General features: G+C 40.8%; 2 protein-coding genes and 2 non-coding genes across 8 annotated transcripts; 1 reads left to right on the top strand and 3 right to left on the bottom strand.

Moving 5' to 3' along the window:
* Window positions 1–9,525: 9,525 nt before the first annotated feature.
* zgc:65895 (TSC22 domain family protein 1) lies at window positions 9,526–29,551 on the bottom strand. 3 transcript variants are annotated; one of them, XM_032506270.1, is made up of 3 exons: window positions 26,753–29,551; window positions 11,359–11,410; window positions 9,526–9,896 (listed from the first exon to the last, which is right to left on the bottom strand). In XM_032506270.1, exons 1-3 carry the CDS (start codon window positions 28,801–28,803, stop codon window positions 9,633–9,635), a joined length of 2,367 nt encoding a protein of 788 aa, XP_032362161.1. In that variant the 5' UTR covers window positions 28,804–29,551; the 3' UTR covers window positions 9,526–9,632. The 3 variants fall into 3 exon arrangements, with proteins under 3 accessions (XP_032362161.1, XP_032362163.1, XP_032362162.1); XM_032506272.1 differs by lacking the exon at window positions 26,753–29,551 and adding an exon at window positions 14,757–14,977; XM_032506271.1 differs by lacking the exon at window positions 26,753–29,551 and adding an exon at window positions 11,757–12,081.
* A 5,122-nt stretch (window positions 29,552–34,673) lies between these two features.
* On the top strand, window positions 34,674–112,422 carry LOC116673907 (cilia- and flagella-associated protein 47). Of its 3 annotated transcripts, none has more exons than XM_032506269.1 (67): window positions 34,674–35,017; window positions 35,505–35,662; window positions 35,938–36,053; window positions 36,908–37,046; window positions 37,207–37,291; window positions 37,457–37,597; window positions 37,914–38,083; window positions 38,428–38,537; window positions 38,831–38,961; window positions 39,052–39,256; window positions 39,578–39,806; window positions 40,123–40,275; window positions 40,375–40,573; window positions 40,685–40,772; window positions 40,916–41,132; window positions 41,224–41,468; window positions 41,657–41,787; window positions 45,146–45,268; window positions 45,365–45,496; window positions 45,623–45,700; window positions 46,992–47,139; window positions 48,376–48,461; window positions 49,429–49,627; window positions 49,823–49,908; window positions 50,177–50,393; window positions 51,698–51,923; window positions 52,599–52,716; window positions 53,340–53,467; window positions 54,319–54,419; window positions 55,715–55,837; window positions 56,017–56,224; window positions 56,349–56,420; window positions 56,889–57,026; window positions 59,078–59,159; window positions 59,369–59,464; window positions 60,313–60,499; window positions 61,233–61,327; window positions 61,562–61,678; window positions 63,871–64,005; window positions 64,462–64,574; window positions 66,103–66,253; window positions 67,009–67,097; window positions 67,376–67,462; window positions 69,320–69,384; window positions 69,541–69,677; window positions 72,652–72,754; window positions 73,012–73,238; window positions 73,381–73,519; window positions 75,310–75,437; window positions 75,565–75,630; window positions 75,973–76,116; window positions 77,383–77,556; window positions 85,949–86,060; window positions 87,944–87,997; window positions 88,155–88,252; window positions 89,258–89,433; window positions 89,649–89,756; window positions 92,734–92,845; window positions 93,113–93,217; window positions 93,798–93,954; window positions 96,876–96,959; window positions 98,709–98,856; window positions 100,198–100,382; window positions 101,822–101,993; window positions 109,798–109,959; window positions 110,790–110,955; window positions 111,375–112,422. In XM_032506269.1, exons 1-67 carry the CDS (start codon window positions 34,874–34,876, stop codon window positions 111,564–111,566), a joined length of 9,210 nt encoding a protein of 3,069 aa, XP_032362160.1. In that variant the 5' UTR covers window positions 34,674–34,873; the 3' UTR covers window positions 111,567–112,422. The 3 variants fall into 3 exon arrangements, with proteins under 3 accessions (XP_032362160.1, XP_032362159.1, XP_032362158.1); XM_032506268.1 differs by having other exon boundaries at window positions 38,732–38,961; window positions 40,375–40,561; XM_032506267.1 differs by having other exon boundaries at window positions 38,732–38,961.
* On the bottom strand, window positions 38,291–38,362 carry trnad-guc (transfer RNA aspartic acid (anticodon GUC)). Its single transcript has one exon. It is a non-coding gene; the product is annotated as a tRNA-Asp (tRNA).
* On the bottom strand, window positions 76,942–77,012 carry trnag-gcc (transfer RNA glycine (anticodon GCC)). The gene has a single exon. It is a non-coding gene; the product is annotated as a tRNA-Gly (tRNA).
* Window positions 112,423–122,499: the final 10,077 nt, after the last annotated feature.

Below are 122,499 nucleotides of genomic sequence, written 5' to 3'. Positions count from 1 at the left end.
AAAGTTCTGAGTAACATACCAACTTAATCTCTGTCCATCTTGTTGAACCGTGGATACTTTTACACATTTGTTTTTATGTTATTCTCTATATTTTACTCTAGGCCTTGGAACAGTTTTGCATTAACAACCTGATGAAGAGAAAAGCTCTTTAAGTAAATGTCGGACCTGTTGTTGTTTCTCCTGCTGAGTCAGTTCAACAATGGTGTAATAATGACTGTCTGGCTGCACACACACACATTCATAGTATGTCTGCCAAAACAAAGAGTTCAAATTCTGCTGTCTTTCTAGCTTACCTTTATCTTAATCATGTTGCAGCACATGCCACGAGTAATTAGATATATTATTCTTGTTATAAAAATACACATTTTTATTGTGCTTAAAAATAAACTCTGTGCAGGCTTATAAAGATTCCCCAAATTGTATGCCATGAAGGGGTCTCCCTGTTTGTCTAGGGTGCTGGTGGGACCTTCATAACACAAGTTATGTCAGGACACTCTATAACATACAGAGACCCGACAATTTCCTCCAAGAGCAAGCATTTGGTGCAACAGCGGCAAGGGAAAATGTCTCTGTAAAGGGTAACTACTGTTTTTTTCAACCCTGGACCCTAATTTCCTATGTTTTTGTGTCTAAGTGACTGACGGGAACAACAATCTTTGAAATTGGTCCAGTAATAAGCAAGATCGCTGCAGTCGGCCGTGGCAATTGTCCAGTTTGTATTTACCTTCACAAAAGTGCTTGTTTTGCCGTTGACTCAGGTTCATATTCTTATTATCTGACAAGACTATGGAAAAGATTTCTAATAAAGTGTTGACCTTTCTGTTAAAGAGTAAGATCCTTTTTTAAAACTCAGACTCCATGTAAATAAACAATTTTAGCATTGTAAAATAGACTTCATTCAAAGTCAATAGAAACAAAATAAAACTTGGGTTGTTTATCCACTTTTCCAACCATCCTTACTCTAGTATTGGTTGAAATGAACACATACAGTAGTTTACCTGTTTACGTGTGAAAGTACGTTGGCTCTACAAAATTACTGCTTTTTTAAATGGAGTCTGGTGGGTTTAGCGCTAGCGACCTCAGAGCTGTTTCTGGTTAAACAGAAAGCTCTCAAAGACGTTTTAAAGGTCCATTTTTGAAGGGATCCTTTACATAATGTTGTCAGACACTTGGAATATCTATCTGATCCTGTTAGCCGCAAAAGCAGCACTTTTGTGAAGGTAAATCCAAACTAGACAATTGCCCTGTTGACTTACATTGTAGTTGTTTCGCCGCCGCTGACTGCAACGATCTTGCCTAATACTGGACCAATGTCAAAGATTGTTGTTCCCATCAGTCACTTAGACTCAAAAACACAATGACAGTAACAGTAGTTACCCTTTACAGGCAGAAACCTCAGGCAGAACCTGGCACTGGATGGGGGGCCATCTGCCTCAACCAGTAGGGGGGAGGGAACGAGGGAGAGAGAGACAGAGAGACACAGAAATATGACTCGTCATAATTATAGCAGTGGGTATAATGGAATGACATGGTGAACAGGGCAATGAACACCAATACTATAAATATACTGTCTAAATAAATGTAAGTAGTCAATATGGTTCAATGAATATATAGGTTTTAATTTAAAAAGGACATTTTTTAAATGACTTATTTCAGGGGAGTTTTATTTCATGATGCCACATTTATTTATTTCCCTGTCTTTATTTCCATTTCTTATATTAAAATAACGGGGGCTCTGGCCCTAATAAGCAGTAAATTCAGGGGTAATCCTCAATAATTATGTATTAATCTCAACACTGACTGTGCGTGTTCTTTTGTACTCATTACAAATTGTTTTGCAGATACCAAACACACACCAGGAATGTAACTGTGTTTAAGAAAACCAGTCGAACCAGAGTAACATGATAAAGAAACACTTCAGTCAGACAGCCGAGTGAAGAAAAAGCATTACCAACGGGGCAGAGTTCAAGTTAACTGATCTGCCGTGTGCCTAAAAACAACCTCCCAGAGGTTTAAGGATGAAAACCTTTCCTGTTTTGACAACCCATAGGGAGCGAGAGAAGGTGCTGAGAGGAGGAAAAGTGGAGGATAAGAGAGGGTCCTAATCCCCAATAATCCACCTCTCTCCCCATGGGGCGACAGTGACGGGCCTCGCTCTCCTTGCTTCCGTCGGCGATTGGTTTTTCAAATTTCAGACGGCTCTCGCTTGGCGGCAGGGGCACGTGCCTCCAAGAAATGTGACTTTGGGTGGAGGACAAATGAAGACAGGGACATAATGAAGACCTGCTGCACACGGACCCTGAGTTTCCCACGAAATACTCAATCTCACGTGACATATCAAGTTTTATTTTATGGACATTTTCCTTCATTTAATCTGCACAAATAGAGGGGGGGAGGGGGTCAACGTGAAGCCAAATATTTTCCAACACTCATACATCTTGCCTAAAATCCCGTAAAGCCCTGATACATTGTTGTGCATTAAGCATTAAGCAAAACTCTTTTAATTTTTCACCGGCATTGTTTGTGGAGTTTGTTAATGATAAACGTGAGCAGAAATCTCTCTAGACTCAATATTTTAATGTTCAATAGTAGACAGGATGACAGGAAAAGGAAAGATGAGAAGACACAAGAAGAAGAGATACCAGAGCAAAGGGCTTGGCTTTTTAAACCTATGGTTTTCGGCTCCATCGGCCCATCGCTTTTAAATAGTAACTTTCATATTGAATTTCTCACTAAATTAAGTTAAATCATTTGAACAGAATCTGAATCGGGGCGTATGACAATTAGTGAGTCTTTTTTTGCCAGTTTTAGTTTGCATTTTTCATCATTGAGGATACTCATGTTAAAAAACTGCCTGCTTTTTGTTCCATGGTGCGTTTGGTTTTAGTGGCGGTTCTCTGTAGCTATGTTTCCATCTACACGTTTTTATCCGAATTAAGTGATATTGAATGAAAAAGGCCTCATGGAAACAGTAAAATTTGATGGAATTCCACGAATGTTGACTCAAAGGAAATACGTTCAGTCTCATCAGATTTTATCTTGATCAATATACGGCTTATGCGATAAACGCTGATGGAAAAGTTAATTGCCGAATAAATAACGAATTGCGATTAAGTTTTAGGTCATTTTATGGTTGCAACCCGCCACAAAACAAAGAAGAAGTTTTAGTTTATTTCCGCCTAGTATTTCCTGTATCTCTGTCTGCACACATGGCGGGTGTCAACAAAGACAGACGGAAGTGGACAAATGAGAAGACAAGAGATTTTTTGAATTTAATTTATTAGGAACTCGCAAAGGAAATGGCCGACAAAGGTTAGGACAAGCCGTGGGACGTCCTCTGGAGTAAATGGAAGGGACTCAAACAGCGAGACAAGAAAAAGAGTCTCACATCGGTGCTGGAGGGACAATAAAAGACAAGTTTTCGTCATCACCAGAACCCCCTGATTTCATCATATAACCCCGGTCTTCAGCAGCTCCATTGGCTCCCGTTCAATTCAGAATACAATTTAAAAACCTTCTCCATACTTTCAAAGCCATCCATAACCTTGCCCCTCCCCTATCTATCAGAACTCCTACACATTGCGTCCCCTCCCGCTCCCTCAGATCTTCCTCCTTTTCCCCCCACCTCACTGTCCCCCATGCTCGACTCATCACCGTGGGGAGCAGAGCCCTTCAGCCGCTCTGCTCCCCCCCGCTCTGGAACTCACTCCCACCCGACCCCGCAACATCAAATCTCTCCCTCTGTTCAAAACTAGACTAAAAAACCCATTTTGTTCCAGCTCGCTTATCTGTAAATCACTGGTCCTGTTTTGTTTTGTTTGTTTGTTTTGTTTTTTTTGTTTTTGGGTTTTTTCTGTTTTGTTATTACTACTTACACTTTTATGTTCCCTGTATCTGTCTTTTATTCCCTGTAAAGCGTCCTTGAGTGTTAGAAAGGCGCTGTTAAATAAAATGTATTATTATTATTATTAAGTTGCATCGGCATCGTCATAGCAATGTGTTAATAGCATCGTTGTTTTCTTATTATAGCGTGATATGTTGATATCAGCTGGAACATAAGCACTACAACTAGTGCAATATTGATCATGTGTTGGCAAACGACAGGTTTTTATTGGCTTTAAAGCTGTTGGATGGAAAACACTTTCATCAGCTTTATTCGCATGATTTTTTTTTTACCGAACTTCAGATAATTTGATTGATAAGTGGATGGAAACTTAGCTTGTGGCTCTGGGCGGTCGACTACCAACTGGGACTGAAGAGTCGTCTACCAATTGGAAAGTCGTGGGTCTATCCCGGGCCCCTGCAGTCTACATGTCGAAGTGTCCTTTGGCAAGACACTGAACCCCAAATTGCTCCCAGTGCTTCATCGTTGGTGGGTGAAAGTGCATGAATGTTTATCTGATGAGTGCGTAATAAGTGGGAATGTCCACACACGTTACCAGGGTCTCTACAAATGACTCCCCCTTCGTCTGAATCTGGTGTGTAACTTATGTGTGGAAGCAGCTGACTCAAGTTAAAAATCAGCTCTGATTGAGTGTACATGTGAGGGTGTGTGTGACGGAAAAAACCAGACAGGCAATTTCCTTGTGTGGAGGACATGGACACCACAGACTGCTGAATCCAATGATTAAATGTATGTGTGTGTGTGTGTGTGTGTGTGTGTGTGTGTGTGTGTGTGTGTGTGTGTGTGTGTGTGTGTATGTGTGGTAGTACAGGGTTTTCTAAATAAAACAGAACATCAGATTAATGTCAGAGACAAAGTACTGTCTGATCCCCCAAAGCCTCATCTATAGTTTGGGGGCAGTCAAATAAGGTGCATATTTGTAAGAGTACTTGTTCAGTACAGGACATGAACAAGCATTCTTACAAATATGCACTATGTAATTGATGAGTCCAACTGGCCTGGATCCAGACAGCCACATCACAGATGTGTTGAATAATAATAATAATAATAATAATAATACATTTTATTTAACAGCGCCTTTCTAAGCACTCAAGGTCGCTTAACAGACAATAAAATAGTTGGGTGTTGACCACTGTTTCCCATGGTCAGAAGAATTGACCAATCAAGACTTGGTCTTGGTCTTTAGTTAGTTTCAATTCAATTCAATTTTATTTATAGTATCAATTCATAACAAGAGTTATCTCAAGACACTTTACAGATAGACCACACTCCAGAATTTACAAGGACCCAACAGTTCTAGTAGTGTCCTCCAGAGCAAGCAACAGTGCGACAGTGGCGAGGAAAAACTTCCTTTTAGGCAGAAACCTCGGTCAGACCCAGGCTCTTGGTAGGCGGTGTCTGACGGGCCGGTTGGGGTTAGAATGAAGAGTGGTTTCTGGTTTAAAGAAATGCCAATAAACCAGAGCACGTTTTCCTCCCGTCCCAGAATGCTGTGTGGACTAGCCAGACCCTCCTCCAGCTCCGCAGCGTGTAGGTGGTCTGGCAAAGTGAGTCTAGCCTATCATGTTTTTTTTAACAAATATATATATATTTTATGATTCATTTTTGCTAATAATATGTTGGATTCATGTTAAGAATTTCTTTTTTTAACTCTGAGAACCCTCACCCCTTGTTGAGGATCTCTGATTTAGAAGCTCTAATCAGCTGCTATTTAAAAACTTCAAAGTCAAGGGTTGTGTCTGAAACAACCGTCCCCTATGTCCCCTGTATGTCCTTTCAGCCATTTTATTTAAGTGTCTGAAAAGAGTGTGCAGGGTAAAATCACCTGCTGTGCGTTCGGATACTTCAGGCTGGATTTTTTTCCTCTTAACTCAGCAACAAAATATGGTGTTATCTGTGGTATATTTGGGATTTCACAGTGATGAGAGTGCTGTTAACAGGTTCTCTTTTTGGTTGTGTACAAACATGAAGCGCATGTCTGATGCCTGGACACCGGACAGGCTAATCCCCTCATACAGTAGCGTCTCTGGGGGCCCCACTGGAGGTGGGGCCTCTGTGGCAGTCTGGACGCTCAGGGTTTAACCAGCAGGCCACCTGCTTTCTCAGCAATAAGGAACAGCACAGAGGGAGGTCCAGTTCAGAGTGCGTGAAGAGGATTTTTTTGGGGGTTAATTTTGGGTCAGAACGGTCTTTGCATGTCTGGAAACAGTAGGCTAGAAATAGAGGAGCATGCGTATCAGATTATGTGCGTACTTGTCAATAAAAATTGTGTATTTGATGGTTGGACAATAACAAATGTGCCACCAGGCCAAAGAACTTAATTGATGGATTACATAATATAAAAAAATTGTCCTATATTTGTGCGTCCAAACATCAGCAGCAGCACAAATATATACAAGGTTAATCTGCGTGTGATCCCTCTGCCTCAGAGTACATCCTGTCCCCGCGGCAGTGTGCTTGAAGGCAACACCTATTGTCAATGGAACAGGATTTGCGAAAGTGCCATCTGGACTGGAGCTCAGTCTCCACACAGCGTCTGATCCACCGGGCCAGCCAGTCACTGCCAGATCCGGATCTAGGATCAGACTGACCTGAGGAGGGGGAGGATGGGGGGGTTGGAGGACAGAGCTGGGCAGGTCGAGGCCCTCCAAATAGATACACATAACATCGAAAACCTCAAATAATTAGTTTTTTTTGCCCAGGACACCCCACACCCCGAAGCTCCGTAATGTTCTCCACTTACATTTTTATCATACTAGGGATGTCAAAACCATGAAGCTTTTGATTAAAATAGATTAATATGACATTAAATGGTTTGTTTTCATTAAACCATTGCCTTGATTGCCTGTATTGAGCTCTCTGTGTGCAGCCGAGAAATTCTAAAAAAAAACCACTAAGGCTTTAAAATGTGTAAAAATTAAAGGAACCCTTTTCTTGGTGTAAAATGGCACGCTATGCATAATTCTTTTTGTTTTTTTTACTTTTTTTGAGCGCTGCATACTTTGTATTGAAGTAATGAGTCAGAATGATCGCACCCACTTTTTCATTTTTTAATTATTAAAAGGTTTAAAAATATTGTTTATACAAAAAAATAGCTAATTTAATTTTGGATGAAAAAAAATTAGAGATATTCATGTTTAATAAAAAAAAAAAAAGAAAATTCCATATAGGCCCTTTTTTTCTGTCCTTGTAATTTTTTATTGATAAAAAATTGCCTTTTAAAACCCCCTTTTTTTTAATTGTTTTGTTTTTTTTTTTTTTTTTTCAAAAACCATTTTTTGAACATTTTAAATGTCTCCTGCTGGCTAATAATAATAAATTTAGGGGAAAAAAAAAAGGGTTCCATTTTTCATTTTTACTAAATATTAAATCTACCTCATAAAATTAATGAATAAAATAAGGCTTTTTTATTAAAATGTATATTTAGAAAAATTGGGTGTATTTATTTGTTATGGTGTGGGTTATAGAAAAAGCATGTTTTATCAGCGCGTGGCTTTCTAGAATCTGCATATGATTTAATTAGCACTACTGTTTTTGGGATGAGATTATAATAATGTTTAAAGAAGGGCTAATTTTGGGTTAAAACATTGGGGGGGGGGGGCGCGTGAAACCTTTTTTCTGCAAAAAATTTCTCCCTTTTTATCATTAAAGTTATGTTTTAAATGTTATTTAGTAAAAAGGTTTTTTTTAAACGGTTTTTGGGTAGGTTGGCAGAGTTTTGATATTTGGGGGGGTTGTAATTTACACCCCGTAAATTTCATCTTTTTTTAAAAAAATCCTAATTAGGAGTTTAAAAGGAGATCATGTGGGGATTCCCATGGGCGTGTAATATAAGGGGGAAAAAACTGCGGGGGGAGCGTAGGGAAAGGGCCCCCTTGTATAAACCCAAACGAGGTCTACATGGAACAGGTGCATTCAAAAGGGATCCACTTTCCCTGGGTAAAGAGGTCTAGGGGGGAAGCCAGAATCAACCAGGGGTGTTAGAACATTTTTTTTTATTTAAAGGGGAAAAGGGGGGGCAAGAGGTTTTTATTAGCGGTTAGTAAAAAAACCCCTGTTTTTTTTTTTTTATTGGAACATATTTTAGCTGGCAAACCCAATTTTTGCCCTTTAATTAATAACTTAGAAACCAGATGTTTTGTTTCCGGGCAAAAAAGCTGCTTTTTACTAAAAAATTAAGTTGTAACTTTTTTGAAGAAAGCCCACGTCTTCTATGAACCTTTGGATAAAAGGGGGTCAGCCCCCGGGCCCCTTTGGGAAAAAAAAATAAAACCCCGGTTACATTTTTGTTTTATTTGAGGTGCAACTGTCAGGAATTGTAAAGTCAATTTGTGAGGGGAGGAACAGCACGAACATCAAATACTTTGAAGGGTTTTTTTCCCTTTTTTTTTCCAAATGTTCTTGGTTCAGCGCTCCGTTGCACAAAAAGCAACTCAAAACACTTTTTTGCTGTACAAAAAACAAAAAGAAAACCTCGATTCATGAAAAAAAACGTCCCCAGCCCCTAAAACATCCAGATAATTTTGGGATTTGAGATAAATCGGCAAGGAGATTCACAACACCCTGCCGCAGTCACTGCGGAGAGACGCAATTTGTGTTTAGGTAAAAAACCCCATGTTCCCAACCTAGTAGCACACAGGTAGTTTAAAACCCGGCCCAAACATAGATATAATAAAAACACACACACATTTTAATACATTGAATAAAAAAAACTAAAAAATTTTATATTGTATCTAGGGTTTGAAACCCGGGACTGATTGGGAATTTTTTAAATCGTAAAAAAATTACTAGAAAAAATCATGTCCCCACTTTTTTGCCTTCCATCTTTTTTTTTTTTTTACATACTAGACGGGGAAATTACATCAAAAAGATGGGAAAAACTGAAAACAACAAACCCTTTATTCCCTACATAAATGTTGACGCGCCATCCAAGACCCGGGGAAATGCGCGGGGTGGGGGCGGCGACGTGAACCCCTTTAAAGGAAAGGAGTTCTCTAAGGAAAAATGAGGACGCTAATTAATTTAATACCCCCCCTCAGCCCCCGAAAAATCATAACATTATCGGCTCTTCCGATAAGAACTGGATGGGCGTTTAATCCCTTCCAATGGGTTTTTACAAAACTTTAAGTTCGCCCTGTTAATATCTTTTAAAGTCGGGACGCACTAAAAAATGAAATGTAAAACAAGATGATTAAAAAAATAAAAGTGTGTGTGCAGATGGGCTGGGTTGAGGGGAGGGGTGAAGATGATGGCACACTTTCCACAGGTCACACAGCAAGGGATTCGACAGCGTGCTCCCACCGATTGGCCGGACCCTGCGTGAGCTCCTTCCTCTGCTGGTGGCTCTGAACAATGGCGGCGGCTGGGAGGGTCGACGGTCACTTCCTGTCGTCTCTGGCCTTCCACTCGTCAACATTATACTGAACACGACGATGGTCTGAGGCAGGTAACCAAAGCAGACACGCACGAACGCGCACACACGCACACACACACACACACACACCGGTGCAATTTCAAAGTCTTTCAGTTAAATTAAATGTGCAACAACAACAAAAATTGTCCTCCGGGTCGGCTGACGTGTGCCCTCCTCGAGACGGCGGCATAGCTGGGCTTGGTGTTACTTGGAGTCGGTTCACAGTATGGCAAAAACTTCTTTCTCCTCTTCTTCTTCCTCCCATTCCCCCTTTTTCTTATCCTCTAGGGGGCTCTCCAGTGTGCCGTTTCTGTGTTACGCAGATGTGCCGGAGCTCTGTGTGGAAGGGAGGACTTGTGAGGTTCCGGCCGGGACCGGGGGCGGGGCGGTGCCGTTCGGGGAGCCGCCAGTTTCGGTCTGGGCCTGAAACTGGGCCATTTGCTCGGGGCTGGCCAGGTTCTTGAGCAGGTTGTTCTCCTGCTCCAGCTGAGTGTTCCGCTCGATCAGCTCTTTAATCTGCTCCTTCAGCACCTCCACCTCCTCGCGCACGGCGTACATGAGGTGGCTCTTCACCAGGTCCTGAGGACGGAGGGAGGAAGAGAGACTCGGTTAGCTATGGAATTAATCATGTTTTCCCTTTTAGATAACATCTTAATCAAATCACATTTCCCTTTGAGGCTATGAACTCCTTGTTACACAACAAAACATATACAAAAAGGCTATATTCTTACTTTTTTTTTTAAAGTCAAACCACATTTTTAAGCCAAATTGCGAATGTGTGCTGGCTCCAGCATCTCCAAAGTCGTTACTTACTGCTTTTCTCTCATTTGTGAATGCTATATTTTTTTTTCTTTTTACATTGTAAAAGGCTAAATCAAATTCTTATCAACTAATCATAAGTCACTTAATTTGAACAACATGTCAATCAACAACAAAAAAGAAAGAATGGCAACTGTTTTGATAATCGATTATTCATATTAAACACAACGTGGTTCCCGTTTAATATTTGTTTTATGTCACCAGGTTTTGGACTGTTTGGACAAAACGAGCAATTACAAAATGTCACTATACTCTTTAAAGACTTTTAATTGGCAGTTTTGAGGCATTTTGTAGATTTTATAAGACTCGATTAACAGAGAAATAGTCCCCAGATTATATTGATAATAAAAATAGTTGCGGCCCCATCACAAACTCCACAATCCATACTTCTTGACTTCTCTTATTTACTACACAGTACACACACACTTAAAAAGCGAGTTTTGCAGGACTGACAGGAGGAAAACAAGGCATGCATGAATTCCTCAGAAAAAGGTGGATTTTTCTAAAGAGAAGCAGCTGTGTTGTGCATCCCCATGATGATGCCTGAGCTGTGCCAGGCTGCTGGAGGAGGCTCTGCGTTTAATAATCTGAGCATCCCTCCTCTGGACCTCCTCCTCCCTCCCTCCCCACCCCCACCCACCCCGGTACAGCGAGAGAACAAAATGTCCCTGCACCGGTGTGGGAGGAGCCAATCACCGGCAGAGTTATTTATACTGAGCCGCGGGCGGCGGGGACGCAGGGAGGCTGCTGCTTGCCTAGCAACACGGGACGGAGAGGGGGAGAGAGCCGATGGACTTGATGTGTGTGCGTGAGAAAGAGAGCGAGAGGGGGATAGCGTGTGAACCCTAGCTCGGCCAGCATCAGGTTGCAAGCAAGACAGAGGTCATCGGTCTAAAATCGGGACAGTTCAGGAAACTCCTGCTGCCTCTAAAAAATAAACCAGCAGGTGCATATAGGCGGGAAATTATGTTTTTGCAGCTTTAATGGCTACTAAAATCCACGTCTAGAATACGGAAAAGCACAACCATGTTTATCTCATTCATTCATTCATTCATTCTTCAACATAACATCTTACAAATATTATTTAACAGCCAATCAAATTATGACTAAATAAAATCAAACAGTTGTGTGAGTCCACGTCCTTGCTTGGCTTAACGTTACATAACATGGGCCTATTTACTAACACTGCGCGTGCACTAGGGCTGGATTTTTAGATGCTTACCATTGCTTGTTCAATCTTGTTGTCAATGGCCACCACACTGGCACCGGATGAGCTGGAAAGGGGGAAGAAGAAAAAAAAAAAAAAAGATGTTGATTATGCCAGTGATGCATAAGATGAATACTGCAGGTTGGATTTGAGGCGTTATAGGATAGACAGATATTTGATGGATTATGATGACATTAAAAAAAAGCCCGAGGTATCTCATTATGAAGACGTCATTATCAAAACAAACATGTTATAATTCAGAGGAAATGTCAATTTGGTGTCAAACGGAGGGCGAGAAGGCAGGCTTTGACTTTGATGGCGGAGAATCAATGAGCCAACATTTCAGGCACGGAGCCTCGTTTTTAATCTACCCATCAAACAGTGCGCCGGAAGCCCGGGGACATTAACGTTACCTCTTGTCAAGCCCGACTGACGCACTCTCCTTTCCGAGCACAGAGGACAGAAACGATATCGAGAAATTCCTCAGATGACAAACGCCAAGATCCATCGCCACCGTGTAACATTGGGAATTCATGCTATCCTGCCCATTAAAACCCCCGAAGGCGACTCTTCGGCTGTGCAAACTGGAAATCCAGCGGTAGAAAAGTAGAAAAAATAGCGCATTATTGAGGGCAGGATGGCGGGGCTGCTCTCCGGGCGACCGTGGAGCTCGCAGCCGGGACAGAGCACACAAAAGACTGCAGGTCCGCGCAGCGCGGCTCCCTCTCTGGGTGATGCATGCAGGAAAAACAGCGCCAGCAGCCGCGTGATTGGCGGGAAAGGGAGCTCATTAACATAATGTATGCGAGAAAAATGCTGCCGCGAACGCCCCGGATTGGAGGAGAGGTCGCTCATGGTAATGAGTTATGCAGAGGCTCTCTACCTGCTGCACCGTCCTCTATAAAACACCGCATCCACCCGCGGGATGGAAGAGGGGACTGCCTCGACTTAACCAGGACAAACACAGCAACGTATCGGTGGACATTTAGCCGTTTCTGTCTTTGTCTCGTGTCAAACTGCGATATTAATGCGTTGTTTATTTCAAGCTTAAATTTGGACTGCAGGTGATGGGAAGACTTTGACTGAAACGATGTCTCTCTCCACACACACACCACACACACACACACACACACACACACACACACACACACACACACACACACACACACACACACCACACACACACACACACACACACACACACACACACACACACACACACAACACACACACACACACACACACACACACACACACACACACACACACACACACACTTAGGAGTTGTCCCAAGTTTTTATTTTGTTCAGTATGTCTGATGTGTGATGGAGCTGAATCACTGATTCAGTCGATTACCTGCCCACCATTTGATAATAAATGTCTTGTCAAAGCAATTTATCAAACACATCTTTGGTTGGTTTCTGTCACTCAAATGTGAGGAAAGATAAATAGTAAATAGATGCAGCCCTACTTAGTCGACTTAAGCAAAATAAGCATCTATGTTGTTAACTAATATCATTTTCTATGACTGCATCCTCAGATTCTGAGGCTACCAGGTATAACCAAATGATAATTCATTTGGAAGTTTGCTACAGCGGTATGGCTTAACAACATGAAATGGGATCTTGTAAAACAATAAAAGTAAGAAGAGGGAACTATTGCAACGGTTACTGTATTTATCTCGAGCAGCACACAAAGGAACAGGAAGTACATTTAGAGCAAACAAGACTGAAACTAAAACTGTCAGGGTGTGGTTTTCTTTTCACCCACCTGACCACACGGACACATTTTAATGAGTATCAGAATCAGTAGGAGCTGACTGATCTCTAACTGCTCCTAATTCACACCTTTCATCGACTTTGGCTGGACCCATGTAACAGCTTCAATACAGCTGTAAGCACCAGTCAGTAGCTCCTTTCAAACACCTAAAGGTGCTCACGTTAGTTGAGTAAGTGGAAGTGTGTCAACATGGGAGTTTGGAGATCAGAAAGGTGTCTTGGGAGATGACAAACCCCTCAGCCCGCTCATATCTTTCCGTTTTGACCCTCATGTGGTCCCCAGGTGAACCACACGTTTTCCTATATCAATGCTGTTTTTAACTACCCAAAATAACATGATGGATTCCACACAACGCTCTTTGGCCAGTACACATCTCTACTTTCATTCATTTTGGGGTGTCCTATTTAATTTTATAGCATTAGGAGAAAAAAAATTGAAGTGGTTTTGAAATAGTATTGAGTAAAAGTTGACATATTCCAGTCTGTGATTATCCATCAACATCCATTCCTTTAATTTTAGTCTAAATAATTCCTAATTTCTGCTTTTCTAACTCAAACATTAGGTATAATTTCCTATAAATGAGGTTTATTGACCATAAATTCCAGAAATAACTGTAAAACTCTAGTTCATAAAAAAAGCGTCAACAGTGTTGAAAAAAGGGACGTAAAAAAAAAAACATCGATAAAAAGAGTCAACAAAAGTGTTGATTTTCAATTTTGACGAGAAGACAACAGAAGGGTTAAGGGTTCAACAGTCAAGGACACTAGACGGGATAGAGTGATTTTAGAAAACTGGAAAGTGATGTTTGTAGTGACTTCTCTTTGTTTTCCTTCTTCCAAAAGGATCAGGGTCACATGTATGCACTGTTGTTGAGACCCTATTCATATGTGCTTATGCAAAAAAAAACTCTCTACGAGAAAACTGGTTGTTGGGGTGCAACAAAAATAAAACTATACAAAAAGGTATTTTTGTAGGTTGTAAATTTGAATGTTGGACAAGCTTATTTTATATTTGTTTATTTGGGTTGGGAGACAGGAGTCTATTAGTGGCGTGCAAACTGAGCAGACCAAAGCAAATATGGGCTGACTGGATCAATTGAGGATCTGAAACACAATGCTTATCTGTGGCGGTTGAGATTGGAGGGGAAAAAATGTAACCGAAATCAGACAAGATAAAATCTTAATGCGCAGTCTGTCCAGGACCACGTGTACATTAGCCAGCCTTGCTTACACACAGTCAGATGTAACACGCGGGTGCAGAAGCAAGAACATTGTGTCCTCAAAACACATTTATAACCCTTCAGGGCTGAGGAGCAGGTGTACGCGCATGCTGAGGGGTTGTACCTTGAATCCTTGCCCCAGGTAGAGGCCCCATACTCATGGGCCACGTTACATTTGAAAACTGCAGGTGTTAAGTTTCCTGGAGAAATGCTTTGTTAACTGCAGGCCCTACTGGCATTTTTCTCCTTCAACAATGGCTAGAAAAAAAAAAAAATCATCAAACTGAACGCCACAACAACATTCAGACAGATACATCAACACAAAGCCTTTAGTTTAATCCCTAGGCTGCTGCAGTGGACCTGACCCCCGCTACCCCCCCCCCCCCAGACAATTTAACACTACAGCCATCGTTACCTCTTCAGATGCTTCTCCAGCTCCCAGAAGAGCAGCTTTAATGCCATGGCGTCCCTCCCTTGCGTTCCTCCTGCCCCAGCCAGCCCTTTCTCTCTCATTGGTGCTCTCAGGCTAAAGCACACTCTCCGACCAAGCAGAGGGCCCCCACTACACGGCCCACCAAAAACACCCCAAAACCAACACCACCACCGCCGCCGCACCTTCTCCAATCTCCTGACCTGCGCCCTTTGGCCCCAACCCCCTGCTTAGCTTAGCTTAGCTTAGCTGTGGGAGATTCACATAAGGAAGCCTGACCAACGCTTGAGGATGGGGATGTGAGTGTGTGTACAACAGGAGTGCGAGTCCTCCTGATTGCCCTCTTACTAAGCCAGACTAACATATAGACTCTCAGCCGATTGGGTGCATGGTAAGGGAAAATGAGTGGGTGGGGTGTGATGTCACTGCATAAGGACTCAGGTCACCTCCCCTTCTGTTATATAAACTGCCAGTAGAGATTAGGGTGATCCGACCAATGGGATGAGCTACTTTCGACCACACACCCTGCTAGCACGCTAACAGCCTCCTACAAGCCAACTCCATTTTTTGTTTGTTTCCTGCAGCATCCTCTGTGATGGACACGGGCGTGGTACCCTATACTCTGAACCTCCTTGTATCAGTTTCTAGTGAAGACTGAGTTAATGTTCCTTTAAATTCCCTGAATATAACAACCAACCACCATCTGCATCGCTCACATTTCCTCACACTCATGCCCCTCCTTAAGGTATTTCAAGGAGAATGTGTATGGTGTACCAACCATGTCTTTAGCCGTCTTGTCACTCCACATCAGTGAATGCACACTGGATACACATTCACAGTATGGGCCTCCACTGAAGCAAGGCTCACATGTAGCTCTGTTAGCAGTATAAAAAAAAAGAAGAAAAAAGGCTCCCACACAGACACGCATTAGAGTCTGAAAAAAAATCTGATCACAAGAAGATGGCTATCTAGACGGTAGATCGGGCAAAGAGCTGAGCCAGGGCACAAAAACTAAGAGCATCAACACTGTATCTCAGCCGTAAAAAAGGAGAAAAGAAAAAAAACAGCATCAAGTGTTGAGTCGAGGAACTGTAGAGAACAAAGGGAAGAGGCAACCCGTATTGAAGATGGTGCGCAGTTGTGTGGAGCACAAAATGGCGCCGAGGGGCGCGAAGAGTGAGTTTGTTGGTGGGATTGAGGCTCAATGACTGCAGGGAAATTGTTAACCTCGTTAGGTAAAAGGTCACATATTCTTTTCTTCCCTCCACTCTGTGTGTCACTAATCCAAAAAACAGTCGTGGGCTAGAAAACGAGCATTGACTTTTTTTTTTTTTTTTTAAAGGTCTGGGAGATTCACCATTAAATCAGTACCATTATTATTAGTGGCAATTTGTTTTTCTTAAGTTTATTTGTAATTTGAAGACAGAGCTCTTCTTATACTGTATATCTGTACATTGTGTACTTGCAGGTTTGAGGTCAGTGTACGCATGCCCCACTTGGAACAAAAGGCTGAGGGAAGCGTTCGTTGATGTGGAGACAGTTGACATTCAGCCAATCGCTGTGCGAGACCTTCATCCCAGATGGGAAGCTCCCATTCATTAAGTATCCACGTCCATCCATCCATGTGGGCGTGTGCAAAAGGCTGACCCATATATTACCGAACCACTATGTTAAAGCACAACGTATCCTTACACTACACATGGGAGACTTAGAAAACAAGTATGCTATAAGGAAAAGTAGTGATAATGTAATAATACTACGTCACTTCAATGCCAAACTAAAATTGTCCCCATTGGCCAGGCTACCATGTTGAGGTTACACCAAGTTTTGGATTTTATTAGTCAGGTAATGAGGTCTCGATCTTGCCGTTACTGTGAATAAAACAAAGCGTTTCAAAACAGCATTTTCGCCCAGAACATATTGCTTTCTAGTCAAGGCAACCGCAGCCATGTTCTGAATGAACGAAATGAGATCTGAATAGAAAATAAAAGTGTGGTGGTATACTTCGCCACCTTCTTCGTCACACCCTGTGGAGCTTACGTAAGGGTAGATGTGTAGCCAGAGTGCGGCAGCAGACGATGTGGAGGAATAAAAAAAGAACAGATGGTGCATGGGTTGCCCACACAGTTAAACTATACATTTTCACTGCAAAAAGAGTGAGTGAACTACATATGTGAGAAAAGTGACACCTATCTTTAAATCTAAATCCTTGTAGTTTTAGGCTCTTAGCTTTGAGAAATACTACATTATCAATAATCATACTTATTTTCTGTATATTACAGAAGCTGAACAGTAAAACCTCAGGCCATATTTTTCAACCTTTGAGATATGAGGAGCCATAAAAAAAAAAAAAACTCAGGCAGCTAAACTGAGAAGGCTTACATGTAAATCCACAAAAACCTTAATGACTGATCCTCATACTACAGAAACATTTTTTAAGAAGAGCTGAGAGTAAAATAAGGCAGAAGAGCAGATCAATTTAAGCTCCAGTGTTCCAGAAAAGTGTCAAATCAATAGTGCCAACAGAAACCTAAATGCCGTCTTGTGTACTTGCTGTACACTTGAAGGCATCTCCCCCCCCCATTCTCCCACAATTCTTTTATCCACATTCTCTCTCACAAAAGCCTCCAGCTGAGTGTAAGTAACGCTTCCGCCTTACATTATTGTCGTTTGAGTGAAAGCAGAGCTGGGTCATCACTTTGGCGGCAGTGTGTGGGGTCTTTAAAATGATCCAACTCTGCCACAGCTGTAAGTTATAACAGAGGACATTATAAAGCAATTAGGGAAGTGACTTGGAACACAACAGGACAACATAAAAGTAATCTCCACAAAAAACACTAGTAATATTGGGTTACTTTTTTTACCTATCCGCAAATAAATGTTTCCCTGCATCTCTTCTTGCGTGATCCCTCTTTTTTTTTTTTTTTTTTCATCGGTTGGTATGCCACTCTGTGATTGGCCCACCTCCTTCCGCATCACTTGTCCTTAAGCAGTTCCAAGACATCAGCTGGCGTGTGTGTCCCGTTTATGTGTGAGGCTATGTTTGCAAACTGGCAAGATCTGGTTTCGCGCTGGCATTTTACACAGAGGAGAACCAAGGCCGGCAGCAAACTCAACCCCACTGCGTGCACGCACACGCAGACACACGCAAATAAAGTGTGTTTATATCTTCCAAATTTAGAAATCAACAGATGGACAAGATTTGATGAAAAGAAAAGGGACAAGAACAAAATCAAATGTCTACCTGCATTTCTACCTTCTGTTTTTAAGGTATAACTCATGAATTGTGAAAGCGTGCAAATATATTTGTTCACAACTGGAGATAATCTCTTTTGATCTTTGTACAAACAGACAAAACTAAGCGCAGGAACACCCCAAAACTAGACCAGCTCTCATGGCATCACAGAGCTTCAGGGCAGCAGCTCTGTAGAGCGTAAGTGAATCAGTCTCTGCACTGCACGCAATGTCTTACATAACAGACCTCTGGGCCATATGGGCCACGAAAGAGACTGTAGAGAGAGACAGGGAAGGAAGAAAGGAGACTGAGCGCCAACATCTCTACTACTTCAGTGGCACTGCAGACATGCCTTGTTCTTCTGATGGACGGATGGATGAGGTATTAACTTTGGACGCTGTTGCACAATCCTCACCCACTATGAAGTTGAGACACATTTATAATGGAGGTAAAAACAAGGGAAGGAGTTTTGTCTTTTAGGAAGGTATGTTTGATGTATAAAAAATGTCAAAAAGATGCTATCATGCATGAAAAGATTCCCCAAAGTCTAAGGTGAAGCCGACAAATTGCTTGTATGTTTCAGTCCAAAAGAAATTCAGTTTACTATTAAATAAAACAGCATATCGTCACAATTTAGCCGCCGTATTAGAACATTAAATATGAATATCCAACTAATTGACGATAAGCCCAATGAATCAGTAGCTTTTCATTTAAACTCTGGCATGTATGCACCCACAAGCACACAAAAGGAAAGACATTGAGAAGACAGCATGCTTGGGTTTTGACTTGAATTGGTTTTCAAATACCGGCGATATAAAAGGCAATATATATAAACACACAATCTGGCCAAAATCAATACAGATATCTCCTCCTGCTTCCATTTCGGTGTTCATAACCCACAAACTGGCAAGAAGGCTCTGTGTATGTACTGTATATTTGTACGTGTAAAAACTTTGTATGCACACACACACACAAAAATACCTTCTGGCTCTGTGTGACAAATTCCACACATAAAAATTGGGATTCAACAGCCCCCTACCGTCACTCTCTAATCCATGTAAATATTACACAACCTCGATACGATACGCTGACAACGTTAATAAACGTCACGGGAAGTTGTGCTGCCCACCCCCACTCACAAGGATCTGCACAGTGTTAGTGTTGTGAGGCTTAGGGGCTCGATGTCAATGTAAACAGAGTTCCTGTCAGTGCGTTGACAGCCAGGATCTTCTCAGCAGCGGTTGAGAAACTTTGTTCGGGGCTCTCCGCAGAGAACAGGCTTCATGCAGTGATCTGAGTATGTCTTCACAGTAGGAAGGGTTGAGGCTCTGTAACATAACAATCCAAACTGGCTTTACGCAGAATATTATTGTTTATTTTTACCATGGAGTGTCACTTTCGGGGGGGGGGGCGGGAATTTATGTTTTTTTCTTGACAGATAGTAGAGTGGTCATGTTACAGTGGATGAGTTTGACATTCCCCCCTCAAAAGACAGGGAAAGGGCTTCCGTGAGAGATAAATGACTGAATACTTTTGCACAGATTGTGGAGACTGTTTTTCCAGTTTGTTTTCTGTTGAAGACTTTTTTTGGGGGGGTTTTGCCTTTAATTGATAGGACAGCTGTAGCCAAAAAAGGGGGGGGGGGGCCGCAGGTCAAAATTCGAACCCGCTGCTGCAGCAAGGCCCAAGCCCCGGTACATGCACACACACACACACCATAAATCATAAAAGTCATAAACACCCTCCTGCTGAGAAATGCATACAGACATGCATGGACACATTTGACATTCTCTACTCAGGAATGTGCAGCTCTGCATGAAGGCACAAGGCGAGCCAACGTGACGCCAGTCTCCATTTGGCTCTGCACCCCCGGTCTCCAAACCCACCTATGCCCCCACCAATGCAAACTAAAAAATGAAGCGGCCAGAGCCGCATGATGTTCTGATCTAGCTGCAAGAAAATCTTCACACACATCCAAGGTGCAGCAGTGCCCTCACGATGTCACCTCAGAGGGGGACTCAAACATTAGGATGTCTGAACAACAACGTGCATGTGATGCAACAAAACACTAAAAATGTGTTACTTGGTATAAAATTCGATCAGCCTCATAGTGAAAGCTACAGCTGACTGTAATATACTGGGAGAGCCATAGATTAGATTGATCCATATAATACCTGTGCATTTTCTGTGTTTTCAAAACACTTTACACTTTTGCAATAGGACATATAAAAAGGGCCTCCAGAATAAGCTTTTTTCAAAATAGTCTGACTCATAGACTCATTCAGAGAAGCTAATGTAACCCCGCCCATGGCAATCAATCCATCCCTAAAATAAGCACACCGTGTTACAAAGCCTGCCAAAGGATATATGCTATCAATGTACTGCTGGGGTCTGCAGCCGGTAACCACGCTAATCAGATATTAAAACACCTATATATAGACACAAACACACACACAGCCCAAAGAAGATCTACAACCACTAATTTCTGTAATTCATTACTTTATGTACAATATATATTCACACACCCTTCCAACAACTCACTGTCTGAAAGAATTACATGGAGGTGTGGTCACACACCCAAACACACACCACACACACACAACACACACACACACACACACACCACACACACACACACACACACACACACCACAACACACACACACACACACAACCACACACACACACACACACACACACACACCCCACACACACACGGGAAGATCTACAACCACTCCTTTCTGTAATTCATACATTGCGTGCAGAAAAGACCTTTCTACTTAGCTGTAAGGAACATTGTAGGTCAGTGATACCCAAAGCATGTTAGGGTTATATAAAACATCGGTTTATCAGGCTGGGAGGATCTATGGACCAAGACTGCCTCCTTGTGGGGTAACAGCAGTACAACAACGTGAGAGAAAGAGCGTGAGAATGAGAGAGACTAATGACAGTAAAGTTAATGTCTCTGTTGAAGCATGATTAGATGTCACATTTCATTAACAGACAACCGATTTAGTAACTACCTTCAGGTTTGATTTATTGACCCTTAATCCAGGTGATCCCGCCCAAGAAATAAGAAGCACCTCTGGACTTATTGTTTCACAAAGCTGCTGTCCGACTTTCACTTTAAAGAGCCACCCAACAGGAAGAACAATGCAATAAAACAGACTGCACATGGTGTGCACCGGCAGGCAAAACCTTGAAACTGGACCATCGTATACTGCACCCATGATGTGCCAAACGCAAATCGTCAGGCTGCCCAAAGACAGAGGCAGCGTTGTTTCCGTGTAAGCACATGACCAAGGTTCAAAATTAACTTTTTCATCTACCACCCAAATGGCTAGGGAAAGTTCAAATTTGACCAGCCAATCAATAGATTGTATGTTTTTTTGTCTATTTACCATCTGCATATTTACCAGCGTTTGGCTGTTGTATTTTATTCCTATTATTATTTAATCTATCTATCTATCTATCTATCTATCTATCTTATCTATCTATGAACCCTGAGCACATCTTTTCCTTGCCTCAGTTTAACTACCTGGGGTGTACAGTTATGCGTATCATACTGCTAAGACAAAAGACAAAAAAGGAAAAAAGCACACCAGCCGATGTGACAGCAGAGACGTCAGCCGGAGGTTTAACACAGAGTTTAACTTCAAATGCTTTATATGAGCTCTTTAAAACAAAATACAAGAAAGATTTTAGGATTTTAGTTTTAGTCGTAGATTTCTACACACATATATACACTGTATGTTTCTGGTACGTTCAACTCTATAGGTGCCCCCACTTAAAGTCTTGGTGTTTTTCCCTTAAAACAACCCCAACTGTCTTTATAAATGATTTTATTCCCATTTAAAAACAAAACAAAAAAAACATGGGCTTTGTACAGGTAGGTACCTGGGTAAAGAAATTTGAGAATTACCAAAAATATTGAATTACTAAATTAGGACCACATCATTTTTACTACACAGTGAAATTACTTTTAAATGCAGATATTTGAAACATATTAAAGACTTAAAAACCAACCAAATATCGCTGAACATTCATTTAGACATTGATTACAAAGTCTAAAAGTTGGATTTTAGAATTTATTAAGCTGGTGTGTCTCAGTTCATTCTTGACTTTGTTCTGTTTATTAGTCATTTTAGCGTGTTTCAACAAAGCAGCGGAACACCTAACATTCTTACGTTGGGCTGTGTTCACAAGAACAGTGGTTCACAAATATGTTTGTTGTCAGGCATGACTCACTGCTCAGTTTTATGTTTGTACTATAAATAGGGAATTAGAATAGAGTATTGGGTTACATTTACAATCTTAAAGCTAAGTAAAAATTGTCCCGGGGATCCTCTACCGCGGCACTTCTAGAAGCTAGGATGTTCCTACAATCGTACATCATAACAACAATTTTTGACTGTAGCTCCAAGCATTGATCCATATTTGGGCTTTGCCGTCGGGGACTCCCTCTACCTCGTGAAAGCTCAGTTTTGGATGGCGAGCCAGTTAAAACCAGGCGTGTCAATATTAACAAAACAAATCATGAGTCAAAGCCGGTGTAACTGCCGTGCCTGACACGCAGTATAATATCACTAAAACATATGAAAGACCATCAGAGACTGAAGCGCCACATAAAAACACAACAGCTTGCAGTCACATACTGACATCCAAACACACAGGGCTTAAAGAAGCCAGATCTTTGAATCACCCCCAATATGTGAACTTTATAACTATATCCATGACAAACCAACATGTTCTTACTTTTAGTATGTGCACTAACCAACACTTCTCTTACCAGCTAGAAGAAAAAAGCCCTAATCTGTGCCTGATCGTCTATTGATGCTGGGAAATCATGAGATGAATAACACTTTTAAAAATAGATCAGACAATGAGAAGGAAAGCCTGCATCTCCAGAACATTACACAGCTTGTAGTCACTGTATTGAAGTATTCAGTGCCTATTAGAAACAAGGCTCTGTTTGGCAACCTCGAGCAACAGAAAGGATTCTCTTACGTCCCCTTTGGCACGCCTGTTGACTGTTTTAAAGGCGGCCATGATGATGATGAGGATGATATTATTCTTTACTTTGTATTCAGGCTGTAAACCCTTGACTCCTCGGTGCCCCCCAACTGCTGCTGCCCTGCACACATGCTCCGACCTGTGAACCTTTGCTGCATGTCATTCCCCTTCTCCCTCCCCTTTCATGTCTTCATCTGTCCTGTGGAATTAAAAAGGCCTAAAATGCCCCAACAAATTATCTTAAAAAAAAAAAAAAAAAAGATTAATAATAAAGATTGCACCTTTAACTTTCATGGCTCCAAAGCATCAGTCCATACAGATAAATTACCCTAAAAAAACACACTAAATGTACTTTGCCACTTCATATATATTTCGACATTAATGGTATTTTTCAACAAAAAAGCAAATGGTAGTATTAGGTATTAAAACACCTGGGCAAAGGAATAGTTGCAGAATACTGTGGTAAAAAGGAAAAAACAGAGAAATAAAAAAACTTCCTTTGGCATGATAATTATTCAAAAAAAATGCCTTGAACAAGAGTTTTCAATAAACTAAATACATTTTGGGAAGGCTCATTGGCAACGCATGCTGTACTAGAAGAAGGATATAGACTGTGCTCACACAAGCATAACTTTGTGATATTATTAAACTATTTCTGTATCCATAAAAACGTGTTTTTGTTTGAGTGTTGAAACGGCTCTAGAGCTAATATACCTCAGTTTAAAAGGGGACTATTTTGTACTATTCAAGTACATTTATTGGGATTAACAAGGCAACAAATAAAGGCATTCTCTGAAACCTGTTTGAAAAGTCATATTTCTCTGTAGTTGTTGGTGGAATGAGAAAAAAAAGGTGTTTGGTTATCACACAGGCAACAGGTGTATCAAATACTAATGTTTGTGTATGAAAGTCACGAGTGCTTTCCTTCTACTGCGAAGCCTTGCTGGCAGCTATCCAAAAGTCAAATTATACCGGCACCGAGGTGCAGGCTGAAATTCCATCCGGGGAGGAAAGTGGACCCGATGAAAGCCCTTTAATTTGGTAATATGGCTGTCCTTACGGCACTCTCACTGACATCAACCACAGAGACGGATATAGAAAGACAGTAACAGGTGACACATGCGTAACCCTGCAACACACAGATACACCTCACGTCCCCGTTTTACAACAAGTCAACCACACAGCTGTGCTAGATCTGGAGTTGTTAAAGTCATGGCAACTGCAACGTGCCTTTAAAAGAGTCTCTGATAACAAGTTATCACAACTTCAATTGAGAATGAACGCAGCTGATTTGTGCGCCGTGCACAACAATCATCCTGGACAACTAGTTGTTGTTAAGTAACTTAGACAGAAGAAAATAGTGATCCGTCACAAACATGTTGAGTCACTGTCATCCATCTGAGTAGCACCAACTAAGTCTGTCATTTAGAGTTGACCCAAATCAGAGCAACTATTTTCATAATCAATCAAGTACATTTTTTGAAGCTTGAAACTATGTGCTGTCAGATTCTCTAATTCCTCGGGACTGTTGGTCAGACTAAAAGTATTTAATGACGTCACCTTGCGCTCTGGGAAAATGTAGTCCACATAGTTCAAAGTTTCCCTGACATTTTTTAGACAAAATCAGTACTCGTAAAAAGAACCGTTTGTTGCAGGATTAAATCTAATATTGGACTGTAAACAAAATCTGTAGTGTTTAACACCTCTGGTTGTTTAAATGGAATTAAAAAACAGTAATGCATCTGCAGTGGCCTCCTTATGTGCTGTCACTACTGATAGAGTGGATGTTCTTGGACTGTGTGAGATCATATAAGGGTGCTGACTCTTTACCTTTTCATACACACTGTTGCTCACTCTCATAGTAAATACGGGTGTAAATACCTCAAACGTCCCTATGGCACAGGACTAGATGTTTTAGTTTGGAGGAAACACTGCATGTATGCAGGGAAAGGAGAGGGGTATTTTGAGAGTGGACTACAGTGTTTCTCTAAGGTTTGTGGAAGACTAAGGTTTTAGGGGCTCTCCCGGAAGAAAAGGTTGTTTTTAAATGAAAGAATATGCAATTTTACATACTTTTGGACCATAATTATAATCTTATCGGTGTCTAAAACGTTGGATGGTGGATGATAAATAAATAACACTCCACTGGGGACCAACTGCAATAATACAATACAAATGGCTTGGGTGCTGCGCCTAAACTTTATTTTTTTTTAAAGTAGGGAAAACCCTGGACTCGTTTTCTAGAAGGACAGCGTAGAAGAGAACAGTTTGGACGACTAAAATGATACAAAACTGCAAAAGGAAAGGAGACAGAGAGAAAGAAAGAGAGGGTGACAGTGAGAGCTCAAGGGACAGAGACAGATCACAGAATGGCATGACCATGAACAAAGCAGACAGACAGACAGACAGACAGACAGACAGACACACACACACACTGTCTGCAGGACAGTGGACGATTCATGACAAGAAAACGGGCAGACAAACAGACGGATAGACGGAAACACACTTTTACAGCAACCATACAAAAGACACACACGGTCATGATGGTGTGTGCCATGAATTGCTGACAAAAGCCTTCACACAGAATACAGGCCAGCTCTGTCTGCCGCTGAATGGGACTACGACTTCAGACACAGTCTCAACAGCTGAAAATATATAAACAGTTAGCTCCAGCTCAGCAGTGACCTGCTGTGCTGATAATTGAATTAGAAGTATGTTTACTGGTTCGCTCAGCAACTGTTGTTTTAATCATGGAACTACTCAGAAGTCTTTTATTTGTCTCTATTTAAGCCTGATGTATATAGCATGTATATGTGCAACATTTGGGAGTGTATTTCAGTAATGGGTGCTTGGGTGAGACTGACAGTAGTTAGGGAAACAACCTCCATACCCTGCAGGCATTCTTGTTGTACTCAAACAACATGAAAACTCCTGTTAAACCAGAACACAGGGCAGTATAGTACTGGCACAACAGTGCTCCATTTCGCCGCAGTAAGAGTTTATCAGATTTATGCAACACAACTCCTGATCAGGCCCCGCTGTAGCATCTACAGCACAGTCTCTGAAGGACTAACACTGCATCTTCAAATGGGGCAAGGGAGGTTTTTCTTCCAGTGCATCGACTCCATTTAGAAACCACCTGGAACTGAAATAACCACTTTTGAGCAGCAAAACTAACAGGAACATAGCATTGAGTAATTGTACACATAAATAAGCCATTGCAGTTCCCTCGGGTAGGTGCAAATCAATAGATCCAGTGTCTAATAAAAGACTTAACCTAGGGCGAAGAAAGGTGGGAAAAGGAGACACAAATACTTAGCAAGCAAGGAAGGATAGTGGGAGGCAGTACAACAGAGAAAATGCAGCCTTAATGACACAAAGGGTAATGGAGGTGGATGTGTGATGGTAGGGGGCTGACCAGGGCACAACATCTGCTGAGTCACCAGCTCCCTCTGTGACTCAGCAACTCCACTGCCTCTACTCCAGCCACTGATATTTTTGAGATAACATGTTCAGCGAGCTGTTTCTCAACTACTGTCTTTTGAACACTGACAGGACTACCTCAGGGGACGGGATCAAGCAAATCGGCCATTGGATTTCTAGATCTGAATGAAATCTAGTATTTGTGAGTAAATTTTATGATGAAAAGCAGCCTGAACTACACGGTTCACCTACAAAACCGAGTTTAAATTAGAATTAACAGGTTTGGCAGCACAGGCCCCTCCATCCTTACCTGTCCTCGTCTCCTTCAGCATGCTGAGTCCTGAGGCCTGCAGCAGCGGCAGCCATGAAGGCGCTGGCCTCAGCTGACATCCCCATGTGGGCCAGGGTTCCAGCAGCACCACCGGCCTGTGCAGCCCCTACTCCACCTGCTGCGACTCCTAGCCTGGGCAGAGCCAGCAGGCCTTGGTGCTGGAGCAGGAGCTTCTGGGCATCCTCCAGTTGCTGGGATGTTCTTATGGAGCTCCCTCCTCCAGGGACTTGGGTGAACGTGGCACCCAGGGTGAGGAGAGGCTGGAGGTCAGCTTGCAGTGCACTCAAAGGCATGTAGGGGGTCCCATGGGTGTGCGCTGAGACCGTGGCAGTGGAGACGGGCTGGACTTGTGGCTGATGTTGAGTCGGGAGGGTCTGTGGCTGTCCAGCAAAAGTTGCCTGGGCGGGTGGGGCTACCGAACCTTGATGGGGCAGCTGCTGAGGAATGCTGATTGGTGGCTGTGTCATGACCCCTGAAACTGGCGTTACGGAGATTCCTGTTGTAACATGAGGCAGCGGAGGCTGGACCTGGGTCTGGAAGGGAGCAGTAGGTTGGATAAAGTCTGGCTGCCGGACACTTCCCGGGGCTACGACCCCTCCATGAAACTGGTAACCTCCTTGGGGTTGAGCCTGGTGGGGATCCACAGTATAGGGCAGCTGCTGGGATATAACAGAGGGAGGCTGATTTACACCAGGTTGGGATGTTGCTGTAGAAGGGACAGTGACAGGAGCCACTGGGTGCTGCATGTTGGTCCCACCAACAACCTCCTGGGGTGAAACATAGGTCAGCGGAGTGGTTTGTGCCAGTCCCTGCGGTGGGCTCTGCATGGCTTGTGGACTAGTAAAATCCTGACTTGGTGGCTGATAGGGCTGAAGCGTGTGAGGTGGCTGTACAGCAGCTATCCCCTGGTGACTAATCCCAACGTTACCAGCCTCAGTCTCTACAGCCACCTCAACGCCTTTTGGTGCCTCAGATGTTGTCGGATGAGGAACCTCCTTTTCATAATACTCTGTACATGTCCATCTTCCTTTGCGGTATGGCTCAGAGTTAGTGTCTAGTTTGACCACCCTAAAACGAGAGCCAGTAGCTGTCTGAGTTTGGGTGTGCTGGGTTTGAGTGTTGGGGGCAGCAGCAGACGGTCCTGTTCCTCCTCCAACAGAAGCTACTTGGCCACTCACACTAGTGTTTTCAAAACCTGCAGGCCCAGAAGGAGGAACAGCAGTGTTTGCTGACATATTAGGAGCGTTCACACTGCCTTGTAGATGTGTGTCAGTGGCTGTCCCACCAACAATAGGGGCTAGTGGTTGGGTTGTCCCACCTGCAGGCTCTGGCATAGGTGGCATCTGGCTAAGCCCGGCTTTGGAAGCCGTAGCCGGGCTGGAGCTTGCGACGGGACCAATGGGAAGAGCTGACAATGAGGGTTCAACTCCTCCCAAACTATCAGAGTGATGATGGTGGGGCTGGCTGTGTTGCTGAGGATAATAATGATGCTGCATGGTTCCATTTACCATAGAAGTGTGCTGCTGAGACCCCTGAGGGATGGAATGATGGTGAAGAGGCTCATTGGGTGACACAATTCCAGGTGTATCGACCCCATGTAGACTGTTGAGTGTCTCATCTGAAGAGCTTCTCTCCGGCACACCTGTATCTGTGGCCCTGGACACGGAAACATCCAGCATATCAGAGGAGGAGAGGTCTTCTGTGTGGGACTCATCCATATCATCATAGCTCTCGGTGTCATCTGCTAAACTGTTGTTGCCGCTGACATTGATCTGAGCTGATGTGACACTTGTTATCTGGAAGCCGCTCTTCTTTTTCACCTGAGCGCCGGACACTTGGGACAAAGGCTGGTGGTGGGGTCCGGGAGAATTGGATCCAGCCTGGGTGGGATGATTGTCGTCGGCCGTGTTGACTCCACTGCCACCGGCTGAGGAGGCGGCAGACGCACCGCTGCTACTCCTCCTGAAGTGGTGAGCCGTTTTCCTAGCCCCGGTCCCAGACGGGTCCCCAGTAAAGTCCTGGTGGTGCATCGTTACCTTCGATGCGTTGCAAAAGGCCAAGAAGTGGCTGCCGGCTGCTGGCGCTACCTTCTAGCTGGGTCAGCTGCAGTACCGCGATACTAACGAGCCATAAGTCAGATGATTTATGTCCTTTAAAAACCAAGCTAAACGATCCGGGATGTCGTTACGTTGTCGAAATCTACCTCGTAAACGGTGTTAAGCGTCTTAACACAAGTATTAATCCAACTTCAGAAAGACATCAACAGTGTATTCTATTAAGTGAATAAATAAAACAAAGAATGGGAAATTCAGCTAGCCGTAGGTTAGCTTCAAGCTGTGTTGGGTCGCCAGTAGCTATTAGACACGCTCTTCCACAACTTATCTACACTACTTATTACGATTGTTTTGAAGATATTAGTGTCACAATAAAACACACGAAAATATGTCTAGCCCAGAATAGTTCGGGTTTACTCCGGTGGTCTTCAAAGTGAACGTGAAAGCTTCTAGCTGGCCGGTGTATGTCGCAGGAATTCAGTCGTCGCATCAATTCCTCTCTTGCACGTCGAGTCTCCTTTTTCCCAGGAACAAAAAATGATACTGGCGACAAATAAACTTAATAGACAACGATGTCTAAATAATATCCGTCTTTGTAGTGGTAAAAAGTGCTCGCTAAGTCCATCTCGGTGTGTCTTTCAGAGTCCGTGTTTGCTGTATCATTGCCGGTGAGCAGCAGCAGCTAACGGGCTGTCAGTCTCACAGAAGGGAAGATTGCAAACACAGCAACTGCGCATGCGTGTCGCTGCCTATTTCAGACTTGTGCTACGTTCAAGACACGCTGTTAAATCGGAATTCATCCGTGTTTTAGAAAGACTGTAAAATAAATCTATACAGTCATTGATAGAGACATGTGTTTGTAACAAGATTGGACACTCCATAACAATTACGCCTAACTACATTATCAGTAAAATCCAATACATACAATACATGACAACTACTGTAGGTAGGCCTATAGTGAGTAAATTTCACAAGGAAAATCTTAACATTGTTCTGGTTGAATTCAATATGTGGGCTACATAAACCTTTATGGCAGAAAAAAAGCGTGGCCTCTGAATAAGTCCTACTGACATATTGATGTCATTATTTGTTATGTTAGATATCTCATGTTTTACATTTCATTGACTTTTTCATATACCATTTGATATCTGGACCATGTGTTTTTTCACACACTAGAATCTTAAAGTGTAGGATAAGAATGTCCATGATCTGCTGAATTTCTGTCTGTTCACAATGCTTAATAAAGAATAAAAAAAAACCAGAATGCACAAAGTCTAGGTCTTCAAGTAGGCCTAGGTCAAGCCAAGTTTTTAAACATTTATTTTTTAATTATTCTGATATTAATTGTTTTTACATTATTTAGACAATGTTGTATTAGAAAATCGGGCGTTTTCCAAAGTATGTCTCACTTCAACCCATAGATGTACTTGAACCAATTTAGCCATGGTTACAACGTCCGTTTTACAATATTTACTAAGCAATTTCAGGCAGCACTAATAATTTTTATGTATTTTCTTGGACCCCACTGTTTGGGAAGTGCACAGTGGAACTATAACCAAGCTGTTAAAACAGTGCTGAGTAATGTATTTGAAGCTGGTCTAAGAAGTATTTTTCCTTGTTTATTTGCTAACTACTGGTTAATAACAAATTAAACCATTATCTAATAGTTGCCCCTTTACATATTAATTATACACTCAGCTAAGACTGATTCTCTTCATAGCAAAAACAATGTACTGAATTTTAGAAAGGTTCCAGCCTCTATTTCTTTACTCAAAGAAATGTAAAGATTCAGAAAAAAATTCAAAAAGAGATAACAAGCCAATCATTGCTGACATATCATGCAACAGTTAAAGTTTAACCATCTCCTTCTATAGGAGCCTGTTGGGTTGAAGTCAGCCCCCTGTTCACAATCAGATTACTTATCAGTTTTTGTGCCTTCTTCTGGCAACAGATTCTAAACATTTAATAGCAGGACAAGAAGGGTTGTCAGAATGAAGGGGAAGAAAAATCAAAGAGTTGAGTCACGCCTGTCTGATCCCTTCCGACCTGTCAGCATCACAGCTATTCATAAACACATCACATGCACCTTTAGGGGAGGGCGAGCTATGGGAAAGTTCCACTCTGAAGTCTGATTCCAAAGGTTGCATAATGTTGAAACCGCAGAAAGTAAACAGAGAGATGTAACCCATGCTTTCTGTAAACGTTCAACCTTGAATGTCAAGACTAGTCTTTGACAGCCTCAGCTTCTGCTGATCAGGAGTTTAGACATGTTTAGTCAACAAGAGGAATGTCATCTTTTACTTAAAATTGTAAATGATTCCATTTAAATCAATAATTCCATGATTCCATAATCAAAGGACCTTTTCCTCATGATCAATGGTACTTTTAATTCTACATGGAAAAAAATAATTTAGCCTAAAGAACATTACAGCAATAACATAACAATCCAAACAAAGTATTTTTTCTTTCAGGGATTGCTGTGCAACATCTTACGCAGGAGAGCATATTATCAATGCTTGGAGAACTTATGTCATTTCCGCTACTGGTAACGTGCTAAACACACACGTGCATCAAGATTCCACTACAACGCATAGGAAAAAGTGGGCGTGCTCTCCCTTTAACTTTACCACTTTAAAAGGACACCATGTCCTTTTCTATGGGAGGAATGTCCTCCTGCAGTGTGTGCGCAGTGCTGTCCGAAACAACTTCTTTGGCCTAGAGAACACACCTCAGAACCAGAAACTGGGCCGGAAATAACCATCAGGGCAAATGGTCCCTTCTCTGGGGGCACAGGGCATCTAAGGGGCCAGGGGCCAGGCCTGGGCAAATATTATGTTAGATCGCGTTATAAACACAGTCCAAACTTTCCTAATTCAATGCAGATTTTTGCATCCCGTTCAATCAAAATATTCAAAAACAGTGTCTGCTGCTGTGTGTGCAGCTTTCTGTGTAGCGAGCGAGAACGAGCTGTCACAGACCGTAGTGAAGTTAGTTTTATATTGGAAGGTCAAACTCCACAATGGATTTTTCGAATGTGTCTAATAGCCAACGTCCAATATAAAAGCAGCTTCACCACGGTGTCACGGCGAGTCAAAAGCTGTGACCCGTCAGGAACCGTGACCGCAGAGGGCGCTGTTGCACGTCGTTTGCCCGTGCGTGGTAGACAATGCAGGGCGAAGATGGGTGTGAGCTGTATGATTTGGTTATTTGTTCCTAATGAGAAGGAGTATACCGCTGGTGACCATGTTAACCACCTCAGGTATAGTGACATATGTTAAATCAGAATCAGAATCAGAAATCTGAAAGTAAGTAAAAACTATGTACATGTTCTCTGAAATGATAAAGAAAGGAGTCAAACTTCTAATTATTTTTAGGGTGGTTATTTCATCCCTTGTCATTACTCTGGACGCATTGTTTTAAGTCATCACAGAGCCAGTACTTCAGAGGTCATCATATATGACAAGTAGCAGCTGTCAGATTGTGTGACCCCACACAATCTATAGGTATATATATAGGTATATATACTGTATGTGTGTGTATATGTGTATATGTACAGTATGTGTGTGAATATGTGTATATGTACAGTATATGTGTGTAAATATACAGTGTATACTGTATGTATACAGTACTGTACATATATACATAGTAAATATAAATTGCAGGAATGTGTGTGTGTGTGTGTGTGTGTGTGTGTGTGTGTGTGCGCGCGTGAGAGAGTATGTGTGTGTGTGTGTCATGCACATCTCTTGAACCATTAGTCTGAGGGATTTTTTCAAACTTGACAGGTGTCTTGTTACGAGCGTGAGTAAGTGTGGTGCCAAGTTTGATGTTGTTTGGATTATAACTGCATATATATATATATATATATATATATATATATATATATATATATATATATATATGATACATAGGCATCCAAGGCTCGGCACTTAAATAGTTATTTGGCAAATAGGTGCATTTCAGTCATGATTGGTGGCTTCTCCTAATCAGCTGCTCCTCTCTCTTGTGGGGTACCCCAAGGATCCATTCTTGGCCCCATTCTTTTTTCTTTATATATAGCCTTTAGGGGCTATTATAGGCAAGCACAATTTAATTTCACTGTTATGCAGATAATTTGCAAATTTATTTGCCTATGAAAGCAAATGGCAGTGCACACTAAACTCCCTGCTTAGTTGTATTAATGATATCGCAAAACTTTCTTAATTTGAACGAAGATAAAACTGAGTGTATTATTTTCAGTACCTCAGGCACACAAAATGGTCCAGGTTTGAGTCTGAGAGCTCTGGCATCAAACACTAGGTCAGCGGTCAGAAATCTGGGGGTTATTTTTGATTGCAGCATGAAATTTGACAAACAGATCAGCAATGTTGTTAGAACAAGCTTTTTCCAGCTTTGTCTCCTGGCTAAAGTTAAGACTTTTCTTAGCAGGCACAACATAGAAAAAGCTATTCATGCCTTTATTAGTTCAAGGTTGGACTACTGTAATGCTCTCTATGTTGGTCTGAATCAGACCTCTATCTCACTCCTCAACTTGTTCACAATGCTGCTGCTCGCTTTTTAACAAATATGCATCTAGATATGCACACATTACTTCCATTCTCTATACTCTACATTGGCTCCCGGTGTGTTTTAGAATAGATCTAAGATCTATTGGCCTTAAATGGCCTGGCCCCACAGAATTTGTCTGAAATTTTGTGTGAGCACAACCGCTCATTGCAGTCTTTAAATCAGATGGTTTTAGAGGTCCCAAGGTCCTGGTATGAACGGTGGGGTGATCAGGCTTTTGCAGTTGCTGCCCCGAGACTCTGGAACAAGTTAGCCCATGATATTCCTACAATGAAAGATGTGGCTCTTTTAAGGTCTAAAGCAAAATTATATTAAATCACAAATGGCTCAGGTTAACAATGAGCTACAAACTCATTTTCATCAAAACGAGTAGTCCTCCAACCTAGTAGCAGCCGGCGGTTCTTAGGGACCATCTATATACTACTACACCGACACTAAATTATTTATTAATTTAATGATTAAATAAGGTATTGCCTCCAAACTTATTTAAAAAAAGTAAGTGCTGTAGTACAACTAGCAGGAGACAAGTTATAATTGTAGCTCGTTGTTAACTTTACTATTTTAGGAAAGATGCGTCATTTGTGATTTAATTTAATTTTATAGAGTAATTGATCCCGGAAGTTTGCTCAGGTTTATAAAACAGAGGGAACGGATTTGTATTTTGTTTAGTTTAGTTTCTTTTCTCAGATGACCCTGGGGGGGCTCCGTAGATAGCTGAACATACTGAAATACATTACATTACATCAACTCTATTGATCATTTTACATTTGTACAAATGTTTGTTCAAATTAACTTTCACCTTGAATTATGGATATGTTTATTATTGGCTGTGTTGTAATGTGCTGATGTTGAGTTGAAAGTGAAAGGGAGTTTATGTTAATTATGAGCATTAAGATGTCTTTATTGTGTTATGTTTGCAGTATCAGAAATATCATGAGCAGTGTATGGCAAGAAATTTCAGATTAATTTAACTATTTAGCAAATTATTATGTTACACCTATTTCCATGGTTACACCACCATTTTACCCAATTGAAAAAAACGATGAGAAATAAACGGAGATAAACTGAGAAATCACAGCTCTTTAGAAAACATCTCAGCTTTTTGAATATTGATCATACGTATTGACACTTACTATGGTATGAAGAAAATTACATTCCTCCAAAATATACATGATACTTTCAGATCCTTTGTGTCTGTATTACCGTCCAGTGTCAACAGTTGCACCGTCCACCTGAACTGCCCTAGGTTGTAAAACGAGCGCAGCTACAGACTCGTCGCCTAGAAACCACCTGAGCTTTTAACTTCTGTTTAGTCTCTGACATTTGGCTAGCAACCGTTAAGTTGAGTATCGGTATGCGAGCCAGTAAGTTGACAAAATTGCGCGATAATTATTTTCTGCATAATGAGAAGAAGAATATATTTGTGGCGTCTGTAAGTCAGTAACGTTAACGTTAGTTACCCTAAAGTCATAACGTTGTAATGGCTGGAAGTTGCGTTCGAGTTGACCCACCATATGTCGAGTTTAACGACGTGAAAGTCGGGAAGGTTTACAAGACTACAGTCACGGCAACAAATGTTGGAAAAGCTTTGAAGAAAATTTTGATTGAAAAGCCCGCGCTAAAGGTAAATTAAACTTATGTGTTTTTCTATCAACAACAAGCTGTACAAAAAAATGACATAATGTTAACATTAGCAAATTAAGAATTTGGCGTTAACTGAATGCTAGCTAAATTGCGTGTTAACGCTAACGTTAGCTAATACCTCGTGCTAGAAATTAGCTAACTAGCTAGCTAGCTAAAGTGCTGTTAATAACATAGCTAGCTAACGTTAGCCACCTTTAATTACTCTTAATAACGTTATAGTCATTGTGGGCTTGCCTGATGCGACCACGTCCAATATTACGACACCAACAAGTCCAATATTCGAATTTAATTTCCATCCATCCATTTTTTTTTTAATTTGTCAATGTTTTAAGAGAGTAACTTAAACTTTAGTTAGTGTGTTGTATCTAACGTCTACGTTTTCCTACAGTACCTCTGTCATATTTGTGTATACTATTTGATCTATGCCCTTTTCTCTCTCTTCTTTTCTGTTTTCTTTTGTCATGCAGTTGTTCAAGTTCACAGCATCTAGCTCAGCCATTGTGGTGGCTCCTGGTCTGTCTGTAAGTGGCTTGCTGGAGTTTACTCCAGAGGAAGAAGAGGAGGTCAGAGACTGCCTTCTGATTCACATAGATGATGTAGAGACCATCAAAATCCCACTGAGGGGGTACGCAGGCTAGCCATATGATATTAACATGAGTAGATATGTTTTAGATACTTTAATCTTGTGAAATCAATTTTTTCCTTGTCTGTGTTGTGTTTTGTACTTTCATGGACCTGTGTGTCTGAAATAAAGCTTAATTGATTTAAAACTAAATACACTGTCTGTGACATTTGATGATGTACACACATACATCATAGACAGACTATATGAAGATATATAACATCTCCACAAATGTTTTGGCAATTCAACACTCAGCCTTTATTTCTATGCTCCTCTAGGTTTCCCAGGGCTTGCTCCTTCATAATGGACTCAGTACTAGACTTTGGGTGTATTGCTGCAACCAGTCAGGTGATCAGCAAACATCAACCTATAACTAATAGGGGATCAGCACCAGGTAAATCAAGCATGACTTTCTTGGCCTGAAAACAGAATCTAAATTTTTCATGTGGTATGACATATTCATATTTCAAAAACACAGACTACATGATCAATCAAATTTAAGTATTGGCTGTTCCTGCAAGGGAGACCTATCATCAGAATGACAATGCAATACCCTCTTTTGACTTAATTAGTGACCTTATCTTTTCCCTTTTTCATTTAAAGCACTCATTTTCAATATTATAAAAACAGAAAAGTAATAGTTGATCTGTAATAAAATACTTCCATCCCCTTTAGAAGACATCTGATGTGCTGTTAATTTGAACTGGGCATTTTAATTTGCAAAATTTAAATATTCTGTCAGTGATAAACTGTTGTTTGAGGAAGTAGGTTTGATTTGTTATCTTAGGAATTATTTTGAATTTATAGTCATAGTTCCATTATCTTTATTGTGACTATAATTGCCATTGTTCATCATACCCCCAACCGGCATCATCAGACACCACTTACCAAGAGCCTGGTTATGTCCGAGGTTTCTCCCATAATGGAAGTTTTCCTTACCACCCAAAATTTATGCCCAAAAAGGAGTTTTTCCTCGCCACTGTCACACTCAATGTTTGCTCTTGTGGGAAGTATTGGAATTGTTGGTTCTTTGTAAATTGTGTGGTCTATAACTGCTTTATCTGTAAAGTGTCTTGAGATAACACTTGTTATGATTTGATACTTTAAAAAAATTGAATTGAATTGAATTGTCTCTGAAGGTATCTATCCTGTTTAAAATCTTTACTAGGATATTATGCAGCAGTTGGGACAATACTAAATTCACTCCAAGAGAATATTCGTATGTATTTCTGTGTGTGTGCACTGAAGGTGTGTTCCAGGTGCAGTACAATGGAGACCCCTCAGTCAGACTCTCACCCTGCAGTGGAGTCATAGCAGCTGGCGCCACCCAGTGGCTGAAAGTGGAACTGTTTACAGACAGACCCATACAGATTGAGGAGAAGGCTCTGTAAGAAAGACTTTACAACAGCAGATACTGTGAACACAAATAACATTTATTGAAGGGATTGGACACTAAATTGCTCAATGTCATATTTAAGGTTATAGATTTTTATACCCCTACTGAGTTGTGCACAGTCTACCTGAACCTCACCCTCCTTTTGTCCCAGGTTGAAACTTCAGAATCACTCTGCTGTAGTTCTCAGTATAAGGGCTGAGGTAGTGGCCCAGTGCCTTGAGGTTTTTGACCTGCAGGTAATTCAGTGGTCCAAATAGAATTCATATAGTACTTAGTGGTGATACTCAATTAATCCTTGAAATTCACATTCATCCCTATTGCTTTGCTCCTTATACTGGTGTTATAAAGATGCTTGTGCCTATTTCTGGAGCTTAACAAAACATAACTGTGCTGTTTCACAGGGGGCTCCACTGTCTTGTCTGTGGTTTGGACCTGTATACTTAGGAACGTCCCGTGTTGAGAATGTTGTTCTGAGGAACAATGCGCCCCAGGCATGTAACTGGGTCTGCCTGCTCCAGGATACTGCTGCTGGGACTGAGGTGGTGAGTGATGCCCTCAGGTAAAGTAGTTATAGCTGCCAATCTGCACAGCTGCTATGCAGATAAGCATGGTTTTGTTTAAGCAAGGGCATTTTTAGGTACAGATAGGTTGATTGTAAGTAAAACGTTTTTTTTTAAGTAAGCAAAGTTATTAGTTTGGGAGGTGGACAAGTAGAGATAGCTATAGACTGGTCAGTGGTTGATTAGGAGGGGTAAGCAGGAAAGAAACCTAGGATGGCAGTTTGATTGGAACATGGTTTGGAGGCCAGTTGCACTAAACTGAAAATTAAACAAGGCCTTTACTGTGATGGCTGTCTAGGGAACAGACCTCCAGAAAGGCACAGACGCCGCCCTGTTGGAAAAAATGGAGAGGTGCAGGCCAGTCACCCAAGACGTCTCTCGGGTATTATTGACTTTCCCCAAACAAGGTCGACTGGAACCATATGGCAAAACCACTGTGGCAGTGTGCTTTAGCCCCATGTGCAAGAGGTAAAATGTTTGTGCCTGAAAACAAAACAAAGAATACTTTTCTAAATGTAATACAACATACCCTATGTCATAAAAAATAAACTAATGCTTTATAAAGTAATTGTATGGTAAATATCCTATGTAAACAATGTTGTGAAATGAGAGGGGGAGGACCAGAGAGGGGGTCAAGTATTACCACTGTAAGGGAGGTGAAAAGAAAAGGCATTACTCCCCGTCGGGGAATTGAACCCCGGTCTCCCGCGTGACAGGCGGGGATACTCACCACTATACTAACGAGGAGGATATAGGGATGTCTTGGGATTGGTATTTAACTCTACCACTGTGGGAAAAACGCTCTCTTTCAGTACAAGTGAGGAGAAGAAGAAGCACGATTATTCAGCGAGCCGGCATGACTACTGCCTTTTCCTGCTGTTTGAGTCATTGAGAAGTAGATATGGCTTCACTCACCACAATGGTACTCAAAACACACACACTCATGTCACATTGTATACCACAATCCAGTCCAACACAAGTGCTCAGAGGACTTATTTTAAGCTAGCAATTCAGTTCATATAACTTAATGAGCAGATTATTCATTGATTAATAAACCGATAATTAAAGATAGATAATACTGATGTTTGTATTAATTATTTTTCTTTGTGTTTTTAGGTAACAGCAGTGTTGAGCTAGCAGTGACAGGCTCTGGACTGCCTGTGTCTCTGGTGCCTAGTCCCTCTCAAAGATTTGATTTCCTCACCTGTGTGACAGGCCAACGTGTGGACCTGCTATGTGTGCTGCAGAACCTTTGCCCTCAACTTCCTGTCAACTTCCGCTTCCACAAGTTGGCGCATTTCACCACCAAGCCCTCCACTGGCACAATTGCTCCTGGGCAATGCCAGGTACGAATGGTCATTGAGTCAGTTATTTATTTTTAATTCCAAGCAAAGCAGCTAATGTGGGAACCTTTTTCTCTCTGTTTCATTCCTTAGGATATAGTTTTGTCTTTCAATGCACGGCAGCAAGGGAGCTTCCAGGTGTGTCAGAAGCTAGATGTCTTAGGTCATGCTGTGAGGGGTGGCAGCACAGCCGAAGATTTTATTGGACTTGAGCTTTACAGCTTCCACACCATCACTCTACACCTGTCTGCTGTCTGCTGCAGTGCAACCATACACCCCGTGCCTAAACTAAATCCTGGTGAATATTGAAGGATAAATCCCATGAAAAGACCAAAACCAACAATGTACCTCTCTCTCTCTCTCAATACTTTGACTTCCCTACCCTGTCTAAGCTAGTTTCTGCTGCAGACAAAGCTTTATAAACAGTTCACAGAAAATGCTCAGGAATTTCCTAAACAGCTGACCACTATAGTTTTTATTTGTTGATAGATAAATGGGCTACTGCGGCTGGGAAAAATAATCAGTTATTAGATGCATTGCGAATGAATACTTAAAGTCTTTACACCCCTAATGATTTGGATAACACGTACCTGTCCTGCTCTAATTGGCTGCTTTAAAGGCATCACTCCTGCAGTGACCAATCCAACTGGATCACTGCCTCACGTTCGGTCCAGTGAACTGGCTCTCTGTCGTGGGATGGTGCGTGCTGCCGTCCTCAGCGCCGACAAAACACAACTCCACAAACATCGTAGGAAGAAGAGTCAGAACACACAGGTGGAGGAGTTCCTGGCTTTTCCTAATGACAGAGCCACGAGCATCAGGCCTCCCTCTCCACAAAGACAGTACAGGTAGAGGTTAAAGAAACACACTCTTTTACAGTGCCAGTGCAGATTGACAGCCAATTTGTCAACTTAAATGGGTTTGAAACAATCAAAGACAGCAAATCGAAAATTGCCTCTAGGTATGACATAGACCTTTTTCATTTTTAAGTATATATTTATTGTTAAAAACACTAAGAAGCCAAATAGTATTTAGCTTGTTTAAACACAATAATACATTTAAATGTTTCTGTGGTTTTGTAATTTTATGTTTGAAATGTGCTATTTGCTACAACAACAAATTGTAATTTTGTAACTAAAGGATTCCTGTCTTTATCGTGTTCAGGACCATATTCACTGGTGTGCAACGCTATCGCTATGTAGACACAAACTATGCTTTCACTGAGGAAGAGGAGGAGCAGAGACTGTGTCATCGACAGATTTACACAGACTTCATCAAACAGCTCAGACAAACACGCCTGCAGAAGATTAAGGAGAGGTAGGCTTTCTCAGCAATTTTCTGATTGCTGACCTAAAGGCCCATCTCAAGCTTCTTTGCCATACAGTTGAAAAGTAAACCTTTGCTTTTGGTTGTTAGACAGAAGGAGAAAATGGAGGACGATGTGGGAATTGGGATTGTTCTGTCTCAAGGGCTTGTTCCACCTAGACTCCGCATCAGTGACCTGGAGAGCAGTAAGATAATAGAAACCAAGCCAAAATTCTGCTATGCTTCATCAGCAGCCACTCGTAGCTGCCCCCAAGACATGACATCCATCAACCAACAGGTTAATTGTCAGGTCAGAATAATGGTAACAGATCCGTTACCTGTTACACTGTGGCATTTTAATGCCAATTTCAGGTAAAGCTTCCTTTTTTCCAGCTCTCTTGATATCTTGCATTCTCTCTAGGTAATGAGTGCAGTTCCATCTACCAGCCAGGAGATGGCAGACTGCAACAGGACTCTGACAGCTCATGAGCTCTACCAAGTTGTCATAGGTTAGAAAGTAAATTCGGAAGTGCTATAGTCACTGTTTCTGATAATAGCGTGTATAATCAGTATGATAAGTATTAGAGTGTTTTCACCTAAGTGAAGATTAATGTTTTTTGAATATTGTAAAATCTCAAAACTTCCTCATTAGGACCATTGTCAGTGGACTTTGGCGAGGTGTGTGTGCAGTCAGTGTGTGTTCAGAAGCTGGAGCTGATCAATCACCTCTCAGTGTTCGTCTGGGTGCAGCTGGAGGTGGACTGCCCTGAACTGCAGGGTTCCTCACCCCTCTCCCACATCCTGCCCCCCAACTCCCTGAACACCCTAGCACTGACTTTCCAAAGCAACAAGCTGGGTCACTTTTACAGGTTGGTGTAGGAAGCAGTTCAACACACCTTTTATTACATTTGAATCAATTATTGCAGTTCAAGTGCATATAAACATACTTCTTTCCTCCAGACCTGTATCCTACTCTGTAAACCAGCAACACCCTGGTCAGATATTGGTCCAGGCCGAGGTTGTCCCCTTGGCTCTGGAGCTGTCCACCACACTGCTAGTGCTTCGCCCCACCCACACTCTGCTTGCCCAATCAGGATATAGGAGCTCAGTTACCCTTCGAAACCAGCGTAACCACGCTGCAGAATTCACATGGAGACCAGTCGTCACAGAGAGCGGCATCCTGTTCTCCATTCGACCAGCTTCAGGTGCTGAAAGTGCAGCTCAATTTTAGTTTCCCAGGGTGTGAATACTTTAGTTAGTATTTTCAAAGCCTTCAAACATCAAGAATGTCACTTCAAAGATCTTCTCCCTCTTCTCCAGCTTTATTTTTAATAAGCATTTTTATATGACCATTTGAATTAGGGCTAATACAACAAATCTACCCTCTCCCCAGGTACAGTAGAGCCATACAGGGAATTGGACTGTGAGGTAGTGTGGCATCCCTCCTTCTCATCCCCTCCAAAAGGAGACTTTGACCTCTGTGTCCACGAGGGCAACACACAACGCCTGCACTGTGTTGCTAAGGTCTGTCGCTTGAATAAGGGAAATTACTTTGTATAATCTACTCATATTTACTACTTTTGCTTTCACCAGTTGGTAATGGGTTAGGGGTATGTGGGATTTGGTCATCAGAGAGTTGATCTATGATTAGAGCTGCTCAATTAATTGAATTTTAATCACGATAACGATTTGGGCTTCCCACGATCAAATTTGCGTGATTGAGCAATTTTTTTTTTTAAATGCTTCATTTCATAGAACGCTGAGTTTTTTTGCAAAGCCCATCTACCTCTCCGTAAACCACTGTCTGATTATGAGCCAGTCAGAATTGTTCCTTACACCGCGCAGCTTAGTTTCTAGATGTAGACAGTCACAGAAGACAGAGAAACGTGAGGAAAATTCAATAGATAGCAGTCGGTTATACGTATGTCTCAAGGTTTACAAGTTTACTAGCAAACACAACATTTTGTCCCGTCTGTAGTTTTTCAGACAACAGCAGTTACCAGTGCTAGTTAGTGTCTGTTAACTCACAGGGCTCTAGGGCGCGAGTAATATTTTTCCTCTATGTTTCATTCGTTGCCTCTCCACAAACGAAGCAATGTTGTTTATATCGATATGGTTTAATTTTACGTTACGTGACCCATTTCTTTTGTAAAGCCGTGCCTGTGTTTGGCTCTCTCTTCTTACTCTCCGCGCAGCCCCGCCCCCACGGCTCCCAGCAGTTTTAATTGTTATTAACAAAGCTGTATACTGTGAAGCATGAGGGGCAAACCTGTATTATCACGGTGGCCATGGCAAAAAACACAGAAGTTATTGAATGCAACTAACTTCAGTTCGTAGAGTAATGGCGTGATACGGATCATGCTGGACCCATTCATAATGAGTCAACCGTCACTCTGTGAGTATGTCCGCACTCCCCCTGTCTCCCTAGCTCTTTTAATCAGTTATTGTTGAAAACAAGTGAAGGAGCTTTCACATAGATACTTTTTTTTTTAAATACTGTATATGCTAGGCTATTTATTTCAGATAATTTTCATTTACACGTGTTGCAGCTGTATGTCTATACAACATACAACTTCAACATAAGAAGAATGTAGCATAATATGGATATGAAAGCAGTTATAAATAGCCTCTGTGTCTATAAAATTTGTTTTGGTTAAAATCAACAAATAATCGTGATAATAATCGTGATCACAATATTGATCCAAATAATCATGATTATCATTTTGGCCATAATCGTGCAGCTCTAATTTGTATATCAAATGCACACTTGAGCCATCTGCTGTAGTGGTTTGTAGTTTATTCCTTCATGGAGAATAATGGCTGTAGTCAGCTTGGATTCATCAAGTTTTCATAGCAGTAATGAGGTATCAAGACATTCACATAATACCACATGTGGTGAATTTCTGTGTGTGTGTGTGTGTTAGTTAAACTCAGATAAAACTGAAGTTATTGTTCTTGGGCCCAAGCACCTCCGTGACGCATTATCCACAGAGATAGTTACTCTGGATGGCTTCACCCTGGCCTCCAGGACCACTGTAAGGAATCTTGGAGTTATCTTTGATCAGGACATGTCCTTTAATTCTCACATAAAGCAAATTTCAAGGATCTACTACGTAATGTTGCAAAAATCAGGAATTTCCTGTCTACAAATGATGCAGAAAAACTAGTCCATGCATTTGTTACTTCTAGGCTGGATTACTACAATACTTTATTATCAGGCTGCTCAAAAAAGTCCATAAAGACTCTTCAGCTGATCCAAAATGCTGCAGCACGTGTTCTGACAGGAACCAGGAAAAGAGATCACATCTCTCCTGTTTTAGCTTCTCTGCATTGGCTTCCTGTAAAATCCAGAATAGAATTTAAAATCCTTCTTCTCACCTACAAAGCTCTTCATGGTCAGGCACCATCTTATCTTAAAGAGCTCATAGTACCTTATTACCCCACCAGAGCGCTGCGCTCCCAGAATGCAGGGTTACTGGTGGTTCTTAGAGTCTCTAAAAGTAGAACGGGAGCCAGAGCGTTCAGTTGTCAGGCTCCTCTCCTGTGGTACCAGGTTTCAGTTTGGGTTCAGGAGGCAGACACCATCTCCACATTTAAGAGTAGGCTTAAGACTTTCCTCTTTGATAAAGCTTATAGTTAGGGCTGGCTCAGGAGAGTCCTGAACCATCCCTTAGTTACGCTGCTATAGGCCTAGACTGCTGGGGGACTTCCCATGATGCACCGAGCACCTCTCTCTTCCTCCTTCTCTCCATCTGTATGCAACCTCCTTCCATTAATGCATGTTACTAACTCGACTTCTTCCCTTTCCCGGAGTCTTGTGCTCTCTCGCCCCTCTCCTCTCTCCTATTGCTTCCTGCATGTGTTTCTGGCTCTGGATCTGTGGTTGGAGTCACCTGCTGCCTCTGTGTTCCTGCTCGACACCCTCTGCTACAATTCTCCATGTCTCTGTCTGTCTGTCTGTCTCTCTCTTTGTTTCTCTCTCTCTTCTCTCTCGCTCTCTCTGTCTCATCCTCTCACCCCCAAGCGGTCGAGGCAGATGACCTTCCACCCTGAGCCATGGTTCTGCTCGAGGTTTCTGCCTCTTAAAAGGAAGTTTTTCCTTGCTTCTGTTGCTTAGTGCTTGCTCTTGGTGGGAACTGTTGAGTTTCTGTAAATAACATCACAGAGTACGGTCTAGACCTTCTCTTTTATTAATAGCGCAATGAGATAACTGTTGTTGTGATGTTGTGCTATATAAATAATTGAATTGAATATAAACTTTTCAATTAATTCCTGCAACATTGTTAACAATCCAATTCTTAAACAACTATAAGGGATGTGCCTTGCAACATAATTTTTTTTGTCACCTTGGGATGGCTCGAGACAGCTATAATTAAGGTTAATAGCAAAAAAAGATTTCAACAATCCTAAACTATGATAAATGAAAGGAAATAATTTTTAAAAATAAAAAAGAGTCTTTGTTGGCTCATTCTTTGTCATAAGGGCAAATCAAAGAGGCATACTGTATATCGATTTTCCCTCTGACAGCAGCCTTAGTGTACCAGAAACCAATTCAGCAACAAGAAATGTTGTGTTTTAAGTAAGGCTTGGGACTTTCATGTTTTTTTCAATAGAAAAACACTCTCCCACTTGTAGTACTTTCTGTACTGTTTATCATCATCATTACTATTGCTCTCTTCTCTGATGCGTACACATGCTTCAAATACATGTACTCTGGGGGCTGTCAAAAGTAATTTTATAAAATGTGTGAAATCAGTGTCTAGAGTAAAATTAGTCAAGGCAGGTTAAGGGAAAGTGGGTAAACGACAAATGTAGAATACAACACTATGTATTGAATATCACAGAAAAAGGTCATATAAGAACATTTCCTTTTCCCTCTCAGTTGGGATCCACCAGTGTCCTGCTGGCAGACAACCAGGTCATTTTTGGATCAGTGCCTCTCAAGATGCCTTCTATGAGAACTGCAGTCTTACACAACATTGGAAAGAACCATGCCTACTACCAGGTACCCCCCCCCCCCCCGCACACACACACACACACACACACACACGGATACTTAGAAAAATAGCTGTCTCTTTCTGTCTGTGTTTGTTTGTGGCAGGTGCTAGATGTGTGCCCTCTGCCAGGTTTGGTGGTGAGTCCATCTGAGGGCGTGTTGCCAAATGGGGGGCAGGTGGTGCTCAAAATCGACTTTAACCCCGACTCTGTCATCAAGTTTGACACCAGAGTAGAGGTGAGATAGAGATAGGAAAACAAAGGAAAGAGAGTACCCTCTTTGTGTTTGTGTGTGTGTGTGTGTGTAAGTGTAAGCAATAAAAACAGAAATTTTAAGAACACTAAGCATGTGTGTGTATTACAGATAGCTCTGAGGAACATGAAGTCCATTGAGCTCAGAGTGTGTGGATCAGTGGAGCCTCCAAGTGTAGACATCAGTGTGGTGAGTTTCTTTGTGTGTGTGTGTGTGTGTCTGTTTTGAGCAAAAGACATTTTAGTCTAAAACATTAAAAATGCCGATCAGCTTTTACGAGTCTTGCATTGCCAGACTTATCTCCACAGAGCTGTGGAGCAAGGTTTGGCAACAGGAGCATACACTCTTGGATAGAGGAAAAAACTGTCAGAGGTTGTTTGCATTTCTTGAAAAGCAATCACAATGGTCTTGGGCAGCACTAAGCTCCGGACGCAGCCACCATGGCTATGCAAAATAGGAAGGAACTGGTTTGCAACATTTGCACCCCACAACGCCACACACAATATTAAATTAATTATTATTAATAATTAAAACTGTTCAGACAATACAATAATAGTAATGTGAGCTATATAAATTAGCTGGATACATGGTTGATGATAATCAAAGCATTGCTGGGTGTATTTTGTTTATGGCAATTGATCCCAAAACGTCCCAGTTAGAGAGTAAATGCCGTAAACATATTCTTTCTAAAACTTGACATTTTCAGGGTTTAACGTTAAATTGGTAGCTCAGAGGTTGCGGTTGCTGCTCCTCAATGCAACGGGAGTTTACGTAAACACAAAGAAAGCGGAAAGTGAGGGACATCTGGTGGAACTTCCGGCGTGAACCTCTGTCGATCCAGATTGAGCTTTCCAACTAAAGTTATTTATTTTAGATTCAGAAGTTCCAAGGGCAAAAATACACTTTGTTTGCTGCTCCCATTCTCTGGAACAGTGTTCCGGGATCTCTGAAGCAACAGCCAACTGAAAAGATCTGAAACTTTAGCTAAATAAATCATTGGTAAATATCCAATCATAAATCTGTTTTGTTCGTTTGTATTAGTTTGCATGTTTTTTAACCTGCAATTTCTGCCTTGAAGGATATGAATAGAAAATATTAGATTTAAAGCCTGTTTCACATAACTAAAGGACACTTTACATAAAGAAAACATTATTGGTGTATGCCCATGGCTTTATTAGGAAACCCAGTTAGAATTACAGTATATTAATCCAAGAAAGACATGACAAATGTATGGATTAGGGTCTCTGCTTTGGAGTTAGGAAGTTATGGAGTCTGGGAATGCTTTTCAGGTGGACGAAGGCAGATTTGATTTTGCACGCATAACTATGCTCTATTTTGTGAATGCTGATATGAAAGTAAAGTTTTGATGTCATTAATTTTTTATGTCATAAAGGCAGTTCTTTTTTATTTACCAGATGTGTTCTGCAGCATTGTCCAGAAGGCATTAACTCAATACTGATTTCTCCCTCCCTCTTTTCAGTCCCATTTCCAGTTTTACGGGGTCCATGCTGGTTCTCAGCGAGCAATACCATTCACTCTGGCAAACCACTCATCAGCCGCAGCCAGGGTTACCGTCGACCTGTCAGAATACTCTGACTTCTCTGTAAACCTCCCTCAGCCCTTAGCAAGTATGTATTTAAAAACAATGCAAATCCCACAGTTATTGTATACTGTATGGCAGAGGTTCTCAAACTTATTACTCAGGTCCGAATCTGATTTTTTTAATTTAATTTTTTTTAGTCCGAAACGATTAGCAATAACAAAATAACATTTAATCAACTTACTTAACGGCAAAGTATACTCACTCAACTTTTAAGCAACATACATTCCGTTTTCTTTTTTCTTTTTATAGACCTTTAATAAAGTTTTATGCAATACAAGTTTATAAATACAGTACATGTTTTATTAAATATATAAAAAATAAATGTACAAACCAGTGGATAATGTGCAAAAAGTAATCAAGTCCAAGTTCTTTTTTTAAGTTCTTTGAGTTATAAATTTAGTTTGTTCAATGGAAGGAGCTCGTCTTTGTCTATTGTTCTACTCCTTCAGAAGTCAGTGAGCACTTGCTTGCACACAGTGCCACTGTCTGTTACAGTCTGTTGTAAAACCATCGAACATCTGGTCTTCCACAGTTTAAACAAACATGCAGATAATGAACTGCATCAGTTATTTATGTTTCCCAGACATTAGATCTCTCAGGATACAGCACATTACAATTTATAACATAGATTGAAACTTACCCCATACACTTACCCAGACTTCTTTAACTCTGTAGCAGTCTATTCGACTATGCTGCTCTGTCTCATTTTTCCTGGTCAACATTTGAACTGATACCGGTACACAATGGTACCTTTTTCAGTAGCTTACTCGATCTCTCTGTAATAATAAAATAATTTCAGTTGCCATGGACCTTGGTCAGGACTTTAAAAAAGCCCTGGTGTATAGGTGGATATTATGTCCTGAGAAAATAAAAAAGAAGGACTTGTCTGTGTGGGCTGTGACTAGAATAAAAGATGGGAATACGTGATGAAAAGCAACACTATGTAACTTTTCCCGCTTTGGTCCCCCTACTGGTTGGAAGTGGAATTGTCCCATTATGTATCATTGGAACTACAGATCCACGACTCGATCTGGCAAACTTGAAAAGTGCGGTTATAGCTGGTAGAGGCGCAAAGCGAATGCAGAAGTGCCATTCACCCTGTTACGAGTTGATGAACCACTGAAACGGTTTTAGAAACATTATTTTAAGGTACACAAAGTTACATAGTGTTGCTTTAAATACACAGCACATTGCCTTGTGTTTGTCTTGAGTTTTAGTCTGTGTGTTTTTGTTTTTGTGATTGTTCTTGTGCATTTTGAAGGAGCAGAGAAGGAGCCAAGAGTGAGTGTTGTGGAGATCCAGGGTAACCAGACAGTGAACTGTTCCCTTGTCTTCTCCCCCACCCAGGTGAGATTTTGACCAAATGTCTCCCATTGGATACAGTATCATGAAGATGAAGTAAACTATGCTCAAATGCAAATTTAGCATCCATGAATTGACTATTCTTTAAACCCCTCCTCGCAGCAGCAACTGTCCAATCATAGTGTAGCGACCGTTACCAGGCACAGCAGGTCAGACAAGAAATTTATAGTCCTGGCCAGCACTAAATATCTTTTTGATTTGGATTTCTGACCAGCTTTGGCTATCTCTACTTGCTAAAATAGTGTATACAGGGCTCTAGTAAGAGAGATACTAAATATACATGAGAGTTTACATTGTTGTGTCTTTTTTAGCCATAGCCTTTTAAAAAAGAAAAAATCTAAAAGGGCAAAAGTGTGAAGAATGGACAGTGTGTGTGTTTATCTGTAAATGTTAGCTACGATAGTTAGCATGTCCAGGTAACTAGCTTACTACCTTCAGCAGTAACCGAGAGTTAAAAAACGGCTAGCACGTCTACTGTGTAATACATCTCTACTGTGTTAAAGCCAGTTTAGGCTAGCTAACCCTAACCCTAAGAGGTTTTTGTCCAGGCCGAGCTTGTTATCTGAGATAGTGTTGGCAGAGACGGCACAATGCTTTTTCCATTAATATTCAGCCATAATAAGCCATGTGAAAAATGTGTTTTTTAGTCTTTTGTTTACTGCTGCTGTTGAAGCTGCTGGTACACATATAATTTTGTTTATGTGCTGCACAGAGTTGTTGATTCAAGTTATCATAATTTAACGTGCAGATTTGAAATGGAGTGGAAATCATGCCCAACCGGCACTAAAGCTTGACAGGCATGGCAACTGTAACTAATAGGGGCATGGTTTAGTGAACGGTCCATTACAGATCTTGCTCCCTCTCATCTTAAAGCTTTAAAATGTTTGTAAAAGTGATCCATTAAAATATTAAGGAAGTTGAGATGGATATTCAAGGAAATGTCTCCCTGCAGGCAGCCAGTTATGACTTTGACCTGCCAATGATGGTCAATGGAGTGAGATGGCCCACTGCTTCTCTGTCTCCTTTTCTCACTTCGCCCTCCTCCTCCATCTCCTCCGCGTTGTCAGCTGCCAGCAGGAAGCATGTTGTCAAGCTTCTTCCCCAGTCTGTCACCATGGTGACACAACGGTCACTGCGTATACAGGCCGCAGGTGGGGTCATCAATGTGGAGTTAGAGTTGTGTGTGTGTGTTTGTGAATTGGTGAGTGATGTGCTGGAGTGAAACTTAAACACAGCTGAAATACTTATACATTGTATGTGTACAGAACAAGTGTCATACGTGGTACTATGTTTACATAGCTAAATGTAACGTTTTTCTTTCCTTGCTGTTGTTATATTTTTTTTAGTGCTTTGCGCCCCACTGGAAATGTCCCCCACTAGCCTAGAGTTCCACGTGGAGCCCCTTGCACCACATTCAGATGCTTACACTAAGGTATCAACAAGGGGCTATCTGCAGCTTATCACTTTTTTGCTTCCATTCCTACATTTTTCCTCTATTTTTTCCTTTTTTCAAGCCTACACTCAACTTTCTTACTTCAACTCCTAATTTTTACTTGTACCTGTCATCTTGTAATATGTTCAATCCTACTGAATATCTGATACTACATTCTGAAAAATAACATGGTTGCTTTTTTATCTTCTGTGCTTCTGCTGTTTTTTTTCTTCCCCATTCTATCTTTCCCTCCTCTCTCCCTCCGCAGACAGTGGAGCTGAAGGCAGTGTGTGAAAAGAGCATGTTTTGGCTTGAGAGTGTCAAGAAACATGTAAACTGGTGGTTTGACTGCAGAGCAACAGCGGTATCAACAGAGCACAGAAAAGAGAGGGAGCTATGTACGGTGTCTCCATCATCAGGCAGTCTGGGGCCTGGGCAGTCCATCTGCTTGAGGGTCAACTTCAGCCCTGAGGATATCACAACTGGTGAGAAATGATTTGAAACCCAAACGCAGTATGATCTCACTGCTTTCCCCTCTCTCACATACACACAATCATGTAAGTGTAAATTAAATTTAACTCAAATCACACCATCACAAATTTACCACAACTGATCCCTTTCTCCTCCACACACACACACACACACACACACACAGACACACACGTCTGGTGGGAAACTACATAATGCATAGCTTAATAGGGAGTTACATCCCTCCAAATATACTTTCACATGAGACAAAACTAAGATAAAGTATAACATAACTAAATTTAAATTTAAATAATACTCTGTTAAAGAATGTTCTTGTGCAGTTTAAACTATTAAATCATGGGGCCTTAATAATCTTTAGTGATGGACCATAAACAAGGAATTATGTTTTACATTGGGAACCAGCCTCTTGCTGTCCACAAAAACACCACAAAACCGATTGGTGGTTCAATTTTATTCTTGTCCAATAGATTTAGAAAGAGTGCATTACTTTTTCAACCTAACCCCAGAGTATAGTTGTTAACCCTCTCTGCCACTGTGTAGTGTTTTTTTTTTTTTTGAGGCACACATCATTTGTAACCTACCTCACAATTCAATTTGATTTTGATACCATTTGAAATAGATTCAATATGATTTGATTTTGATTCATTATTTAACATGAAATCAAAATTTATACACGTAGGTGACTGAAATACCCAGGCTATTTCTTAAGAGTACCTTCTGATATTTGTCATATAATATTAAGTGCATTTTTGGCTTGGTTTGGAAAAAATTGAACCTAAAACTTATTTCATAATTTCGTTTTTTTATTATTAAGCAAAGAAGGAACCATTCACAGTACTGCATGCTATGCTAATGCATTGAGATAAAATGTAAAGTGCATACACACTGAAATGCAAATATGTGCCATAGCTGAATTTGCAGCACAATATAAACAATGCACACCACTAAAATAACATGTAACACACTTAAAGGCAAATCTTTGTCTCTTGCTTCTGCCTGAGCTGAACTTGCAGCACAATGTAAACAAGCACACCTCTCTAGGGCTGGACCGAATATTTGACTATTCAAATATTTGTTTGTTGGAGAGCTAGACCTACTTGATTTTCAATTTTAGGATTAATATATAAGTTTTTTTTCCTTCAATATCTTAATAACAAAATCCTCCAAAACATATGCATTTATTAATTGATTTTTTTTAACCAGCCCTAGTTCTGTAGGTTGTGAACCTAGCTTGATGCTAAGTTATTAATTCACCTTTAGTCTGCACTGACTGACCTATGTGTACATTTTTTTCTCCTAGGCTCTGGCAGAGTGACCAAACTCTCCCTACCTCTTTACCTTGGAGAAGAGGGAGGGGAGGGGTTGGGAGGAGAGGAGGTACATCAACCTTACAGAGACCTGTCCATCACTATTATCCTACAGCTTCCCTGTATCACCATCCACCCCCCTCAAATCCTCCTTACACCAGTACCCCTGGAAAGCAATGCATCTGCCACATTCACCCTGCTGGCTTTAGGGTATCCTAGGTTGGTTTATATACACCCCAGGCCAAAAACTGATCCAGTAACTGTTGCATGTTATGAATGCTTCACTTTTGATTATTTGAATCATGACACACAGACAGCTGCTTTGTGATCACAGTTGTAGTCTCCAGCTTTTTAGGTAAGCTGAGTAATAACGTGGATGAACTTTTGTTGTATTTACATTTTTCTAACTTGCTTTCTAACACCGCTGTGTTGAACCATTGGAGCTAAATGAATGCAGAGGAAACACTGCCACACATTAACTGACTATTATTCATTTCAGTGGGATTTTTATCAATCAGGCCAGGACTCATTAACTGGCAAGTCTGCATTCATGTTGGATTTTGCTTACATTGTAAGCCAATTTGCTAATCCACATTCCTCTGTGGATTGCATTGTTTAGATTTCAGAGTGGAAAGCAAGCTGGTGGCACTACTACAGTTCTGGCAGCATTTTGTGACCTAAATCCCTGTGACTGAACTCAGCAATGTAGTGTATCTCCTCAAGAAAACATATCAGGGGCGTTGTTAACATGCTACATCTACGTTAAACAATAACAAAGGTCTACACTGTACCCACAAGCAATATTGAGAAGATTGCCTATAATTTTGCATGGGAGTAAAAAGTTGAACATTGTTTTATTTTTATTTTTTTACAAATGTCTGTCCTCTTTTGCAGTGGAACTATGGTATCAGCTGAAGTGGATGAGGTGGAACTTGAGGATGGGACAAAGACACAGCCTGTTTCCATCATCTTTCCAGAGGGTAACAACATCCCTGCCCAAAACCAGGATCAGGTACAGCACTGTACTCAGAGCAGTTTACGTTATATTGAAAAAGTCACAAACCATCTGATCAAAAATGGATGTTGTTGTTACCAGAGTTGTGTGTCATGTGGTCAAAAAATAACACGTTTCCTATGTCTTGTCCCTGCCAAGAAGATATTATCCGGTGAGGTAAAATTTACACCTGGACAACTAAAATTAGTGAATGCAATTCATCCTTTGAAGGTATTTGATTATGGATGAGCACGTAATTTAACACTCTTTTATAAATGTTATTAGTTTACTCCCAAAGTTGCTCTCTTAAAGCTATAGTGTGCAACTATTTTACATTAATTACTGCAACAGCCGTTACATTCAAGCCATTGCCAAACGCTAGTCATTGCCAAACGCTACTGGCAATTGCGTAAAGGAGGGGTGGGGGTGGAGCTGATCACAGAAAGCTTGCGTCATGTGGATGTGACGTCAGTGTTGTTGTCATTACTTAGAATTTCTCTACACACAATAGCTTTAAGACTGTTGTTGTAGCAAAAATTGATTTATATGAGTGTACCTGATTTTCCTGGCTGTCACTTCAAGAGAAACTCTATCATGTAGTGTGGAATTATCCCACTTTCCCACTTTATCGGCAACCATAGAGACTTCTGGTAGGCATTCAGAACCAGGAGGCCAAGGTGACCTCTCTAATCTGCGGTGTGTCCTTCTGCTCCGCCATACCTCTGTCCCTCTGCACAACCATAACCTTCACTGACCACCTCCACAACAGGTAACTGGTTATTCTAAAACACCACCCCTCTTTTTCTTGTATCTTTGTCTTTTTGGTTACTCTCTTCCTTCATCCCGATCTAAAGTAAGGTGGGAAAAAATATCAATGTGGCAATGTATCGTTGTTACCCTTCTTTGCGCGATACGAGAATCAATAGTTATTGTCAAAAAATGATATTTATTGATATTTATTGATATAAAACATGACGCTCTAAATAGATTTCCCTGCTTCCAGCATAGTGACTTCATTGGTCCTCAAGGTAGCACTCAAAACAATAATGAGGGAAACTTGAACATCACTTAAGCAGCTGTAGATGTAGATGCCCCGGCCACGTTTAAGTCCAAAGTCTGGACCCATAGTTGCTCTATAGTTCTATAATTTTAATTTACAGACTGAAAAACTTGTGCTGCAGAATTGTGCTGTTTTCTAACAGTTTGGACTTGCAGTCAAGTAAAGAGAGAAAACAGCACTTAACCTTTTCACGTTTTGTATTCATAGTTAGACCAATATTGCGATGTATCATTATAGGATTGTCTAGCAATATATTGGTTATTGGAGAATTTGTGTATCGCGATATTTTTGTTATTGTGAGCCATAAATTGTCTAAATAGTCTGTGATTCGCACCCCAAACTATCATCAAAAAAGATAAAATTCTAGTCTTATTTGCCCATTTTACTCTTGCAGCCTTCTATTTATCTTCCTCCCTCCATTAGACAGACTCATTGAACACAATGTTGGTTTGGTCTTTTCATTTGATTTGTTAACAATAATAAAAATAGAGAATATCAAGCAATATCATTGATTCAGTCCACTAACTTAATTCTGTTTTTTTCTTTGTCTTTGTCACAAGGTTTAAGGTTAATTTCTGTGCTATTGCTGACAACTGTCTGTTGACAGTCTGGCCCTACATGGCCCTGCACCGCTCCAGGCAACAGATAGTTCTCAAGACTGGTACTGTATTCATACACAACACGCATCCATGACACAATGTACCCATATGAAGGTATGGCTAGACTGAAGGACCAGAAATCATGAAAGAAGATTTTCATTTTAACGACTACTTCTGTTATTTTTGTGCGCACAACAAACCTTGTACCTGTCAATGAGTGCTAAAGCTGTAAAGGAAAGCATTCTTGCCACATAAATAATTTCACAGGCCACCCAAGTAGCTTCAAAATCCAAACTGTGCAAAGATTATTAAAGGATGCCGTTTTTTCGGAATTATCTGGATTCTCAGACTTAAAAACACTGCCGTAGACTAGGCTAAGCATAAACACAACTGACTGTAAACATGCAAGCTATGACTTCCTTTCTGCTAATCATTCTTGTTAATAATTGTTTGAAAAAGACTATCCAACTCTCCAGCCAATTGGATGTTTTGATAGTATAGCACAGGACAGGCCCATAACATAACATTGCAGATTACAGCAAATCATCTATCAATCATTCCGTTGAATGCCAGGTTGGAATGTTTATCAATGTTTATCACACTAATTGAGTGCCACATAGCTAGGTATTTAGCAAATAAATACAACAAAACTTTGATGATATGAAATTGCTTGTTTTTAGTCAAAAACCTAAAAGGTTGACACACACTTTTTTCACAAATGTGAAAAAGCTGAATATTTATCCCTGTGTGGTCCTGAAGAGGTTAATGATTGCTCCTTACAAGATCCACCAGTTAAACAAACAATAAGCATTATAATATGTGAGATCTGTATATGGTCGCTACAATATTTCATAGCTGCAAACTTGTCACAATGTTAAATAAAACATATGGTGCAAAAAAAATGATGCTCGCTTCTTTCATGTTCTGACACAAAGGGGTCCAAACTCCAACCTCGGCAATTCACAGACACACCTGATGCAAGACCAAGTTTTAAACTGAGCCACAGAACGTTACCTTGTCCAAATTGATTTAACTTTAGCTTTGTTTGTCACCGGGACAAAATAATAAAAGCAGTGTGTGGCAAAGCCTAATTCTTAATCATATCAGTTTTCTATAGGATGCAAGCAGTTTGCATCTGTAGGCGGTGTAGCAAACAGATCAAGACACCTTTACTTTACGTTGTTTTCTATGTAAAGTCCTGTCACATGGTAATTCCCCGGAAGAGCAGTGGTTATATCCCATTTGCTTCCCAGATCAGCACATCATGCCATTGTACCCTGACTACTTCTCTTCTCATTATTGTGCATCCGTTATGTACTGCCATGATTTGAATGGTTTATATGTGACTGCCATTTAGGGGCCACAGCTGTTGAGGCTATACTTCAGAGCTATCACACACCAAGTCCTGCCTCTGGTCCAACTTCATCATCCTCGTCATCGTTTGATCACAACAGCTCAACAAACAAGAACTCAGCCTTAGGTCAGAAAAGTTAAATATACTATGTAATTTTATTATTATTTTTTGGTAGTTGTTTGAGTGTATCTCTTAGTTTTTGTGTAAGCATGAGCAGAATTGTGTTTCTGTGTGTGTGTGTGTGTGTGTGTGTGTGTGTGTGTGTGTGTGTGTGTGTGTGTGTGTATCTATCCTTGTCCTTCCAGACAGTGTGAGCAGTCAGGCCAGCAGGAATACAGACGCCTCTCCTAACAGAGACAGCCCAACCAATCTTGGCGCCCCACAATTCCCTTCTGCCAACTCAGAGGAAGGTCTTTATTACCAAAATGTTTTATTGGCTGTGGAGAGATGGTTTAGTCTTTTTGGGTGGCCAAGTGGACCACACGCTATCTCTGTGCCACACACGCTCAGAAGGTATACCCAAGAGATTTCCTAATAATTTAGCTGAGGAGCCACATTTGGAGACTGATTTATGTTAAATGACTTTTACTTTTAGGAACTTCTTCTATTATAATGTATGCTTTCTCTCTCCCTCCAGAGTTGTGTCCAAAAATCGAATGAATCATTCCAGTGGACGGACTTTTCGAGTTAGTCAAAATAAAGACTCCAGGTGTGTATATGCAAAGAGATAAAAATGTGTTGTGGTACAGTGCCTTGAGCAGGCTCAAATTAGTCATCCTTATGCTGAAAAGTAGTGAAGGTTGCATAGCTAACATCATGACAAAATAACAGAACTGGATGTTTAAGTCTTCCCAGTTTAATAAAAAACCATAATGAAACTAGAGAACTGAAAGGGATTTAAAGTGTGCACCATGAAAGCAGGTTCTGCCGGCTGAATACTGCATTTATGTGTAGATCTCAAGAATAAACAAAGGCTTATAAAAGACTATTTTAAATGGCAGTGGGTGCTGTATTCTCATTTGGAGTCATTATTGATCATTATAAGTTAAAATTAGTTATTATGAGTTAAAATTGGTCATGAAAATAGTAGATAATACTGAAATTGAAACTGATGGGAATTTACAATTGACATTGATCTGGCTTCAGATGCAAGGGATATAACTATTGTATTGTCCAGGTCTGTGGTGGACATGCTTCATCATCTAACTGGCAAACACATTCCCGGGATTCCTTGGTGTCAGACGTTTTCCATTGATATAGACCAGCGCACCAATCAGCTGCTACAACAGCATGAAGCTATGTTGACTTTTCTCAGGTAGGCCTTACACACATAAATACCATGCTGCAATGGTCCTGAAATTGTTTGTTTGATTCCTGACTAAGAGCCTTTCAGACATGCATTTTTTACTTACATGTGATGGCAATTTTCCATGTTGGTCTAGTGTTTGAATAAGTGCGTTGTTGAGTCACTTTTATGTACAAGCAGGGCCTGAAGTTAACTTTTTTGACCACCTGCCACAGTACCACTGTCACTGTCACTTTTTACCAGCCACTTTTTTTGCTTCATAAAGGTGAAAAACAGGCATTGATTCAATTCAATTTTCAATTAAATTCAATTCAATTTCAATTCAATTTTATTTATAGTATCAATTCATAACAAGAGTTATCTCAAGACACTTTACAGATAAAGTAGGTCTAGACCATACTCCAGAATTTACAAGGACCCAACAGTTGTAGTAGTTTCCTCCAGAGCAAGCAACAGTGCGACAGTGGCGAGGAAAAACTTCCTTTTAGGCAGAAACCTCGGACAGACCCAGGTTCTTGGTAGGCGGAGTCTGACGACCGGTTGGGGTTAGTGGAAATAACAAAAATAGAAAAAATAGTAGTTTGTAGCAGTTCTTTGTAGTAGTTCATGGCATTGCAGGGCACTGTGCAGCATTACAAGGCACAGCATGACGTAGCTGGTCACTGCAGAGTGTAGCAGGTGAACATGGCACCGCAGAACGTGTAGCGGGACCATGTAGCATTGATCCTTTCCTATCCTGGGCTGGGACACAGTCATATATTTTGATGAAGTACTTATTGGACTTTAACTTATCATTGCACCTTCAATAACTTAGTTGTCCTCAATTTAGTTCATCCTGTACATCTTATCTGCTGTTTTTCCTGAATCCACCGTGTGTGTGTGCTTGTCAGTCACGGGGGTAACGGAGCAGCAGCCCCACCTGCTGCAGCGAGCCAACAGGATTGAAACAACTTTCACCAACTTTATAGTGAAAAACATTACAGCGTAGCGTGTACATTGATGTTAAAATGTTTAAATGTGCACAGGACGTCTTTCGCTGTACGCACGTCTCGTCTTCAAATCAGAAACAAGGAAATTAATTTGACCCGTTCTCACTCCCGCTTGGTCAGTGGCTGCACGAATTGCTGTGACTGCTGGAACTGTTGTGAGAAATGAAAATGCGATAGGGGGGCCCAGCGGTCAATCAGTGTCTTCCAGTGATACGGGTCCCTAATTGGTCCAGGCCAGTAAGCAACTGCATACCCTAATTACCAATAGTTAGGCGTGTAAATCACTCAATTCTCATTGGCTATCAGCCAATGTGGCAGGTAGATTGACAATGTTACCTGCCAACTGCAAAATTCCCCCGCATTATTTGGCGGGTTGGCAGGTGTTAATTTCATGCCATATGTACAAGGCAATACTGCAATCTCACAAGGTCAGGCCTAGTAACATGAATGCCCCTTAGAAGCACAAGGTAAAACTTGCACAGACATAAATTAAATGCATGCTGCAAAAAAACATATGGGTCGCAACTATGGCTTTAGTTTTGATTAATAAAATGATAGTAGGTAGGATTGCGAAGATCCAGGACTTAGCCAAAAAATGTGAACATTGACAACTTCTCAGTCCCTCCTCCCTTTGAAATGAAATGCATGTGCAAGAGCAGTGATTGACATGCAGTTAGACACCCCCCTGGCTCTGATTGGTGCATCTGAGCAGGGAGCGGTTGATTTTTGCAAATTGCACTACAGGCTGTAGATGGTGCCAAAAGAGCTGGATTTTTTTTAAATTACCTGCTTCTTGTAGTTCTACTTGAACATAGGGTCAGTTTCAGCAAATACAATAGAAAGTTAGTTTTATAAGGCTTACCTACTGCACCTTTAAGGTAAATATCGTGCAAGCTTTGTAGCTCTTTCCTTTAATGTCCTGCATGTCTGAATGTCATAATTCCATTACTTCAACAGAGAGATAAAGTCAGCAATGTTACATTTTCCATGTCTGAAAAGGGTTAAAGTAAAATTTTGGAAACTTTTTGGGGCTACTGTATTTTTTTCAGTGCATTGTGATTCTGTGTTTAGGGTACAAGGAGCCTGCCTTTGTCATATCAGACCAGAGTACTTGCTAGACATGCAGGAGTTCAAAAACTGGTGCTCCCTGCAGGTAAAGATAAACATTCACGCACAACCATTTTCTAGACCTCTGATCTATTTTCGGAGAATCGGAAGACAATGCTTCAACAATGCCTCTTTGCTAACAATTGAAAAAAAAACATCCTGCTCTTATTCATAGTCTTTTTCTTTCACTCACACACAACATATTTAGAGTTTATTGTGCATATATATGATTATATACATGTGTATTTCTCTCAGTCAAATGAGGAAGAGTGTGGTCTGGACTACAGCAGTGTTGACTATGAGTCTCTGAGCAAACGATCCTGGACTGACGTGCTGCTGCAAATATACAAGGTAAAAACTCTCTCTGGCACTCTGTCTGTTTGTTGTCATCCACTCTGCATGTTATCAGATTAGTAAGGGTTAATGCTTGCCTCCGCCAATTGCATTGCATTAACCTACATATACCATGAGCACGGTCCAAATACATTTTTTTGAACACCATTTATTTATATTTTCATGTAATATTATTAATATTTTCATGAATAATAACTCTGAACATCTGGAACAATTGTTCCCATCCAATCCCACAAGGTTGTTAGGCACTGCAAACATTGTTTACTGCTCCAGTAAAAAGTATGGACTTTATATTTGACTTGCCAGGATTGGCAACAGGAGATATTTCTGCTCCTCTTAGCTCATAGAACCCTTTGGCTCAGACAGCTACGAACCATAAAAGTAATGTTACGCTAGCAAGATTCAAAGTCAACAGCATTGTGTATGGTTACCAATCAGTAAATATATTCAGATAGTATGTTTAACAGCAAAACAAGATAGCTATCCAGCCATGTCATTGTCCCCAAATCAATATCAAGACTTTTACGAACAAAGAATACGCCATGTGTTCAGTCGGAGGCAGCCTAAATTAGTGAGTTTAACAGCAAACGGGGTGAGAAATGTGTGTTCTTGATTGATTGATTGATTATTGACGGTCAGATAAAAGTTAAAGAAAGGTTGAACAAAAAAACTTTGACTTGACAAATGTTTTTTACTCCTAACAGCGTAATGGAAGCCTGACAATTGTACTTGGGAACAGCTTGTTAATGTGTCTACTTGTGTGGCTATAAAGTAGAGTAGTGCTGAAAAATGTGAATCTTGTCCTGTTTAATACCAGTGTTGAACATTCCTCTGTATATGCTCAGGTGCTGGTGTTGTGTCGTGTGTCAGAGAGCGGTTTGAAGCCAACTCTGAACCATGACAATGTAGATGGAAACCTCCCTGTCAGCTCACAATCACTGGCCAGTAACATCTATTCATCCTGTGAGCTCCAGTTGCTCTCATGGCTCAACATGCATTACCATGGCATGAGGAAGACTGTGTGGGGAACAGGTAGGACACATGTACACACATGCACAACTTTTTTAAGATTCAAAGTTAAAAGGGATATTTTCTCAATGCTCATACATTATCTGCAGTGACAGGGTGGTGGCACACTCTTAATGCTTTGCTAAAAAGGCGAGTGTGCAATGAAAGAATACTAGAATACATATACATAAAAAGAAAGAAGAAATGTCAAGTCTAAAAATTATAATAAAATCGTAATGTTACTCAATATACTAATTGAGTCTAAAAATGCTTTAAAAATTTTAAGTTTAAAAGTGCTACAACCCATCAAATGCTGATACTTTCTTGACTGTTTTACTGTTTTGTCTACTTAAGTCTGCTAGCCTTTATGACTACTTCACAGTACAGCATTTTGCTTGCATATTCTACCTCACTTGCACCCTTTTCTTCAAGTCTGTCACAAATCTGTCAAAGGCTTCATCAATGAATAAAATGAGATGTTCAGTGTTGTAGTTTACAGTTTTAGTTGCGTTTGAGTGAGATAATAGTTAATGAAATTTGAAAGATGTGGTCAATGAATGCATTTTGTGTTAAAGCAATGTAAAGTTTTTCAAGTTTACACTTCTGTTGTGCTGACTAAAAAGGGAATTCAGAATTGATAAAATGTGTGTTACCAATTTTTAAAACTAATATCCTGCTGTAAGGCTTGTTTTGATTCCTTGATATGTATTACTGATTAATAGGTGAATTAATATTTCTGCGTGGTATTGGTACGCAGGTGGTGTCCCAACACGCTGGATAGTGAATTTTGACCTGGACTTGGCAGATGGACTGGTACTAGCTGCTCTGCTTGCTGCCTACTGCCCTTACCTGGTCAGTGTGTGTGCATGTGTGTGCGTGTGTGTGTATGTGTTAGAAAGAGTGCAATTCACGCTGTATTTTTGTGGTTAGGAAATGTGTCATAGACACTTTGGACAAATTCCAAAAACGTCAAACAACTTTTTGGCAAACAAGTGGCAGAGAAAGTAGAGATCTAAATAAAACCTGGAGTTACAGATACATTTAAGATAGTTTTTATTTTCTCTTACCTGCTGTGTTCCTTAATAGATCTACAGCCACTTCCGGAGGATGTACACCACAACTAGCAGCCTGGAACAGATCCTTCACAATAACATCATAGTGGTCCAGGCCTTAACTGCCCTTTTTCTCAACCTAGATGTACAGGTAAATACCAGATGGGACCAGAGGGGTGTTTCTTGCAACAACATTACCAATTAAACAAGGCTTACTTTGGTAAATCAGGCTTATTTTCAGGTAAAGGAGGTTTAAATCAGTCTGACCTTGGTTACCAAAAACCCAAGGAAGTTTAAATTCAAGGGCAACTATACATTGTTAAGATTCTAGAGGAGGTTTCGCCTCTCACTTGAGAGACTTCCTCAGTTCTGACTGAATGGTAGGGAGACCCCGCTATTTAACCTGTTAACCGTTGCTATGATACATATAACAAAATAGCGTTTTCCCAAATCAACCGGCGCCAGATCAAAGCCCACGGTCCTTATGCGTCACTCACCGCCGAGACGACAGCAGACATCGTGGGATGGACTATCTCCCGGGCTGTCTTGTGTTCTCTGCAAAGAAGTTTCCTGTGGGACGGAGAGGCCTACAGCGGCCAGCCGACTGGCTAGTTAGCAAGCATTAGGATGCTAATTTCCACAGATATGGCTAAAGGCTCGGACACACCAACCCGACGGTCGACTGTCAGCAACAAAAGACAGTCGGACTGATCAGTCGGCTCCCGTCTCTCAAAAAAGTGGCTCAGAACATACCGAAGCAACGGTGACTTGAACATACGTTCTGCGCGTCCGTGAGACGTAATACGTCTCCGTAACATCACGTAATATGTCTCTGTAACATCAGGCGGCGCTAATCTGTATTGTCACCCAAAAAATGAAAACCAGAAATGACGGAACATCTCTCTAGACCTAGTAAACACAGAGCACGCTGTTGTCAGTCATTGTTTTCATCAGAGAGTGTTGATAGTCATAAAGAAGGATCGTTGTTGTCATTACTTGCTAAATGGAAGAAAATACACTGGCTAGTAATAACAAGATACTGGCTTTGTCAACTCCGGTTTTCTTGTGCACTGATTTGATAGTCAAGGGCTAGCACTTCACCAATCAGATTGGTCATTGAGTCTGACTGCCCACTGGCCGATTCAAGAATTCAAATCGGCCAAAATGGATGCAGACGGCTCCTCTCACTGATGACGGCACGGAACACACCGAACAGTCTCAAGTCACAGACTCGCCAGACTGTCCTACGGCCGATAATTGGGTTGGTGTGTCAGAGCCTTAATTCCACCCAACATGCCTTCATGCTACACTGGTTACAGAACAGAGCCGAACAAAGTTGTCACTCATGTGGCGATAGCAATGCGCTTTCCTACGCTGTGACAAGAGCGTGTGAATGAAACATTAAGTTGCTACATTTTACTAATTTAGTGATCGGCCGGTTAGCTAATTAGTTAACTTGCTTGGTAGGGGCAAATGAATACAAAAGATTTTAGACAACCTTTTTCAAATATTCACAAGTACTCCCAAACACCTGAAAACAGACTTTGATGTGTAAAACCAGTAGAGTTCCCCTTTAAGGCTTTTTGACCTACTGATATATCCTTATGATGAAAGTAACTTTTTCATTGTTTGCTTCATCAAACAGTAATGAAAAACAGAAAGATGGACAGACAACCAATTTAAAATAATTTTCAATCAAATTCCTTTAAACTGGTTGTCTGTCCGTCTTTTCCGTTTAATTTAAGAAGTATCTGTTTTACTTCTTTAATTTTTAAATGTTTAATGTCATGTTGCATCTTACACATCTTGTACATTATCTTTCAGCACCTATGATAGAACATTCATTCACATTACTAATACTATACAGCCAATGATGACATCACTACAACAGAGCTAAAGGATTTTTTCCTCTGCCGTAATCGTGTCATCATGTGCTGTAAATGGTGCATAAGTAACTACTTTACACATATCGTAGTTACTTTGTGTGTGCAAATCGATACATCACGCTGTATATGAGTTGACTTGAATCAACTGCGATGTTCGTACGTGTAATTTGATAGCTTATAATTAAGGAAATCTGAATTTCCTTAGACTAAATCCTTTAAGATATCTAGTACATATTAATACCATCCACATGTTAAGTGCAAGCAATTACTTGACAGAGACATATTAGCTAATTACAGCATTAATTGCCTTAATTAATAACCTATTTGGCATAACTGGAAATTTTAATATGTAATGAGTCAGAGATTTGGCAGCACTTTCTTTATCCCTGTATATGTGTGTGTGTGTGTGTTGTGTGTGTGTGTGTGTGTGTGTGTGTGTGTGTGTGTGTGTGTTCAGCCCACAGACCTGTCAGACCCAAATCCAGTGCAGATGTTAATGCTGTGTGTTCACCTGTATGAGAGATTGCCTCAGTACCTGCCACTGCACACCGTCACTCTATCAGGAGGCCTGCACTGCATTTTCAGAAAACAGGTTACCCTCCCCACCTCCCCAACACATACACAGCACCAACTTTGATCCTTGAAGACACCTTCATAAAACTATAATTGCATTTTTGTACATCAAATAAATTTGCACTGTAAGACTTAAAATGGCTTAGATAATAAGCTCCCGCACAGATAGTGACACACTCACAGACACACACACATTAACAGGATTATAGACAAACCCACACATACACTAACAGGATTACAAACACAGACAAATATAGTACAATTGGGTAATGATCCACTTTGTTAGGTTAAGCCGCATTACAAGTTTAACAAAAATGGATGTCTGTTTTTCTGTAGTAAGGAAGATGGATTTCATGGTTGTATTGTTTTCTGGCAGCGGCATTTGTATGGGTTTGTGGTTGTGCTCGCCTGTGTTTGTACAAAAACATGGCTATTTCTGTGTGTTTTTGTGTGTCTTTGTGTGTTTGTGCTGCAGGTGCATCTGAAAAACCCATCCTCAAAGCCAATCAAATACCAGATCTTACTTTTAGGAGAGGATGCCCATCTCTTCTCCCTTCCTGATGGATCCACTGTGACCATTCCCCCAAAGTATGTTTTTTTACCTAGAAAATACATGACTGAAATACATTTTTATAGTACAAATTTGTACAAAACTTGCAAAAAAACTAGGTTTTGTTTGTACAGTATTTTAGATCATAGAGGGTTCTGTAAATACACAATAATTAAAGACTAGCGGCAAATGCATTATATAAATAAATATAGGCAAAAAAAAAGTGACTAAAACACCCTGACTCCAAGACAACACCCTACCTACTGCTTCACCCCCCCCCCCACAAAGCAATTTGAGAACTGTACTGAACTGGGGTGTTTAATTTTAATAATAAGGGTCTTTTTTATTTTGTACTTGGACATTACTAAGGCTCAGAATGTCCTATCAACATGGTTATTTCCTGCTATATCCTTCTCCAATTTCGCTCTGGTGCCGCTCACAGTATGAGTTTGAAGCATGCTGGTGCCCTTCTCTGTGTTACTGCAACGTGAAGATGAATGGCTCCTCTACCTATTAATATAGCATACATATATTTATGGTTTTGGACTTTTGCAAGCAAATGAAAATAACAGTTTTTCAGATTATTTGCGAATACTCAAATAGTCTTGCAAGGCCTTAAAATGAATTTATGGCCATATAATGTTTGCATAGATTGTGCATACCCACGAGAAGGGTTGGTTGCTAAAGTCTTTTTAAACCAGTCCCAGTTCTAACAATATACCCTGAGAGTAATGGGAAGTAAGCATAGAAATTAGAGATGACCAACATTAATTTAATAAAATAATGATCCTATTCTCCCATATTTTACTCCCCTGTACTTTTCTCTTATTATATGATAATATGTATAATAATTATGCTACCTTTTTATGGTAATAGAATGGTATTCAAACTAAAATCAACTTGCTGTTGCTGACTCAAATTTAACAAAGTGTTTACAGGCATATTTTTCCATGTTAAAGCTTAAATAATCTTGAAAAAAGGGAATATTGTGCAACAACATTGTAAAAATGAAACATTGGTTCATGCCTTTGTAGTGTGCATTAACAATAAATACTTTACTAAAATTGGTATTGTTAGCAAAGAAGTGCTGTCTTTGCATATGTACTTCCAAAATAACTTGTCTAGGCAGACTTGTGCTCTGCAAAGAAAAGGAAAAAGCCTCCTCAGCTCAGTGTGCAAGTTGAGTAAAATTGTCTTGAGAGTGTAAGTCATTAAAATGTACCACTTTTGCTCTCAAGTGAGGTTTCTTGATAAAAATAGCCCATGTCCCATTTCGAATCCAAAGCTTTTCTCTTAGAAATGCTTTTGTTAATGACAATGCCATTATGCGGAAATGTCAGATTCAAATTCTGCAAAATCATTACTGTCATAACCCGAAAATGGAAGATTGTACAATAACATGTAGGAAATGTAGTATATAAATTCTGCAGAATCATTACTGTCATAACCTGAAAATGGAAGATTGTACAATAACATGAGTTGTAAAAGCACTGTGGAGGGCATTCCGGTTCCTGTAGCACATACAATGATCAGATACTTTGTCGTTGCCTGTGGTGATTTTCACAGGGCGAGCACTGAACTGACCATCCAGTTCAGCTGCTCCACCATGCTGCCCACGGAGGCAGTCCTTCTGCTCATCTCCAGCTCTCCTTTTGGCCTGTGCGGCACCACTCTTGCCTTCAATCTGAACACCCACGTCACTCACATCACACCCATGGTGAGTCTCGTGATTTAGAGGTATGGACTGACTACCACGCCACATTTACAATGCACTATTGAGATTGTTGGCTTCAAGCTTCACTTACTGATTTGTTTGTAGCTTGCTAACCATCCCTAGCATGCTTTGTATAACACACATCAAACTAGGGATGTCACATACCAGAAATGTAGTAGTCAATACCAGCACCAGTGGAATTCCACGGTTCTCAATAACCAATTGGATTACATGGGGAAAAAACAAAAACCAAAAAATAATTCCAATGTAATTCAACATACACTCCTTTAATTAAAAACATTTGAACGTTACAAAAATACAACAACAGTGGCATGTAGCTTCTAAGTAATTAATAAAAGGCAACCAACTATTATTTTTACAATATTAGTAGTTTAATATTAAGAAACAAACGTAGAGTAGAGTAGATGCATGCTGTCACTGCAGCTGCACTTGGCGTCATCTTTAACATGTTGTTCTTTGATGGTAGGCATTATTTTTCCTTTCACATTTAATGGCAAACTAGAACAATTGTAGGCATATATGCTGCTCTGCAGTACTATAGAAAAACAAGTACTGCCATTTTTTTTGGAATTTTTTACTTGAACTTGGTACCGAAGCATCGGCTCTCATGACATCCTTACATACTAGCAGTTTGGAGTACAGTGGATTTCTGAAAGCTAGCTGAAACAGAAAGGCTACTCCTCTAGACTGATGATAACCAGATGACAGACTTTTTCCTTCCTTCTGTTTCTTCTTAGAACACTGTCAAGTGTGAGTCTCCATGCTACCAGCTGAAAGTGATCCAAGTGCCCATAAGTAACCCTTTCAACAAAGAAGCTAAATTTAGGTAGGTGTCAATTTTCACATGCATGTACGTAATTTGTGACTGAAGAATCCAATGTTGACATTAAGGTTAAAGTTTTAGATGCTGTAATTGTCTGTGATATTTAGTACATTGGAGGTGAATAAAATTTAGTTTGCACTGCTTACTGCACTGAACAATTATATTAAAAAAATTCAACATTGATGGGGCCTTTCAGAATCAAAGTTCCAGCACAGTATGTTTTGTGTTGTTTTGCCTAATTGAAACCTCCCTGCTGTGTTTGTATGTGTATGTGTGTTTAGGGTGGTGCTGGTGGAGTCTCTGTTCAACCCACTGGAGCCTGAAAAGAAAAAAGACAGCCTCGTTAAACAAGCCTCCTCCAAAGCCAAGTAACACATGCACTGATTACAACGCATGCACGCAGACACACACACACACACACACACTCACACACACACACACACACACACACACACACACACACACACACACACACACCTTACAGGTAATGTAATCCACAGTAAAAATGACAGGCGGTAGTTTTATGGGGGGTTATGTGTGGGACTATTCTTTGGCTGGGTGCAGTATGAAGTTTAGAGTCTATTCAATGGTTGCCTGGAAACCTCACAGTGACAACATGACTCCAGTAAGTCACTGTGCGCAGCCAAGAAATAGTCTGCACAAAACCCCTTGTAACACCACAACTTTAGGTTTTTACATTTATTTTTTGTATGGATTAAACAACCCAGATATAACATGCTAGTTAGTTAGCTTTAGAGGTGATGGTTGGCAGCTTTTTGTTACCTTTGGACAAAGCTAGTCGTTTCTCCATTTTCTTCTGTTGTATAGTAAGGAGGACTCAATCAAAGGAAACTGATGTAAATGAGGTTTAACAGGTTTATTGTCTTGTTACTATAGAGGGAGATGGGTTGCAGATGGAAGAGTGGCTGGGCATCACAGAGGCAGAGGGAGCAAGGGAGAGTAGGTTGGCAGCCAGGCAAACAGACCAACTGGAATCCTGGAGCACAGGAAACAAACAATCATTAATTCAGGTTACCAGAACACAAGAAAAAACTGTCCACAGAGACTTGTAAGCTAGAGGCCCAAACATAGCTTCCACTGTAGTTAAGAAAACCTGGCAATGAATGGGAAAAAAGCCAGTGTTGATAATGCTGGAGAAGCAAACCGGGGACATGGAAGACAGGTGGAGTGGGGAACACAAGGGAGAGACAGGGCGGTTCCTAGTCTTTATGCTAAGCTAACAAGCTGCTGGCTGTAGCTTCATATTAAATATGGAAGACAGGTGGAGTGGGGAACACAAGGGAGAGACAGGGTGGTTCCTAGTCTTTATGCTAAGCTAACAAGCTGCTGGCTGTAGCTTTATATTAAATAGACAGATGTTATTGATCTTCTTACTTTATTCTCGACAAGAAAGCAAATGAGCATGTTTCCCAAAATTTCAAACTATTTAATTGAACTCAACTCAAGTGTACAAAATGGAATGCACTCACAACACTTTGGACGAAGTAGATCATTTTAAACAGATTTTCACCTAAATTCTTAGTCCCTAGCACTTAACAGCAGTTTAACCGGTTGGTATGGTGCAAAGAAAGCTCAGAATATTAAAAACCTGTAAAACTACAGGTTTGCACTGTGGTCAGTATTTTAAATATATATTTCTGAAATCCAATCTTCAGCTGTTTCTTTTTTTCTTTTTAGATTAATATGAACACATTACTAGATTTTTTAAAGTTATTATGACAAACAAGAATAGTAAACTGTTAATATTGTCCATGACAAGATAACACAGCATTGTTTGTCTAATCTCCCACCGGTAAAAATCATCACTGGTAGCTCATAAGTTCCCTATTATAAATGCGTAAACAGTACATGCTCTGTCTTAAGCAGACGTTCCAAGCTACCTACTTAATTGCACATAAAATAATTTTTATACAGTTGAGTAGCAAAAGAGCTTATTTGGAAAAAAGGGTTTTTCTCCTGCTAGTCACTGCTTTAGAAGGTTGGTAAAGGTAAAGAGAGGTTGTCATTAAGAATAACAGGATAGTATGCATCTCTCCACCTGAGACATCTTCAAAGCCAAACATTCCATTTCCTTCTCCTTGACTGGAGTTGACTGAAGTAGGATTAGGTCATCTATGGTGTTGATGAATTAGGTTGTGTAGTCTTACATCCATATACTGTACTATGAATTATTATGACTTTTTTCCTTCTCTTCCCTCTTTCAGTATAAAGAAAATTACTTCAGACAAAAGCTGTGGGGAGGAGATTGAAGGAAAGTGCTCAGATGTCTGTAAGTACGAACACAGAAATTCGCACATGCTTTGTATTCTGTCCTGTGTTTTTTACTGGTTAAACTTGTGTTTGAGTATATTACCATTCTACCTTTTTTCACATCTGCTTGGTTGTGGTCTACAGTATATTCATACTTTTGTGTGTGTGTGCACAGATGGTGAAGGTAGTGAGTTCCTAAGTCCAGTGAGGAGTGTTTGTCTGAAGTCAGGCCAAGCAGACATTCTGAACATCCACTACCTGCCCTTCAGCCCAGGCACCAAGTACTGCTCTGTGCTGCTAGTTTGTCCGAAGGTCAGTGTTTGTGAGCACGCGCGTGTGTGTGTGTGTGGTGTGTGTGTGTGTGTGTGTGTGTGTTTTCTGGTAAACATCATGTTGTGGGGACAAGAATCTGTTTACACAGTCACGTCATGGGGACCTCTTGCGGTGTGGGGAAAAAATCAGGTCCCCATAAGGGAAACCCTTTTAAATGAATGCTGTCAGTTTGAAGGAGACTTAGCTTTTTTGCATTGGCCCATAAAACATGGTTTTCAGTTAGTGTGTGTGGTGTACTCACCAACCCCCCCTGTACTTTGAGAGGGGTAATGCACTCATTGCTTCACACACACATAGTCCATTCCGGTTGGTTACCGCCCAGTTACTGGTCTGCATAAGGAATGATTTCAGCAGCAAAGAGTAATTATCAATGTTAAGGCTACAGGTGAATAGGGTAACATTTTAAAATAATATATATCACCATGAAACTTCCTCAGTTGATTACTTACACAAGCATATGAACAATGAATTACGAGTTTTTGAAATTTGTATGTTTAATTAGGCTTATTATGCATTATTTCATTAAATATGCACGATTTTGCATGTATTTTTGGTAGATAGATCTGAACATACGATAAAGCCAGGTGCAAAACTCTTTTTTCTTTTTCTTTACACATAAGATGACAACCAAATTACAAAGAGATTTTAGGATATCTGCTTTCATTACCTAGGAAATCAAAATATACTGTCCATAGCCTAAATACATTTTTGCAATAGTGTTTTTTTAAATTATAATGTCACATAAATCAGGCCAGGAATGATTAATTTATTATTTGTGATTCATTAACAAATCTCACTGAACATAAATAGGGTTCTTTTTCTGCTCCAATGGCTTCAGATTAGGGCTGCACGATTTTGGCCAAAATGATAATCACGATTATTTTGATCAATAATGTGATCACGATTATTCTCACGATTATTTGTGGATTTTAACCAAAACAAATTTTATTGTCACATAGGCTCAGCGAGACGGCTGACTCATTATGAACGGCACGGGTCGAACGGCGGATACACACGTTGTGTGTATGAAATGTCTGTATCGTCACTACGCTGCATCTTTATGAACTATGATATTCTGGCCATGGGTCACATCTCTGGTCCAGGTCCAGCATCTCCGTCTCACGCTGTTACTCTACCAACTGAAGTTAGTTGCATTCAATAACTTCTTCTGTGTTCTTCGCCGCGGCGGCCGTGATAGCAGAGTTACCAGCGGAAACACTGGTACAAATACAGGTTTGCCCCTCATATTTAACAGTATACAGCTGTGTTAATAACAATTAAAACTGTGGACAAATGTCAGAAGTGTGGACCGGCGCTGTGTGGCCGGACTGCATGGAGAGTAAGAGGAGAGAGAGTAGAAAGATCCAACACAGGCACGGCTTTACAGAAGAAATGGGTACTGTAAGGCAAAATTAAACCATATCGATATAAACAACATTGCAGCGCATGCGAGGACATTATGTGCGTCCTTGAGGAAAAATGTTACTCGCGCCCTAGAGCCTGTGAGCTAACAGACGCTAACTAGTACCGCCACCGACTAGCACTGCTCACGGCTGTTGTCTGAAAACAATACCGGTAAACTGGTAAACCTTGAGACCGACGTATAAACAACTGCTATCTGATGAATTTTCCTTAACGTTACTCTGTCCTCTGTGACTTTCTACATCTTGAAACTAAGCTGCGTGATGCAGGGAACAAGTCTGACATGAGCAGACAGGGGTTTACGGAGTGGTAGATGCGCTATGGAAAAAAACCTGGAGCGTTCTATGAAATTACGCATTTAAAAAAAACTGCTCAATCACACAAATTTGATCGTGGGAAGTCAAAATCATGATTAAAATTTGATTAATTGTGCAGCCCTTCTTCAGATGTAAGGATATTACCATCAAAAGTCATGGCGTCTGGTGTTGTGGTGTTATAGATGGGGACTCAATGAGTGAGAGAATCAAGACTACTTTGATCCTGCGGTTTGGGTGAAGGCTAGCATCACTGTCAGTGTCACTTTTGCAAATGGTATCCGGTATGTAATCATCATTTTGGAGGGAAGAGGGAGGGCTTTTATTTTTAGTGTAAAATCTTCTAAATAAATTACTAAATGTTGTAAGTAAATAGGATAAATAGGTTTTAGTTTTGTGTTATTACAGAGCGAAAGGTACTGCTCAACCGAATTCCAGCTACCGGTATCAAAAAAAATGTGAACGGTACTCAACCCTAGTGGTTGCGCGAGTGAGAGCTGAACAAAGCAGTGAATCTGAGGAATAAAAAGTTATTTTCAGATCGTTTCACAACCTTTATGTTCTAAAGTGCCCCGTTTTCGGATTATGAGTGATTGCAAAGCTTCATCTTGTTTGTGTGTATTTGGCAAAGCAGTGTTAACGAATGACAACAGCACTGCTTCTGTGACTGCAACTTATCTTCCTATGTTGTATATATTTAGTTTGATCACCTTTTGGATAATGGAGGCATAATATATTTGATGTTCTTTGGTTTGCATAAAAATACATTTATAAGGGAGTTAATTGATACCCAGCATAGCTTAAGCAGGTAGCTAGTGCTGCTTGCCCTGTGACTTAGCATTTTTGTTTCTACCCGTTGTGGCCTTACTTGTGCCTATGCCGTGTTAACTGGTGATCTTCTGAGTTTTTGTTGCGGTTTCACTAATGATTTAGATATTTCATTAAATGTCCAAGAAACATTCCACCTTGTGCTTTTTGGAGGACGTTGTAAGCTTTGGAAAAGAGCAACTCCTTGCAAGGAGACTTTAGCTAGAGTTCAGGATAGTAAAGTCAAAGTTTAAGAACAGGAAAAAACAAAAAGCATATTTAACATAGATAAAACATAGCTATGTTGTCAGCTCTCGTCATGATTGATTAGGTCTCTAAACATTACCAGCCAGTGTATCAAGTGACCCTCATTTCTCCACAACCATGTCTGTCCCTGTGTGTCCCTCCAGGTGGGAGATATGTTGTACATGGTAGAAGCCACAGCAGAGTTGCCTCTTCCTTCCCCTCTCACTGCAAGGCCCAGTTCTAACATCTTCATCCCCATCAACTCTGGTAGGAAACCTGTCCAACATCAATTATCATTTACTCATTAAACATTTACTGTAAATGCAAATTCTTACATATTTTGTGCTCAGTGTACATGTTATGTTCTTATAATCTTTGGTGGCAACATGATAACAACATAATCACATTTAAGAGGCACCAGTAGTAATATTTTGTGATTAGCTGTATCACTTAAATATGAAGTAGTGTATTTATAGTGAGTCAAATAAAAAACAATAACAGTGATGTTTTTTCTCTACCAAAAGACCCAGCTGGGTGTGTATCAGTGCTAAGCCTACACTGCAAGGTGGGGCAGATGTGTAATGAGTTGGTGCGTGTGCCGCTGATCAATATGGCCTGGGAGCAAGCTCTGGCCTTCTGGGGTCAGCACACCATGAGTGCTGATGAACACAAGAGGCGTATGCTGACACACACTTTGCACAGCAGTACTGTGAGGGCAACCACAGCTTTATGCAAGCTCTCCAAACAACAGGTACAAACACATACTGGTTCTGGAAAGCCAATGTTTGGCTATATAGTTGGAAGGGCAGGCGGGGGGGATTCCACATCAGTATAGTGATATTCTTTCTCCATATTTGACTTGCTGTCCCTCTTTTTCTCTTGTCTCTTGTTAGGCCCAACTGTTGAGAGGTCTTCACAGTAAAGCGGTAGAATACAGTGTGGAGGTTTCTTTGCCACAATACTTTGCTTTACCTAGTATTGTCACAATACCTATAATGGAAGACACCAAAATACCATGGGAGAATCCTGCAGGTACACACACATAAATACATGAAGAATGTAGTGTTGTGTGAGTCAATGTAATGAATGAATGATAAAGAGAGTTATGGAGGTGGAATAGGATACTGAAAACACTTGCCTGTCTCGCAATGAAACAATCAGCAAACAAACGTATTTTATTAAGGTATTTTTTATTTAGGGCCCGAGCGCCGAAAGCGGCAAAGGCCCTATTTAAACTGAAGGAATTATTTGTTTTCTTTCTTTCTTTTTCCCAGCAAATTAATTGCCTTTTTGAGGGACTTAACATGTTCAAAAACTCACCAAATTTGGCGGTTGAATCAAGTCTTGTGAAAAATTATGTATTTTTTAGGGTTTCGGGAATAGGCGCACAAAAATGGCTTGCTAGCGCTCCCTACCAAATTAAAAAAATTGAACCCCTGCAGTACGTTTAATGTAGACTCACGAAACTTGGTACACATTTGTAGCATGGCAAGACATACAAAAAATTGGAGCCATACCCTAAACCCAACAGGAAGTCCACCATTTTGAATTTAAAAGTTTGAAATTTGTGCAATTTTGCCCATTTCCACATGTACTTTAACAAACTCCTCCTAGAGGTCTGTGCCATCTTAAGACGTTAAAGATGAAAAGTTGTTAAAAGAAAAACTTTTCGTCATAGGGCATTGCCGTGGCGGGGCAGCCATTTTGTGCGTTTTGCCATTGAAGCAGGAAGTGGGTGTAACTTGAGTGTACATTGTCCAATTGGCTCAAAACCTTTCACAATTCATCAGAGTCCAAACCTGACGACAAATTCACATTTTTATAACTTTAAAAACATTAAGGTTATAAATGTCGGACCCTCGTCCTAATATTAATTAGGTCCTACAAACTTTACCTTGGGCTGACTCTTGAAAAAAAGCTTTGGCACGCTCTGGGAATTCTTATCACAAAAAAAACTTTCTGTGGCATTGATTGTTTTTATTGTTCATGTTTCATGAAGAGTTTAACCTGAGCCAGACTGACAACAGAGATAGAAATCATATCATATCAAATCATATAATCATATATAAAAAAGGGCTGGAGTGCATTTCGTTCAGGTGAAAAATTTGCATCAGGTTTTGTTGTTCAACAGTATGACTGCTTGACGGAAGAAGCTCTTCCCCATTCTGGAGGTGTGGGCAGTTATACTACATTACTTTCTACCTGATGGCAAAATCCACTTACTAATTGAGATTTGCGTGGTTGAAATTATCACCAGCAACAATAAATAATTCATCCGGATGTGCGCTTTGGAACTCACTGATAGCTCCGTAAAGTTCAGCTTACGCACTGGTAGCATTAGTGCTTGGTGGGATGTAAACACTGAGTATAAACCCAGCCGTGAATTTGTGTGGAGTGTAGAATGGTCGGCATCAAACGGTCACAAACTCCACCAGCGGTGAGCAGTAGTTAGATACTGCTCACCGCTGGTTGGTGCATTTTTGCACCTGCCAGTGTTATATATGCATGGCCCATTTCCATGAGTCTTACTTGACAGAGAAGCATCTCCATCTGTTCAGAATGCTAGCAGGCCTGCTAGCTGGATAGCGGAGACTGGTACACTGTTGTTCAGCCATGTTAGAAAATAATAGAACAAAGGTCTGTGGTTTCTTCGGTGGAACAATCTTGAGTTCCTCAAAAGGTTCATGATCCCCCGGAAAGGTCCCACAACTGAAATGCCCTAATAGTTTTCACTCATTGTCATTTCATTTATTTATGTAACTGTCCTTTGTTTGTCCACCTCCTCTCATCCCTAAGTCTCCTCTTCTCTCTGTGTATGATAGATTGTGGCTGTGTGGACATCCCATTGCAGTTTCAGGCAAACTCCGTGGGGCAATTTACATGTCAGGTGGTCCTGAGATCCTGGTGTGATACCAGGGTCTATTTACTAGAGGCACTGGTTACTTCACAGGTAGATATCAGCTGATGTTAGACGGAGCTTTGTAAACCTGTCAATGGTATATTAAGTAAATTCTGGATTGCTTGCTGGTTCATGTGTTTATGGTTAATGCTACTAAAAATCTAATTTGTGGCCACAGGGAGGATCCGTACATTTGGACTTCAGTTCGCCTGCTCACCGTTCGGTCACGCAAGACATACCACTGGTGAGGGGCAAGAGAAAATGCATCAATCAGTCTGTGTGTGCACTGCTTATTTAGGGCTATCCTAAAAGTATTTGATTAAGTATGAATCATTTTATTTATTCATAATGAGAAACTGCTTTCTTACAGGAGAGTGGTAATCCTGAATACACAGCAACCAAAAACCATGGTTGGAATGCATCTTCAACTAATTAAATCACTAAAACTAACTTACATATTAAAGGTTTTAGGTTAGAAAAGTGGATTATGTTATGATGGTAGTTTTGTAAAATTGCTTGCCAAAATGTTAAATAACGGTGGGTTCTGGGTTTAAGTCAAATGATCAGACCTATGCTTCTCTCATAGCACAATGAAACTCACCAAGACTGGAAAATGCAAGCTGAGGTGTATGGTGAAGGATTCTCCGGCCCAAAGCTTTTGAATGTGCCAGCAGGGACAAGAGCTTGCTACCCCCTCACCTTTCAACCTTCTGCACAATGCATTGTCACGGTAATGCCTTTTTTGTTGTGGTTTCATTGTTTCTTTCTTTCTTTGTGTTTTCTTTCTTGATTTCTGTCCTTCTGTCCCTTTGTCACATTCTTGCTTTTTAACTGTCTTGCCTAGTAGACACTCTCTGCAGTCTTTAAAGTGTGGTGGCCTTGAGGTAGTGTGTATTCGGCAAATTCAGAGAGCAACCCTTAAGTAGAAAGCTCACTTAAGTCCCCTGACACCAATGCTTATCTGGCCAAGCCCTCATATTTGGCCTTTCTTCTCATTAGCCTATTCCATTCCATCCTCTCAGGGAACAGTCAGCTGAAGTAGGAACACTTATCGTGATGCCTCAATCAGCAGCACAGCACACTGTCTGGCCTGTGTGGCTGTTAAGATGATATCTGGGAATTTAATCTTCCTCTGTGGGCAGCATAATCTTCCTGTGCTTTTCTAAGAATGTGATAGAAATGTATTTTACTGTAACTGAGCTCTTTTTTTGAAGGGTTCTGCAGTTTAGTTAGTTGTCCCCTTACAGTGATTAATTAAAAGCTTACTACTTCTGTCATATATAGAGAAAGCTGAACAAAGAAGTATTTTCCTTTTTCAAAGTGATTAATTTGTTTAACCATTAGTAGACTAGTAATTGAAAACTATTATTTATTTTAAGTTAAAAATCTAGAAAGATATATTTAAAAAAAAACTTGATCTAATAATGTATCCTATGCATCCATAGTCCAGCAGAAAGTGAAAAAAATTACTCTATTTAAATTAATACATAAATAAAAAAAATATGTCTTGAAATGAAAATAGAAGTAAATGCATACAGAAGAGGGAAAAACATGTTGCATTGGCCGGGAATCGAACCCGGGCCTCCCGCGTGGCAGGCGAGAATTCTACCACTGAACCACCAATGCATTTCTGAGTGTATGTCAAGGGGTGGGGCTTAAATAACAGACATGCTGCTGCTGCAGTTCTTGCTCTGTTTATAAATTTGTTTGACTCATTCTTTATTGTAAATTAAAATATGAAGATGCTCACTGTAGAATGTACCACAATGAGGAAATTATGTGATTTTTCACAATTGTCTGTTCACAATCAAGAGTGTAACAAACAAAGAAGGAACACCATCTTGTTCCTCCAATGCAATCTAATGCATTTTAGACTTAAATAAAAAACATTTTTATCCTATAGTTACTTGTCTTGGGCCTGTCCTTTCCTTTGTATGTACAATGAACACCAGTTTGTGTGCGTTTAACTGCCTGGACTTTATCCCTACCCCCACAGGGCAAGCTGTCCTTACATAATGACTGTGACGGTATCGAGCACGTGTTTACCCTCAGAGGAGTGGGAGAGCACCCCCTGCCTGTGGACCATTTGGTATTACAGTGCTCTGTAGGTCAAACCACACATGCCCAGATTGATGTCCCCAACTACAGCCAGAACAAACTTACTCTCAAGGTATAAGCACACACTCAAATAACTTCCACACACATAACTTCCATACTTGCTGACAAAGGGGTTTGCTGTACTCAGGGATGTCAGCATGTTCACAATGTCAATGCCAACATCCGATTGTTCAACAGGTTTAATGTTTACCATGTTCACGGTCTTAGTTTAGCATGGTAGCATGCTAGCATTTGCTAATCAGCAAAGTAAAGCTGAGGTTGATGGGAAGGCCATTGGTTTAGAAAGTATTGTGTCTTAAAACAAAGTACTTAACACATTACAATTTGACCTGATGATGGTAGAGTAAATCCTTACAAAAATATGAAATTTCATGTTGGATAAAAAGTCAGGGTATCACTAAAGACATGAGGATACATCAATGTGCCAATCCATCAAGTAGATATTGAGATATTTCACAAGATGAATAAAAAATTATGTTGAGAATATGAAATATAATTTTGACATTACCCTTGAAAAAGTATTTCCACTTTATTTTTGTCATGTTGATTTTATTCTCAACATTTTGACTTTATTCTCGAAAAAGTATTTCCACTTTCTTCTCGTCATGTTGACTTTATTCTCGTCATTTTACTTTATTCTCGACATTTTAACTTTATTCTCGAAATGCAAGCAGCATTGGATGGGGCCTCGCTAATTTGCGACCGTGCATTTTTGTGACACTGAAACTTGTCACCAATGAAAAGGAAACTCCCTGCTGAGTTCAATGATGTACCTAAAATGGGCCTACAGTTATGGAAGGGAGCGTGGCTTCAGCATAGGGGGCGAGCAAAACATCAACAATTAAAGCTGCAAGCAGCGATGGAGGGCCTTTGCTAACCTGCGCGAGTCGGGGTTACTGGCGGACGCCTCTCCTTGCGACCGCGCATTTGCGCGTCACTCATACACTGAAAATCGTTACCAATGAAAAGTGAACTCCCTGCTGAGTTCATTGATACCTCACACAAGACTATACATCATACAAGTCATTATCTGTGAAAGGGGGCGGGGCCGCGTCATAGGGGGGCGGGTCAAACATCACCAACAAAAAAGGAAGTCTCTGCTGAGTTCATTGATACCTCACACAAGACTATACGTCATACATGTCATTATCTGTGAAAGGGGGCATGGCCGCATCATAGCGGAGCGGGTCAAACATCAATGAAAAAGGAACTCTGCTGAGTTCAATGATACCTCACACAAGCCTATTCGTCATACACGTCATTATCTGTGAAAGGGGGCGTGGCCGCATCATAGGGGGGCGGGTCAAACATCACCAATAAAAAAGGAAGTCTCTGCTGAGTTCAATGACACCCCACACAAGACTGTACGTTAAACGGTTCAAATGTTATGAAAGGGGGCGTGGCCTGAGTGACTGGGCGTGGTCATAATATTTGGGCCGCCTCAGTATCACATGTAGACCACACATTCTAAGTTTCATGTAAATCGGATGATGTTTGTCATATAAGGCATATTTCTTGTTGCCAGATGGTGGCGCTATCTCCAAAAGTCCATATTGGCCTGTAGGTGTCCTCAGGCCTGGACTCTTGGTGTTTGTGGGAAATTTCAAGCAGATACGACAACGTACACTGTAGTTACAGCCACTTAATTCTTCATTGCTAAACACTCAAAATGGCCGCCATGCCACGCCCACACCGTATGATGAAAAGTTTTTCTTTTAATAACTTTTCATCTTCAACATCTTAAGATGACACAGACCAAGTTTGAAGTTGATCGGATGAAATCTCTAGGAGGAGTTCGTTAAAGTATAGCACCTTGTCTTTTAGGCCTACTTCCTGTTGCCACTAGGGGGCGCTATGACTTTGAGCAAATTTCTGCGTGTAAATGTCGTCAGGGGCGGACTCTGATGAATCCTAAAAAGTTTCAAGCAGATTCGACAAAGTACACTGTAGTTACAGCCACTTTCTCAGTGATCGCTAAACACTCAAAATGGCCACCATGCCACGCCCACACTGTTTGCCAAAAAGTTTTTCTTTTAATAACTTTTCATCTTCAACATCTTAAGATGACTCAAATTGAATTTGAAGTTGATGTGATGAAATCTCCAGTAGGAGTTTGTTAAAGTATAGCACCTTGTCTTTAAGAACTACTTCCTGTTGCCACTAGGGAGCGCTATGACTTTGAGTGAATTTTGGCGTGTAGATGTCGTCAGGGGCGGACTCTGATGAATCCTGAAAAGTTTCGAGGCAATCGGGCAATGTACACTCAAGTTACACTCACTTCCTGTCAAAAGGCATATTTCCTGTTGCCAGATGGTGGCGCTATCTCCAAAAGTCCATACTGGCCTGCAGATGTCCTCAGGCCTGGACTCTTGGTGTTTGTGGGAAATTTCAAGCAGATACGACAACGTACACTGTAGTTGTAGCCAATTTCATCTTCATTGTTAAACACCCAAAATGGCTGCCATGCCACGCCCACACTGTATGACGAAAAGTTTTTCTTTTAATAACTTTTCATCGGTAACATCTTAGGATGATACACACCAAGTTTGAAGATGATCGGATGAAATCTCTAGGAGGAGTTTGTTAAAGTATAGCACCTTGTCTTTTAGGCCTACTTCCTGTTGCCACTAGGGGGCGCTATGTCTTTGAGCGAATAGTTGCGTGTAGATGTCGTCAGGGGCGGACTCTGATGAATCGTGAAAAGTTTTGAGCTAATCGGACAACGTACGCTCAAGTTACACCCACTTCCTGTTTCGGTGGCGAATAGCACAAAATGGCTGCCCCGCCACGGCCACGCCCTATGACGAAAAATTGTTCTTTTAATAACTTTTCATCGTTAACATGTTGAGATGACACACACCAAGTTTGAAGTTGATCGGATGAAAGCTCTAGTTCGTTAAAGTACGACATGTGGAAATGTGCAAAATTGCACTAATTTCGAACATTCAAAACAAAATGGCGGACTTCCTGTTTGGTTTAGGGGGGGCTACAATGGAGTTTTATGTCCGCCCTGCCATGCTACATATGTGTACCAAGTTCCGTGACTCTACGTTAGTCGAGCTGTAGGGGCTCAATTTTCTTAATTTTGTAGGTGGCGCTAGCGAGCCATTTTTGTGCGCCTATTCCCAAAACCATTAAAATACGTAAATTTTCACCAAGTCCTCCAAAAAGGCAATTCATTTGCCGGATAAAAGAAAGATTAATAATTCCTTCAGTTCCAATAGGGCCTTCGCCGCTGTCGGCACTCGGGCCCTAATGAAGAACAAACTCTCTGCCGAGTTCAATGATACCTCACACAAGACACTACCTAAAAAGGGTCAGCAGTTATGACAGGGGGCGTGGCTTACGCATAGGGGGCGGGCCAAACATCACCAATGAAGAAGGAACTCTCTGCTGAGTTCAATGACACCTCACACAAGACACTACCTAAAAGGGATCACCAGTTATGAAAGGGGCGTGGCTTAAGTATAGGGGGCTTGCCAAAACATCAGTAATGAAAAAGGAACTCTGCTGAGTTCAATGAAACCTCACACAAGGGTCTACCTTAAACATTTCAAATGTTAAAAGGGTGTGTGGCCTGAGTAAGTGGGCAGGGTTAGTGTAAAGGGCGTGGCTCAGTATCACATGTAGAAGTTATATGTATAAGATTCATGTAAATTGGATGATGTTTGTCATATAAGGTTGATTTCCTGTTGCCAGTTGGTGGCGCTATACCCAAAAGTCAATATTGGCCTTTACATGTCCTCAAACCTGGACTATTGTTGATCGTATAAAATTTCAAGCGGATATGACAACGTACGCTGTAGTTACAGACACTTTCTCGTTGATCTGATTTGATGAAAAGTTTTTCATCAGCTATCTATTAGGTCTTTAGATGACACAGACTGACTTTGAAGTTGATGGAGGAGTTTGTTAAAGTATAGCACCTTAACTTTAGACCTACTTCCTGTTTCCACTAGGGGGCGCTATGACGTTGAGCCAATATCGGCGTGTATATGTCGTCAGGGTTGGACTCTGATGAATTGTTTTGATCCAATTGGACAATGTACAATCAAGTTACACCGACTCCAAAACGCACAAAATGGCCGCCCCGCCACGGCCATGCCCTATGGCAAAAGTTTTTCTTTTAATAACTTTTCATCTCTAAAGTCTTAAGATGGCACAGACCAAATTTGAAGTTGACCGGATGAAATCTCTATGAGGAGTCTGTTAAAGTACGACATGTGCAAATGTCCAAAATCGCACAAATTTCGAACTTTCAATTAAAAATGGCGGACTTCCTGTTGGGTTTAGGGTATGGCTCCAATTTGATGTACATCTTGACCATAGACAGTTAAAGAAGTGGACCAACAGATCTCGTTGTTCTAGACGGAGACCAGTGAAGGAAAATAGAAGCACTTTTCCGTTGATGACTAGACGTTACTGCGCAGCCTTGAACTGAGCTTGGTGACGTAGTTGGGACGTGGGCAACGTGTCTGAAAGTCTTCTGGTAGCTGTGCCAAGAGAAATCTCAATTATTCCCAAACAGCAGAGACGGAGAGATTCCTCTTGGCACAGCTACCAGAAGACTTTCAGACACGTTGCCCACGTCACCACTACGTCACCAAGCTCAGTTCAAGGCTGCGCAGTAACGCCTAGCCATCACCGGAAAAGTGCTTCTATTTTCCTTCACTGGTCTCTGTACAGATCAACGGGATCTGTTGGTCCATTTCTTTAACTGTCTATGGGAGCTATGCTTAGAGAGGAGAGGGTTACCCGCTTGGTCTTGACATGCTACAGATGTGTACCAAGTTTCTTCAAGAGACTTTTGAACTGTAATGTCATAATCTTCACGGAAACATGGTTAATCAGCGGAATACCGGACAATGCTATTGAGCTAGCGGGACTTCACACATTCCGGGCGGATAGAACACTAGATGGCTCCGGCAAGACCAGAGGTGGTGGATTGTGCATTTACATTAACAAAGCTTGGTGCACAAACTCTGCTATTGTTGGGAGACATTGTTCAGCTAACCTTGAGTTTCTCATGGTTAAATGTAGACCGTTCTATCTACCACGGGAGTTCACTTGTACGATTATTACTGCAGCCTATATTCCCCCCGGATGCTGACGCCAAGTCTGCTATGAAAGAACTTCACGCAACCATCAGTAAACAACAGACCGTTCACCCGGAAGCTGCGTTTATTGTTGCTGGTGATTTTAATCATTCAAACTTAAAGTCAGTGCTACCAAAATTTCACCAGCATGTTTCTTGTCACACCAGAGGAAACAAAACTTTAGACCATGTTTACACAAACATGGCTGGAGCCTACGTCGCGACACCCCTCCCCCACCTGGGACAGTCAGATCACCTTTCTTTGTTCCTCACCCCCAAATATGCACCTCTCATCAACCGCGTGAAGCCATCAGTGAAGACCATCAAGGTGTGGCCTGCAGGAGCAGATTCATCACTTCAGGAAAGGTTTCTACACACAGACTGGAGTATGTTTGCTACTCAAGCCACCAGTGGCTCTCACACGGACATTGACTGCTACACCTCCTCTGTACTGGATTATATTAACACCACCATAGACAATGTTACAACCCAGAAGCAGATCACCACATACCCAAATCAGAAGCCATGGATGAACAGGAAAGTGCGACTCCTACTGAAGACACGCAATACTGACTTAAGATCAGGAGACGCACAGGCCTATAGCACATCCAGGGCAAATCTGAAAAGGGGCATCAAAGAGGCCAAGCACTGCTACAAGCTTAAGATAGAGGGACACTTTTCTAACTCTGACCCTCGACGCATGTGGCAGGGCATTCAGGCCATCAGTGACTACAAACCCACTCAATCCACCCCCGCAGCCACTGATGTCAACTTCCTGAACGAGCTGAATGACTTTTATGCTCGCTTTGAAAGAGACAACAGAGAAACTGCCACCAAGCTCAAACCCTCAGCTGACCACCCCCCCATTACACTCTCCTCCACAGATGTCTGCAAGGCACTGAGCAGGATCAGCACGCACAAGGCTGCTGGACCAGATAACATCCCTGGACGCGTACTCAGGGCATGTGCGGAGCAGCTCGCTGGGGTTTTTACAGACATCTTCAACCTGTCTCTTGCCCAAGCTGCTGTACCAACATGCTTTAAATGCACTTCCATTGTGCCAGTGCCAAAACACTCCAGCCCAAAGTGCCTTAACGACTACCGCCTTGTAGCACTCACACCCATCGTAATAAAGTGCTTTGAGCGGCTGGTCCTGGCACACCTAAAAGACTCGCTACCATCAACATTGGACTCACACCAGTTTGCCAACCAATAGGAGCACAGAGGATGCGGTTTCCATGGCACTGCACTCTGTGCTCACACATCTGGGCAATAAGAACACTTATGCACAAATACTGTTTGTTGACTTCAGCTCAGCATTTAACACTGTCATCCCGGCTAAGTTAATAGCCAAACTTGGAGCCCTGGGCATCAACGCCTCCACATGCAATTGGATTTTGGACTTTCTTACCAACAGACCCCAGAATGTTCGATCAGGCTCCAACTGCTCCACGTCCATCACACTCAACACTGGTGTACCACAAGGCTGTGTGCTGAACCCGTTTCTCTACTCCCTCTTCACCTCCGACTGCAAGCCTGTGTACGAATCTAATTCCATCATCAAGTTTGCGGACGACACTACGGTAATTGGTCTCATCAGCAACAACGATGAGACTGCCTATAGGGAAGAGATCCAGCACCTGGCCACATGGTGCACTGAAAATAACCAGCTCCTCAACACCAACAAAACCAAGGAGCTCATCGTGGACTTCAGAAAGGAGCCAAGTGGCACGCACGACACCATCCACATCGATGGAATGGCTGTTGAGCGTGTCTCCAGTTTCAAGTTTCTGGGGATCCACATCTCGGCGGACATATCCTGGTCAACCAACACATCCTGCCTGGTCAAGAAGGCTCACCAGCACCTTTTCTTCCTAAGGACACTGAGGAAGAATCAGCTTTCCTCAACTATCCTGGTGAACTTCTATCGCTGTGCAATAGAAAGCATCCTGACTAACTGTGCAACAGTGTGGTATGGGAGCTGTTCTGTTGCAGAGCGCAAGGCACTGCAGCGGGTGGTGAAAACCGCCCAGCGCATCACTGGGACTCCACTTCCCACCATCGAGCACATCCAGAGGAAACGCTGTCTGCATCGAGCTCGCAGCATCCTTAAGGACTCCTCTCACCCAGCCCACAGACTGTTCTCTCTCCTGCCCTCCGGCAGGCGTTTCAGGGTCCTCCGGACCAGGACCAGCAGATTAAAGAACAGTTTTTTCCCCAGAGCTGTCTCTTTATTGAACTCCATTCCTCATTGATCCCACTCCCCTCATATACTGACAGACTCTCCTCTACCTCCTCACACCTGCCTCCATTTTGTTATCTGCAATACTATAATGTTCACCTGCACTGCTGACTGTTACTATAGTAACAACTGTTTACATCTGCATCTTTTTGCACTACTTACCTTTTTGCATTACTTACATTTCAATTTGCACTGCTGACTGTTTATTTACAGTACCAATTGTTTACATTTACATCTGCACTACCGTACTTTAACTGTAATATGCAATTACTTTCCACTGCACGTTAATTCGTATAGTTTCTGCCCAAACTTTACTTTATTTGTACTACCTTTAAATCATTGTTATACTTCTCATTTTAGCCTAACTTATTATATCTATCTGTAAAAATTCTGTCTATGATAATAATAGCCGCCTGTATATATATATTCATAGTACATACTCACCTGTAAACTCTGTAAACCATTAGTATATTATGTTATTTGCACATATCTGTAAAAATTTGCACTTATAGTAATATCCACCGGTATATATTCACTACATTCCTAGCTGTAAATCTTGCTCACAATACTTGTTATCTATATTTTATATTCATAGGACAAACCCATCTGTAAAACTCTGTTTATAATAGTATTCATTTCTATATTTATTCAGTACACTGCATTCTGTATCCTGCACTTACTGCTATTGCACTTCTGGTTAGACCCAAACTGCATTTTGTTGCCTTGTACCTGTACCTGTGTAATGACAATAAAGTTGAATCTAATCTAATCTAATCTAATCTAATGAGTCTACGTTGAATGCACTGCAGGGGCTCAATTTTTAAAATTTTGTAGGGGGCGCTAGCCAGCCATTTTTGTGCGCCTATTCCCGAACCCCTTAAAATACGTACATTTTCACCAGGATTGATGCAACCGCCAATTTTGGTGAGTTTTTGATAATGTTAAGCCCCTCAAAAATGCAATTCATTTGCGAAGAAAATAATTATTTCTTCAGTTTCAACAGGGCCCTTGCTGCTGTCGGCGCTCAGCCCATAATAAAACAAAAAAAGTCATCCTTATTTATTTCTTCTGATGTGGCTCTAATGCTCCGTCGTAACATACACATAGGTGGTGACAGATCTATCTGTTGTAAGTGGCACTCCCTCCCTGGAGATTGAACCTGGTCACAACGCTTCATACACCCTGGCTGTGTCATCATGGAAACGAGGAAAACAGACAGGTGATTTTTCTTTATCTCTGCGTGTTTTTGATTGTGGGGTTATGCAATTAGTGTTTGGCGGGAAAGGCAGCTGCGCTCAACTGTTGGCTGACTATGTTTATCAAATTCTTTTACATTTGCTTCAACAGGCACACACAGGTTATTACACTCTGGTGTCCATTGTTTAGATGCCTGTTTACATTTGAATTCTGTTTTGACTGTGTAGCATGCCTGTAAGATGAACAAATGCTAAGCACATAATTACGGAATATTTTACATTGTTGAATCACAACGTTAAAGTTAAGGTTTTGTGGTTCTAGTGTTTAAATTTTAAGGAACATGCCAACTTATTGGGACTTTAGTTTATTCACCGTTACCCCCAGAGTTAGACAAGTCGATACACACCCTTCTCATCTCCGTGTGTGCTGATGCGCCCATCATTAGCTTAGCCTAGCAAAGATCCTGCAGGTTACTGGTTCCATCTAGCTACTGCTCCCAATAAGTGACAAAATAATACCAACATGTTCCTATTTACATGTTGTGATTTGTATAGTCAGTGTGTACAAACTAACAAGGTCACATGAGACACAGCCATCTTCTAACCGTATACAAACTGGGAACTATATTCTCAGAAAGGTGAAGCACTGGTACTTCTGCTACTACGCTGACCGCTGAATCTATGGCTATACTTGCCCTGGATATGGATCTAAATACACCTGTAGCCACCTTCAAGAACCATCGTGTTTGCTCAGAACATTTCACTGAGGATTATCATTATGAAAAAATGGAATTAGCCACACGGACCATAAAACGTGTGCTGAAGGATGCGGCCGTCCCTTTTTGTAGTACAGACCGGTCGAAGTGGATCCCCTTGCTGTTGTTCTCGGGCTACACTTATCCCCTGTAATGTTACTGTGTTGTCACAAATGCACTTTTTCATCCCAGAATAAAATGAGTGATGCTAGGGCTAACGCTCGTGACTGAAGCCTTTACCTTGCTAATGAATTGGATTCCACATATACACCACCCGTCCGTGTTCTGATTCTCCCCTCAACCTCAGTCTGTTAGGTATTTTGTCTGTCAGCTTCCAAAATTTGTAACTCCTTGTCTGTGTATTCTGGCTCAAAAATATATTTTCTAGATTTTGGTTTGATACCAAGTAAAATTCTTCAAAGTCAGACATGATCACCAGCTACATTCACATTGGTTTTGTCGACAGAAGTAACTGTGCTTTTCGATGTTGTGCTAATCACTTTCTTTAACTGTCTATGTAATCACTCCACCCAAGTAGCACTGCTTCGCCTTTCTGAGAATATAATTCCCAGTTTGTATACGGTTAGAAGATGGCTGTGTCTCATGTGACCTTGTTAGTTTGTACACACTGACTATTCAAATCACAACATGTAAATAGAAACATGTTGGCGTTATTTTGTCACTTATTGGGAGCAGTAGCTAGTTGGAACCAGTAACCTGCAGGATCTTTGCTAGGCTAAGCTAATGCTGGGGGCGTCAGACAGAGTTACAGCACGCACGGAGATGAGAAGGGTGTGTATCAACTTATCTAACTCTGGGGGTCCCAATAAGTCTGCGTGTTACTTTAAGTAAATGCAAGTTATGTCGCAATGAATATCTGAATAGGAAACTTTCGTTTGTGCGTGTGCATTATTGTTTATGTTTCAGTGTACAAAATTCTCATCAATACAAAATTTATTTAATACATTATGTATAAAAAGATTAATTTATTAAATTATTTTGAGAAAAGAATGAGTTCCTGAAAATTCACCCTGCATTAACATTGTGAGATACAGTAGCCTTGGCGGAGGTCTGTGCTTTTTCTTGTAGTTACTTATGTAAAACAAACAATCAGAAAAGAAAAAAACCTTCATTTACAACATTTCCTGCAGGCTGTGTGTCATTTCTAGAAATTGAAGACACGCAGGAGGCAGACAAGCAGAAAGGTAAGCTTAGTGTTGTACCATAAACTGTACAAGAACCATTTCGAACTTTATCACTTTAATTCGATTAAAAAGTGTCTTTTTTTTGCCCAAGACTTAGAATGTTAAGTATGTGTAAACAAGTGTGTAATTTTACTGAATTTATACATGTGTCATCCAGGAAATGTACTTGGATGCTACGAGGTGCATTTCACTCTAGAGATAATTTGTGAGCCAGCAGCACCCATCAAGATCATAGATGTACAGTGTTCTGCTCAGGTAAGTTCTGTATACACACTTTGGATACTCTGACGCAAATTACCTTCAGGGCCGCTACAACTAGCAACAGTATTTTTTTTTCAGTTCAGGAGAGTTTTTACTATGACTTTAGATGTAAATGAGCACATCCACAGTTTAACTAATGTTTTCTGCTGCTGAATTTGGAATATTTATTAACTGTATTTGAAGAGAAGACTTTTGTAGTCATAAGAGTGTATTCATCTTTAAAGAGGAAGTTTCCATGTGAGGAAATATTATATGACCTAAGGGTGTCAACTCAGTGATTCAAGTTATGAAAAATAATTGGTGGGAGATATTGGAGAAAATGCGGCGATTATTGTGTTGCAGTGATTATTCTGTTGCAGAGGCTATTTTTTTAAATTTACAATCCCTCCCCAAGTTTGCACCTCTGAACGGTGCATTTCTGCTTGTTTTCCATTTTGGCGCAATTTAACTTATTACCACCTGAAAAGGGTAGCACATAGACCCTTAGGTCTCTAATTGCTGTTGTTTCAAAAAGTCCAGTAACAGAAAGATTGTAGCTTGAGTTGGCAAAAGCTTATACACTCCAAAATCACAAAAAATGTCATTACTTCTTTTAATTTAAAATAATGTTTTCATCTGGTAAGAATGCAAATGCAGTAGTCAGAGTAAAAATAGAAACATTTTATTGTACAACAACACATTGTACACAGTTGTAGCCTATTTCAAATTTCTTTAATTTACTTTATGACACACAAACAAGTATTTAAGTGTCCAAAGTGTGTGTATGTATATATATATATATATATATATATATATATATATATATATATATATATATATATATATATATATATATAAACATATTATTGTTATGTTTCTAACATGCCGGGTCTAAAGTAGTGTTTCTGCAGCTTGCCACTGTACTGGAAAACTTAATCTTCCTTCTACACTTAGATCAAAAGACTATCAGAACATCTCAGGAGAAGAAAAGTTTTCATCTTTGAAATGCTGTGTTCCCAGAGCTCAGTTGCCATAGAGATCCCTGTCAAAAACCCACGAGGAGAGCTGCTGATGCTGAATGTGCACCTCGAAGGAGACGACCTAAGTGGGGCCGACTGGGTTTCAATTCCCCCACAGGAGACTCTCACCTACAAAGCAACATTCTCTCCTGGCAGAGTGGGAAAGAGCACAGGCAGGTAAGACTCACTGCATTAAAGCTGACCCGACCTCTTTTGAAGGAGTAGTTAAAATGCCCATTTACCATTCATTGTTTGGAATACAATAAACTACAGTCCAGTACACTACATGAGCTTGGTAATATACACAGCAATGTATTTGTCTATTTTTAAGTATTTTACATCTGAAGTACATCTATAGTATTTGCATAGGTTTGGTGTGTGTTTCCTTCCAGTGTGGTGTTCCAGTCAGAGCTAGTGGGGGAGTTTTGGTATCAGCTGGAGCTTTATGCTCTTCCTCCTCCAGTCATCATGCTACCACAGGCCTGCTGTCAGCTGGGCAAGTAAGTGTATACACGCCAAGACACATAATATCTCAATGCAGGCTTATTGGCTTAACATACACTCACCCATAGGACTATTAGGAACACCATACTAATATAGTGTTTGACCCCCTTTCGCCTTCGGAACTGCCTTAATTCTACGTGGCATTGATTCAACAAGGTGCTGAAAGCATTCTTTAGAAATGTTGGCCCATATTGATAGGATAGCATCTTGCAGTTGATGGAGATTTGTGAGATGCACATCCAGGGCACGAAGCTCCTGTTCCACCACATCCCGAAGATGCTCTACTGGGTTGAGATCTGGTGACTGTGGGGGCCATTTTAGTACAGTGAAGTCATTGTCATGTTCAAGAAACCAATTTGAAATGATTTGAGCTTTGTGACATGGTGCATTATCTTGCTGGAAGTAGCCATCAAGAGGATGTGTACATGGTGGCCATAAAGGGATGGACATGGTCAGAAACAATGCTCAGGTAGGCCGTGGCATTTAAACGATGCCCTAAGGGGCCTAAAGTGTGCCAAAAAAACATCCCCCACACCATTACACCACCACCACCAGCCTGCACAGTGGTAACAAGGCATGATGGATCCATGTTCTCATTCTGTTTACGCCAAATTCTGACCCTACCATCTGAATGTCTCAACCCGAAATCGAGACTCATCAGACCAGGGTACATTTTTCCAGTCTTCAACTGTCCAATTTTGGTGAGCTCTTGCAAATTGTAGCCCCTTTTCCCTATTTGTAGTGGAGATGAGTGGTACCCGGTGGGGTCTTCTGCTGTTGTAGCCCATCCGCCTCAAGGTTGTGCGTGTTGTGGCTTCACAAATGCTTTGCTGCATACCTCGGTTGTAACGAGTGGTTATTTCAGTCAAAGTTGCTCTTCTATCAGCTTGAATCAGTCGGCCCATTCTCCTCTGACCTCTAGCATCAACAAGGCCTTTTTGCCCACAGGACTGCAGGATACTGGATGTTTTTCCCTTTTCACACCATTCTTTGTAAACCCTAGAAATGGTTGTGGGTGAAAATCCCAGGAACTGAGCGGATTGTGAAATACTCAGACCACGCTCAAAATTGCTTAAATCACCTTTCTTTCCCATTCTGACATTTAGTTTGGAGTTCAGGAGATTGTCTTGACCAGGACCACATCCCTAAATGCATTTAAGCAACTGCCATGTGATTGGTTGATTAGATAATTGCATTAATGAGAAATTGAACAGGTGTTCCTAATAATCCTTTAGGTGAGTGTAGGTGTTTGAGTTTAAGGTGTGCCATTACATCATCAAGCCAGTATGTACAGCATGAGATTTTGATACGGTCTTTATTCCATCTGAGGAGAATCTGAAGACAGTCTTGTTTTGTGCTCTACACAGTTGCGTACATATATTTATTTGCAACCATATTCTTAATTGAAATGTTTTTTCAAAACGCTAGCTTGCTATGCTAACGCTAACCGATAACATTAATGTTACATTTTCTGATTTGCTACTACCATTGGGTACCAAAACCAAATTGCAAGTATTGGTAAATGTGTGTGTAGTGGCAAATTGTCTTCAGATTGAACAAAACAAACTAAAAACTCAATGTCCAACAGCCACTGTGTTACCGAAGGAGTGAATCTTACGCAGAGATAAAAACTTTCATTGTCCAGCCAGAGATGGCATTCTGTGAGGTTTATTAATCCAATTTATCGGCATACAAACATTTCACACAAAGGAGCAATGACCTCTATAGGCTCTGGTAAAAAAACATCAGCCCTGTTGTCTACCTCCCACATACTGTACCTGTTCACCCATAAATGTACTAATGACTACACCTGGTGGCTAAGGCTGCCTGGTACTTTCAAAACAAAAGCACTAGCAGATACTTAAAATAACCCAAATAAAATACCAATGATATAAACAAATGTATGTAGCTGTATGATTCAAACAAAACTAAAATTAAACAAATACATATTTAACTATTAAATATAACAAAACAATGAATAGTTCCAACAATAAAAAATGACTAGCTAACAGTGTGCATAACCTGTTCTCATTACCACATTCCCAACTCATTACATACAGACACTTGGTCAGGACCCCTTGGCGTCATGGTCTGAAGCATTTTAATCAGTCCGTTGTGTCTGCCCTGTATAAACAAGCAAGAGATCAGAAATTATCAACAGGTTAGAGTCTTATGAAATAGCATTTGATTATTAGTTATTTGTTCTTCTTCTCAAAATGCCAGTAATTGAGTGCCTTAACTCTTACACTAAGAATTAAGGCCAAAATGCCACCATTGAATTTTCCCAATTTTGGCAATGCGAGTAGAGGCAAATGTAAATGCATCATTTTTTAATAATGGCTTGTTACATATATAATTTTTTTTTTTAAGTAGCAAGTAGTCACACTGAGAAAAAATAAGTAATGTAAAAAAATTTAGAAATTTTAATGCATGATGCATCTATAATTGTTTTATCATCGCATTGAGCCCGGAATCATATCAAATTGTGTGGTACCTAGAGATTCCCACCCCTAGCATGATGTCAGAGAGCTAACTTACCACACTAACAGAATAATGAACAGCGATTATAGCTGCATATAAATCGTGTACACTGCTTATTATCCCAGGAAATTATAAATGCAACATTTGTGTCAGGATGCTTATCTGGCATTACTTTCTGTGTGTGTGTGTGTGTGTGTTTGCATTTCTTTTAACTAATCACCATTGTCTTGGGCAGTGCTAAGCTCCGAATTACGTCGGTACTACCAAGGATCGATTCACGTTAAATATAGCAGTACAAAATTTCGGTACCTCGAGCGCAGGTTTGGGAGAGGGTGGGATTTTATTTTGTGTGGTGTGTAAAATTAAATAGGATAAATAAGTTTGGAATTATTTTTTGAACTGAAATATTTCTGTGTGTGTGTGTGTGTGTGTGTGTGTGTGTGTGCGTGTGCGTGTGGTGTGTGTGTGTGTGTGTGTGCGTGCGTGCGTCAGATGGACCAGGCAAACCATTCCCCTGGTTAACCCAACAGCTGAAACTCTGGAGGTGATTGCAACCAACAGTAACCTCAGAAACTACGCACTTGAAATAGAGCCAGGAAGTACTGTAAGTACTCACACTCACCTTTGTGCCTTTAGTTCAATGAATATTTGATTTGTTTAGGATTACATACATTTCTTAATACAACCATACAGTATAAGACACTTGATAACACAGTTTTTGTTTTTACACTGCTTTACACAGTTTCTTTACTTGCTTTATATGTGGATGAAAAGCTGTGGTTTGCCTAGCAGTGTGATTTAAAAGATTTGAGCATGTGTGTGTTTATTCATTAGTTATTTCATTTGTTTTGTGTGTGAATATGTTTTCCAGCTTATTGTGGAGCCCCACTCCTTCACCCAGCTTGGTGTCCGTTTTACTCCTTCATCCATCGGAGAGGGGAACCACACGGCAAAGATCACTTTCACATGCCCTCAGGTGTGTATATACTCACACAAACACATAGAGACAACTGATTACATTAATCAGTGTCCCTTGCCTTCCTACATTCGGAGACACACTGGTGCAGGTGCAACGGCTCAAAAATGACTTTGATCATAAAGCCCTATACATTGGATAAACAAGTCACAAAATGTTGCTGTACTGGCTATACGGTTTGGCCACAAAGTGGGTGAGCCAGTGCTCGCCTACTTAAAGGTCGACATGAAACAGATCCGAAAATTACACGTTTTACACTTACTGTTATATATTGTATATTGTTTTAAAATTGGCAATTATCGTAATACATTTTTTGCCATAGCACCCAGCCTTACCACATATTTTCCACAGTAGTATTTGTGAAATATTTTTTTAAATGGCATCAATCTCAAAATATGATTCATAGTTATAGTGAAGAAAGAATGCATGCTGCCATTTTCCCTCCGAGTTTTATCGTTTGACCACACCTTTTCTTTGTCTTCCCTCCTTTGTATTCCCTTCATGCGTTCTTATTTCTCATTTACTTCATGTCTCTCCCTCTGGCCTCTGTGTGTGTTAATCTGTCTCTGTCTTTCTTTAGTTCCGGGAATGGTGTGTTTTGTTGAGTGGGCGTGGCCTTATTCCAGAGAGAGAGGAACCTCTGAGCATCTCATCCCTGATTGGCTCCAACGCCTCCATCACCATTCCCTTCACAAACCCTACTGAGCTCCTAGGCATGCTCAATATCACACTCACAGGTCACAGCTACTCCTTGTCTTTCTCTAACAGATACTTTCTCACAAATTTGTTCTTGTTGCATGCTTGTGACACACTCAAACATCAAAGATGTGCAGAAAAATCGATTTCTATTCAAATCACGATTCAAGCTCTACCGATTCAAAATTGATTCATAGAATTCAAAATGATTCTCATTTTTTAAAATATATATATTTTTTTTAAACACTTTTTTAATTGTATGTCTACTGCTATCACATGATAGATAGATAGATAGATAGATAGACAGATAGATAGATAGATAGATAGATAGATAGATGATAGATAGATAGATAGATAGATAGATACTTTATTGATGCCCAATGATGTTTATTTTATTACATTTTGTTTACTTGTAAGTTTCTCCCAAATTTACCAAGAAGTTAAAAACTAAAACTAAAGCGACATGCCGAGTTCTGCCTGTTTACTGAAGTCTGTCATGAGCGGTATTGTTGTAAAGCTCTGAGTCTCCTGTACAACGCTATGTAACCCAAATATGGCCATTTGTTCAGTAACATCGTGAATGTCCAAAGGGGGTTTAAAGCTAGTGCTAGACGCAATGTCATTGGCTACTACTGGTTTCTGTTAACTAGTGCAGCAGATTAATGGCATATTTCAAGATAATCCATCAAATTGGTAAACAAGCAATAAATTTGGCATGTCGAACTTCTCAATGAATTGATAAGTGATCTCTTGTGCCCTAATTGTGCGGCATCAGATCTACACTATTTATTACCATTGATCCAGAGAACCATGGCTTTTGTAGCAGTCTACTTCTAGAGTGAAGTAATTGCAAAGGAGAGAGTGGGTTTAGGCGGAGAGTCTACACAGCCACACGGCTGCAAAGCGAGACGAGGAGTGAAAGCGCTTCACGCTTTTGACATGAATGTCCGCGCTTTTGGCCCATGAATTAGGGATGGGATATGCTGCACTGAGGAAGGTCAGCAAGGTGTCTGGGATCCCTTCCCTTCACCTGAAAACATGCCAGAGGCATTACAAGACAATGTTCGGTAGGCTATGGTAACAGAGATTAGACAGGGATGTTGACCTGTTACATTTTATCATAGCGGTGTTGTAACTGAACATTTTTCCATGGATGGAACAAAGATGGATTCGTAACAGTAGAATAAAATGTCATCTCATTGTGTTGTATTGGTCCGTTTTACTTTTGCAGTACAACTTTTGAGTTTTCAGTTCGATAGCAAAAACAAAGGGCATTGAATAATGCAGCCTTATCAACTTATGGACATTGAAGAATATATAGTTTCAATTAGAGAGAGAGGGAGAGAAGAAGAGGGCACATTATACATGCTTGTGCGGACACACAACACACACACACACACACACACACACACACACACACACACACACACACACACAGTCTAATAGTAGGCTGTGGTGCCAAGCCATAGCTCTGCTTTTAAGGAAGTACTGTCTCTGAACCCATACCCTGGGCATGAGATTGTAAAGCTGGAGTGTATAAACCATGCTCACAAGCGAATGGGCACAGAGCTTAGAAAATTTACTGCAGAGCGCAAAATTATTACAGGGGGGCAATTTTGAATAATCAGGGGTCACTGAAAACAATGAAAGCAGAGATATGGTCAGGTCTTCTCCACTGCACGTTAACAGTCAACATTGCATACTAGGTGCAATCCATCTTGGTGTTGGTATCGTAAGGCATAAGACAAAGATGGTGACCTTTGTCTTAAGATGAGGCAAATTACCTATCCCACAAGGTGGGCCAGAAACTTCTCCCCATCTATCACCGCATGTCAAGCGACAGCTTGCTGCAAAAAATGCAGCATGGTGGCACACAAAATGCAAACGACTGCCTCATTTCTGTGATGTGGGTTGAGGCAGCGGCAAGCATGGCCATCTCCTCTTTTAATGAGGGTGCCTCAGCTATGCCTAATGTCATGGCAAACTTATGGCTGGAGAGCACCCTTATTACAGTGAACACCATCAAACAGGCAACGTGCTCAGGGTGTCTAAAGCAAACGCCATTCAGTCCGCAAGTGCAAAATACAAACGAAAACTTGTGAACACAGACAGGAAAGTGAAAAGGCACTAACAAGAGAAAACAGAGGGACTCAGATATGGGGCTGGAATGGACAATTAGACTTTAGAAAGCTCTGACAGCTACTGTTGGTCTTGTTCTGTGTCCATACAACTGTCTAGCGTGGGTTTTGCCGGCAACTTTGTGCATGATATGTTAAATAATGTCAATCAATGTTAATTAATTGATTTACTGCAGTTGTAGGCCTTATATGCCTGCCGTGTTATTAAATTATTCATTTTCATGAACTTGGAATATTCTATATTATTATTACTAAGGGCCTGAGCTTTTATTCGGTTTTTCAGCAATTTCTTCTAATAGAATGTATTCAGGTATTTACATCTTTAAATGCCGTTTTCTCAAAAGGAGTTTTTTGTCATTCTCCAGTATAAACATCTCTGTGCATGCCTATGTAGCACTTATGTACACCAAACTTTTCAGTTACACACTTAGCAGTATTCTGAAGATATTTACAGAGGGATTTGTTAATAAATCATTCCTGGCCGGATTTATGTGACATTTAAAACAAAATAATAAAGCGAAAATTTATTTTTTTAAGGCTATGGACAGTATATTTTGATTTCCTAGGTAACGAAAGCAGATATCCTGAAATCCCTTTTGTAATTTTGTTTTCATCTTGTGTGTAAACAAAATGAAAAAAGAATTTAGCACTTGGCTTTATCTTATGTTCAGATCTATTTACCGAAAATGTATGCAAAATCACGTATCGCACACATTGAGAGTTAATGCCTAATTTACATAATTAAACATAAACATTTAAAAAGAACGTGTAATGCATTTGCAATAAATTATGAATTATGAAGTATTTCTGGTATTTCTTCTCAGATGAGGACCCAAGTGGGGCTCCCAACTGCCAGCAAGTCACTAAAGACAAGGAGGTCTTCTCTATCCCTCTGAGCCACACTGAAGGTACGTTAACTGATACGATTTTCAACTTATTATAAAATGTTCAATAAACCAATTTTACCAGGCAAACACAAACTGTTCCCAAATTGAAGCCCTATGTCTTGAAATAAATTATTTGAAGCAAAATGAAAAGCAACGTGGAACTTTAAAATCTGCTCTGATCAGTATTTTCCATATTAACAATGGATCAATTGACTTTGTGTAATGTAAAATGATTGTAGTGAAGAACCAACAGTGAATGATCATTCACCTCAGCAGTTCCTTTTAGCTCTAAAGAGTTCTTTAGCATCTTTCAGCTAATTGTTACGTTTTTGTGACCTGCAAATGTCTTGGTTCACTCTCACCGCTCTCATCAACCTTGTTTCCAGCCGCAGCAGGCAGAAGCTAAAGAGCCAGATATTTCCCTCATGAGCGTAAACCAAAGCCAAGCTAAAATCTCTAATTTTTCTATCTATAAATTACAGGAACGTCTGTCTGTCTGTCCGTGTGGTGTGTGTGTGGGGTGTGTGTGTGTGTGTGTGTGTGTGTGTGTGTGTGTGTGTGTGTGTGTGTGTGTGTGTGTGTGTGTGTGTGTGTGTGTGTGTATTGCGCATATCTCTTGAACCGTTTGTCCGATTGATTTCAAACTTGACGGGTGTCTTGCAACGGGCATGAGTAAGTGCAGTGCCAGTAATGTGGTTTGGATTAGAAATGCAAAAGATATAGTTAAATATATATTGGTAAAAAAAGCACACATTGGCTTTTGTCGCTGTAACGTTGGCCACTCTGGTGAGCACAGAGGCAGAACATACCTTATTCTTGGAGATTATTCCTTCAGAGCACTGTGCAATACGAGAAAATCTCAGAACTGAACCTGGCAGACACAGAACTTTTCATCAGACTCACCCCGGGTTAATTAGGTCTATTGCTAATAATAATATTACCTTTGTCAAAATACCCCCACGCATCAAATCCCCTACTTCACCGTTAACTGTCAAGCCAAAAACCTGTATGGAAATTAACACCTCTGCTGAAATGTTAAATTTGTTAACGATCATATGACACGAGACAACACCGTGTCTCTCTCTCTCTTTCTCTCTCTCTCTCTCTCTCTCTCTCTCTCTCTCCTTCTTTCTCTCTCTCTCTATGTTGAAATGCCATGTTATGTAGTGTGCTTTGTGTGGGTAAAGCATGAAGTTAATGTGACTCATTTAGCAACTGGCTCTCTGCCCCCTAACGTTACTGCTCCACTGCTCGTTTGTCCGTCAGTTATTGTAAAACCTCAGCACCGCAACTTGCCAGATTAAGTGTCTTTTAATAATCAACTGTAAAGTAGCTGCACCTTTTAAAGGATCCTTTGGTAAATCAGGTAGAAAGTGAAAAGGTTAACAATTCATTGTTATGTCTACAAAATTATTTTAAATATAGTATAAGTTGAAGTCACCACTACCTCTGGTGATACACTGCACACCGGCGTGATAAGTATTACTTCATATTATGGAGTCTGGAGATCTTTTTTATTTGTTGAAGGGAAAATCTATCTATGTATGTTGATAGTGTTTGGATGCTTTCAACGGTTTGTTTGAATTCTGGATTAGCAAAACACAAAACAACCTTGTGCGTGGACAAGTGAAACGTAAATGTACTTGTTGAAAGGACAACTGCCTCAAAACGTTAATGTCAAGCCCTGCCAGAGTGAACATTTGTATTTCTCATTTGGTTTGTAAGCAGAAAACGCTTAATGTTCATGGCTGTCCTTCATCTTGGCTGCAGGTATACAGCTCTGTGAAGGGGACCGCTTTGATGTGCCTGTAGTGTTTGCACCAAACTCTATGGAGCTAAAACAAGTCTGGCTCTGCATCACTATGAAGCCCTGGAGGCGCCCGAGCAACAACAGTACCTTCAATACAGACAACATGAGGTGTGTATGTGTGTGTGTCTTTTTTGTCTGCATAACAGGCTATGTCTGAGTCTATGCCTGGTCCCAGACAAGCTTCTAGACGTTCAGTAAAGCTCATTAGCATCTTATATTCCTGCATCCAGGTGGGTTGTCAATGAGCCTGTCACTGTAAACAAAGTGAATAAATACTTTAATATTATAATACTACAATACTGCTATGATCAGTATTTATCAAGAAATGGACAGAATCACTGAAGTTCATTAAAAAATTAGTTTTTGCTTCAGTCAAAAGTCAGTTAGTTTACGGCACTCACAGCATAGTACAGAACCTGACTGGGGTTTGTCCACAAACAGTGTCTTTTTATAAGAATCCAAGAGTAATATTACAAAGGAGATACTTTCTAATTATCTGGTCAGGCCCGGCATCTCCTCCACATGTGCTTACCCCTCAGGGACTTTCCGTTCTTTTCACAAGGTCAATGGTCTCATGATTATCTTGCAAGAGACAGATGTAATTTGCACACATACTTCATGCAAATAGTTTAACACTAAAATGAAGTAAAGATTATAGCAAGCCTAACTTTTATAAGTTACTTGTCAAGAAAAGAGGGAAATGTTGAAAGTGCTCAGTACAGTTTTGAGCTCTTCAAAGATGTTCTGTTCCCTACATTGGGAACACAGGATAATGTACCTGTAATGTACCATCCATTCATTTTAATGCTCACTCAGGATCACAAGTAGCTGTACCATTGTGCATTGGGTGAGAAGCAGAGTAAATTCTGAACGGTTGTCTACACATCTATCACACTCTTTTTCACACCTTGGAACACTTTGAGGAAGCCCATGCTGGCAAAGGCACCATAATCTATTACTTTTAAAGTACTGTACAATGGTCTTGGCTCAGTTTTTTAATGTGTTTCAATGTGCAAAACACATAATGCAAACAGACAAACTAACTCTAAAAAATACGAATACTGCATTTTGTGTTAAGGGTACAGTAAATTCAAACTCCTTTGGGACAATAAAGCCAGAGTAAATATAAAATACTCAAATAAAGTATGCATCGTTTTAATTCTTAATCTTATCTTCATCATTATTTGATTCAATTGTGATTAATTAATGAAAAACAAACAAAGGTTGGGTATTGAATCCATTTAGTGTTTAGTTAAATAAATGTAGAAGTTAGTATCCTTAGCTCTGTGAAAAATCAAATCTGATTTCTAACATGCTGTACACGGTTTTAGATTTTGGCCTTCCACAGATACCCTATTAGAAAGATGCCTTGCATGTTTTATAATCCAGTTATGGTTCATTACTTGTCCCAAGTACTGTGTGCACTCAATATCAAAATAAATATTTCAGGTCAGAGCAGGAATTGTCAACCATCTGTTGGATTTACCCTATCCGTGGAATTCCCATGGAGGTTCCTGTTGAGAACTCTCCACTTGGGGTGATCTATTGTGAAGCGGGCTGCCAGCTGGAAAGGAAGATGGATGTACTGCTCACTGGATGTGTGCCGTGGAATCAAGACCGGAAAGGACAGGAAGGTGTGTGCCAGTTTGTGATTTTTACTCTTTTTTTCCAAGAGTTCCAGTGCTCTTGCAATATCAGAAAAAACTTTTTATGAGGATCATTTTTTAACTTTGTTACAATAGTTGTTTTTATTAAGGTCATAATTCTGAAAATGTTTAGTAGTTGACTAATAGCAGTAGTTGTAGCACTCCAAAAGCAGATACAGGAATACTTTTCAGAAAGATTTCCAAATATCTTTCTGAAATTACAGCATTTTACCACAAATTAAGATGACTAAATTAAGATGAATAAAGAGTGTTAAGTGATGTACCTAGACCTAGAATTTATTCAAAAAGGGATTCCTTAATTACTCTTCCAATAGTGATTCTGATACCAAAACTCAGGGTGTCTGCCGATACCGAGTACCGATCCGATACCAGTGCACTATTTTTCCTAAATTTTAAACGTGTATTACACTACATTTCTGCATTAATGTAGTTGAGATCATTCTTATGTAAATTATTGTGAGGCTGTAGAAATTGAGCAGTGAGACTATATCACATAGCAAAGGTTGGAAACGAAGGACATTCTGAGTATTTTTAAGTTGGCGGGGGTTGTTTTTATTTGTAACATTAGCTAACTGCATATGGCTTAACACTGACTCCACAGTAGATTGTATTTATTGTGAAGCACATGCAGGATGTGGCGAGTAAAATAGTCACTTGACACATTGACATGTGCTCACATATGAACAGAGCAGGACGAGCGTTCACCTCTTGCTGATACGTGTTCCGCATAATATGGTCAGTATCTGGGCCAATACCAATCTGGAGTTTTGGATTAGTGGATCCCAATCTGCAACAGCAAACTGGAGTGTCATATGTTATGACTAACACAAAATCTTCAGTATGCTTCAATATAAAATAATGAAGCATTAAATTAAACAAAAAATGTAGACATCTTAATTTCTCAAAGTATTTGCTTAAATTCGGAAGCCAAAGCTGGTAATGACGTCATACCGGAGCAGAATATTACAGAATTTACAAGACAGAATTTCATTGTTTTCATTAATTCTAGCCATGTTATCAGTTGTTAGCAATACCAGTTTATAACATTACGCAGTTTTTTGTGCATACAATCAATGTTACATGTCCACGGATAGAAGATTGACAGAACTGTGTTTACGACTGATTTAGTGAGACACAAATAAGACAGAAGGGCTTATATATGTATGTTACTTCAACTTTCACAAAAGTTGGTGCACGGAGCAGCCATGTTGGATTTTAAACTTGGGGTACTCTGTGGTTTTCTGAGTTCTGAGCTTGGAAATCCAAAGTCAGGGGTGTGGTTCCAACTTTGACCTTGGAGAATCCGGCTTTCGAGTACAAATGGAACGCATCAGTATGTTCTCTTTTTTTCTGGTGGTTCTTGCAGCTGCTCAATCACCTTCTACCTATTTCTTACTCCCGGACAGTTTCCTGGGTGATGGAAGACTTCCTGTGTGCGGTTCGTTCAGCCAGCGAAACAGAGCACTCAGAGGTAGAGGACTGCCTTTCTGCCTCCGTTGATGCAGTGATAAGGGATCCTGAGACTGGCAACGTATCACTCACCCTTAATCTAGTCTACACTCCTCTCAGGCCATGCAGGTTACAGTATTACACACACACACACACACACACACAGAGACACACAGACATACACACAAACACAGAAAAAACCTGTTCAAAGAAAATATGACACACATTAACAAGCATGCAGGAAAATTAAATACACACTGAGAAACATTTAGATAGTAAGAGGAGGAATGTGTCTCTTTGTTGCAAAGATTCAGTAGCATTTGAGTTAAATCCTGTTGTTCTCCTTGTTAAACCTCTTAATTGGTTGTGTTACCAGCTAAAGCAAACAAACACCTTGCATACTCAAGAGAAATCATTGCACACACAAATGCACATAGAAAAAAAGAAACCATACAGGCTCATTTTGAGAGACACACACCACATTAAAAGTCAAAAGACTAGTGAGAGATGTAGACATACACAAGACACATTTGAAGAGAAAACTACAAACACACACATGCACGCACACACACACACACACACACACACACATACACACACACACACACACACTTTGAGAGTATTATGCAGACTGAGAGGCACAAAACTCCACCACGTTAAAAAGCACACACAAAAAGAAAAAACACAAATGTGTACACACTCAGATAAACAAATATGCACACCTCTTTTGTGTGAGGGAAAAAAATAAAAGGATGCTAATAAGTCTGAAAAAGACAAGCACATACTGTACTAGCACGTTCTCACACACACAGAAACAACAGGAAAGAAGGCATACAAACACAATGTGTTTGTTTCTCTCTCTTTCTCTCTGCAGATAAAACACTTGCATTGAGCGTAGTGATTAAACACTGCATTCGTTTATCACTCGTCTTTCTCCCTCTAAAGTACAGTCTCTTCTTCCACTATCTCTCTCTTTCTCCCATCTTCTCTTTCTCTCTCTCTCTCTCTCTCTCTCTCTCTCTCTCTCTCTCTTCAGGTGGTGTGGCCTCTGCATTCATTCATTACTACTGTCTTTATGTGCTGAGTCTTAATGTTCGTAGCTTAAGGATGCTGTGCTATCTCAGAGGCAAAGGGGGAGGCCAGCTCATTAGTTGCCTCTGCTTTAACAGCACTTGCCATGTCAGGTCAGATCCCTATAGACAAGACATTACTCTGGTGTGACCTTAAAGCACATTTGATACTTTTTAGGTTTAAAAGGCCAGGGATTGTCCTCTTGCTTTTCTAATGAATTCCCACTTGCCTTTTTGAAAATCACTTATAATGGCAGTCAGTGAGAAAAGTGTTAGGAAATTATTTTGACTTAAGCTTCTTAGGTTTGAATTGTCAATTATTCACACACGCTTTATCCTTAACACTTTGGTGAGCCAACTTTAACTTGTTGAGGCAATTCGTCTTATGTCAGATCACTGAAGAGGACACCATGGCACTAAAACACTTGTATTGCACAACGTTGTATTGGCATTGAAATATGTTCCACTGAAAAATAAAACAGGTTTGGATGCAATTATGGATATTGTCCAACACGTCACATAAAGCATGTGAGCAAATAAGAAGTTGTTAAATTACATCCTAATGTCTTGTCACTCTATGCCTGTGAATTGGTGGACTTTTTTGTATAAATGTTGACACAAATGATAAAGTTTTGCGGAGTCACTGTGAGCAGAGGGATCAGGCTTTTGTCATTGCAGTCGACCCTACAAACTAATACTAAAAACAATAATAGCAACCATTATTGTTATTTTTTTTATCCTCATTATCTTTATTTCGTAGAAAAAGCAATATTAATTATAATAATAATAAAAATAATCCAAATGAAACCAACAAAAACAGACAAAATACTAAAAGGTAGCTACTTACCATCACTGGAGTTTTGTTAATACTCCACCCAAATGCCTAAAATAAACCCCTTCTTCAAAAACTACCAGAATTCATTACTTAGGCTACATTTACATTGCTTTGTTTTGGTTTTCAAGCAAAGTTTTGAGCCAAAAGTGAGCTCCGTGCACAAATGTGCACTAATTTCACACCAAACTGCATATCTCATGAACAATCTTGTATACTAGGCATGCACGTGCCAAGGTAAACCAGAGGCAGCATGTATACTTATATGTGGGTAGTTGCCATAGTAACTTTACTAGCTTAGTCTCAGAGAACGAGACGTCATGACTAGGGGTGGGAAAAATAATCGATTCTTAGATGCATCGTGATTCTCTCTAGAACAACTCGATGCTCGATTCTTATAAGTTAATAATCTATTTTTAAGTTACCTTCTCCAGACATGTGTGACTCAGAAAACAGAGTGACTGAAAGAGGACGGGATAATGGACAACAACTTAGATTTTAGGAAAGTGTGCAGAAAAAAACACACAAAAATGGCCAAAAGGAAATGTATTCTTTTTATTTTGCACATAAACACACGATCTAATAAGACATACATGAAATATTTAGGCAAAACACATAAAGGCTGTTCATCTACTTTATCACATTACATCTGCCCACCACATGTTTCATGTTCTAAGAAGCTGAGTCTCCACCTTTGAACATGACTGAGCCATTGACGTGTAAGGTTACTGTTTGAAAAGGTGACTTCCACAAGCATTTGTTAATCTTAAAGGAGAATTCTGGACAATTTTTATGTTAATCTTGACCACTATAAATGTGCGAGTACTTTCAATTGAAATAAACCCAACCTGAATCGGTGCAGGCCACACTGAGTAACCGCAGCTACGTGTTCAAGCTTCCACTGAGCTAAAATGGCAATTATCGGGGCAAGTTTTAGAGTGCCTTTGTGCTTCTTGACAGACACAAAATGCAATTAATATGTCTTTACAACATGAACGGGGCCCTTACGTTATAACAAGATGCGTTTTCAACTCAGACATTGTTTTAATTCACCTACCCTCTCTCGATCTTGCCGATGGGTAGCTTGCCTGGTTAGCTGCTAGCTTTTAGCTATTAGCTGCTAGCTGCCGTCAGTGATGTGTGTTCAGCCAGGCTTTTGTGAAAGTCATAACGCAGCAGTTCCGTGTGTATTTGTAGCTCATCCGTTTTGTGTGTGATTGATCTGGTGTTGGTGAGTAGGAGGCTTGGCAGTGTTGATCTGTGTGGTAGCACCCTTAGCCGGGCAGGCAGCCTTCGTCCCCGCCTTCCTCGCCTCCCGCAACCGACAACAATCCCCTGAGCGCCCGGTGGTTTGCTTGGTGTCCTCCATGCCTTCGCCACGAGAAATTGTACTTTATTTCCTCCTCAAAAATAGGCACTTGAACACTGTAGGGGTTATGACCATATCAGTAGCCATGTAACTACATTGAAACGGGATAAATGATGTCTGTGCCATGTCTCCTGGAATTGTCCATCTTATCATTTATCTTCTATATGAAATGTTGCAAGACGTATTAAACCATTCTTCTGAGCTTGGAGATTACATTTCTTTCCAATGGCCAATAATAACTTCTTTTGCTGCTGAGATGGCCCTTTCAACAAATTTAAGTAGTGATTGCTCATTCTTATTATCACATAGACATGGAGTGCACTTAACCTCAGTGCTCAAACTCTTTTTGATAATAAAATACAATACAATACAAGTTTATTTGTATAACACCTTTTTAAGCAGTATGGCAAATAAAAGTGCTGTATATCAGACATAAACAGGCATTAATACCAGATGTAATGTAGATATTTTTTTACCTTAATAAAATACATATATATACAGCTACAAGAAGTCAAAAACTCATTGTTACAATCACCTTTCTTACTTAAAATAAACACTGTACTTACTTACAAATGATCCATTCTAACTTTCATTCATTCATTCAACCTTTATTTATCCTTGAGAGCTCATTGAGGGGCAAACCTCATTAGCATTTTTATCGAGTCAGATTTCAAAGACAGAACAGAACAACAACACAGAAAGTACAATCATAATAAATATAAAAGGACAACAAAACATTTAGAATAAAAAAATGGTTTGAATAATACATAAGGATTATAGGGATACAAAAGAAAGTTAAACTATGTAAAGCAGTTAAGTAGAAGTTTAAAACCAGATTACTAAATTATCTGAATGGCACAACTGAGATGATTTTAAGAAAGTGCTGTAATTTGTTCCAGGGGTCGGATGCACTAAAACTAAAAGCAGTTTTTCCAAGTTCAGACCAAGTTTGTGGAACATGAAGTAAAAGCCTGTCAGCAGAGCAACTCTGATATTGTCCCTCTGACTTGTATGCAATGGAAATGTACAGTATGATCTCAGTATTGTCCATCGTGATGGCTGGCCAACGTCACGATGAAGAGCCGCCATTGTGATGCCACGCCCCCCACCCTGTCAGACACACGTTAATCCTAGTCGTGGGCGCTGGATGGGAAATTGACAACTGTGTTGGGCTTTGCGCTGTGCTGCGCAGGGTGCACGATAGGGCTCCTTAAGTGGAAGCTGCTACTACCCCAACAATGAATGTACGTTAGCAAGAGTAGGATAAGTCACAAGGGTGCTATTTTATATGTGATCTAATATTGTTCTGTTCATGTGCGGTGCAAGAATTGTTTCTGTTTTATTGAATGCGTTATTCAGTACAAATATAATAGAATGTGCTGCATTTTAAACTCAGTAATGATGGTATATTAGGTTATTACTGTCTCTCTGTTAAAGGCAAACGTTCCAATGTACTGTCATTACGCAAATTACTGACATCTGATTGAGTGTACGGCTTAAAAGTATGTCCACTTTTAGTTTACTGCCCCTACAAACAGGCGGCAGCATAGCCATGTAATACTGTCTATTGAGAGAGGGCATGTCTGATCGTTTTTGTGTTAAATGTTAGCCCATAGTAGTAAAAATAAATAAATGTAAAAGTGCTTCCCCCCACAATGTCATCATCCATCGCGATGGTTTACTGTTAACATCGCCCAACCCTCATCTTACAGTTTACCTATTCTCTACTGTCCTCCTTACTGTATATTACATGTGACAGCCTGCTGAGTGAAGAGTGCATTCATTTATCAGCTCCTGACTTTGTCTGTGGAGACCATTAATGAGGCGTGCCCTGGTAGGATCAATACCTCTGAGAGCTAATGAGTTCTCCATGAGGAAATGACAGGGGGTGGGGTGTTGCTAATCGGCTCTTCCATTATCTACATGTTATTTCTCTGCCGTGGGTAGTGAGATGAGGAACCAAGTATCACAAACTAAAAGCAGGAACATTAAAGACCGGTTTAGAGAATCATGTTTCTTTAGATAAATCGGAATGCGCAGAGTACCCTTTTTTCAGTTGAATTAGATGAAGAATTAGAAGAATGACTTGAAGAAAAAAATGAGTTGAAAGCAGACTGAATCAGAGTTGTTTATCTGCGTGCCACAGACGGCAAACTGCGTTAAGGTTTTTATTCAGGTTGAAGCCTGAAGCAGCTTATTTCACTGATAAGTTCCTCTTCCTTTTTAACATGGTCCTGATGTGTAGCTTAAAGGGAAGATTTGCTACCTTCTAATGTGGATGTGAAATCAGTAGAGCTGTAGTAATTCTAAATTTTTCTATACAATAAATTGTCTCAAAAATAATTGCAATTAACAGTACAATTGTCTGTTTCGTTCACATTTAAAAATATTTATTTATTCCTTTAAAACAAATTAATTTTTTTTGAATGGATACCAGGATACAACTTTTGGTTATATGACTGTTATGTGACCCAGATAATGTAATAGCACAAGCACACCGCCTATGAAGTCAACTTGACAATAGAACATGTGTCCTCCTCAATAAAAAATAAATCATTAACAAAAAAAACTGCATGTTCGATTTCTCTGGCTTGAGATAGCGGCAGTCCAGCATGTTTGGAGTTACTATGGCAACAAGTGACAGCGGCCGCTAGCATGTTTGTGGCTCAACCGTCTGACCAATAATCACTTATATAAACAAAATCAACAATTACCATCAACATTTGGTAGGCACATAGTATTATGCAGGATTCTAATCATCCTGCACACAACCTCTTCTCCCACCTTCCATCAGGGAGACGGTTGCAGAGTATCCCAACGCGCACATCACGTTTTAGGGATAGTTTTTATCCTCAGGTAATCAGGTTGTTGAATGATAGCGCAGCAGGAAGGAGGGCTGGGGTCTGTATTTAGTTACTTAGCCACTGTTTATTGTGGTGGTTAAATGGTTTTATGTTTTTAAACTATATTATTGTTATTGATTGTTACTGTTGACTGGTGCTGAGAGAGTGCAATAGGGCATACTGTATTTCATTGCTGTGGTACTTGTACTAAAGTGCATATGACAATAAATTTGAACTTGAACTTGAACTTGAACATTTATAACCCTTAGGACCTTAGCTAATGTTAGCAGACAAGTGGTGTTGTGTTTGCTCAGGCTCTGGAGGCTCTCTGCCACTGGCCATGTCCTCCCCGCTGCAGCCACAGCCTCCCTCAGCCTCCCTCAGCCTCTCCCTTTTGCCTTAACCAAGATTCCTTTACAATACAAGAATGGCTTATTTTTACTCCTAATGTACATTATATATGTTACCGAAATGAATCAGAAATGCTGCAATATGTTTCAGTAGGCTTTTTCTTCCTAATCTAAAGTAATGCAACACACTTTTACAGCACCCCCCTATTGACTATTGTCTTTGACTTTCGTTACTGTATTTCATATTTCCTTACAACATAAAGAATATATGCTTTCATAGCCTAGTGATGTGATTGTCAGAAATGAAAAGCCTGTCTTCTCACTTTTTATTAAATTATTTTATTAAGGTTTCATGATTTATATGAGCAAAGCTTCCCAGAACAGTGAGCTGCCGGCCAAACAGCTGACGACTCATTTAAATCTAGCCAGCACTTTTATTGTAGGCTAATACTTGTTTAACAAGTTGTGATTCACTATGCGTGTATATTTTATGACCACTATAGTGTTCGCTTCAAAACATTGCGAGCATTATGATAGAACGAGCCTCTCTGTCTTTATCAGTCCCGTGCACACGCACAGCTGAGACGCTGCGTGAGTAGAGAGCGGAGAATCAGCTTCAGTGTTTGACTGATATTAGCAAAAGAATTGATAAAAAAACACATTAATAATTGCAATGATTGCACAGACGGGGACATCCTCATTAGACAGATTACACCGAAAAACACCGGTGGCAGCAGTTTGACGATTGCGCATTAAAAAAAAGAGCCATCTCTAAGATACACTGCAAATACACACACTAAAACAGGCAATGTTGGTAAAGTAACTGAACTGTCATTGGACAATGCAGCTTTACTGTAATTGACAGTTTAAAATGTCCAAGGACACCTTTTTGCTATTGACCAATATGCAAACTAATGTCAGATTTTCTTTTCAGTTTTAAAAATAAAACATGTCATGGACGTCAGTGCAGTATTAGCCTATATAAAAGTGTTTATGTTCCTAATTAAACATTCAATATCATTGTGGCATGTCTTGATACAAGTTACATTGAAGGATTCAATAAATAAATAACATATAATGAATAAGGTTTAATGATTCTTAATTTCAAAAGTTCTGATCAATCAGGAATAACTGTGGCTTTACTGTAAATATGAATAGCTATTTACAGAATGTGTGAGCTAAAACACACAAAAAGCATACTTCTCCTTTGCAATATTCAGCACATTTTCAATCTGGGAGGCAAACTCATTAAAATATTAAATAATTAAGGTCAGTGTAAACAATGGAATATTGGCATTACAATGTGCCAAATAGCAGTCTAATTTACAATCATTTTGTGTTATGTTAAAAATAGTATGTAATGTGTGCAAAATAGAGTATAAATACAGAATTTTGGTGGCGGTTGACTATTGTAACCAACTGAAAAAAGCTGTGTGTGTGTGTGTGTGTGTGTGTGTGTGTGTGTCCAGGTGCTCAGCGGTACTAGCTGTGCAGTGTGTGTCCGGCAGGATCTGGGAGTTTCCTATTACTCTCATTACCACACAGCCTCAAGTGGATGATGTCATCCTCACTGAAGCCACCGAGTTGGGCAAGACTTCAAATGTTGGCTTTCGTCTGACCAGTACCACCAGGTGTGTGTTGACTCGCCTATCATTTTTTTTTTATTCGCTCTTATTACATTCAAGTTTTCTTATGATTTAATACAAACTGCAATTCACTACACCCATAACATTAATAGGGTTTTTCCACTGACACTTTTGGCTGTGCCAGGCCAAACCATGCCTTGCTCATCTGTGTTTCCATTACTAGCCCGATACAGGTATTGGAAATGGGCCTTCTCTGAGGAGGTCCAACGCTCACCTGACCCGCCTCCAAGCAGGCTGCGGTGTTGCAAAACTCAACCATGGACTCAACTCATGTCTGTGCTGGAGAAGGGACAGAGAGACATTTTTAAAAATCTCTGAGTGTTCAGCTCTTACTATTTTTGGAGCTTCTAATTGAATCTCTGAATGTGGTAATCTGCTTTAAGTCGTGTTAAATTACTGCCGATGAAGACACAACAAATTATACATTTTATCCACCGTTTTTGACCGCTCAGGCTCACCAGATTCTAAATAGCAAAAGCAGATGTTGGAACGTAAGAACAGGAATGTCTGTTGTAGGAATATCCTACATATCCTTGAATTTGGGCGCATTTTATGAAAATAAATGCTTATTGTCCACCAGCGGTCCACAGGGACCTCTGTGATGTCGAGGCAGACCAAAAACACATCAGAGAAAGTGTGATAAAATGATCCAACACACAATATTCACTCTCATTGGTTTTTGTGACATGAGGAAAAAACCCTATTAATGCAGCTATATTGCCCTTTGGGTGTAAAGATCAAAGATCCTCAAAAAGGTCATCAGGTCCCCTAAGAAAGGTTTTGTGGTGAAAAGTGGCTAATAATTCCCATTCCAGGAGGCCGGAGCCTTTCAAAGCAGAGTTCCTGCCAGGCAGCAGCAAGGAGTTCAGAGTGACTCCAGCCTCAGGGATGTTACCTCCTGTTGGTTCTACCGGAGCCCTCATCACTGTGTCCTTCACACCTACCATGCACAGCAAGCACAGAGCAAGACTAACCATCCAGGTATTTCAATTATTTATTACATTCTCTGATAATCTCACTTACTTTTGGGTCTGTTTGTAGTTTCTGTTTTATGGTAATAAATTGTACTAATTGTCTAGAGGCCTGCAACACTGGTCATAACATATTAACAATAAAGTGTTTCTGCGTTATTATTACTTTTAGGAGTTTCCAAGTGCAGTAGTTTACTGTTTCTGTTACTGTTAATAATAGCAGCTTTAACAACAACAACAAGTTAGTTTTTTCCATTCAAAGTGCTAAGTAAGCCAGGAGTGATAACAGGATTTCCAGCTGCAGATGTGAGATGCCACGGTACTGGCCAAAGTTAAAACCATGCATATGCTAAATTACATACTATATTCACCATCTGACTCAATAATTAGCAGAGTTGCCTAATTGACAGCTTACTTCTCTTATTACAGGCAGCAGACATGCAGTGGACCTATGAGGTAAGAGGGAAAACCCCTCATGACTCCCCACCCATCTGTACCACCTCCCCCAATACCAGCTCTTCTGTTCTCTGTCCAGCCAATGAACAGCTGCAGAACTTTGTGGTTCGGAACCTTCGGCTTCCCGCCCTGGCTAACTCGTCCCCTCTCAAAGTCCGCAAATAAAGGACATTCTCACTCTCTCCTACAGCTAAGGAACTTCATTTGTGTCTAACTTGCTTTTTGACTTTTTATGTTTAAATTATAACCACGTTTGCTATATTTATTCAGCAACATGTGTCATCTTCAAAGAGATACCTTTATATTTTAAAAATGAACTGTTTGGACAAGCAGATGGATTTCATCATTGGTTCTTTTTCTCTTAAAATGGCTTATTAGTCATGTGAGTGGTTCTTATCAGCAGTTCTATTTTTCTGCCAATACAAATATGTTTTTGTCTACCTTGTGGCAAGTGAAGAACATTGTTGTCAAATTGAAATGAAGATCATTTTTGAAAACTCTTAAACTTGAAATTGGAAAAATACATTGCACAGCTCTTTGATTTGATATCAGTGTTCATCACTGTTAATGTATCTCTTATTGTAATTAACCTTGAAGTAATGCCTTCATTTAAACTATACTCTCCAAAGTCATCATCACACATGTAACACAGTTGGCAAAAAACTCAACATGCAAAACTCCTTCTGGGCCTGCTGACTTCATCACCCTGTCTTTCTTTGGGATTGGTATGAATTGAAAGAGTCATTGTCTCTGACGTTTTACACATTCAGCAGTTATCAGATGTATGATAAGCAATAAATGCTAGTAATGGTTATGGTGTCCCTATAATGCCTCAGAGTCCATTTCAAGTAAAATGTTACCAACTTTATTTTTATTCATCCCTTCTCTCATGATCCTGTGTTAGACAGATATTGTCAACCCACATTATATTACACCAACCAGGACAACCCTGAAATACACTGCAACCTTTCTGAAAATCTCAGTATGTTCCATTTAATAAATCAAACCACATGAGCCTTAACAGGTTGCCCATTATGTGGGCCTGTGTGCATACAAATGGATCCTCACAGCACACATGGCTGTCAGGCTCTACTCTTGAATCTGTAGCATCTATGATAGCTGCATTGTCAGCTAGGCTATTTATTGTCATTATGCACAAGTTCAGTACCTGTGCAATGAGATTGAAGCAACCCCTTTACAGTGTTGACACAAAATATAAAACTACAAAATATAAGAAAATAAAGTATAAAAATATAAAGTGTAGGTAGGTAGTGCAGAGTGGAGTCCTGAGAGCAACTATGTACATATATAAAATAACTTTATGGACACATTGTGTGAAAAGTAGTTAGGTATTAACAACAAATAAATAAATATTGCACTGTAATGAAATTAAATGGATAAGTACTAGATAATAAATAGTGCACAGTAATGAAATGAAATGGTTAAATATTAGGGGGGGGGGGGGGAGTAGGCTGTGCATGTGCATGTGCATGTGTGAGTTCAGGGTGGTTATGGCCTTTGGGAAGAAATTGTTCTTGAGTCCGTGCTCTGATGCACCTGTAGCGCCTTCCTGAGGGCAACAGGTCAAACAGATCAGAGCCGGATAGGGAGCTTGGTGATGTTCTCTGCTCTGCTGAGGCAGCGGGGGGTATAGATGTCCATCAGGGAAGGGAGAGGGCAGCCAATGATCTTTTGTGCTGACCTTACAACCCTCTGCAGCCTCTCCCTGTCTGCCACGGTGCAGCTGCCGTACCAGAAAGTGATGCAGTAGGTCAGCAGGCTCTCAATAGACGAGCGGTAGAAGGTCAGCAGCAGGTTGGAGTCCAGGTCGTACTTCCTGAGGACCCTCAGGAAGGGTAGTCGCTGCTTGGCCTACTTGATGACCGCTGTGATGTCGGCTGTCCAGGAGATGTCAGCGGAATAAATAAAATAAAATAAATAACTGGATTTTTTTAAGTGTGTTTTTCAAATGTTCTAATGAAGGATTTGTGCAATTCAGAAATGATAGATAATACAGCAGAAAAACGCTTTGAGGTTGTTGTTTTTTTAAGTGCTTGTGCCGCCCCCAATGTGTCATGAAAAAATGTTGCCCAGGGCGTGTAACTCAAAACACGAAAAGAAAATACAAGGAAAATTACTCGGAAAATGTTATTTAATCAAAAGGCATGTGTCTCTGGCATCACAGCCTCCTCCTTTTTCTCCCCGAGCACAATATCCTACTGGCTAACCAGCTTATATTAATCTAAGGAGATTTAATGTGTCTTTGACACTGAATAACAGAAAAAAACCTTTAATGACTAAGTCAAAACAGAACTCTACAATCTGATCTTAATTAATTACCAACATAAAATGTAGTACTCACTTTAATAGGTCACACGTAAATCATCCCAAGTGCAGCCAATTGGTTTCACAAGTCACATAAATCTCATAATTAATTTGAGTTCACCTGTATCTGGAAAGTTTTGGTGAGTCAGCATTTTGGCAATAACCACCATGAAGACAAAGGATAACACTCCAAGGAACTCAATGAAAGGATGATGGAAAAGCACAGGTCAGAGGACAGATCCAGAGATAAAGAGTATGTTGGAGCTGTAAATGTTTCTTTAATTAAAATGATTAATCATCCTGGTCATAGAACAAAGGATCATCTTCACTCTTGCAAGGATCCTGTAGGGAGCCTGGGAGTATGCCCACCCGGTCTACATGTGTTTTATGGGTCTATGGGCAGGCGTATGACCGGGTCCCCCGGGAGATACTGTGGGAAGTGCTGCGGGAGTATGGGGTGAGGGGGTCCCTTCTCCGGGCCATCCAATCTCTGTATGACCAAAGCAAAAGCTGTGTCCGAGTCGGTCGGACTTGTTTCAGGTGAGGGTTGGTTTGTCACCAAACCCCTCCCCTGGGTGGGGAGGGGTTGCAGTTCGGTAGGCTGGGGATCTCATCGCTGCTCTTTGCAGATGATGTGGTCCTGATGGCGTCATCGGCCTCTGACCTTCATCACTCACTGGATCGGTTTGCAGTCAAGTGTGAAGCGGCTGGGATGAGGATCAGCACCTCTAAATCTGAGGCCATGGTTCTCAGCAGGAAACCGATGGAGTGCTTTCTTCAGCCTTTTTGTTTGCGAGTGAGGGGACAATGGAGAAGGAGATTGGTCAGAGAATCGGAGCAGTGGGGGCGGTATTACATTCAATTTATACAACGTTGTGATGAAAAAAGAGCTGAGCCAGAAGGCAAAGCTCTCGATCTACTGGTCTGCGTTCGTTCCTACCTTCACCTATGGTCATTAAGGCTGGGTCAAGAACGAGATCCAGGGTACAAGCGGCTGAAATGGGTTTTTCCTCGGAGGGCCCCGGCTGGCGCCCCTTAGAGAAGGGTGAAAAGCTCATCACCAAAGGGGGAGCTCGGAGTAAGCCGCCCCTCTTTCCGTAAAAAGGACCAGTTGATGTTCGGGCCGGGTAAGGAAAACCTCTGGCCCTCCCTAGGGAGGTTTTCCCCGGGCACGTCCGGGGTGGGGAGGCCTCGGAAGCCCGGGACTAGGTGGGGGGATTATTCTCCAACCTGGCTGGGAACGCCTCGGGACCCCCATCGGGGCTGTTAATGTGGGTTTTGGAAAGGGGAAATTTGGGGGTCCCCCGCTGGAGTTGCTGCCCCCGACACCCGATAACGGACGAAGATGGTGGATGGTGATTAATCATGATGAAATTAATTCTTGGTACCCTTGAATTTGTTTTAAAATGTGGTAGTTGTGTTAGAGAGTTACACTCTGTTGTTTGTGTTGCACTTACCTTTCTGTGGCTCCACATATGGAGCTGTCCTATGGCTCACCTTGTGCCTGTGGAATTATTCACGAGGCAGTTACGCTCAGTTATGCGTCCATTAGGCACCATCTGCAGCGTACTAGAGCAGAGAGAGGAGATAGGAAAGATTGAGCAAAGAAGCAAAAGATAGAAGACGGAGAGAGAGAGAGAAAGCAATAAAGGACACAAGAGAGGTAAGGCAAAGGATATGGTTGGAATAATAGATGATGGAAGGAGCAATAGGGGGAGGGAGAGCAAGAAAAGATGAGAGCAGCAGATAAAGTGAACAGTAAAAGGCTGGTGTTGGGTGAAGGATAAAGAAAAGACACCGCATGTATTTTGCATATCTGTGAGGGAAAGGGGTGTGTGGCTGTGTGTGTGTGTGTGTGTGTGTTGTTGTTGATTCCTGTCCATAGATTACCTACGGAAATGAGCTCCCTTTCTCGCCTTCCTCTGCAGGTGCGTTGCCCCAGCAACAGATGAGATGTTGCCTGCAGTAACAAGAGATCACACTGATGTCAGTCTTACAATAATGAAATCTTGGTGACAAGCCGCAAAGTGCTGACACATTAAACTCGAACAAAGCAGATCCACTGACCTCGGTACAAAACAAGACACCCAAAGTGTACCTGCACTTTCTTCGAGAGAATGTTGAAGCTTTGGTTTTTCTGAATTGTGTAGCACTGTGCAGTAATACAAAGATATTACATTGGCTTCTGTTGAGCTAGTCTTTGTACTAAGGGACAGCTTTGTTGAACAGATTGCACTAAAAGTTGAACTAGGACTAAAAACACTCCTCACTCACACTAGAACTGAGCGGTAATAATAAGGTTTCTTAAACTCCAGTTAGGAGATGGATTACTCCTAGGAGTTGTAAAATAGAAATAATAATGTATACTTTATTAATCCCACAAGGGAAAATTACAGTTTACACTCTGTTTTTAATACACACATTACACACAGGCCTGAATTACACACACGCTCAGTACCTATACATGCACTAACGGAGAGATGTCAGAGTGGGGGGGGGGGGGGGGGGGGGGGGGACCCGAGCATTTGGGGGATTGGTACCTTGCTCAAGAGCACCTTGGCAGTGCCCAAGTGGCACGTCTCCAGCTACCAGTCCACCATCATACTTTTGGTCCGTATGGGGACTTGAACCTGCGACCCTCCGGTTCCCAACCCAACTCCCTACTGACTGATACGTGATTATACATTATTATATTATACATTATTATAACATAGTTTTATTTAATTTTAATTTTACTTTTTTATGTGATTTGAAAATGCTGAAACAGTACCACATTTTATGTGTAGGTGTATAGACAAATTTATTCCAACCTCAAAGAAATGATCTTATTAAAGCGTTTGCTAGTCTATATCGACGACGTTTCAGGTGCTGCCGGAAATACCGGAGTACGTTCTGCTTTCTTTGTGTTTAAAGTCAATTTACCTCCGATGCCTGCAGGGTAAATCCAGACAGAAAACTACCTTTGAACGGAAAACAAGTTCCTTCCCGAGGCGATTTTGCAGAAGCACCATTGCTCCCTCCAGGGCTTAGCTTAGCGCCGAGAAGATTGGGATTGTTTTTAAGAAATGCCAACAAACCAGAGCACGTTTTTCCCCCATCCCGAAATGCTGTGTGGACTGGCCAGACCCTCCTCCGTGGCGCTGTGGAGGAAGGTCTGGCAATGCGAGACTAAGCATTTACATGGTTATTAGAAGCTAATATTTTCCGATCTAAACAGATTATTTCGAAAATTCCTTTTTTTTTTTTTTTGCCAGATCAACCTAAACCTCTTTCTGATTGAGGTGGTTTTGTTCCTTCGCTTATTTCCATTCTTTGTTTTGGAGTGAAACATTTGATCGCAGGGGGGGATTGTGGAGGGTGCAACTGTTTAAATATTAAAAAAAAGAAAAGAAATACAGAAATTGATCACAAAAAATATCTCTTCTGATTGAGGTAGTTACAGGAGGCACCTTTATTCTGATTAGGGTCTTTGTGAAAACACCTTGTGTCTCCTGGAAGACGTTCGCAGTGCTGCTTGTCCACAGTGACAGAAAGTGTTGTTAAGAATGGGGGGGGGGGGGGGGGGGGGGGGGGGGGGGGGGGGGAGAGAACTTGAAGATTGAGAGGAAGTTGAAACCCTGACTCCTTTCTCACCTCCACACAGCCATTACTGTGTAAATTGTTGGTTGTTACCGACCTAAATCATTACTTTTGCAAAGCTGCTGAAGGTTGCAAAGACCTCTTTTTTTTGCAGTGAGAGCAAATTCTGCACAAGGTCACTCTTAACATTTTACATTTTTTGACAAAACTTTACTATTCAATAAAGTTATCGTCATCATTATTTCCTCTTTCTAACAGGTTAAGGTTAAATATGGGAGCCATGAGGCATTCCCTAAGATAAAGAAAGCTGATAAAAGGATTAACTGATTAAAAGTAGGACCAAATTTAGCATCTTGCATTATAGGAATTTTTGGCCAGTTAGAAATGATTTCCTACTCTGAGATGCTTGATACATATGTCATGTTTTAGGAAAGTAGCAATTCCCTCTTTGTCATAGGTAGTGTTCTGCTGTTTCTAAAAGACTCTAACAGCTAACAACCACTGCTAATTGGGATTCAACCCTACATGCCCCACCTTTCTAGAACTGTCTAAGACCCTACAGGAGAGTGTAAGAATCATTTTAATTAGATGTTTACAGTAAGAGTTTTCAGTTATTTTCTAATTAAGTCCAAGGTTTTCCCTCTAGGTTCAGCTTACAAAAGCTCAGGTAAAATGTAACATCCAAAAAATAATGAATAATGAGCCAGGCATCCTGACAATTTGTTCTGATTTGCCTGGGGAAGGTAGTTTAGTTTGTTAGAGACTTTAGGATTCTGCTAAAAACTTCTATTTTTAAAGAGAGAGGGACTGATAATGAATACATTTTAGATTTCAAACAACTTTGATGTCTTCCAACAGGCGAGCCATATGGCGCTGCATTAACTAATCCTTCTCGTTTCCCCGACATTCCTAAATGGATTATCTACTTGGCCGCTTAATACTATTTCATTTTCCTTCTGTCAGAGAGAGTCCTATCCCCATGCATCATTCACACGGGGATTCAATTAGCCCGGCAGTAATTAAGCAGGGGGTGTTTCTCCCTGAATGCACACAACATTATTTGACAGCCTACCAGTAGAAAGGAAGTCAGTGTGTGTGTATCTGGGTGTGTGTGTGTGCGTATGTGCATGCTTTTCTTGTGTGTCTCTTTCGCTATGAAACCGGAGGTTGTTGTTACTCAAATGAACATTGTCCAATCTGCCTGAAATTTGTCATGCTTGATGAGAGACCAGAGACCAGAGACCTGGGGATATCTACATGGCTATGACTCATAGTCATAGTGCCACCTGTTGGCAACAGGAAGTCAGCCTCATATGACGAACATCCGATTTACATGACATTTACGTTACCTGTGTTTCGAAACCGTTCCCTAGAAATAGTGCCCTATAGTGCGTTCGCCATTTTTGTAGTATTTATTCACTTGGGTGGCTGGGTGGCCCACCTCCGTCACACAAATAACCGGCGCATCTTCTGCAGCAACCATACTTGACAGTCAGTGAAATCTTGTTTGGTAGTTCCCTAAATAGTAACTATTTACACTATATAGGAAATAATGAGTGAGTGAATGGGGGAACGGTTCCCAACCCATTCATTGTGTGTTCTACACTTGATATTGAGCAACAAAATGTGTGTCTTGTGCCACCGCCTTTATTTTTGCCACATCTCAGGTACTTTAACCACGGACCTTTCATTAATCATGAGCCGTTTGTCTTAGACACTTGTGGGAGGCATCATTGCACTCGGCAGAGTTCCTTTTTCATTGGTGACGGTTTGCCCCGCTCCCCAGACTATGCCAAACCCTTATAGTTATTAATGAACTCTTCCACATAAAATCTTGTGGGAAGCATCACTGCACTCAGCTAAGACTTCCTTCTTATTGGTGATGGGTATTCAATCTAGGTTAAGTTACCTGGTAAATAATTGTTAGTCTTAAAATGTATACAGACTTTCTACCATACGACCATGAAGCTTAATTCAATTTTAGCCTAGCTGGGTAAAAAAGTCTTAAAAAGTCTTTAATTTAACTTGGAGAATCCTAGTACCTTGTTCAACACTGTTGATAATTAGTATACATACTGTATATCAAGAAAGGGGGTTGGTAGGCTGACTCAGCGGACATCTTAACTTTCCAGAACTGAATATTTATTTTTAGGTTCTGGTTGGAGATAGAATCCCTCCACCTAGTCCTGCCGCCCTATTATCTCCCATCCTTACTGTACACAGCTTGGATGATTCCCCGCTTCCCCCTCCTGAGGTGGTGAACGGTTTTCCAGAAACACCTTAGTGCCGACCAAAAGTCCTTCTCTATGTCTTCTCTGAACTCCTCCCACACCCGCTGCTTTGCCTCTTTCACAGCAGAGGCTGCCGCCCTTCGGGCCCTTCGGTACCCTGAAACTGCCTCCAGAGTTCTCCGGGATAACATATTCTGGAAAGATTCCTTCTTCAGTTGGACGGCTTCCCTTCCCTTTCGTGGGTTACTGCCCCTTGAGGCACCTAAGACCCTTAGACCACAGCTCTCCACCGCAGCTTCAGCAATGGAAACTTTGAACATTGTCCACTCAGGTTCAATGTCCCCAGCCTCCACAGGGATGTACGAAAAGCTCCGCCGGAGGTGTGAGTTGAAAGTCTGTTAGACAGGAGCCTCCTCCAGACGTTCCCAATTTACCCGCACTACCCTTTTGGGCTTACCAGGTCTGTCCAGAGTCTTCCTCCACCCCCTGACCCAACTCACCACCAAATGGTGATCAATTGACAGCTCCGCGCCTCTCTTCACCCGAGTGTCCAAAACATACGGCCTCAGATCAGATGAAATGATTATAAAACGATCATTGACCTTTGGCCTATGGTGCTCTGGTACCACGGACACTTATGAGCATCCTTATGTGCGAACATGATGTTTGTTATAGACAATCCACGACTAGCATGAAGTCCAACAACAGACAACCACTCTGGTTCAGAACAGGTAGGCCGTTCCTCCCAATCACGCCTCTCCATGTTTCTCCATCATCGCCTACGTGCACGTTGAAGTCCCCCAGCAGAACTATGGAGTCTCCCACTGGAGCCCCAAACAGGACTCCATTCAAGGTCTCCAAGAAGATTGAAAACTGTGAGCCTTTGTTTGGTGCATCTGCACAGCCGGAGTTCCCCGTCCCCCCTGTACCCAGAGCCAGCCTCTGCCGCCCTGGTCTGGGTTTGTTGAGGCCCCTGACCTTCACCGCCACCCATGTGGCAGCGCACCCACCCCAGCAGTTCCTCACACAAGTGGTGGGCCCATGGGATGGAGAGAGAGGTGCCGCGTTGCTTTTTCACGTTGCTTTCAACCCGGCCACCAGGCACTCGCTGACAAGCCCTCTATCTGGGCCTGGCTCCAGACGGGGGCCCCGGGCTTCCTCCGGGCAGGGTAACTTCACCTCTTTCTCGATGACTCATAGGTGTTCATGAACCAGTCTTTGACTGGCCCCTCACCTGAGAGCACTTTGCCATGGGAGACCCTACCAGGAGCACCAAGCTCCAGACAACACAGCCCTCAGGTTCACAGGGACACACAAACCTCTCCAACACGATAAGGTGATGGTTCCCGGAGAGGCAGACTGGGAAGATTACACTAAAACAAGAGTGTCATACCATCAATCTTAACTCTGCATCTCACACCGCATGACTCCTGATTTTACTTTCATGCTTAGTTTGATGTCAGAGTGATGGATAATATTTAAATTACTTTGAACTTACTTGTCAGTCATACGCACACAAACACCTGCACGCACGCACGCACACACACACACACACACACACACACACACACACACTTACTCTTGTAGATGCATGATAATATAACCAAGCCATAAACACTTCCACTATAAAAAATGAAACAAAAAAGCAAATCCTAGTCTTATCTCTTAAGTGAACATACTAAAATAAAGAATTGAGAACATTCTGTGGCTGTTAGGACAGTCAATCCTCACAGGTACAGAAATACACATATACTTTACACACAAATATAAAGATGTAACGTCAACACAAACATGCTGCGTAAATCACCGTATAACCAGTTCTCAAATCAATTATTTATAGATTGCTTTATTAAAGCAAAACTTAAATCACTCTTGCATACACTGGACACTGTGTATGTCTTTTATAATTATTAAACACTGATCCAGAGGAGGAAGGCACACATGGTGCTTTCCAGTTCAATGAATTGAAGGCAGGGTTGGTAATGTTGAAAGGGTAGCTAGTTAAAAGTAGCATCTCCTCGGGGGTCTTTCTAACCCCTCCCCCGACCCTCCGGGCTCTGCCCCACACACAGACACACAGTACCAACACTGCCACGTCGCTGCTTCACTCATCAAAACTACTTCATGTCTAATTCACACTACTCTATTCTCCAGTAGACTTGCAGTAACTCCGAATGTGACGACCACATTGAGCTCGGGCTCGTACGTGGGAGGGGTAAAGGACGCGCCGAGAGCCAAGGAGACATTTCAGACCGTATCAGAAGAAGTAGTTAAAGTGCACAATGGTTGCAAATGTCTACTGTAAATTTTATTTAATCTGCTATTTTTTTTTGTTTTTAAAAATCTAAAAGTCGAGAAAAAAACATCAAAACGTCTTCTGTGTCATGTGGTTCATTGAGTTTATTGAAGCTGACTCTGAAGTCTGTCATCTGCATTTATTTGTTACTCTGCTCATTTAGTCAGGTTTTTCCTTTTATTTTAATTCTTGGCCGTACATACTGAGAATCGTCATGCTCCCTATGCTTCTGACAGGGGAACTCCAAAGGTTTTACACATTAAAGTCTGTATACAGCCTTTGGGGAGTACTGCATACAAGTTGTATAAAGCCTTTTGGGGTCCCAAGGGAGCTGCACAAAATCTGCTGACAGTGTCAGTTGGGTCTGAAGACTAAAAGGAAAAAAATCTGTTCATGTGGAGTGAAAAAGTGTTTTATCAGACCTGTGTTAGTCTGGCGGCTCCACACTACATTAGCTGCTAACATTAGGGGGATGGAGTAGACTTTGTTGTTAGTTATTGGGGAGGTCACTCCTAGAACGACAGTTCTGACGGCAGCAGAAGAGCCAGATTCTATGCAGCAGTGATGGCCTTTTGGTGTGGACAGCCTCATCCTGAGCTGAATCATCTTCCATCTTGCGCTTTTAGGATATTTGAAATAAAACAACAGGGTAAGTACAGAAATAAAA

Source organism: Etheostoma spectabile, chromosome 24 (genome assembly GCF_008692095.1).
Source record: "Etheostoma spectabile isolate EspeVRDwgs_2016 chromosome 24, UIUC_Espe_1.0, whole genome shotgun sequence".
Taxonomy (NCBI): domain Eukaryota; kingdom Metazoa; phylum Chordata; class Actinopteri; order Perciformes; family Percidae; genus Etheostoma; species Etheostoma spectabile.
This window is presented reverse-complemented; position numbering and strand designations above follow the sequence as displayed.

Coding starts and splice junctions, on each gene's coding strand:
- zgc:65895 (XM_032506270.1), bottom strand. CDS start 28,803: ATGCACCACCAGGACTTTACTGGGGACCCGTCTGGGACCGGGGCTAGG. Junction 11,411..26,752: donor GCTGAAGGAGACGAGGACAG/GTAAGGATGGAG, acceptor CCCCCTTTCCAG/CTCATCCGGTGCCAGTGTGG. Junction 9,897..11,358: donor ACAAGATTGAACAAGCAATG/GTAAGCATCTAA, acceptor CTCCGTCCTCAG/GACCTGGTGAAGAGCCACCT.
- LOC116673907 (XM_032506267.1), top strand. CDS start 34,874: ATGGCTGGAAGTTGCGTTCGAGTTGACCCACCATATGTCGAGTTTAAC. Junction 38,538..38,731: donor TGGCTTCACTCACCACAATG/GTACTCAAAACA, acceptor TTGTGTTTTTAG/GTAACAGCAGTGTTGAGCTA. Junction 41,469..41,656: donor CTCCATTCGACCAGCTTCAG/GTGCTGAAAGTG, acceptor CCCTCTCCCCAG/GTACAGTAGAGCCATACAGG.